The following is a 121,690-nucleotide window of genomic DNA, read 5'->3' as shown; positions in this document are numbered from 1 at the left end:
TTTATAAGAAATTAGTTTTATATTTCTTATTTATAAAAAATGTATTGTTCTATTATTTACTGGTACTCGTACTTGTTGTCTTCCGCTTCATCTGGGATCGGATCGCGGGGGCAGCAGACTCAGCAGAGACGCCCAGACGTCCCTCTCCCCAGACACCTCCTCCAGCTCCTCCGGGGGGAGCCCGAGGCGTTCCCAGGCCAGCCGAGAGACATAGTCCCTCCAGCGTGTCCTGGGTCTTCCCCGGGGTCTCCTCCCGGTGGAATGTGCCTGGAACACCTCCCGAGGAAGGTGTCCAGGAGGCATCTGGTATAGATGCCCGAGCCACCTCAACTGGCTCCTCTCGATGTGGAGGAGCAGCGGCTCTACTCCGAGCTCCTCCCGGATGGCCGAGCTCCTCACCCTATCTCTAAGGGAGTGTCCGGCCACCCTACGGAGGAAGATCATTTCAGCCGCTTGTATCCGGTATCTCGTTCTTTCTGTCATGACCCAAAGTTCATGGCCATAAGTGAGGGTAGGAACGTAGACCGACCGGTAAATTGAGAGCTTCACTTTTCAGCTCAGCTCTCTTCACCACAACGGACCGGCACAGCGCCCCCATTACCGCGGCAGCCGCACCGATCCGTCTGTCGATCTCCCGCTCCATTCTTCCCTCACTCGTGAACAAGACCCCGAGATACTTGAACTCCTCCACTTGAGGCTGGAACTCCCCTCCAACCTGAAGAGGACAAGCCACCCTTTTCTGGGCAAGAACTATGCCTTGCACTTGGAGGAGCTGATCTTCATCCCAGCCGCTTCACACTCAGCTGCGAACCGCCCCAGCGCATGCTGTAGGTCTTGGCTAGAGGGGGCCAGCAGGACCACGTCATCTGCAAAAAGAAGAGACGAAATCCACCTGCGTAGGCCTTACCAGGAAGGCTGAGGAGTGTGACTCCCCTTCATAAGAAGGGGGACCACCACCACAGTCTGCCAGTCCAGAGGCACTGTCCCCGACCGCCACGCAATGTTGAAGAGGCGTGTCAACCATGACAGCCCCACAACATCCAGAGACTTGAGGTACTCAGGGCGGATGTCATCCATCCCCGAAGCTCTGCCACCGCAGAGCTTTTTAACCACCTCGGTGACTTCAGCCTGGGTGATGAAAGAGTCCAACCCCGAGTCCTCAGCTTCTGCTTCCACCAGAGAATGTGTGATGGCAGGATTGAGGAGATATTCAAAGTACTCCTTCCACTGACCAATAATGTCCCCAGTCGAGGTCAGCAGCCTCCCACCCCCACCGTAAATAGTGTTGGCGAAGCACTGCTCCCCCCTCCTGAGGCGCCGGACGGTTTGCCTGAATCGCTTCGAGGCCAACCAGTAGTCCTTCTCTATGGCCGCACCGAACTCCTCCCAGGCCCGAATTGTTGCCTCTGCCACCGCCCGGGCCGCAGCACGCTTGGCCTCACGGTACCCGTCAGCCGCCTCAGGAGTCCCACAAGCCAACCACAGCTGATAGGACTTCTTCTTCAGCTTGACAGTATCCCTTACCGCCGGTGTCCACCACCGGGATCAGGGATTGCCGCCACGACAGGCACCGCAGACCTTATGCTCGCAGCTACAGGCAACAGCATTGACAATAGATGCGGAGAACATGGTTCACTCGGACTCTATGTCTCTAACGTCCCCCAGAATCTGGTCAAAACTCTCGCAAAGGTGGGAGTTGAATACATCCCTGGCCGAGGGCTCCGCTAGACGTTCCCAGCAGACCCTCATTATGCGCTTGGGCCTGCCAAGTCTGTCCAGCTTTCTCCTCCTCCAGCGGATCCAACTCCACCAGGTGGTGATCAGTGGACAGCTCAGCCCCTCTCTTCACCCGAGTGTCACTGATGGACACCTTAGATTTTTGGATTTGGGACTTTGGCACCAACATTTTGAACAGCACAAAACTTTTGCCATAAATTCCAGATGGCTCAAGAATTGTAAAAACTGATTAAGAATAAAATAGGAATCATTTACACATTTATAACAATTCAAGCAAGAATCGTGAAATTAAGCAATTGTTTGCTATTTGTATTATTCATGGTCTGTGTGGAACAGTGGAATAGTAAGCAAACAATGAACTATCAGGACCCCCTTCAGTTTGCTTATCGCTGTGGAGTTGGAGTTGAAGATGCCATTCAACACCTGCTTCAACAAACCCACTCTCATCTGGACAAAGCCAGCAGCACTGTGAGGATCATGTTCTTTGATTTCTCCAGAACATTTAACACAATTCAACCTGATTTGCTTTGTCAGAAACTCCAGAAGACTCAGGTGGAGGCCTCAACAATCTCCTGGATCAAAGACTACGTGACAAATAGACTGCAGTTTGTGAGACTGAAGGGTTGTGAGTCTAACCAGGTTGTCAGGAGCACCACAGGGGACTCTAGAACGTGAATAAAAGAAAGGAGATGACTGTAGATTTGACAAGAGGCAGGAATAGGTCTAGCACTATTTCCGTCATGGAAGTGGAGGTGGTAGACCTGCAAACATGGAAGCTTGGGTCCTTCATTGTTTGCAGCAAGATGCTGCAGATCTTCTATAGGTCAGTGGTGGAGAGTGTGATCTCCTCTGCCATTGTTGGATGGGGTAGCAGCATCAGACTTTAAAAAGCTCAAAAAGCTGATAAAGAAGGCTGTTTCGGTTGTGGGGATTGATCTGGAACCCATGGAGATAATTTAGCAAATAAGGATTCTTCAAAAAAAAAAACATTGCAGACACACCTGAACATCTTCATGAGCCTGTCATAAAACAGCAGAGTGGTACTCATGCTTTAGCAATGATAACATGTGGCTACAATTGGTAATAACTGTATAAATAATGTAAATCACTAAATTCACTTTTAAGCCATGTTACCACAGAAGTAGAGCAGTGGTCCAGTACTTACAGGTCCTTCTCAAAATATTAGCATATTGTGATAAAGTTAATTATTTTCCATAATGTCATGATGAAAATTTAACATTCATATATTTTAGATTCATTGCACACTAACTGAAATATTTCAGGTCTTTTATTGTCTTAATACGGATGATTTTGTCATACAGCTCATGAAAACCCAAAATTCCTATCTCACAAAATTAGCATATTTCATCCGACCAATAAAAGAAAAGTGTTTTTAATACAAAAAACGTCAACCTTCAAATAATAATGTACAGTTATGCACTCAATACTTGGTCGGGAATCCTTTGGCAGAAATGACTGCTTCAATGCGGCGTGGCATGGAGGCAATCAGCCTGTGGCACTGCTGAGGTCTTATGGAGGCCCAGGATGCTTCGATAGCGGCCTTTAGCTCATCCAGAGTGTTGGGTCTTGAGTCTTTCAACGTTCTCTTCACAATATCCCACAGATTCTCTATGGGGTTCAGGTCAGGAGAGTTGGCAGGCCAATTGAGCACAGTGATACCATGGTCAGTAAACCATTTACCAGTGGTTTTGGCACTGTGAGCAGGTGCCAGGTCGTGCTGAAAAATGAAATCTTCATCTCCATAAAGCTTTTTAGCAGATGGAAGCATGAAGTGCTCCAAAATCTCCTGATAGCTAGCTGCATTGACCCTGCCCTTGATAAAACACAGTGGACCAACACCAGCAGCTGACACGGCACCCCAGACCATCACTGACTGTGGGTACTTGACACTGGACTTCTGGCATTTTGGCATTTCCTTCTCCCCAGTCTTCCTCCAGACTCTGGCACCTTGATTTCCGAATGACATGCAGAATTTGCTTTCATCCGAAAAAAAGTACTTTGGACCACTGAGCAACAGTCCAGTGCTGCTTCTCTGTAGCCCAGGTCAGGCGCTTCTGCCGCTGTTTCTGGTTCAAAAGTGACTTGACCTGGGGAATGCGGCACCTGTAGCCCATTTCCTGCACACGCCTGTGCACGGTGGCTCTGGATGTTTCTACTCCAGACTCAGTCCACTGCTTCCGCAGGTCCCCCAAGGTCTGGAATCGGCCCTTCTCCACAATCTTCCTCAGGGTCCGGTCACCTCTTCTCGTTGTGCAGCGTTTTCTGCCACACTTTTTCCTTCCCACAGACTTCCCACTGAGGTGCCTTGATACAGCACTCTGGGAACAGCCTATTCATTCAGAAATGTCTTTCTGTGTCTTACCCTCTTGCTTGAGGGTGTCAATAGTGGCCTTCTGGACAGCAGTCAGGTCGGCAGTCTTACCCATGATTGGGGTTTTGAGTGATGAACCAGGCTGGGAGTTTAAAAGGCCTCAGGAATCTTTTGCAGGTGTTTAGAGTTAACTCGTTGATTCAGATGATTAGGTTCATAGCTCGTTTAGAGACCCTTTTAATGATATGCTAATTTTGTGAGATAAGAATTTTGGGTTTTCATGAGCTGTATGCCAAAATCATCCGTATTAAGACAATAAAAGACCTGAAATATTTCAGTTAGTGTGCAATGAATCTAAAATATATGAATGTTAAATTTTCATCATGACATTATGGAAAATAATTAACTTTATCACAATATGCTAATATTTTGAGAAGGACCTGTATATCCCAGCATGTCTGTGTAGGAGGTCAGTACTGAGAGCCACAGTTCACTGCTGGTGAACCTTGCACCTGGTCGGGGTGCTCTGTTATTTAGGGCAAGTGCATCCTCCACTGTCTGATGACGAACCCTCCTTGTTCCAGTAGCTACCTTAATCCATCAACCAGGGCTTTAGCATCTGTGGAGCTAGTTGTACAATAAAGACAGACATCAACGTAGGAAACCTCTGTGAATGGAGAAATTACCCTTAAAACAAGCTGAAAGAGTATGGCTAGGGGACTCCAACTATAACTATTTTTTCATTTCCATGAGTTCTTCAGCTGTAAAACTCCTGAGCCATGTGATAGAACATTGTACAGGTTTTAGTGGTCCATGTAGAGGACCAGAAATACTGGAACTGCTAGATTTAGTTTTCAGCTTTCAAATATGCATCCTGCCTGGACCTACAAAACAGTTGTATTACGCCACACCTTCCAATAATGTTTGGAAAACAGACAAACTGAGGATGGGTCCCCACTAGCTAACCCACTAGCAGTACAGTCTGCACCATCACCATCTCAAGTGAGACACTGAAGTTAAAAATTGAGAACTCTAAACCTGAGAAGAGAATTGGGAGCCAGAATACAATAAATGAACCCAAGCAAAACACAGTTTAATGTCCAATCTGATTATCATTCCACGAGTGCAGTGCAGTAGAGCTACTGGAAGAAGTAATGGTTACTGTTTAGTCCAGGTCTGAACAGCAACAAATTAAACTGACTGTATTCTCATAGTGAGCAATTTTAAGACCCAGAAGCATTTGGGCATTTAGATTATTTTAATCCTTTGTATTATGTATCTCTGATAGAAAATGTTAATAACACGAAATACATGACTTAATGCCTAGATATGGTCCCACAATATTTCCTTTAAATCACCTTAAAGTTGTCATAGTTTTAGGTATTTGACCCACATGCACAATCAGAACACAATCAGAAGACAGGAGGATTTCTCCAGAGAGGAACCAAAATGGTGCCAGCTGGAGTTTGTCTGAAGAGGTTTTTCTGAAATACTTGAAGTCGGCTGGAAACCAGGAAGCGAACTGGAAGGGAATCCAGGACAAAGCAGTCACCTGAAGAGTACACAAGAATGTAAATAACTTTCTCACAGATAATAACAAGAGCTACAGAGGGCTAGAGTTTACCACTTGTGGTTGGCTTTCCTTAGACAGCAGGCTCCTCTTATACCACTCAGATGATGAGGAAGGTGGAAGACACCTGTTACCCTCCAGTCACCATGTTCTGTCGCCACCTAGAGTGAAGCAGGTTAAGCAGCAGGCAAACAAAAGGAGACAAAGTATCCCAGACCCCAACAAAAGCTTGCTCAAATTCTGAACGGTTGAACATGCAGAGAACCTTTCTGCACGACTGGAAACTTCAACATGGACCAGCAACTGCTCCCCGCTGAAGGTCACAGTGAAGCCCTGCAACCTCTACAGATAACAGCGATCATCCGTCTGAGACAAGTTTATACGGGAAGACATGAAAGCCGGTTCAAAATATCCAGGGTTTCCACAGCAGATCAGGCTTAGTTTTAGTATAACACTAATGATCTACTCAATTAATCAACTCTGGATGTTCATCTTATAGATGTTCCTCCTGACTCAGAGCTTATCTGCTTAGCTGTGTTTCTCTCCTAGATGAAGCCACCAAAGAGCTACTGCTGCTCCCTTTAAGTCTTTCCTTTTTGTAACATAGAAAGTAGTCCTGGATCAAGGCTTCTTTAGGTGGATACTATTTTAGCAATTAGCATTATGAAGTGAGTCTGGTGCATTATATTAGAACTAGGATTGAACTGAAATGTGTTTTTAATCTGTATATATGAACAGTTTGATATTTCCTGATATAAACCTGGAGAGTTTCTCCAGGAAACCAGAGAGCAGTGAAAACAGCTGACTGAGTTTACCCGAGCAGAACCAGTGGTGAAGGAAACCCAGATAAAGCAAATAATTCACGTGAACCTCGACCATTTTAATTTTAAATAACAGATAATTTGCGTTTTGATAAATACTGAATGCTTTCCACACGTTTAGTTAGGTTTCCATCACATCAGTTTAACTATTGCCCTCTTCTTTAAATGTACAGTCCATTATGTCTGCTGCACCCTTTATATACATAGCCATGAAAAAGTATTTACCCCCCTACAGATTTTCACTGATCTGCTTTTTTTGTCACATTAAAGGTTTCGGTGTGTCAGTTTGTAAGAACTGCTAATGAGTCTTTTTCTTTACTGTGGAGGATTTTTCAGAAATTAAATAGTTTTCAAACAGCTTTTTGTGTTTCAGTATCATTGAGATGCTCCCTGTAAATCATAGAGACAAAAAAAAGAACCTGCCCACCAGAACCCAATGCCGGCATAAAGCGGTTCAGTGAAGGTGGTGTTGAAGGTGTGGAGGTGGACCTGTGTGTCACCAGAGACGCTGTAAAATGACAGAATCCCGGCAGCAACGTCCACATAGACTCCTATTCTGCTGGAGACCAATAAGGAGGAAGACCGGAGGACTTTTCTTCTTCTGTTGTGCCAAAACACAAAATCTTCATTGTAACTGCTGAAAATACTCCAGGACTGATGATTCCACCCAAACCAAGAATCAGCTTGGATTCCTTTTCGTTTGATTCCTTTGTAGCTCACAGCCACATAAACTCCTCCTGTCCATTTGACCTCCCAGTAAGAACGCCCAGCCAGAGGCTTTTCACTCAGCACCTGGCAGCATTCAAACCGGTCTGGATGATCCGGGTACGGCTGCTCTTCTCTCAGCCCGTACACTCTCTTTGGCTCCAATGGCTTCATTTTTCTGTTTATGGTGTTCAGGTCCAGAGTGACTTCACACAGGTCTGATGGAAAGGACAAGGAACAGCAAATCAGAAGCTTTTCTGGAAACATTGGACACCCCACAGCAGCCTGGGAGTTTCTAACATATTTGGACAAATTTAAATCCAAATTTAACAATACTGAGAAATTCAGTTTCTGGTGACGAATGAGGTAACACACCCCCACATTTATTCCAACTTAAAATGGGTAAAACCGCACACAGATGCATCACACCAGGCAGACATGACGAGAACATCATTAATCAGCATTTTGAAGGTTTGCTTTGTTTAAACCTCAGATATTTAATTTGATGCTATGACTGAAGTGAGAAAACCATGGTGTGGTCCAAAGATCTACCTGAAGCCTTCAGAGAGAAGATTGGAGCAGCGTCTGAGTCTGGTCAGGGATTTAAAGAGGTCTGAGAAGGATCTGAAATCAGCTGCTTCACTGTACGAAAGCAGTCTACAAGTGGATGACATTCAGAACAGCTGCTAACATGTCCAGGTCTGACTGTCCAAAAAAGTTCACTTTAAAAGCGAACTGCAAGATGCTAAAACAAAATCTTCAAAAACCCTAAAATGTCATCATGAGACCTTCACCAGGTGCTTGTAACAGCTGATAAGGAAGTTTATGTCTGTCCAATCAGAAAGAAATAGAACACACTTAACTCATGAGAGGTTAGCTTAGAGAAAACCTTTAGTCTCCTAGAAGAACATGAAGTTCAAACTGAAGTTTGTCAGAGAGAACATAGACAAAGACCAGAACTTCTGGAATGTTCTTCAGACCGAGGAGACTAAAACAGAATAATCTGAACGCCAGAACAGAGGACATGTTGGGTCTTAACAAATTACAGCATTACAGGAAAAAAACCTCGTATCAGCATTGAAGCATGGCGGTGGAAGTGTCATCGTTCTAAGATGCTTTCCTGGACCAGGACTTGTCCAGCTCTCCATCATAGAGTCCAGCATGAATTCAACCATGTATCAGAGGGTCATGATGTCACAGAGTGACATTTTTGGACTCTGTTTGTGGCTTTGTGTTTGTTTACCTTTTGCTTCGATTTTTCTATTTTGGTTTTTGTATCATGTTTTTCTTTTCTCTCTCTTCTGCCTCCTAGTGTTTACTTCTTAAGTTCTTTTATGGTTGTTTTCTTATTACTTTGTTCGTTCGTTCGTTGTCTTCCGCTTATCCAGGACCGGGTCGCGGGGCAGCAAACTCAGCAGAGACACCCAGACGTCCCTCTCTCCAGACACCTCCTCCAGTTCCTCCAGGGGGAGCCCAAGGCGTTCCCAGGCCAGCCGAGAGACATAGTCCCTCCAGCGTGTCCTGGGCCGTCCCCTGGACCTCCTCCCGGTGGGACGTGCCTGGAACACCTCCCGAGGAAGGCATCCAGGAGGCATCCGGTATAGATGCCCGAGCCACCTCAACTGGCTCCTCTCGATGTGGAGGAGCAGCGGCTCTACTCCGAGCCCCTCCCGGATGGCCGAGCTCCTCACCCTATCTCTAAGGGAGTGACCGGCCACCCTACGGAGGAAGATAATTTCAGCCGCTTGTATCCGGTATCTCGTTCTTTCTGTCATGACCCAAAGTTCATGGCCATAAGTGAGGGTAGGAACGTAGACCGACCGGTAAATTGAGAGCTTCACTTTTCAGCTCAGCTCTCTTAACCACAACGGACCGGCACAGCGCCCCCATTACTGCGGCAGCCGCACCGATTCGTCTGTCGATCTCCCGCTCCATTCTTCCTTCACTCGTGAACAAGACCCCGAGATACTTAAACTCCTCCACTTGAGGCAGGAACTCCCCTCCAATCTGAAGAGGACAAGCCACCCTTTTCCGGTCGAGTACCATGGCCTCGGACTTGGAGGAGCTGATCTTCATCCCAGCCGCTTCACACTCGGCTGCGAACCGCCACAGCGCATGCTGTAGGTCTTTGCTAGAGGGGGCCAGCAGGACCACATCATCTGCAAAAAGAAGAGACGAAATCCACTGGTCCCCAAACCAGACCCCCTCCAGCCCTTGGCTGCGTCTAGAAATCCTGTCCATAAAAGTTATGAACAGGACCGGTGACAAAGGGCGGCCCTGCCGGAGTCAAACATGCACCGGGAACAGGTCCGACTTAGTGCCGGCAATGCGGACCAAACTCCTGCTCCGCTCGTACAGGGACCAGATGGCCCCTAGTAAAGGGCCCCCGATTCCATACTCCTGGAGCACCCCCCACAGGGCATCACGAGGGACACAGTCGAATGCCTTCTCCAGGTCCACAAAACACATATGGACCGGTTGGACAAACTCCCATGAACCCTCAAGTACCCTGTAGAGGGTATAGAACTGGTCCAGTGTTCCACGGCCGGGACGAAAACCACACTGCTCCTCCTGAAGCCAAGGTTCGACTATCGGTCGGACTCTCCTCTCCAATACCCTGGCGTAGGCCTTACCAGGGAGGCTTTTTTATTGAGTAATTTATTTATTTCTGTATTTATTCTTAATTGTGGCAGGATCGGTCCTCCATAGAGACACATCCAAAAGCTGCAGAGCACCATCAATCAAAAGACTGGAGTTTGACACCTGTGCTGTAAACCTAAAAAATTGGAGGCCAGTCTCACTTTTAAATATAGATTATAAAATTCTGGCACAGGTTTATGCTAACCTCCTGAAAAAGAAATTAGGAGAGATAATAAGCGAAAACCAAAGTGGATTTATGCCCAAACGTCACATTATCTCTAATATTACATGGGTGTTAAATTTTATTGATTATTCAAATTTTATAGATTCCAACGCATTGATGGATTTCTTTGACTTTTGTAAGGCTTTTGACTCAATTGAGCACTCCTTTATTATAAAAACACTACTAATTCTAGGTTTTGGACAGTCATTTTTAAAGATGATTAAAATGCTTTATAGTAATATAAACAGCTGAATTATGTTGTATCCCATAATGTAAAGATTTCCCATGTTCAGAATCAAAATCATCATTATTGTCAAGTTTGTTCAGACAAACTGGGAATTTGACTCCGGTCCACTTTGCTCTCAGTAACAAAGAATATCTTTTCAAATGTACATATAAACAGAGTGACTTTCCAATAGAATATTATAATGTGGGACCAGTCCAATCATGCCTGGTGTTGTTCTGGAGATCTGACTGTCAGAGTTCATCAGAGAAACAGCCTGGAGGAAGAAACTGTCTCTGTGGAGGCTGGTTTTAGCAGACAGTGCTCTGTAGCGCCACCTGGAGGTAAAAGCCTAAACAGTTTGTGTGCAGGGTGTGTGGGGTCTGAAGAGATGTTAGTTGCCCTTTTCCTGACCTTTGACCTGTATAGGTCCTGGATGGAGGGAAGGTCAGCCCTGACCAACCTGATTGTTGGTGGTAAATGAACTGAACTTATTTAGCACCTTTCCAGTCATACTGACCTCTCAAAGCACTTTACACTAGAGCCACATTCACCCAATCGCACTCACACACCGATACGCAGATCAGTAGGCAACGTGAGGTTAAGTGGCAGGAGGAAGCTGGAATCAAACCCACAACCTTTTGATTGCAAGACAACTACTCTTCCTACTGAGCCACAGTGGCTCTCACCTCAATGTGAACCAGACCACACTAAGATGGATGAAGACAGGACAGATTGAATGATGGCAGTGGAGAAGATGACCAGCAGCTCCTGGGGAAGGTTGGACTTCTTGAGTTGCCTCAGGAAGTACAGTCTCTGCTGGGCCTTCTTCTGAACATTGGCTATGTGTGAAGACCATCTCAGGTACAGAGAAACGGTAGTTCTTAGGAACCAGAAGTGGTCCACAGCAGACACAGTGTTGTTGAGGATTGTGAGGGGGTATGTGGGGGTGGTGTTCTCTGAAAGTCCACCATCATTTCCACAGTCTTGAGTGGGTTTAGTTCCCTGTGGTTCTGACAACACCAGTGTACCAGCCAATCCACCTCCTGTCTGTATGCAGACTCATCACCGTCCTGGATCAGTCCAATAACAGTGGTGTCATCTGCAAACTTCAGGAGTTTCTCAGACAGGTCCGCAGAGGTCCAGTCATTTGTATAGAGGGAGAAGAGGAGTGGGGAGAGAACACACCCCTGGGGGGAGCAGGCGCTGATGGTTCTTGTGCAGGAGAAGATGCTCCCCAGCCTCACCTGCTGCTGCCGGTCCTTCAGGAAGCTGATGATCCACTGACAGGTGGAGGCTGGGACTTTGAGCTGGATGAGTTTCAGGTGGAGGACGTCTGGGTTGATGGTGCTGAAGGCTGAGCTGAAGTCCACAAACAGGATCCTGGGGTACATCCCTGGGTGGTCGAAGTGTTGCAGGATGAAGTGTAGTCCCAGGTTGACTGCATCATCTGCCAACCTGTTTGCCCGGTAGGCAAACTGCAGGGGGTCCAGCAGGGGGCCTGTGATGTCTTTCAGGTGCTTCAACACCAGCTGCTCAAAGGACTTCATGATCACAGACGTCAGGGCTACAGGCCTGTAGTCATTTAATCCTAGGATGGTGGGTTTCTAGGGTACTGGGATGATGGTGGAGCAGTTAAAGCAGCAGGGAACCTCACACAGCTCCAGTGACTTGTTGAAGATCTCAGTGAAGATAGGGCCAGTTGGTCAGCGCAGGGTCTCAGGCATGATGGGGAGACATTATCAAGTCCTGAGGGCTTCCTTGTTTTTGGGGTGCTGAAAGATCCTATTTATATCTTCCTCTGAGATCCTTAGTGCAGGCAGGGCGTCTCAGTAGAGACACCCAGATGTCCTCCTCCCCAGACACCTCTTCCAGCTCCTCTGGGGGAAGCCCAAGGCGTTCCCAGGCCAGCCGAGAGACATAGTCCCTCCAGCGTGTCCTGGGCCGTCCCCTGGGCCTCCTCCTGGTGGGACGTGCCTGGAACACCTCCCGAGGAAGGCGTCCAGGAGGCATCCGGTATAGATGTCCGAGCCACCTCAACTGGCTCCTCTCGATGTGGAGGAGCAGCGGCTCTACTCCAAGCTCCTCCCGGATGGTCTAGCTCCTCACCCTATCTCTAAGGGAGCGCCTGGCCACCCTACGGAGGAAGCTAATTTCAGCCGCTTGTATCTCGTTCTTTCGGTCATGACCCAAAGTTCATGGCCATAGGTGAGGGTAGGAACGTAGACCGACCGGTAAATCGAGAGCTTTGCTTTTCAGCTCAGCTCTCTTTTCACCACAACGGACCGGCACAGCGCCCCCATTACTGCGGCAGCCGCACCGATCCGTCTGTCGATCTCCCGCTCCATTCTTCCCTCACTCGTGAACAAGACCCCGAGATACTTGAACTCCTCCACTTGAGGCAGGAACTCTCCTCCAATCTGAAGAGGACAAGCCACCCTTTTCCGGTCGAGAACCATGGCCTCGGACTTGGAGGAGCTGATCTTCATCCCAGCTGCTTCACACTCAGCTACAAACTGCCCCAGTGCAGGCTGTAGGTCTTGGCTAGAGGGGGCCAGCAGTACCACGTCATCTGCAAAAAGAAGAGACAAAACCCACCGGTCCCCAAACCAGACCCCCTCCGGCCCTTGGCTGCACCTAGAAATCCTGTCCATAAAAGTTATGAACAGGACCGGTGACAAAGGGCAGCCCTGCTGGAGTCCAACATGCACCGGGTCCAACTTAATGCTGACAATGCGGACCAAACTCCTGTACCACTTGTACAGAGACCGGATGGCCCCTAATAAAGGGCGCCCGACTCCGTACTCCTGGAGCACCCCTCACAGGGCACCAGTAGAAGCCATTCAACTGATATGCCAGGCAAGGATTCTGCTTAGGGTTGGGGGAAGGTCTTCTGTAGGCAGGCAGGTTTTTCAACCATTCCAAACAGCAGAACCGTCTCCATGTGAGAAGCTTTTCTTTAGCTTCTCATTCAGCTTCTCCTTGCTGCTTGCTGACTTTGTTCCTGGCCTGCTTATACAGGGCCCGGTCCCAAACCACTGTGAGCCTCTTCCTTATCCCTGCGCAGCTGCCTCAGATGAGAAGTGAACCAATGTTTATTGTTATTGTATGTGCAAAAGGTCTTGGTCTGCACACATGTCCTCACATAAACTGATGTATGATGTCACTACCTCTGTAAGTTGGTTTAAATCAGTGGCTGAAGTTTCAAAAATAGTCCAGTCTGTTCAGTCAAAGCAGGTCTGTAACATCTGCTTAGACTCATCAATCCACTTCTTAACAGTCTGAACCACAGGTTTGGAAGCTTTTAATTTCTGTCTGTAGGTTGGGATGAGGTGGACCAGAGAGTGGTCAGAAAAGCAGCCCTGGTGATATGCATCCTTTAAAGTTGTGTAGCAGTGGTCCAGAGTGTTTTTATCCCTGTTGGGACACTTAAATGTGCTGTCTGTATTTGGGAGGTTCATTGGAGAAGTTTGGATTCCCCAAGAACAATGATGAGAGAGTCTGGATGTTTTTTCTCCACGTCTGTTATCAGCACAGCCAGTTGTTTTTCAGCATCTGAAGTGGAGCCTTGAGGTGGTATGTAAGTGCCAACCAGTACAGGCAAGGAGAACTCCCTTGGTGAATAAAATGGTTTACAGACTCCTGGTCAGGACTACATGTCTTCATCACTTTGATATCTCTGCAACAACCTTTGTTTATATAAAAGCAGATTGCGCCTCCTCGATTTTCCCCCAATAAGTCCACGTTTGCTTTGCTCTAAACAGCTGAAAACCTGGTATTAGAGGTGCGCAGTCTGGGGTGTTCTCACTGATGGCAGATCTGCGGAGGTCCAAATTTTTACAGGTGAGGAGAAGCAGTTTGTCCATCTTGTTGGCCAGGCAACTCACATTTGCCAGGTGGACTGAAGGCAGGGGTGTACATAGGCCCTGCTGTCAGAGCTTCATGTGCACTCTGGCTCTCTTCCCTCTCCGCCATCTCTGGCGGTATAGACCATAGAGGGCCACCGCTCTGCTGGCCAGGATCTCTGTGAAGCTTTTGTCAATGGATAATGGTGAAAAAATGCCAGGGGAAGACTGTCTGATGTTTAGAAGTTCATCTCTGCTGAAAGAGACCAATGAATGGTGGCAGAAAGCACCACAAAAACACGCAGAGAGAGAGAGAGCAAAGTTCCAAAGTGGCCATCAGCGGCGCCATCTTGGATCTATATTGCCACATATTTCCCACAACCCAAATATTCATGGTTTACCAAGTTTTAATAAGGAAATTAAGATTTCTGAACCAGCAAATGACACTGTCTTGTTTCTTAGAGATAAATCAGAAATACCAGAAGCGCTAGAAGCAACTCGGAAATTTTCAGAAGCCTCATGTCGTAAACTAAATGTTGACAAAAGTGAAATTTTATGCCTATATGAGATTGATGAACGTCAAATATTTAATATTCTAGTCAAGCAAAGTGTTAAACATTTAGGAATGTATATAACAAAAGATATAACTCTTAGACAAGAATGAAATTTAGAAACTAAAATTAGGAAAACTCAATTAGTTTTGAACACGTGGCTGGAAAGGGACCTTTCTGTTTTTGGTGGGGTGTAGTTTTCAAAAGCTGAAGGTGTATCAAAGTTTGTCTATCCTGCTCTTTCTCTTTATGTTAATGATGCACTTGTAAACTTTGTTTGGAAGAACAAACACCACCACCAGCTAAAAAAGGTAAATACTTCATCTAGAAAAATCACTTAAAAATTCCGCTTAAATCACACCTTTGAAGTCAAATGGATTAAAACATTTTTTTTTTGAGCTGCCAGAATATTTATGGAATTTTATTCCACACGATATATTTAAGATGGTTGGGGGGTTAACATTTTTACTAAGTTGCAATTTCATTCTCTCTAAGTTGCCAGTAAAACTTTCAAAGTTTTATCAACAGGCTTTGTTTTCATTATGTCATACACACAATTTTTCTCCACATAAAGAAATATTATGGGACAATGGTAATATTACTAATAACAACAAAAGCTTATGTAAAAAGAAGTGGTTTGATAGAGGTCTTTGTTGCAGAGTTATTTGATGATAAAGGTAACCTGAAAACTTTCTGAAATCAAAGTGGTTTCCAATTAAATATAAAAAATTTACCTCTATTGTGACAGCTATTCCCCTCGGCATAGCGGAGCTAATGAAAGCATATTTTAAATATGAAAAAGTTAGTTTGCAGACGCCCTCTCTAAAGATTGGGGGAATTGACATAATGGACAATAAATGCTCAAATCAGCTCATAAGAAAGGTGCTGTGCAGCTCAAATTAAATCACGCAAAAGAAAGTTTTTCTGGAATGCACAGTTTATCAATATACAATGGAAGAAGGCATGGATAATTCACTTTCAATGCTGTATTTCAAATAAAATACGAGAGCTCAATTTTAAAATTTTACACAATGTTTATCCTTGTAACAAAAAACGTTCAGTGTTTAAAGGAGAGGATGAAAACTGTACTTTTTGTCGAGTTGAACTGTATTACATTTATTTTTTAACTGCCCTCTCTCTTCTTGATTTTGAAGGGACATGGAGAATTCCCTCACACACTGTTAAAATCAGACCTAAAAATGTAAAAGGGAAGTTTGAATCTAGCAATAAAACTTTGTGTTTTATAATTAATCTAATGCTCCTATTAAGGACATTTCACATACATAAAGGTTCTCTGGGTCCCCCCAAACCTTTATGTGTTCTTAGTGAATTTTATATGTAAATACCCTAAAGTTTACTACAAATAACTTTCTTCTCCTGAGTCTGCTCCATATCTCTCTGACAGTGACTGAAATATCTCTAAAGAAACATCAGATTCTGCTGCTGTCTGTGTTGCTGCCATTGTTGCAGCAGTCAGTTGACGTCCATGGGTTCTCCTGTGACATCATAAAAAAGCACAACAAAATCGCAAAGGAGTAGTCTGGAAATGCCTACTCAGTGAAATTTATGACTATATATCTCAACAACTGTTTATTTCAGGGGCATGAATTTACTTATTAAAATGTCTTATCAATGTTTCCTTTCCATAAATGTAATTGGATTTATCATGAAAATTCGATGTCACGGACACTTTAAGCTGTAAAAAAAAAAAAAAAAAAAACTCATCGTAACTTATGTTGCCTAGCAACCGTGATAGCGTAAGGCACAGAGCTGTGAAGCTGTACAAATGGAGCCTGAAAGTTAATATTGCTGTCTCCACTGTAAATTACTACATGGTTTTTATTTGCCCTTGATTGATGGTTCAAAATGTTTAAAATATTTTAGATAGATAGATATTAAAATTTAACAATGTAAGTAGAAACACTGATGACAAATACCATGTTAGAGTCTCCTGGAAGTGTCTGGCGGAGCCTTCGGCCAGGGATGTATTCAACTCCCACCTCCAGGAGAGCTTTGACCAGATTCCAGGGGATGTTGGAGACATAGAGTTCGAGTGGACCATGTTCTCCCCCTGTATTGCCGATATTGCCGCTTGTAGCTGTGGCTGTAAGGTCTGCGGTGCCTGTCACAATGGCAATCCCCAAACCTGGTGGTGGACACCAGCAGTAAGCTGAAGAAGGAGTCCTATCGACTGTGGTTGACTCGTGGGACTCCTGAGGCGGTTGACGAGTACCATGAGACCAAGCGTGTCGCAGACCGGGCTGTGGCAGAGGCAAAAACTCGGGCCTGGGAAGAGTTCGGTGAGGCCATGGAGAAGGACTACCGGTCGGCCTAAAAGCGATTCTGCCTCAGGAGAGGGAAGCAGTGCTTTGCCAACACTGTTATAGTGTGGGTGGGGAGCTGCTGACCTCGATTGAGGATATTATCGGGCGGTGGAAGGATCTCCTCCATCCTGCCGCTTTCCCTGGTGGAAGCAGAGGCTGGGAACTCATAGTTGGACTCTTTTATTACCCAGGCTGAAGTCACCGAGGTGATTAAAAAGCTCCATGTTGGCAAGGCTTCGAGGGTAGATGAGATCCGCCCTGAGTACCTCAAGTCTCTGGACGTTGTGGGGCTTTCATGGCTGGTACACCTCTTCAACATTGCATGGGGGTCAGGGACAGTGCCTCTGGACTAGCAGACTGGGGTGGCAGTCCTGCTTCACAAGAAGGGGGACCGGAAGATGTGTTCCAAATAGAGGGGGATCACACTCCTTAGCCTCTCTGGTAAGGAAAATGCCAGGGTATTGGAGAGGAGAGTCCGGCTGATAGTTGAACCTCGTCTTCAGTAGAAGCAGTGTGGTTTTCGTCCCGGCTGTGGAACAATGGACCAGCTCTACAAGCTCTACAAGGTACTCGAGGGTTCATGGGAGTTTGCCCAGCCGGTCCACATGGGTTTTGTGGACCTGGACAAGGCATTCATCTGTGTCCCTCATTGGCCCTGTGGGGAGCGCTCCAGGAGTACAGAGTCGGGTCCCTCTATACGGCCCATCCGGTAGCACACAGTTTCCTCATTAAATAGGGGGGTCTGCACCTTTTGCACCTGTTATCCATTGTGTATCAATTTATTTAACTGGATTTGTTCATCCATAGGTGTTCCAGACTTTCAACCTTAAATCCCGAAATCAGATTTGGACTTTTGAACATAAGATCGTACCGAACCTTGACTTTTGTGTTCCTACAGAAAACATTTTGCCAGTTATTATTATAAACTAAATTTGACTGCACTGTATTAAAATTTTCATTGCATTTAACTGAACTATAATCGGTGTATATAAATGGATTACTGGATCTTTTGGTAATCCTGCTAACATACATATATGTACACAAATTTCAATAGAATACTTGTTTTCCAAATGGTACTAGTTTGAATATAAGAACAGAAAGTCATGATTTGTTGTTTTGGAGCTGGACCAATTGCAGACAGGAATGCAGAAGCAGCATCATGGGATGAATGGATTTTAATAATAACAAAGACAAACTTATAATGGAGCACAAGAACGGGACAGGGAAATGGATAATAATGGGAGGATCCGGCAGGGAGCAATAACAACAGGTGAGCTTAAATACTGGACGATGAGTGGAGAAATTACTTGGGAAGGCAGGAGTGAGTAACCAGGAGGACATGAGGATCGGCTGGGGCAGAAAGTAGGTAGTGCAGCCCAGGGAGGGAGACTAACTAACATGAGTCTAGCTGAAAAGAGATGCACAGAAACACTAAATAACACAGAGAAATGAATTAATTATGACGAGAATAATAAAAATTTAGGTTGTTATTTTAATGGATTTTTAAAATAATTCTTTAGAGAAAATATAAGTTTTAACCATCAGCTTTTACTGTAAGGAACTGACTTTATTCCATCCTATGTTTACTGATGGTTTAGTTACACTTAATGTTACTGAACCAGCAACATACTGAATTGGGACTTCAGGACTGAGATAGGTACTGAACTGGGATTTTTGTGTACTGTTACAACCCTGTTATAGTCATACTGTTTTAATGTGGTAACCTAGCTGAACATCAATAAGATAATGTTTGAGGCAGAACCAAAATAGTGATGTGTAACTTTTCACAGCCTTCGGGTATATCAGAAAAACACCATGAAAACTGTTATGAAAATTTAACTGTGTTATTTTAACTCTACTGTGGAGTCCGGTTTGAAGGATTATTGTTTAGAGTGTTTTAAAAGATGAAGTAAAGGCAAAAAATGCCAACACATAGTTATTCCCCAACATGTCATCTGTCAAACCAAGAATTGATTGGAGAAGACACACTTACATTTCCACAGTCCAGGTTTCATCCTTTGCTCTCCACTGTGTTCCAGGCTAAAGAAGAAATGAGAACCAAGTATAGCTCAGATGCTTCTATGAAAATATGTGAAAAGCATCAATGGAAAATGAGAAAACCAGAACCCCTGCTTTACTAGGCTCTGAATAGTTCTGCTTGTTATGTCTCACTCTCTTTAATAAAAATATGAGTTTGTTGCTCACTTAAAAAATTGGATGTGTCACTGCCAGAATTGAACACCAGATAATGATTGTGCTTAGCATGGTACAGGAACCAGCTCCTTGTTATCCATCTACCCTGGTCTTATAGGAAAACTGGCAGGGTTAGGTTTGAACAGATAAAGTTCTCATTGTCTGTTTTACCCGAGGGTATCCAGTCTCCAGCATGGATTATTCAGTCCAGCTAACAGCAATTTGACTCCTTCCTCTCCTGGGTTATTGTAGGTTAGGTCCAGCTCCCTCAGATGGTTAGGGTTGTAGGTCAGAGCAGAAGCCAGATAAGCACAGCCTTCCTCTCTTATCATACAGCCTGAAAGTCTACATATATATAAACACATGTTAAGAACATTTAAATATTACAGTACATTTGGAATGCATTCATTTAAATCCGAATCTGATTAAACACGACTACATTATATTCCTGTTTAAAAAGGCACAAACTGGATTGCATGACATTAGATTTGAACAAGTCTTATTATTTTTAATAATTTCTTGATGATTTTCCTTGTGTGCTGGCAGTATGTACACGAAGTGCAACTGAATTAACGTAAAATAAAATTCCAGAAGATAACCTGAGAATCTCCAGTTTACAGTATGAACTCTTCAGTCCAGCAGACAGAAGTTTTACTCCTGAATCTTGCAGGTCATTGTTGCTCAGGTCCATTTCTGTCAGGCCTGATTTCTGGGAGCTGAGAACTGAGGACAGAGCTTCATAACTTTTTCCTGAAAGATGGCAACCACTGAGCCTTGAAGACAGAAATAAAAACTATTGATAGTAAGAGCCAGGTTAAATATCCTGATTTGTAGTTACTTGTGGGTACCAAAATACACTACCATAAAACAGTTTGCTTACACTAGCAAGTATGGGTTTGCTTCAAGACTCACTTCAAGAGACTTGCTGTTTGACTTGGACTCACCCTCAAAGGACTTAAGACTTGATTTCAATTTTCCCACAAGACTCAAGAGTTGACTTGGACCCACCCTTAAGAGACTATAGTTAACTTGAACATGGACTCAATAAACTCAAGACCTGGCTCACTTCAAAAGAGGACTTCAATTGGACTTGCCCTCAAAAGACTTGAGACTTGACTTGGATTTGCCTGCAAAATGCTCAGTAATTGACTTTAAATGACCCTTAATATACTCATCTTTAGTTTTTTAACCTGTGCCATGTTAGCATGGTACAGCTGCAAGTTAAAATCATCTTTGTCGTTGATCACAATAGGGCATGTGGGATCTCTGCCAAACAAAATGGATGAGCTTCAAGCACTGACCCATCTGCTATATTGGGAATGTATTATTATGTTTTACTGAGTTGGAGCTGCAGTGTTATATCCCAGACTCCAACCTTTCTGCAAGGCTGTCACACTATACAGTTGACAGATAATTGAAAAAGACAGCAAAAGGAGGTGGATTAGCAGTGGTTGTCAACAAGAGATGGTGTAATCCAGGACATACTACTGTGAAAAGTTTAGATGCAGTACATATTCTGCTGTCAGCTGTAAGGATTATGATTACTAATTAATTAATATTTATCAAAAATTATAATTACAAATCATAATTCAGGAAGCTAATTTCTTAACCAAAATCATTACTTAGCATTAGAAATCAGAGACGTCCCCTGGTGTTGTAATTATGGGCTCAAATCTCTTAATGATTACAATTAGTTATTTATTCATTAATAATTGATAATGTCACTGTTTATTCAACCACTTCACCGAAGGTGGAGGAACTTTCCTTACCTTGTTTTGGCGGATAAACCACTCTTGCACGAAATAAACATGAACGCTTCTCTTAATTATATATATGAAGATTTATTGAAGCCATATAGCCCTGATATACCACCATTCTAGTTCAAAAACCTTCGCCTAACTAACAAGCACTATTCTACACAAAAGGGGATAAATATGACAACCTAACAATAATAATAAAAGGAAAACATATGCGCACTGAGTGTCTATGAAGATCAAACCAGCAGTTTATGGACAAAATGTGGAATTTGGGTTAACTTGGAAAGAGAAGCCCTCCTGGTGTGCTGATGTCTCGATTGCAGCAATTGGTGGGGTGCGCCCTTAGTCACTAGCCGCTGATTGCCCAAATCTTGAACAAAGAGTCATAAAACTCTGAGGCGGGAACTCAGTGGAAAATTCCAGTAACAAAACTGGGACAAAGGAGTGGTCAGGAGAGGCCCAGACCACAGCTGCTTTGAATGGAAAACTTTAAAACCTCAACTTCCAACTCCTGGCCGATTTGGGATCAGGCGTGCAAAAACATGAACACGCACTTTGCTGATCCGCACTGAGCAATTCCGCCACACAGCAAATCAAACACTCAGCATAAAATACTTCAATCAGTGTCACATGCAATAAGTTGATACCTTGGATTAACTACTGGTGATTCTAAATCACCTTAACTATGCCTCATCCTGCCCAGACCTCTTGATGCACCTATCCGATTTAATATTAAAAAAAGAACGAAATTACTTGGACGTAGATATCTTCTCTCCACTGGTTGAGGATGGGTCAGGTCTGAAGAAAAACAAGGGGGGGGCGATCACGCATCCGTGATCAACACAATCAACAAGGAGAAAAACTCATCTCCTTGGAAATAAAACCTCTGTGGGTTTTTCACCTGTGCCAGGTGTTGGCGTGGTCTTCGATCGATATATGAATCTTCTGACCTTCTTGTATCAGACAGATTTCCAGCTTTCAAGATCTTCCGGGAATGGCCTTGTGGAGGAAAGGTTTGCCTGCAAGCTTTTGTCTCTCCAGATATGCGCCTCCGATGCGTTGTCCCGTGAGACACACTGGAAATGGCAACAAAAGTTTATTTTCCGCAGGTTTTATAATCCTGGGAGATGTCAGAGCTGCGATGTCTGTTGACCTGCGCATGTTCAACTGTACGACCAAAATGGATGACTCTAACACAGCCTAGGGTCAGTATATGGTTATAAGACATAATCATGTCTACTATGGGCCCTGCAAACCTCCTGCTTTTCCTCAAGGAACTGGAGGATTATCAGTCAATATGTGCAGCGCTCCATGCTGCAATTTCAAGATCTATAGGCATTAAAAGAAAGTCATAAGTTATTACACTCTTAAAAAAACCTTTTCCTATTCTGTTCTCACTCACTGGATGAGACGGCCACTGCGGTTTACACCTATGCTACCTGATCTGACACAAAGGGCAGCTTATGCTAAGGTGAACTGGTAGACATTTTGCTGGATCTGATTGTGAATTGTATCCTTAACAACCATCCAAAAACATCCTGAAACATTCTTATCAATAACTTTCCTTGCTGAGCTTGTGCCAGATTGCCCAAAGCCATTGCAGTTACAAAACCCTCAGCTCAAGTCTTGCTGACACAGACTTTGCAGGTAAAGTTCTACTAGTTTATGTTTAGAAGGAGAAATTATTTCTGCCATCAACATAAATGTTATTGGTTTTGTATTCCTCTTTCCTATTGATAATATGTATGGCCCTGTGCTTCTGTGTTTCTACTCTGTTCTCTCGACCTTCTGAGGGTCGGCCCATCCTGGTTTTGGTTCTGCTGTAAGTTTGATTTGGGATTCATTCTTCTTCACTGTAGCCTGTTGCCTTGTGAATTATCAGGAGCTTGAACTAAAACAGAGTCTGCTGACAACCTTTTAGGCAGCTTCTTAATAAATGCTATTAATTAATGTACTGAATCTGATTAACAGTATTATTAACCTCTAAGCCACTGACCGCTGGGAGAAGCTTTGAACCAAACCATTAGATTGAGCATTATACGGATAGGACAGGAAATTATATTTGTTGAAATAAATTGGATATAATTGGTTTCAGTGTCATTTGCTTCAGTATATGTTTGCTTTGTTATGAACTGATGCTATTTTGAACTAAGATGAATCAAGAACATCTACACCTGTAATGATGTGCAGTGCAATCATCTGTATACATACAGAGCTCTACTGGAGGCTTTGACCACTGGTAGAAGTCTCAGAAGACCCTCCTCTGAAGCAGAGTATTTCTTCAAATCAAAGACTTCAAGACATTCTTTTGATGATAGTAAGATGAATGTCAGAGCTGACCACTGGACAGGGGACAATTTATCAGTGGACAGACTTCCTGAACTCAGGTACCGTTGAATGTCCTCTACAAGAGATTGATCATTCAGTTCACTCAGGCAGTGGAAAAGATTGAGACTTTTCTCCAGAGAAAGATTTTCACTGATCTTCTTCTTGATGTACTGGACTGTTTCTTGATTGGTCTCTGAGCTGCTCCATGGCTTTACCAGCAGGTCCTTTAGTTTACCTTGATTTGTCTGCAGAGAAAGACCTAGAAAGAACCGGAGGAACAAGTCCAAGTGTCCATTTGGAGACTGCAAGGCTTTGTCAATGTAAACTTGGTCTTTTTTGGAAGATCTCTTTTTTGACATATTAGAACTTTTTATTTTGAACTTCTGTGGTAAAAATGAGTTTTTGCTGCTGCTACTAAGAGACATCCTCACATAAACAGCAGCCAGAAACTCCTGAACGCTCAGGTGGACAAAGCTAAACATCTTTTCTTTGTCTTTCCTGCCGCGTACTACTTTGAAGATCTCTGTGAACACTCCAGAGCACACAGAGGCTTCTTTAAGGTTAACGCTGCTCTCCATGAGATCATTCTCATAGAAGATTAGGTTGCCCTTCTCCAGCTGCTGATAAGCTAGTTTTGCTAAGGATTTGATGTACTGAATAGACATCTCAGACCCATATTTGTCTTTAGTGTGATCAATGTGGAACACCAGAAACTCTGTATACATCTCAGTCAGGCTCTTGGGTAGCTCTCCTGTTTCTCTGGTTTTCAACATATCCTCCAGAACTGTAGCTGTGATCCAGCAGAAGACTGGGATGTGGCACATGATGTGGAGGCTCTGTGATGCCTTGATGTGGGAAAGGATCTTGTTGGCCTGGTCTTCATCTCTGAATCTTTTCCTGAAGTACTTCTCCTTCTGTAGGTCAGTAAACCCTCTGACCTCAGTCATACTGCTAACAAACTGTTGAGGAATCTGACTGGCTGCTGCTGGTCTTGATGTTATCCAGATTCGAGCAGAGCGTAGCAGTTTTCCATTGATGAGTTTTCTCAACAGAACTTCTGTTGTGGTTGTCTTTGTCACATCGACAGATCGAAAGTCATCAATGTGGAGATCCAGATGAAGGCGGCTCTCATCCAGTCCATCCAACACAAAAAGAAGTTTAAATTTACTTTTGTCATAGTTACTGTTTCCAGAAGACTGCAGAGTTTTAAAGATGTAATTCAGAGCCTCCTCTTTGATGTCTACAGTTTCTGGGATGCATTCATGGATGAGCTGAACTAAACTGAATTTTTCTGCTCTCAGTGGATTTAGCTGACGGAAGGTGAAGGGGAAAATAAGATCCACGTCTTGATTGGATCTTTGTTCAGCCCAGTCCAACACAAACTTCTGCACAAGGAATGTTTTTCCAATTCCTGCTATTCCATTGGTCAGGACAGTTTTTATGGGCTGGTATTCTCCTGAAGGATGGCTGAACATGTCTCTGGGCTTTACTGCTATTTCTTCTGCTGGCTTTAATACATTCTCAATCTGCCTGACCTCATGTTGTGTGTTGATGTGTACGTCACACCCAGCAGTGATGTAAACGTCTGTATAGATATCAACCAGACGCTGTTTATCTTCTGCCCAGCCCTCCTGTGTACACATGAACTTGTCCTGGAAGTTTAACTGAAGCATCCGTTGGTAAAATGTGATGGGATGCGGCTCAGGAACTGGAACCATTTTCTCTGTCCAATAGGAAAAAAATGTTAATCTGAAATCTGAACATCAATCAGTAATAACTGAAGAATATGGCTATTGTTTTAGGAGCACTATGCTAGATTAAAGCCTGTATTCTGTGGTACCCACCTCGTACAATATATGTCTATAAATGATAATCAGGTTACACATTTTTCTTTAGTTTATAAAACTATGTTTGGATCTGTCAGTCATTTTCTACTGCTTCTTCCATAGTGGGTCACAGGGGCGGGGTCCATCCTGGACAGGTCGCCAGTCCATTGCAGGGCAACGCAGACACACACAGGACAAACAACCATGCAAACACTCATTCACACACCTAAGGGCAATGTAGAGAGACCACTTAACCTAACAGTCATGTTTTTGGACTGTGGGAGGAAGCCAGGATTTGAACCCAGGACCTTTTTGCTGCAAGGCAACAGTGCAGCCCTGTTTGGATCTGTTTAGATATTAAAAGACGGACCAATTGATTTTTGTTGTTATTTTTTTAAACTGGTCTATCTTGTAAATGAAGACTCGGATCTCAATGAGACAACCTGCTGTCACGTTGTGGTTTTAGGGTGGACTGAAGCGCAGGCAAGAGCTTGGCAGCAGCATCTTCATCATGAACTTAAGTTTTATTCACAAGTCATGAACAAGCAAACATAGCAGAACTCACCGCAGGTGCAAGGCATGAGTACAATCGAAACTTCTGCGTTGTACTGTAGGAACGTAGCAAACACTGAGCAAATCAGGTAATGTGATTGGAGGAACAAGCAAAGGACAAAGAAACAAAACCAACTAATATACTGAGGGAGAACAAAGGCAGGTAATCAAAGGAACTAAGAACAGGTGAGACAAGGAGGCAGGAAGGCAGAGGGAGTAGATGACCCTAATAGAACTATATGAGGAAAAGGACTAAAGACAGGATAGTGAGCCAACCCTAAAAGAAACTAAAAACCACTAAAAGAACAAACTATGAATGAGGGAGAGGAAGCGAGGACAAGAATAAAAGTAAACAATTACAAAAGCTAACCTATAAAAAGGGACTGGAGAATTAAGATAATGAAAACCAAACTGGGAGGACTAGGAAACAAAGACCGACTACAGTATAACTGAAAAGTAACAGAAAAAGAAACTAATAAGCAGAAGAGTTCAAGGGGGAAGAAACAAATACCTAACCACAAATAAAACACAGAGAAACCAGATGGAGAACTAATAAAAGAACCCAAGGAAAACAGAGAACAATCATAATAATAAATGCAACAATGACAACAAAGAGAAAACCATACTAAGTCATAAGAAAAACAACAGTAACTAAAGGAGCTATGAACGAGGGGGGAAGAAACAACCAAACACTCAAAATAACACAAAACCACCACAGAGTCCAAAAGGCGACAGATCCTGACAACTGCATAAATAAATGTTAAATAAAACATAATAAGAAAAAGCCACCTAGAATTCAAATATCCAGTAATCTCATTATCTGCCATATTTATCTACCCATATTTCAGATGTAGTCTCTAGCGGTCCAGAAAGAGTTCTGCAACAGTTCTTTTTAAAGTGGGTCCTTCAATTCACAGGAAGAACCTTTCTGAGTTACCAGAAAGACTCATGGTTCATCTCAGTTGTAGGAGGTGGTCTACCTGGTCTGATCAATTAGGAAAAGGGTCACAAATTTTACTTGAGCTAAATATTACAGGAAGACTGCTTTATGCAAAATATCACTATTAATAAATGCTGAAGTTAAATACTTACAGGTCCTTCTCAAAATATTAGCATATTGTGATAAAGTTCATTATTTTCCATAATGTCATGATGAAAATTTAACATTCATATATTTTAGATTCATTGCACACTAACTGAAATATTTCAGGTCTTTTATTGTCTTAATACGGATGATTTTGGCATACAGCTCATGAAAACCCAAAATTCCTATCTCACAAAATTAGCATATTTCATCCGACCAATAAAAGAAAAGTGTTTTTAATACAAAAAACGTCAACCTTCAAATAATCATGTACAGTTATGCACTCAATACTTGGTCGGGAATCCTTTTGCAGAAATGACTGCTTCAATGCGGCGTGGCATGGAGGCAATCAGCCTGTGGCACTGCTGAGGTCTTATGGAGGCCCAGGATGCTTCGATAGCGGCCTTTAGCTCATCCAGAGTGTTGGGTCTTGAGTCTCTCAACGTTCTCTTCACAATATCCCACAGATTCTCTATGGGGTTCAGGTCAGGAGAGTTGGCAGGCCAATTGAGCACAGTGATACCATGGTCAGTAAACCATTTACCAGTGGTTTTGGCACTGTGAGCAGGTGCCAGGTCGTGCTGAAAAATGAAATCTTCATCTCCATAAAGCTTTTCAGCAGATGGAAGCATGAAGTGCTCCAAAATCTCCTGATAGCTAGCTGCATTGACCCTGCCCTTGATAAAACACAGTGGACCAACACCAGCAGCTGACACGGCACCCCAGACCATCACTGACTGTGGGTACTTGACACTGGACTTCTGGCATTTTGGCATTTCCTTCTCCCCAGTCTTCCTCCAGACTCTGGCACCTTGATTTCCGAATGACATGCAGAATTTGCTTTCAGCCGAAAAAAGTACTTTGGACCACTGAACAACAGTCCAGTGCTGCTTCTCTGTAGCCCAGGTCAGGCGCTTCTGCCGCTGTTTCTGGTTCAAAAGTGGCTTGACCTGGGGAATGCGGCACCTGTAGCCCATGTCCTGCACACGCCTGTGCACGGTGGCTCTGGATGTTTCTACTCCAGACTCAGTCCACTGCTTCCGCAGGTCCACCAAGGTCTGGAATCGGCCCTTCTCCACAATCTTCCTCAGGGTCCGGTCACCTCTTCTCGTTGTGCAGCGTTTTCTGCCACACTTTTTCCTTCCCACAGACTTCCCACTGAGGTGCCTTGATACAGCACTCTGGGAACAGCCTATTCATTCAGAAATGTCTTTCTGTGTCTTACCCTCTTGCTTGAGGGTGTCAATAGTGGCCTTCTGGACAGCAGTCAGGTCGGCAGTCTTACCCATGATTGGGGTTTTGAGTGATGAACCAGGCTGGGAGTTTTAAAGGCCTCAGGAATCTTTTGCAGGTGTTTAGAGTTAACTCGTTGATTCAGATGATTAGGTTCATAGCTCGTTTAGAGACCCTTTTAATGATATGCTAATTTTGTGAGATAGGAATTTTGGGTTTTCATGAGCTGTATGCCAAAATCATCCGTATTAAGACAATAAAAGACCTGAAATATTTCAGTTAGTGTGCAATGAATCTAAAATATATGAATGTTAAATTTTCATCATGACATTATGGAAAATAATGAACTTTATCACAATATGCTAATATTTTGAGAAGGACCTGTATATACACACATGAAGGAAGATCTGGGTCAGATCCCAACAGTGGGGTCAAAGGACCAAATGTTTCCTTTCACTGCCTCAAGGTGACATCCAATGTTGGCTAGAACAGTCAGTCTTAGTTGTTCCAATATATCTACATTTTTTCTACAATTTTCATGTAGAATAGAATATACTTTATATGTACTTCAATAACGAACATAAAAATTGGTAAAGACCCAATAATGCAAGTCAAAGACAAGAGTTATAAAAAGAATGTGTGACTGCAAATTCATACATTATGGCTTCTTTACATACCAATAAATCCATGAACTTCTCTTTGAATCTGAGGAAGAGGAGCCTGAAGAAGAGACACTAAATGTCCTGTATTCACTGACATTTTTCCAACATCACTTGCATCCACTAAAAGACAGGGATAAAGAGTTATAAACTCAGATCCTATTCAGCTTAACTATCATTGTTATGGATTAGTCTGACTGCAGTAAAATTTGTTTCTTTTTTTGCGACTGACCTTCTGATCCTGAGCTGCTGGCACAGAAGATCTGCAGCAGGTCATTCCTGCTAATCTTCTCTAAAACCTTCTTGATGACTTTTACAGTTCCAGAAAGACTATAGGTCTGGACCATCAGATCCACAGTGTCCTGCCTGTTTGCTGTCTGAAGATGACACTTTCTGATGGCTGGGAAGCCCAAAGGATTGCTGGTCTGCTGCAGAAGCCACTTGAATTTAATGAATTCTTCCTCTGCTAAATCTTCCAGAACATTCAAGAGGTCCTCTGGTGTCATCATGGGCCCTTAATGGAGTTGCATTTTCTCTTCAATAATGTGATCTGATATGTAATCCCATTAACTATTTAGTAGATTGTTTTTACACAGAAACATTGTTCTTATTGTTGACTGATTTATAGACTGAAGGTAACATAAGGTTGTCACGGTTTACTTGATATTGGACCCCAGAATGCAGACGAGCAGGCAGCGTGATGGTAAGTGAAAAAAGGTTTAATTACGAAAACTCACACTCAGCAGGAGGCAGGAACAAAACAAACGGGCAGGCAAGACAGGCATGGCATGATCGAAAAAAAGACAAGACTTGGTTAGAGAACAAGACATGAGCATGAGAGAAGTTTCCGCAACGACTAACAGAACAGGTGTGAATATATGACGTGAAAACCAGGCGGAGCAAGGAGACAGATTAACTTGAAGCAGGTGAACTGAATAAACTTAATTAACAGAACAAAACGTGACTGGAGCAAAACAGAGACTCTTGAACACAAACTAGAAAAACATGAAGCAAAAGCATAACCAGATCTGAAAACCAAACTTGACAAAACATGAACAAGACGACAAAACAAAAGCATGACCAGGAAAATAAACAGAAACATGATTCAAAACTTGAACAGTGAAAAATATAAGGAAAAAACCAAAAACCAAACAACCCCAAATCATGACAAAGGTCAAATGTTTTGCCCAAGGGAAGCTGGATTCAGCTGACGACGACTGCTTTCTCCTCATTCCCAACCACCCCTAAAAAAATGGAAAATGTTTTTTCAATTAAAGCACAATTATCAAAATAATACATACATAAATGTATCCATTTATCTGGCATGGGTTCACAGAGGTAACACGTCCAAGAAGGAAACCCAACATCCCTCGCAGGCCTCAGTTGAAGGGGTTCCTGGCCCAGAAAAGAAAAGTAACTTTTTCTTGCAAATTCCCAGTCTGCTTTGTAATCTTTGTGCGCAGAAAACTTCCAAATCCAGGCTTTGGGAGGCATTCTATGCAGATGCATAACCGCCTCAACCATTTTCTTTTAAAGTGAAAGGGCAGCCACTCTACTACAAGTTCCCCCAGATCATCACATTCCCACTTTATCTTTAACTGGAAAGAAGCATCGCCGCCATAAAAAACGGATACTGTTATTTGTAATTACACATCAGAGGTGTCTGGTTGGAGGTGGCCCAGCAATCTTTTTGTTCCTGTTCAATTCAGAACATTTGAAACACTTCTGGTAATAGTTTCAACACCTGAAATCCAGTAATCTGTACTGCACATCCAATGTGTGTTAAAGTCACCAACTGAGACGTTTCAGTCAACGAGACACTCGAATGTGGTTCACCTTAAGGTAGAGCACAGCCACCCTACAAAGAAGTCCATTCCACCTGCTTGGTCTGCTCTCAGTGTTTTAGTTGTGATCTATATTTTTAGATTTTTTTTGGTTTGTTGATGGGAAAGTAAATAAGACACTTGTTTCAGCTCAGTTCAGTTTTCACCAGGTCACCTGCAGCAAAGCCCTCATTAACACAGAATAAAACAATCCTGATTTCAATACACTTCAAAGCTAGAGGCAGAAATGTGTTCAGGACTCACTGAGGGTCAAGAGCTGTACTTTCCTTTCCTGAAGTGTCCGACGGTCCTCCTGAAGTCCAACAGAGTTCAGGTTGTGGTGTTTAATGAAGGAACCAGCAGGACAGAGAACAACCATGAAGAAAGAGGAACTCTATGAATCAGGAACGTCACAAGATTAGCTCAAACAACAGAACAGGATGCTGGGTGACAGCATAACAAAGAAACTCTCTGTTCCTTTTATTACAACATTAGGACTGCAAAACATCAGTAAAATGAGGTCAACAGAAGGAAGTCTAATAAAGCAACATTTCCACCCAGAAAAGTTAAATCTAAACAGATCAAATATTAAATTCCCTTCTGGACTTCATGTACAGCCACTTTGATCGAGGCGCTGCTCACTCAGGATTTTTACTCTGGATGAAGGTGTGATTGCAGGACACTGATTGGACAATCTTTGACAATATCTACAAGCTGCTCCTAGCTCAGATCATAGCAAACTAGATAAGTTACAATAAATCAGAATCAGCTTTATTGTCAAGTTCGTACATACAAACACGGAATTTGACTCCGGTACACTTTGCTCTTTGGTTTTGTTTTTGTATTACAGAATAAACAAATTTACAATATACACATACAGTGGTTGGACAATGAAACTGAAACACCTGTCATTTTAGTTTTTGGAGGTTTCATGGCTAAACTGGACCAGCCTGGTAGCCAGTCTTCATTGATTGCACATTGCACCAGTAAGAGCAGAGTGTGAAGGTTCAATTACCAGGGTAAGAGCACAGTTCTGCTCAAAATATTGAAATGCACACAACATTATGGGTGACATACCAGAGTTCAAAAGAGGACAAATTGTTGGTACACGTCTTGCTGGCGCATCTGTGACCAAGACAGCAAGTCTTTGTGATGTATCAAGAGCCACGGTATCCATGGTAATGTCAGCATACCACCAAGAAGGACGAACCACATCCAACAGGATTAACTGTGGACGCAAGACGAAGCTGTCTGAAAGGGATGTTCGGGTGCTAACCCAGATTGTATCCAAAAAACATAAAACCACGGCTGCCCAAATCACAGCAGAATTAAATGTGCACCTCAACTCTCCTGTTTCCACCAGAACTGTCCGTCAGGAGCTCCACAGGGTCAATATACACGGCTGGGCTGCTATAGCCAAACCTTTGGTCACTCATGCCAATGCCAAACGTCGGTTTCAATGGTGCAAGGAGCACAAATCTTGGGCTGTGGACAATGTGAAACATGTATTGTTCTCTGATGAGTCCACCTTTACTGTTTTCCCCACATCCAGGAGAGTTACGGTGTGGAGAAGCCCCAAAGAAGCGTACCACCCAGACTGTTGCATGCCCAGAGTGAAGCATGGGGGTGGATCAGTGATGGTTTGGGCTGCCATATCATGGCATTCCCTTGGCCCAATACTTGTGCTAGATGGGCACTGCCAAGGACTACCGAACCATTCTTGAGGACCATGTGCATCCAATGGTTCAAACATTGTATCCTGAAGGCGGTGCCGTGTATCAGGATGACAATGCACCAATACACACAGCAAGACTGGTGAAAGATTGGTTTGATGAACATGAAAGTGAAGTTGAACATCTCCCATGGCCTGCACAGTCACCAGATCTAAATATTATTGAGCCACTTTGGGGTGTTTTGGAGGAGCGAGTCAGGAAACGTTTTCCTCCACCAGTATCACCAGGTGTTTCAGTTTCATTGTCCAACCCCTGTATATAATAAAAAGGTGTCATAGTTCTATTTTTGTGGTGGACCAAAAGGGAGACAAGCACAGCGAAAAGCAGAGAGGTGGTCGAAAACTCCTTTAATTTAAAGCGAGTCCACTTACATGAAGGCGAGGTGCAGGGTGATAAGATTCTCCAGTTTAAGGACAAAATCCGAAAGACATCTCATGAGGACATTGCAAAGACATAAAGATACCACGTGGAACAAAGGACGAAGGCAAACTTAAATACAGACAAAGGTGGACAAGAAACAATAGGGCAGGTAATCAGAGGAACAGGTGACACAAGGAGGCTGGGAGGCAGATGCTTTCGGCGCAGAATCCCGTATAGAGCCGCAGCTCCGCTTGCCAGGAGCTCAGTGAACCTTGGATCGATGAAAGATGGTGAAAAAATCCCAAGAGAGGACTCTCTGATGTTGAGAAGTTCCTCTCTACTGAATGAGACCACAGGATTGTGGTCCGAGAAACATAAAAACACACAAAATACAAAAACAAAGAGAGAGCGAAGCTCCGAGGCTGCCATCGTTGGCACCATCTTGGTTTCATTCAATAACTACGCAGATGACACACAGCTCTACATTAAATGTCACCAGGTGACTATGAATCTATTTGAGCATTGAGTCGATGTAGAGAAAAAATTAATGCGTGGATAAATCATAATTTTCTTCAGTTGAATAAAAACAAAAGTCATTATTTTTGGACCAAAGGGGGAGTGATGAAGAGTTGGCTCACAGCTTCAGTTACTACAGCTAGAAACCACTGAGCAGGCCTGAAATCTGGGTGAAGTGAAGGACCTTCTATCACCTGAAGAGCATCTCCAGGATTAAAGGACTAATGTCCAGCGGGATCTGGAGAAACTCATCCATGCGTTTATCTTTAGTGGAATTGATCACTGCAACAGGTTCTCCACAGGTCTGCCTGAAAGGTCCATCAGACAGCTGCAGCTGATCCACATGCTGCTGCCTGGTCCTCACTAGAACCTAGAAAGTAGAGAACATCAGCTCGGTTCTACAGTCCTTCCACTGGCTCCCTGGACCTCAGAGAGGAGACTTTAAAATACTGTTAGTTTCTAAGTCACCGAATGGCTTAGAACCAAAACACATTAAAGATCTATTGCTGTTGTATCGACCTTCCAGACCGCTCAGGTCTTCTGGTTCCAGTCTACTCTGCATCCACAGAACCAGAACCAAACATAGAGAAGCAGCATTCCGTTCTTCTGTGTCATATTGCTGGGTTTGTGGTAGAACCAAAGTGCAGAAAAGAGGCGAGGAGCACAATGAATGAAGGTAGGAAGAGTTTTAATATTTCCACACTCACAGAGGAAGGCAGGAAAACCAAGAGTATCCAGAAATAGAGCCAGACCAGAACTGAGAGTAACCAGGCATAACCAGGTGCAACACAGGGCATCAACGACAAGGATATCAATGTGGTAAAACAACACATAAGAATCCAGGGACCTAAGGCAACTAAGGAACTTAAATTCAAACAGGAAATGCAGTGAGCACTAATGAACGGAAAGACCAGGTAATCAAGGAAAACACAGAACAGGTGCAGGTGACACTACTGGGAGACAGTGGGAGTGAAACCAATTAACAAGACAAGACACAGAATTAAGGTAAACAGAGATCCAGAGCAGGTATAATAAACCCAAACCCAAAACTCAGTCACTGGCTGGGAATGACTTCTGCTCCAGTAATCTGGAACAAACCTCCAGAAACCTGCAAAGATGCTGAATCCCTCAGATCTTTAGATCCATGTGTTGGGTTTATGATTATTGATTGATTAATCTTGATCAATAATTATAATTACAAATCATAATCTGACAAAATCAACTTCCTAACCAAAATCCTCATTTATGAATCGAGACCAGAGATGTTTCTGGTGTTGTAATTGTGGCTCAACGCCTTTGACAACTACAACCATTAAATACTCCGTAATAATTAATAACTATTGCCGGAGATGTCACTGTTTAATCGACCGTTTCTGCCGAAACGTGTGGAACGTTAACCTTATTTTGACTGACGAATCACTTTCGCACACAATGAACACAAAACGCTCTCTCTTTATCTATGTGAATATTTATTAATTTTCACCTACTCAACATGCAAAGTTCTACAAACACAGGGGTAACACATCTAACTAAGCAAAATTCAACAAACGGCAGTGGGTATGTATTTGAATCAACCAGCAGTTTATGGCAAAAACAGAAGAAGGAAATGAGAATATGAAGAGTGGTGTGGTGGCGAGTGGTGGAGGGTTGGAGCGCAGCTCTGACTGTCCTCAATGATCTTCTGATCATAAAACTTCCCCCCAACTCCTGAGCACAAAGGATTCTAACTTTTGGCGGCAATCTAGCACAGTGAGGTTGAAGACAAAGGGGAAATGGAGGATTTTACCATGAGGTCGTTTTAACAGTCCAGTCTTACAACGCGCCCGCTTTGACTCTCAGATAGTAAAAACACAAGCAGCTCGAGGACCGCGGCGGATCCTGATATCAACATAACACATCAAAGTTTCAACAAGCAAGGTTACATGCACATATTATTCAGAACACATGAGATCCTAACCAGTGATTCTGATCGCTTCTACAACCTCTGACCCTGCCCAGGCCTTCTAATAAAGAAATAAAAGATTAAATAAAAGATGGGTTTTACTTGGTGAAGCTTCCTTCTGGGTCCGCGAGTGGGAGGAAAAAGGGGGGTTGAGTGTTGTGCGCGTCCGCAGTTAGACTCCAAGAGAGCGGTCAGTCCTGTCCTTTGGTCTTCTTGACGAAAAGGAAAAACTAGGATCTGACCATCAGCAGTCGACTAGGGGTGAAACACGATGGCGGTTCGTTTCCTCGAACTCCGTGTTTTTAGTTACGTGTTAAACTCACGTCTTCGATCGGCAAAGCGAAATTTCTGGCCTTCCAAGTCCAGAAACCTCAGTTATGAATTGTTCGTTGGCCAATGAGAGAGAGAAATAACTGGAAACTCCACGTGGGATCTCTGTTACTTCCAAGGACGCCTCAGTTGCGTGGCGACCCCGTCAAGATTGCCAGCTGGAAAGCGAGTTTTAAAAATGTCCGCCTTCCTATATAGCGTCTTGTGACGTCAGACTTGAGACGCTCCGTCATAACAGTCGTGATGCTTGACGGGATATGGAGGCGCGGACTGTCCGGGATACAAAATGGCCGCAAGCATCAGGAGGCCTGGTGTCTGTGCAAGTAGTCCAATATTCAGCAACAAGTGGTCCAACACAGGTTAAAACCCATTAGTTTGGAGTTGCTTTGATTCATCTATTTAAACTATGAACTATGAAACATCTTTACTTTCAGTATGTGGTCCAACTGTTCTTTACTTTCCTTCATTTTGATGCTGCTTTGTGATTTTTTCTGTGTTTTCTTGTCCTTTTTATCGTCATGTAAAGCACTTTCAATGGTCTTGTTGCTGAAAGGTGCTACACTAATAAACTTGCCTTGCATTAATAAATCTAACCTCAAACTCCAATATGGCTGCTTTGCATTTAAAAGTCACTGATAGACAATATAATAATACATATTTTAAAAAACAGTTTATTTGCACTTCTGTCAATTTGATTCTTATTACATCTTTCACACCTACAGGAATACATATCCTGCTTCAGTTTACATGTTTTACATTGTTTTAAAGAACAAACTACAGAGAATGATCTTGTTGTCCTGTACTGCTAATGGGAATTAGCCTGATCACTGGACAAAACAATTAGCAAAGGCACAGAAAGATTAGTCTGATATCATCCCCACTCCAAGATTTTTATCCGGGGTAACGCAGCCGACCGCACTGAGTTGTTGACTTTGCAGCAATCCCTCATACTAAGCATGCAGGTGGTAACAGTGGAGAGGAAAACTTCTCTTTAACAGGAAGAAACTCCAGCAGAACCAGAACCAGGCTCAGTGTGAGCGGCCATCTGCCACGACCGACTGGGGGTTTGAGAGAACAGAGCAGAGACACAAAGAGAACAAAGAAGCACTGATCCAGGAGTACTTTCTTTGCCATATTCCATTTACTTCATACATTTTATTATTGTCACACCTAAATGTATGTTCAAAAACTCTTTATTATTATTACATGATTTATTTTGACATCAGTTTTTTTGACAAATAAAAATCTTTTTGTTTATTGAAATATTGGGATATTTTTGTTCTTATTAAACCATCTCACTAATTGCTCCTCTTCTTGGACAATCATCTCCAGAAGCACTTCTAAATTCTCCCCTGAGAGCAAAATGTTTGTGCCATCTCCAAAAAAAGAAATAAAATCTCTTTATTTGTTACAGTATGTTGCACATGTGAAAAACAGAATGAATAATTGTAAGACCCAACACTGACCCCTGGGGGACCCCACAAGAAATGCCCAAACAATGTGACTCATAAATTGTTGCCCGTTTCTTAATTAGCTTTTCATCCAATCTAGCACCAATCCTCTGATGCCAAACTTTTCTAATTTAGAAAAAGAATCGGTTGAGTCAAACGTTTTTGCCACATACTTCAGTGATGCAATCATGGAAGTTAATATCATAGATGCTGAAGTGTTTGTTCTATTATCATATAGACTTTCTATTAATATATAATGTTATGTAATGTATAATGAATTATGCCATTCTTGCAAAGAATCGTTTTTCTATTATTTCTGAGAACTGTGAAAACCAACAGCCCTGGAACTGGTGAATCAGTGTCTTTCTCCAGATTAGTCCACTAACAGCACAATTTCATATTGTTTGGAAATATATCAGAATGAAGTGACATATTACAGACAGATAATAGTGGCTCTGCAATCCCATAAATACCCTGTTTAAAAATTCCCCAGATCCATACCCCCTTATATTTACAGTAATCCAATCTTGTCTTTGCCTTTTGTAATAATACTGTATATAAACATATTTACACATATTTCAAAATATCCATTTTATCAACCCCCACAGTGTTATATATTTATACTAAAAATGTCTGTACAATGAGAACAAAGTGGAGCTGAGGTCAGATTTCTTGTTTTGAGCCCAAACTTGGTCATTAAAGTTGATTCTGACAATCTTACATCTGGGATTTTATTAGCAAAAAAAAAAAAACTCAATAAAGCAGAATCAGACAGTGTTCTATGTTACATCATAACCTGCATAGACACTGTTACTATGGAAAAACGCACCTGGGTCTACGCCAGCAAGAAATCCTGGATGACCAGGGAGGTCCAGCACCTGCTGAAGGAGAGAAACAACCCCTTCAGGTCAGGAAATGAGGATCTCTACAGCCCAGCCTGAAGAGAGGTATCAGAAAGGGCAAGTTGGACTATAGGAGGGGGATTTAGGACCACATCAACCACCACAGGTGGCTGCACTACATCCTATGTCCCACAGCGGCTTCACCCTCATCGTGGAGGAGCATGAGGTGAGGCACACACTGCAGGCTGTTGGGCCTGATGGTGTTTTTTTTTTTTTCTTTCTGCTCTCGGTGGAGGAGGACGTTTTTTCTCTGTCTCCGGCACCCCTCCCATATCTACCCTGCTTCAGCTCTGTGTCTTGTCTTCTTTTTGGAGCCTCTTTTTGCATATCTTCCAAAATTCTTAGTTATGGATTTGGTCAGCTGGTCTCTCAATGCAATTGATCAAATTTTCTCGAGGAGAAGACGGTGAAGGAGAGCCCAACTTGCCCGGACGGGACATTTTTCTCTGGATACACGATGGACTCCTGGCAGAAGTGGAGGATTGTGTGTTTGTCGATAATGTCAGTCGAGGATGTTGAAGATGTGTATATAATTGGATGTTTGATATCAGGATTTCTGCTTTTTTGGAGTCAGCGGTTACCTGGCATATCGAGAAATTCGGAGAATGTCAGCAGCTGTTCTGGCCATTGTGAGGCTGCCTGGCATGTATGATGGGATCTTCAGGGCGATCAGCACTCAGACTGAGATGTTACGTGAGCTGAATCGCAGACTGGATGTGATCCTTACGATCGCAGGCAGGTTGCGGTTCCTGGACTCAGGTGTGAAATGTGATAAATCTTGGAGAAAGTTGTTCGCTCGGATCTGGCAGAAAGACCAGGAATTTGGCTGTTTGGATTCGCCTTTGAGAAGCACCAGCGAGACTCTCAAGGCTGATGGAAAAAGTTTTTCTGAATCTGGCTCCCCTGCACGGCCTTGATGGCTGGCTATCTTCAACTTCTCCTGGAAGTTATGTAACCATGACGCTCTGCTCCCTCTGCCCCCTCCCTTCCCTGAGGACATCTGTGGACCTGCTCAGAACTTTGTGGCCGGTTGATGAACACCATCAAGGACAATGGGCTTTGTGACAGTGCTTCACAGACTTACTTTGCATACAAACACATGCTCAAGATAAACATATGCACCCCTTCACACCACCTTCACCGGATCCCCTGCATGATGTTGTTTCGTATAAATGTTGCTTCTTTGTACTGAGGTTTTTTTTTTTTTAATCTCAAACTGTATTCTGCTAAGGATAAACTGTGAAATATGATTTTTTCCCTCTTCTTACCTAATGTGGTCTCTTTTCTCATCTACCTAAATGTGTGATTTCATTACTTCTCATAGATTTTCAGATTTCTCAGGATTACATGCGAAAGCCAAATATTATTATTAGTATTTGAAAATTTGGACTAAAGCTGTTTTTACACCAATGACCAGAGAATTTTAGATTTATTAGAAGGATTGTATTACAACAATTTCATACCAGTGAAAGCCAAACATTATTAGTATTTTAAAAGTTTGGACTAAAACTGTTTTATACCAGTGAACCAGCTTATTTGAATGATGGGACCACAGCTGCCTCCTGCCAGAAACCTCAAGGATTAATATTATCATTTTTCTTCTAGCACAGGATGAATTCTTACCACAGAGGACTTAATGAACTAATTACCTCTATTAGAAAGATTGGATTAAAACCAGCTCTTACCAGTAAACTCCCAAGGATTATTAGTGTCATTTGATTTGTTTTTCTGTTTGATTTTCTGTATCATTGTAATGTTTTTCCTCATGTACAGTGCATTGATTGCCTTGTTGCTGAAAAGCGCTACATAAATAAACTTGATTTGACTTAAGACAGGTACTGTGCAGACCAGATGGCAAACGTCCTCACAAGGATTTTTTAGTTATTTTTAGGCTCTAGTGACCTTTATCATTTGTTCAGAGATGTTTTTGACAGTAGTTAGACAGAAAATGGTGTGGAGTGGGGTTAGGGAGCGCAGTAAGTATCAATGGGCCAGGATTCAATCCCACAACAGCCTGCATCAAGGACTCAGGCCTCCGTACATGGTTCGTGTGCTTAACCCCCTACGCCACCAGCACCGGACCCTAACCAGGATTTTTACCTTTCTCTGTCCCAGTCCACTCTCCCTCCCTATCGAAAATCCTCCATTATTGTCCCCTTGCCCAAGAAACCCCACATTTCCAACACTAACAACTACCAACTAGTTGCACCGACACCAGTGGTCATGAAATGCTTTGAACGTCTTCTCAGGGCTCCATGGGTGGTTCTAGACAGGGGCCAACAGGGGCCAGTATGCTTCAGTATGAATGTGTGAACATGTAGGTTTTTTTAAATCTTTTTAACAACTGCTTCTGTTTTTCTACTTTGCGTAACTTATTTATTGCATTATGCACAGACCAGATAACTTTCTTTTCAGTTTCATTCTGCTTGTGACAATGACAGTAAGGGATATTCTGATTGTGATTCTAAACATTTACTAAATTAGTTTTTCTGTTTAAAGCTTTACACACAACATCCCATAAGCTTCTGTTTGAGATTTTTGCAAATATATTTAAGATGAAAAATTTTAAAATCACAAGTATTCCCAGCCTTTGCTCAATACTGTTGATGTACCTTTGGCAGCAATTTCAAGTTTGACCGAAGAACAAGACGAAGAAGAAAGTGAATTACCAGTCTTTAAATTTACTCTTACTTTGTCCCATAATTTTACTGCATCATTTTCATCTCAGCTGATCTTATAAATGTTTATAAATGTTTGATGACATCACTTTCATCTTATGACACATATAAACACTGAACTTATATGACCGATTGTTGAATTATTGAATATGTCTTTTCTGTCTTCAGGAACAACTCTTTCTTTGGCCACCATCCACAGGGAAATTTTATAATCTAGTTTTTATTGCCCTCCATACTAATAAAGCTCTCAGAAAATAGTTTTGAAAATTAATTTGCATTACATCCTTACCAATAATATTATTTATTACTTTCCAAGTTCTCTGATATTACTTTTACTGCTCCTTAATACTTTACTATAATATTTCTTCATTAGGATTTCCATATCAGCCAAAGACCCAACCTGACAAAAAACAGGCACTCACAGTCACAATCACACCTTCCTACCCTCATGTGTACACATCAAAACACTCAAAGTAAAGACGTACCAGAATGGACGTCGTTCCCTCACTTGCACTCCTTATACACACCCTATACCTACTCTCCACAAATGACTTTCAGAAGATCTTCAGCATTTTGCCTCTAAACACTGAAGGACCTTCCTCAAGAGTTACAGTCTGCTCCTTCCCTTCTTGTAGACAGTTGCATCTTCACTCCAGTCTGTTGTCCTGGTGAACACCGAGATATTTTTACTCCTCCACCACCTCCACTTCTTCTCCCATGATGGAAATACAAGACAGGAGGTCTTCCACAACACTGGAACCATCTTCTGGGCCAGGCTAAGATTGAAGAGGTGCTGCAGAATCCCACAGAATCCCACCATCTGGACCTGCAGCCTTTTCTGGTTCAGTCTCTCCAACTGCTTCTTCATCTGACCTCTAGAGACAGACCGGCAGATGGGGAGGAAAAGGGAGCACAGCATCTCTTAATTTGGTTGAAGACAACAAACATGTAGAAGCAGAAGGGTCCATGGCTGAAGTTGAAAATAAAACATTTGAGGTGACAGGAAAGCTGAGACTCAAAGATTCAAGAGTCAAGAGTCTTTATTGTCATTGTGTCACCATAATGACATTTTGCTGAGACACGGGCTCATAAAATTAACATGTAGTACACAGACATAAATTTAAAACACTTATAGAAAAAGGAAAAATGGGCATCTTTAGAGATCACTTCAAAAATGTAGAAACCAGTGAACATATGTCTATGGAATGTCGCATATAGTGTTGAGTATTTACATGAAGTGTAGCTTGTGCTGAAACAGTCTGAGATGGGCTGCTGGTTTGTTTGACTGTCAGCAAGGATGTTTAGTGTCTGCCTGCAGAGGGAAAATTGTTTTCACTGCTTTGGTAGAGAACAGATAGGTGTGGTCTGTAACAATGTGTCTGGCCCTTTTCTGGACTCGTGCAGTTAAGATCAAGTCCAGATCCAGTAGACAACATCCTACAATCCCCTGTTCTGTCCTCACCACCCGTGCACTTAAATTTGTATTAAAGTCCTTTCTCTACTGTGCCGTGCAGCTCCCATACCACAGTATCACACTGAGGCACAAGATGGTTTCAATTGAGGCCCTGTAAACGTTTGTGAGCAGCTGAGTAGAGAGACCAGTCCGTTTCAGCTTTCTGAGAAAGAAGAGCCGTCGTTGGGCCTTCTTTACCAGATGGGAGGTGTTCTCAATCCAGGAGGTCAGAGGAGATGTGAATGCCCAGGAACTTTATGCTGTCCACACTCTTCACCACCTCCAAGAGGAGGTCTTGCAACAGAGGTGTATACATCCATGACATTTGCACAAAACAAATCTAACTATTTGTTTTCTCTGGCAGAGCAGCTGTAACAGATAGTAAGGTGTGATTCAAATCACCAGATATTGCCACAAACACATTTGGGTGTGTGTAGATACCAACAACTAAGCTGATGACATTATACGCAATGTAAGCAAAAGCTAATGGTGGATATACAGGGGTTGGACAATGAAACTGAAACACCTGGTTTTAGACCACAATAATTTATTAGTATGGTGTAGGGCCTCCTTTTGCGGCCAATACAGCGTCAATTCGTCTTGGGAATGACATATACAAGTCCTGCACAGTGGTCAGAGGGATTTTAAGCCATTCTTCTTGCAGGATAGTGACCAGGTCACTATGTGATACTGGTGGAGGAAAACGTTTCCTGACTCGCTCCTCCAAAACACCCCAAAGTGGCTCAATAATATTTAGATCTGGTGACTGTGCAGGCCATGGGAGATGTTCAACTTCACTTTCATGTTCATCAAACCAATCTTTCACCAGTCTTGCTGTGTGTATTGGTGCATTGTCATCCTGATACACGGCACCGCCTTCAGGATACAATGTTTGAACCATTGGATGCACATGGTCCTCAAGAATGGTTCGGTAGTCCTTGGCAGTGACGCGCCCATCTAGCACAAGTATTGGGCCAAGGTTTGGCTATAGCAGCCCGGCCGTGTATATTGACCCTGTGGAGCTCCCGACGGACAGTTCTGGTGGAAACAGGAGAGTTGAGGTGCACATTTAATTCTGCCGTGATTTGGGCAGACGTGGTTTTATGTTTTTTGGATACAATCCGGGTTAGCACCCGAACATCCCTTTCAGACAGCTTCCTCTTGCGTCCACAGTTAATCCTGTTGGATGTGGTTCGTCCTTCTTGGTGGTATGCTGACATTACCCTGGATACCGTGGCTCTTGATACATCACAAAGACTCGCTGTCTTGGTCACAGATGCACCAGCAAGACGAGCACCAACAATTTGTCCTCTTTTGAACTCTGGTATGTCACCCATAATGTTGTGTGCATTTCAATATTTTGAGCAAAACTGTGCTCTTACCCTGCTAATTGAACCTTCACACTCTGCTCTTACTGGTGCAATGTGCAATCAATGAAGACTGGCTACCAGGCTGGTCCAATTTAGCCATGATACCTCCCACACTAAAATGACAGGTGTTTCACTTTCATTGTCCAACCCCTGTATGTGACCACACCAGTCAAATAGAAACTGGGCAATTAGAAATTACAGCTAGACTAATAAAGTTAGAATTGATTGTAACAAACCCATTTAAGAGTTACACTTTTAAAATACCGGTGGTAATTTACAACCAGTTCCACACACACACGCATTAAAAGTCAGTTATTGAGGCTCAACTCTGGAACTACAGGGACAGTAACCTGAAAACAAAAAACACAGCAAGTTAAGAAAATAGTGCACCACATACCAGAAAGGGCCACCACCACCACCAACAGTTGGTTGTTGGCCTATGACAAATATAACAGAAATTAGGAAACACAATTACACTACAACAAATAACATGCAAATTACATAAACACAAGTTAACCTAAATTAAAAAATCAAAAATTATAAAATAAATACGAGCATGAAAATAGTCTCAATCCAAACGGAAATACTAAAACAAGCAGCAGTAAACCAGTGCATGCAACATAGGTCCTGGAGCTGAGACAAACAGCAAAGCCACCGCAGGGCGTGCCAAGCAGCACCAACAATCAAGAGTTATTAAAAACTCTTGAGGCAATAGCATCATACTGTTGTGATTATGAACCTCAGAATATTATTTAATATTTAATATTCATATTTTAATATTTTATCAAATAACATTTGGGTCTGTTAAGGGTTGTCCTGTGAATACCAGCCCAGTAAGGCGATGGTATCAGGACAAAATAGAAAGGTGTGAGACGAGCTCTGACATTATTGAACAGTATAAACTCTGCACATATATGGAATAAATTCACACAATTTCTTAAAATACAAGAATTTATTAACAAAAATAAGTCAACTCAAATTCAAACATATTTCAATCAACAAACTCTTTACTTTGCTAAAACAATCCAACTAAACTACCAAGCAGAATTAAACAATAATGAAGACTAATGGACTATGTACAATATAAACAAGTTGATTAAAGATGATTAGAAATTATGACCAAAAGAGTGATGCAACATTACCATGTAATGTTTATGTTTGAGAACCAAGGATTATCTAGAAGAATCTGGAAATGAAGTTAAGTTAGTCTTGGAACCAACTTAGAAAATAATCAGCAAACATTTAGACAACCATTCACAATGTAAGATCAGATAATATATTATTTTAATAAAATAATGTTTTAAATAATGATCTGCTGAATAAAACCAACCTTCTGGATGATTAATTCTCAACGGTGTCTCATTAGCTGCCTTTATTTATTAAAATAATTTTTAAATAAATATTATTAAAGGAAATATTTTGGAAAAAGCCAAATCTTTCTGGAGAAATGGAGCTTAATGGTGTTTACTTGGTTATCAAATTTAGTAAATGATGTTTAGGGACTATTATTCACTAGCTTGAAAACTAACAACCTTTCTGGGTAAATATTATTTAGCAACAAGCACGTGTTCTAAGCTGTTAGCCGTTAAAGCTAACAAAGGAAGCCGATAGCTTAGCACCAGAATCAAACACACACCTTTAAAAATACAGTCAATAAAAGGGTTAAAATGCATAAGCGCGGACGGCGCATTATGATCAATCTTCTGTTTAAAATCACCCTTCAAGTAAAGTTTGTCTTAACTTTAAAAACATACAAACACAGAACACAAAACTGAACACATGGTGGTGAGCAGATAGTCTGCTAGCACCAAGATAGCTGAGTTCAACACAAACAAAACCAAACTTAATAAAATGAAAACGTTCAGATCATTTCATCCTAAATCCTTCTGTATTACTCTGCACCTAACCTCATGAACCGTAGTGGGGAAACGTTGTCCAGGGCGGCGAAGTTTGAAGAAACGTCCACAGTCAACAAATGGTTTGCTACAACTAACCTTAGCTGTGGGCAGTGGCGGCCATTCTGTCGGCCGGCCAAAACTGCACGTTACCACGATGATGCGGTCTCGGTTGTCCTTCCTTCAGACTGGAAAAACCGCTTCACTCGGCTTGTAGACACAACGTCTCTACTGGGGACTTCTCTGGGACAGTTTGCTTCTGCAGGCCTCAGAGAGAGAGAAAGCAATGCTTATACCTTAAGTTTCCCTTTTTATGAATGAATACCGGATTCTTTCAACAGTAATTCATCAGTACCTAACTTGTGCATATGATCGCGGGATCGTATGACACCCTTGGATCCAGTTTGAAGAGTTTATGTCTGTTTGCCAGCAAAGAGACATTAGGATTTGGACTCATAGTATAGGTATTATTTGAGCTTGTCAGTTGTTTATCAGCTGCTCCTGGTTGCAGAAATGGTTTTCTGCTATTGTTATGCTTCATAACAACTAAGAACAAATAAGAACAAAAATCCTTTTAATCAGAAGGAAAAATCTTCAACTAAATCAAATTTTTAACCAGAACAATTAGGAAGAAAGGTTTTAAAGTAAAAAATATATATATATAAATAGGAGGGAATGTACCATGGCTAAACAAGAAAAATGTTATCAAGTGTGGCACTATTCTATGACAAGGGGGAGCAGCCCCAAACGAGGTCCACATTCCATTAAAACCAATTCAATTCAGTTTATTTATATAGCACCAATTCACAACACATGTCGTCTCAAGGTTCTTCATAAAGTCAGGTTCATACATTCCAATTAACCGTAACCATTGAACAGTTCAGTCAGATTCAGTTTTTTATTCAAATTGGATAAAAAGTTTTTCTATCTAAGGAAACCCAGCAGATTGCATCCAGTCAGTGACTTGCAGCATTCACTCCTCCTGGATGAGCATGTAGAGACAGTGGACAGTCACTGGTGTTGACTTTGCAGCAATCCATTAAATAATTATTTAATTTAAGAAATAAACGGTATTGTTTCATTTGAAAAAGTAATGCAAAGCAAATGTATTTTTGTTCTGTTTCTGTTTTTAACTATTAAAGTAAAAAACTGGAGCATTAGGCAGAATAACGGATTGTTACAAGTGAATTATCTGACATTTATTCTGACCATTGAAAAGGTATAGCCTTTATCACAGACTGGTAAACGTTTAATGGAAATATCAAACATTTTCTCTAACTTTAGCCACTTTTGGTGAGTTTGCGTCAGAACCTTTCACAGTATTTTAATGCATGAGCCCAGAATTTTAAGCTGCGCATTTGATCTTGGTATCATTCAAAGGTTTTTATTTTTTATTGGCCTTTCAGATTAAATAGTTTATTTTAACATGCAGCTCTTTAAAATGTTTCCGAACATTACCAGTTTGTGGGGACGTTTGTCTCCACTGGGGCTCCGTAGAGCTGAGAGGATATTTTTTAAACTTTCCAAATAAGATCTTGTGAAGAGTTAAAAACGCAGAGGAACAGAGGCGTGTTCCTCCCAGAGTTTGGAGCTTTAATTGATTTCCAGGTGAAATCCTGTCTCCCTAAACTACCTGTTTCACCTGGAAACTTTGGAGCCGCAGGCAGGCAGTCTGGAAGCGCTGCATGCTGGGAGGAACTGAGCAGTTGACTGACTCCACCTTCACTTCCAGCCGTCACAAACCGTCCAGCTGGCTGCTCCGGACCGTCGCTGGACACCGCTGTCTTCACCTCCAGTCATGGACCTGCAGGACCGGTGTCTAACGGTGAGCCTCACCGCCTGTCCGGGTCAGACGGACCTGGCTGGAGGAGCTAGCGCTGCGGCTAGCTCCGGGAAAAATGAATGTTATGCTTGGAGTTAGCCTCGATTCTGCGCGAATCTGTTGCTTTACTGAGCCGAATCGGACAGATTCTACGGATTTTATTTCTTTGTAACATTATGACCGGGTTGGTACGGTGATTTGTGACGTAATTCTGTTAATTCTTTTCTCAGTCCACTGGTTAGCTAAGCTAAGCTAGCGTAGTGAAGGAGTTGTTCGGCCTGTTAGTGTGATTCTTCTTCTGACTGGACCGGACCGGGTCTGAGCTGAAAGTGTCCCAACATCCACCTCCATGATCATTAAACCCTGATTAGCGTTAAACCTCAGCCCGCTGTCAGGCTCACCATCTGCTAGCTCCGTTAGCCACCTAGCTGCGGCTAACGGCTGGATAAAGTGTTAAGACACTGATTGATCCGTTGGTGCGGCCAGTTTAAGGTTCGGGTTGATCACAAACGGCTGCTGACTGAGGCTCTGGGCAGGGTTCTGACTTCCAGCAGGTCTCAGGTTCCTGTGTGGTTCTGACATTGATCTTAGATTAGAGTCTGGTTCTGTTCTGACACTGATATCAGGACGCTTTCTAGTTCTGACCCTGAGTTCGGGACAGTTTCCATGGCAGAGCAGGGCTTTACCACGTCTCTCAGTGACGCTTCCTGCAGGGTAACTGGTCTTTCTGGCCCTGCGGGTTTGTGGTCCAGGCTCATGCACCTGCCCACAGGTGTTTTGGCTCCTCCCACAGTATCAGTTTCTTCTTTCAGAAAGAAGTGGAAGTTGTGCACAGTTGATAAAGTTGATGTGATATTATGAGAAGGAATCTGACTGGGTGTTGTTGCAGGTGTCATGAAACAGTCCGTGGAGGAGATGTTGGTATCATGATGGAGATGTGAAGGCTCATAATGGGACGAATGGCTGGATGAATGGGGAAAGTCAGCAGCTTGTTATCAGGAATGATCCTGAAGTCTCATTATCTCTGCAGTTAGAAGCTGTTGCTTTAAGGCTCAGGATCAGTGTACAGATGTTCAAGAGAAGTTGTTTGAAGTACAAGCTGAAATGGTTTGGAAGAAGGAAGTGATGGAGGGGAGATGACGCCGTGATTGGTGATTAGGTCAGAAGATCCACTGATACTGGAGACATTATTAACTTGGTTTAATTTGATCAAACATTTCCTAACTGATACCAGACGTTTACTCTGACGGGTCTTCAGTTTCTGCTGAGTGTGTGTCGGGTTTATCTGTTTTCTGATGACTTCCTCTTCCTCTCTCTATAGGTGTAGCCGAGGCGACTCTGTCCACCAGAGAAGTATGGAACCAGATGTAATACCCATGTACTCTTCCTCGCCGCCGCCAATGGAGGACGGTGCAGAAGAGGACGACGATGAGTTTGGAGATTTTGGTACCTTCTCTGGTGTTCCAAACACCATCAGTTTCTCCGAGTTTGACACCCCAACTACCTTCAACCAGAGCCAAGCTTTGACAGCTACCTCGCCGCCAGAGGTTCAGAACAGCAGAGGTGTGGTAAGCTTCAGCCGTGGCCCCTCCAACGGTTCCTGCAGTCCCAGTAATGAGCTGTCTAAGCTCAATGGCGTCGGGCCCATTAGCCACCTGGACAGCAGTCCCTCAGAAAGGACTGAGACGAGGAAAACCATGTCCTCCTCACTGGACTTCTCTGTGAGTGAGCCTGCTGATTGTAATGGCGAAACCACAGAGGTTGTGACAAACGGGTTTGTGACCTTTGACCTTCAGGGAAGCCCCTCTTCACAGAATTCTGTCCACTCTCATATTAAAGGACCGTCCACGGAGGACGGGTTTGCAGATTTTGCTTCTTTTTCCAACTCTGAAGGAATGCTGGGTCAGTCAGCAGAGGAGCACATGGACACTCCTCCGGAGACAGCCGTCCTTGCCCAGGACAATAACAGGGAGCAGGGAGCGTCCTCAGAGGAATGTCTCAGGGACACACACAGAGCTGAGGCCCCAGCTGGCTCTTGTAACACAGACCGGGGCCCGCACACAGACACTGATTCTCTACAAAGGGACGTCGGCGTCACACTGGAGCCCTCAGACACTGTTTGCACTAATGACCGCCTCCCTCTGAACGGGACGGATGTAGATGAGGAGGACGAGTCCAAAGAGACCGCGGCTGAAAACAACCTCCCATCAGACATGGCTGCAGACAGCGAGGCGGGTCAGTCAGACGAGAAGAGCTCAGAGACGGAGACGTCGTTTGGACGTCTGCTGTCGACAGACGCCCTGGAGGAGTACGGCGACATGAGCACCATTGGCTCGGTACCGTCCCCACCGCTCCAGTGGGACACGGCCACTCACACAGAAGAAGAGGCAGACTTTGGAGACTTTGGTGGTGCCGGATCATTCAGCGGTCAGGGCTTTGCAGATTTTGAGCACCTGGAGGTCCAGAAGAAACAGAACACATTGCAGAGTTCTGATCCTCCACCAGATTCTATAAACACCGAGCAGGAAGATGACTTTGGGGACTTCAACTCTCCTAAATTTCTCACCGGTGAAAATGAGGGTGCAGATGGAGGGAAGTTTGCCAACTTTCCCACCAGCGAGAGTTTTGGGAATTTCAGCTCGGCCAGAGATGCGGAGGAGGATTCGGGGTGGAGCGCGTTTGGAGAGCAGCAGCACCACAAGGAGGATGAGGAACAGTCCTGGGCGGCGTTCAGCCCGGTGCCGAGCATCGCTCCTACTGCAGACAGTAGAGAGGAAGAGTGGAGTGAAGGTCCAACTCCTGCAGTCAGCGAGGAAACCGGCAGGACAGAAACACACTCGGTAAGCAGTGAGAGAGACCGTCCGGCTGGACCGACCTGGACGGTTCTGGGTTTCCAGCAGCAGGGGAAACTGCCTGGTGCTGATAAAACTTAGCAGGAAACATGTCCGGTTCCCATGTTTTACATTTGGTCTCACTGTTAGCTGCTAGTAATTAGTAGAAATAAAAATGTTTAATTTAAACTAGTTGAACATCATTTAGTTTCAGTCTTAACTGGAGCCAAGAGTGTGAGTGAACTTTGGATCCTGGGAATCCCAGAGATGATTGAGACTGGTCCGAAGTATGGGAGCAAGTAGCAGATCAACGGTTTTCCTCCTGGTTCCCTGAACCGGCATCATCCACGTTTCTCTGGAGATAATTGGAGCATTAATATCCCTAAACTGGGAAGCATGAGATGAAATTTTGTCATTTTAAATCAAACCAAAAAGTCCTGAGGACATCTGGACAGTCGTGCTGAGTTAAAGCTTCTCATCAGCCAGCAGTTTACCCTGATGTTTCGATCCAGTCTCCACATGCAGTCTGACTGTGACCGAATATATCTGCTCACCAGAAACTAGTCCTGGTCTCTGATTATCCGGATCAGCTCAATTCAGTTTATTTCTAAAGCACCAATTCACAACATGTCATCTCAAGGTTCTTCACAACAGTCAGGTTCATACATTCCAATTAATCGTAACCATTGAACAGTTCAGTCAGATTCAGCTTTTTATTAAAATTGGATAAAAAGTTTTTCTATCTAAGGAAACCCAGCAGATTGCATCCAGTCAGTGACTTGCAGCATTCACTCCTCCTGGATGAGCATGTAGAGACAGTGGACAGTCACTGGTGTTGACTTTGCAGCAATCCCTCATACTGAGCATGCATGTAGCGACAGTGGAGAGGAAAAACTCCCTTTTAACAGGAAGAAACCTCCAGCAGAACCAGAACCAGGCTCAGTGTGAGCGGCCATCTGCCACGACCCACTGGGGGTTTGAGAGAACAGAGCAGAGACACAAAGAGAACAAAGAAGCACTGATCCAGGAGTACTTTCTATGGGAAGGAAAAGTAAATGTTAATGGATGTAGCTCCTTTAGTCGTTTCATCTAGAAAGAAAGAACAGATAAACTCTGATCCAGTTTTCAAGGTAATTCAGTTATTCTGCAGAAATCAGGAATTTCTTCCAGTTTAGGACAATAATCAGAGGAAGTTCTTCTTTTCACACCTAAAGGAGGAAGTCTTGTTTCAGATCTGCTTCCTGTTTTCCATCCCAGAACCTGTAACCAGTATTTATTCTGAACTGGTCCAGTTTGTGTTAGACATGATGGGACCAGTTTATCTCTGAGCTCTGGTTTTAGATCCTGAAATGAGGATGAGATAAAAGTCAAACTCCTGCAGGCTCCGCCCACTGGAATGTCACCAACTGAACAAATTTCCTCTCAGTTGAACTCTTTACCAGCTGGAGCAGTGGTTCTGATGGCCGTGGGCCAACAAAACCAGTGCAGCAGCAGGCTGAACCACTGAGGCTGTAACCATTGACAGCAGGGGGCGCTCTGTTCTGAAGCTTCCGATATTCAAACTGGGATTATGTTTGAAACGGACCTTCAAGACTCCAATCGGTCAGGAGTCCTCAGAGTGGTTCTGTCCTGGCTCACAAGTTTAAGCTGCTGCTGTGATCCCTCTGCAGGTGGCGCTGTCCAGCCATCTGCAGGCGCTGTTTCTCAGCAGCTTCCCTGTGAGTTCCTCCCAGAGCCAGCAGATGGAGGACCAGGTGGTGACCCTGAAGGTCCTACTGGAGCCCGGAGGGGACCAACCGGAGGAGGTGGAAGAGGAGAGGTTGACATGCAGCCGGTGAGTCGCAGTGATTATGATGATGATGACGATGATGGAGACTTTGCAGATGTGTCATCATCTACAGAATAATTTCACAGTTATGTTGTGATGTGGAGCTGATGACTAAACCTGTCAGCGGTTTCCTCACCTGGATGAACACCGCTCTGCAGATGTTTCTGACGGTTCCTTCTGCTTGTCTCTGATTGGTTGCTGCAGGTCAGTGCAAGGCGGCATGTGGACTCAGCTTCAGGACGTCAACGAAGCTCTGGGGCTTAGATACCAGTGGGGGGGCTCACACTGCAACAAAGTCCTCCTCTGCTGCCTCGGCATCGACACCAGAAACATTGTAAGTCTGTGCTGGATGTCCTGCAGGTTCTGATGTGGACCAGATGCTTGTAGAGAAGGTGTTTAATAATTTTTGAACATAATTCATTTTTTTGAGCAGCTGAGGAAAGTTGAAGCGTTGATCTGAGTGGACCGTTAGGGTTCTGCTGTCGGGTTCTTCTGCTCCTCTCATGTCAGAATTATTACATCCATGTGTTTTATTTCCTGTTGGTCCAAAGCAGAAATACTTCCTGTTTTTAATATCCATCCAATCACCTTCCAGAACAAGCTGGTTCTGTTCCAGCTTTTCAGCCGGGCCTTGAATGTGGTTTCCATAATCTTGGTAGAAACTGCATGGATGTCCCTGGAGAAGATGTGGTCCTGAAAGCAGCAGATGTTGCTCTAGAACCTCAATGCTGCCATCAGAGAAGAAGATATGAGTCCATGTCAGACAGGAAGTGATGCAGATTTAGAGAAATAAAATGAAGTTGTGTGAAGAAAATCCAATGGTTTCCTGTTACAGGATCATTGCTTCATAGAACAATGGTTCCTGTGTGTGTTCCTGTGTTGGACGTATGTTCTCATCCTGAATGAGTCCATTTTTAAACTCATTTCATGACCTTCTCCTACAGTTGTTCACCGGACAGAAGAAGCAGCCGGTCATCGTGCCGATGTACGCAGCCAGCCTGGTGAGTTCCTCCACCGGTGGCCCATCGGCTGTTCCTCAACACTCTGCATGCAGAACCTTCAGGTGTCTGATGATCAGCAGTGGGTGACTGCATGTTGTTTTCAGGGGATGCTGGAACCTACCAAAGAGCCTGTGAAGCCTGTTTCTGCTGCAGAGATGATCGCCTCCATCGCTCAGACGCCTCCTGCAGCTGCAGAGAAAAGCTCCTGTCAGTCGGACTCGGTGCAGGTGGGACTTCACATTGAGACCGAACCCCTCGGACTCCTTCTGGTCATTCTTCTCATGTCTGGGTCCAGCTGCTTCCTGCTGGGGACAGAAATCTGTTCAAATATTTACTCTAAAACCCTCAGGAAGAAAAGCTGCTGTTTGTCTGTGTTGAAACTGTCCCCTGTTCTTCCAGCAGGAGGCGCTCCCTCCCATCCAGTTTGACTGGAGCAGCAGTGGCCTTACCAACCCTCTGGATGGTAGGTGATCTTACGTCTGTTTTCTGTCGTCGTCTTTAACCCTCGTAGTTTCTCAGACCTTCTGTCCACAACCCAGTAGCCGCTCCAGCTGACAGAGAGCTCGGTAGAACCTCATTAGAACCTCCTAATAAAACAATGATCTGTATTTGTTGGAGTTGGATTTAAAAGGTCCTTGTGTTGGTTCGGTTTTCTCTGTGAGGTGATGAAATGACAGAACAAAGTCTCCAGCTGCAAATCAGCTTGTTCTATCTCAGCAACACTGACCCAAATGTTCTTCATCATCTGAAGAAGAGTTTGCTCCACTTTAGAATCTGCTTCCACCTCAGAAACATCAGCTGACCATCGCAATGCTCAAGAGTTGAGCAGCAGCTGAAACTGCGTCTCAGTCCAACCGGTCCACGTAATTAAGGTCCATAAGACTGGATCATGTTGGAGGAGGTTCAGAAAATCAAATGAAACCAAATGATTGGCTGAAAAAAATCAGCTGACCAGAACAAACCACCTCTACTCAGTACTGTGAGCTCAGTCCCACAGTGAAGCACGGTAGTAGCAGCATCATGATGTGGGAGGATGGGAATCTGTGGCCCCTGATGAATCAGGAGTTTTAATTTCAGCACGAGGTGTTCTCTGATTGGACAGCAGCTCCCCCCATGCTCTGGTTCTGATGGTTGAGCCGCTACCGGGCCGCCTGCTTTGCTCTCCTCCGTCTGAGATGTTTGAGCTATGCACTGAACACAAACCCAAAGCTGATCTGAGGTCAGCCTGCATGCAGCCGCCTGTCATCAGTCTAACATGAAGCCGACTGCATGACCGCTCTCTCTCTCTCTCTGTCTGTCTGTGTTTACCTCGACCGTCCAGCCAGCGGAGGCTCGGCTCTGTTGAACCTGGATTTCTTTGGTCCGGTGGAGGATTCAGGCTCCAGCAGCTCAGCCTCCATCCCAGGTCAGCAGCTGCTTGCCTCCTCTTCCTCACTTTAACCTCTCACTCATCCCACTAAATAAATCGACGCAAAAAGAGCAGTTTAGATGTTCCTCCTGGACTGTGTCAAACTATTATTAGATTGACAATAATGGTTATTGGAGTTTTCATTTGGACACAGATAATTTCATGTTGTCATGACAACAATTCATCATGAGTTTGTCAGTTAAACCTAAACTCTGTCAGAAAGACCCCGGGCCAATATTCCAACCCAGGACCTTCTTGCTGCAAGGCAACAGCGCCACCATGGAGCCTCTGTAGAAACATCAGGAATTACATCAGCAGCTAGTTTTACACAAACGCTGAAGTAGAAACAGACTGAAGTTAGATTCAACCTTTTAAGGGTTTAAACTGAACTTTAACCTTATTGATCCATGTTGTCAGCATAACATCATCTATATATACTTTATTAACCCATAAAGGATCATTGATGAGCAGTGAGTTGGTTGAAAACGTCACATGATCTGACCAGACCCTCTAGGTCAAAGGTTAGGGTAAACCCTCTAACACCGGCCTCAAAATGTCCGCCTGGTCTGTTTTTGCTTATTTAACCGTAAAAAAGGCAGAAAAAGTCCTCAGAGTTAAAGTTTTCACCCATTTTTCTGGAACTTTCAACATGTGGACATTTAAATAGAATATACTTTATGGTAGAAGAGTGTTTTAACAGCTTAAATGAAGAAAACACAAAAACAAACCTTGGGCTTTAGTAAAAAACCATCGCAGATGTACCAGAAAAATGAATTTAGTATTTTAAATACCGTACGTTCCGGACTACAGCGCGCACCTGATTAAAAGCCGCATGCTCTAATTTTAGAAAGAAAACCACGTTTGTTCTTGTACAGGTCGCACCGGATGTTAAGCCACGGCTGACCCACGTTGTAATATGAGATATTTACACAGAAAGATATTAACTTTTATGTAATATAAACAACTGCATATTGCAAATGCTTTTTTTCGAACAGTACCTGTAACACGGCTACCTTTAAATATACGTTATCTGTAACAACAGAGCACGTACAACATCCAATATCTCCTAACTGATTTACACTGCAGCCTACCAGGTCAAAAGTCATTGATCGCCTTCTTCATCTTCTTCATGAGCACTGAAACCATCAAAGTCCTCTTCTTCAATGTCCAAATTAATCAGCCTCAGGATCTCACCTGAGCGCACCCAGTCCTCTTCATCATGCAGCAGTCCAGCCTTTAGAAACCCGTTGGTGATTTTCCATGTTGATGAGGGTGAAGATAAGTGTCTGATTTACAGTACAGGTAATTGAATTGTGAAAGTGCTCTTGATTTATCGCACAAGTTCATTGGACCTCTTTGAACTACTCATCAATTTGATTGGTCTACTGTTACCAGGCAAAATGTTTTTGGCGGCATGAAAAAAAACATGCATTAGCCGCACCGTTGAATAGGCCGCAGGGTTCAAAGTGTGGGGGAAAAGTTGCGGCTTATAGTCCAGAATTTACGGTATTACATTTTTAAAGTTTTGGAAGATATTTGCGAAAAAAGGAGTCTTTAAATGTGCAAAAACAGGCCACAATAAAAAACTATGTGCAGGAGTTTTCTCTGCCGATTTCTCCTATCTGGCCGTAGACCCAGTTCTGGTGGTACTACCAGGGACAGTTTCTATCTGGCTTTAGACCCAGTTCTGGTGGTACTACCAGGGACAGTTTCTATCTGGCCGTAGACCCAGTTCTGGTGGTACTACCAGGGACAGTTTCTATCTGACCGTAGACCCAGTTCTGGTGGTACTACCAGGGACAGTTTCTATCTGGCCGTAGACCCAGTTCTGGTGGTACTACCAGTGACAGTTTCTATCTGGCCGTAGACCCAGTTCTGGTGGTACTACCAGGGACAGTTTCTATCTGGCCGTAGACCCAGTTCTGGTGGTACTACCAGGGACAGTTTCTATCTGGCCGTAGACCCAGTTCTGGTGGTACTACCAGGGACAGTTTCTATCTGGCTTTAGACCCAGTTCTGGTGGTACTACCAGGGACAGTTTCTATCTGGCCGTAGACCCAGTTCTGGTGGTACTACCAGGGACAGTTTCTATCTGACCGTAGACCCAGTTCTGGTGGTACTACCAGGGACAGTTTCTATCTGGCCGTAGACCCAGTTCTGGTGGTACTACCAGTGACAGTTTCTATCTGGCCGTAGACCCAGTTCTGGTGGTACTACCAGGGACAGTTTCTATCTGGCCGTAGACCCAGTTCTGGTGGTACTACCAGGGACAGTTTCTATCTGGCCGTAGACCCAGTTCTGGTGGTACTACCAGGGACAGTTTCTATCTGGCCGTAGACCCAGTTCTGGTGGTACTACCAGGGACAGTTTCTATCTGGCTTTAGACCCAGTTCTGGTGGTACTACCAGGGACAGTTTCTATCTGGCCGTAGACCCAGTTCTGGTGGTACTACCAGGGACAGTTTCTATCTGGCCGTAGACCCAGTTCTGGTGGTACTACCAGTGACAGTTTCTATCTGGCTTTAGACCCAGTTCTGGTGGTACTACCAGGTACAGTTTCTATCTGGCCGTAGACCCAGTTCTGGTGGTACTACCAGGGACAGTTTCTATCTGGCCGTAGACCCAGTTCTGGTGGTACTACCAGGGACAGTTTCTATCTGGCTTTAGACCCAGTTCTGGTGGTACTACCAGGGACAGTTTCTATCTGGCCGTAGACCCAGTTCTGGTGGTACTACCAGGGACAGTTTCTATCTGGCCGTAGACCCAGTTCTGGTGGTACTACCAGGGACAGTTTCCATCTGGCCGTAGACCCAGTTCTGGTGGTACTACCAGGGACAGTTTCTATCTGGCTTTAGACCCAGTTCTGGTGGTACTACCAGGGACAGTTTCTATCTGGCCGTAGACCCAGTTCTGGTGGTACTACCAGGGACAGTTTCTATCTGGCCGTAGACCCAGTTCTGGTGGTACTACCAGGGACAGTTTCTATCTGGCTTTAGACCCAGTTCTGGTGGTACTACCAGGGACAGTTTCTATCTGGCCGTAGACCCAGTTCTGGTGGTACTACCAGTGACAGTTTCTATCTGGCTTTAGACCCAGTTCTGGTGGTACTACCAGGGACAGTTTCTATCTGGCTTTAGACCCAGTTCTGGTGGTACTACCAGGGACAGTTTCTATCTGGCTTTAGACCCAGTTCTGGTGGTACTACCAGGGACAGTTTCTATCTGGCTTTAGACCCAGTTCTGGTGGTACTACCAGGGACAGTTTCTATCTGGCCGTAGACCCAGTTCTGGTGGTACTACCAGGGACAGTTTCTATCTGGCCGTAGACCCAGTTCTGGTGGTACTACCAGGGACAGTTTCTATCTGGCTTTAGACCCAGTTCTGGTGGTACTACCAGGGACAGTTTCTATCTGGCCGTAGACCCAGTTCTGGTGGTACTACCAGTGACAGTTTCTATCTGGCCGTAGACCCAGTTCTGGTGGTACTACCAGGGACAGTTTCTATCTGGCCGTAGACCCAGTTCTGGTGGTACTACCAGGGACAGTTTCCATCTGGCCGTAGACCCAGTTCTGGTGGTACTACCAGGGACAGTTTCTATCTGGCTTTAGACCCAGTTCTGGTGGTACTACCAGGGACAGTTTCTATCTGGCCGTAGACCCAGTTCTGGTGGTACTACCAGGGACAGTTTCTATCTGGCCGTAGACCCAGTTCTGGTGGTACTACCAGGGACAGTTTCTATCTGGCCGTAGACCCAGTTCTGGTGGTACTACCAGGGACAGTTTCTATCTGGCTTTAGACCCAGTTCTGGTGGTACTACCAGGGACAGTTTCTATCTGGCCGTAGACCCAGTTCTGGTGGTACTACCAGTGACAGTTTCTATCTGGCTTTAGACCCAGTTCTGGTGGTACTACCAGGGACAGTTTCTATCTGGCTTTAGACCCAGTTCTGGTGGTACTACCAGGGACAGTTTCTATCTGGCCGTAGACCCAGTTCTGGTGGTACTACCAGTGACAGTTTCTATCTGGCCGTAGACCCAGTTCTGGTGGTACTACCAGTGACAGTTTCTATCTGGCCGTAGACCCAGTTCTGGTGGTACTACCAGTGACAGTTTCTATCTGGCCGTAGACCCAGTTCTGGTGGTACTACCAGTGACAGTTTCTATCTGGCCGTAGACCCAGTTCTGGTGGTACTACCAGTGACAGTTTCCATCTGGCCGTAGACCCAGTTCTGGTGGTACTACCAGTGACAGTTTCTATCTGGCCGTAGACCCAGTTCTGGTGGTACTACCAGTGACAGTTTCTATCTGGCCTTAGACCCAGTTCTGGTGGTACTACCAGTGACAGTTTCCATCTGGCCGTAGACCCAGTTCTGGTGGTACTACCAGGGACAGTTTCTATCTGGCTTTAGACCCAGTTCTGGTGGTACTACCAGGGACAGTTTCTATCTGGCCGTAGACCCAGTTCTGGTGGTACTACCAGGGACAGTTTCTATCTGGCCGTAGACCCAGTTCTGGTGGTACTACCAGTGACAGTTTCTATCTGGCTTTAGACCCAGTTCTGGTGGTACTACCAGGGACAGTTTCTATCTGGCTTTAGACCCAGTTCTGGTGGTACTACCAGGGACAGTTTCTATCTGGCCGTAGACCCAGTTCTGGTGGTACTACCAGTGACAGTTTCTATCTGGCCGTAGACCCAGTTCTGGTGGTACTACCAGTGACAGTTTCTATCTGGCCGTAGACCCAGTTCTGGTGGTACTACCAGTGACAGTTTCTATCTGGCCGTAGACCCAGTTCTGGTGGTACTACCAGTGACAGTTTCTATTTGGCTTTAGACCCAGTTCTGGTGGTACTACCAGGGACAGTTTCTATCTGGCCGTAGACCCAGTTCTGGTGGTACTACCAGTGACAGTTTCTATCTGGCCGTAGACCCAGTTCTGGTGGTACTACCAGTGACAGTTTCTATCTGGCTTTAGACCCAGTTCTGGTGGTACTACCAGGGACAGTTTCTATCTGGCTTTAGACCCAGTTCTGGTGGTACTACCAGTGACAGTTTCTATCTGGCCGTAGACCCAGTTCTGGTGGTACTACCAGTGACGGTTTCTATCTGGCCGTAGACCCAGTTCTGGTGGTACTACCAGTGACGGTTTCCATCTGGCCGTAGACCCAGTTCTGGTGGTACTACCAGTGACAGTTTCCATCTGGCCGTAGACCCAGTTCTGGTGGTACTACCAGTGACAGTTTCCATCTGGCCGTAGACCCAGTTCTGGTGGTACTACCAGTGACAGTTTCTATCTGGCCGTAGACCCAGTTCTGGTGGTACTACCAGTGACAGTTTCTATCTGGCCGTAGACCCAGTTCTGGTGGTACTACCAGTGACAGTTTCTATCTGGCCGTAGACCCAGTTCTGGTGGTACTACCAGTGACAGTTTCCATCTGGCCGTAGACCCAGTTCTGGTGGTACTACCAGGGACAGTTTCTATCTGGCTTTAGACCCAGTTCTGGTGGTACTACCAGTGACAGTTTCTATCTGGCCGTAGACCCAGTTCTGGTGGTACTACCAGTGACAGTTTCTATCTGGCCGTAGACCCAGTTCTGGTGGTACTACCAGTGACAGTTTCTATCTGGCCGTAGACCCAGTTCTGGTGGTACTACCAGTGACAGTTTCTATCTGGCCGTAGACCCAGTTCTGGTGGTACTACCAGTGACAGTTTCTATCTGGCCGTAGACCCAGTTCTGGTGGTACTACCAGTGACAGTTTCTATCTGGCCGTAGACCCAGTTCTGGTGGTACTACCAGTGACAGTTTCTATCTGGCTTTAGACCCAGTTCTGGTGGTACTACCAGTGACAGTTTCTATCTGGCCGTAGACCCAGTTCTGGTGGTACTACCAGTGACAGTTTCTATCTGGCCGTAGACCCAGTTCTGGCCGTACTACCAGTGACAGTTTCTATCTGGCTTTAGACCCAGTTCTGGTGGTACTACCAGTGACAGTTTCTATCTGGCCGTAGACCCAGTTCTGGTGGTACTACCAGTGACAGTTTCTATCTGGCCGTAGACCCAGTTCTGGTGGTACTACCAGTGACAGTTTCCATCTGGCCGTAGACCCAGTTCTGGTGGTACTACCAGTGACAGTTTCTATCTGGCCGTAGACCCAGTTCTGGTGGTACTACCAGTGACAGTTTCTATCTGGCCGTAGACCCAGTTCTGGTGGTACTACCAGTGACAGTTTCTATCTGGCCGTAGACCCAGTTCTGGTGGTACTACCAGTGACAGTTTCTATCTGGCTTTAGACCCAGTTCTGGTGGTACTACCAGGGACAGTTTCTATCTGGCCGTAGACCCAGTTCTGGTGGTACTACCAGTGACAGTTTCTATCTGGCCGTAGACCCAGTTCTGGTGGTACTACCAGTGACAGTTTCTATCTGGCTTTAGACCCAGTTCTGGTGGTACTACCCGTGACAGTTTCTATCTGGCCGTAGACCCAGTTCTGGTGGTACTACCAGTGACAGTTTCTATCTGGCCGTAGACCCAGTTCTGGTGGTACTACCAGTGACAGTTTCTATCTGGCCGTAGACCCAGTTCTGGTGGTACTACCAGTGACAGTTTCTATCTGGCTTTAGACCCAGTTCTGGTGGTACTACCCGTGACAGTTTCTATCTGGCCGTAGACCCAGTTCTGGTGGTACTACCAGTGACAGCTTCTATCTGGCCGAAGACCCAGTTCTGGTGGTACTACCAGTGACAGTTTCTATCTGGCCGTAGACCCAGTTCTGGTGGTACTACCAGTGACAGTTTCTATCTGGCCGTAGACCCAGTTCTGGTGGTACTACCAGTGACAGTTTCCATCTGGCCGTAGACCCAGTTCTGGTGGTACTACCAGTGACAGTTTCTATCTGGCCGTAGACCCAGTTCTGGTGGTACTACCAGTGACAGTCGGTCGTGGCAGATGGCCGCTCACACTGAGCCTGGTTCTGGTTCTGCTGGAGGTTTCTTCCTGTTAAAAGGGAGTTTTTCCTCTCCACTGTCGCTACATGCATGCTCAGTATGAGGGATTGCTGCAAAGTCAACCCCAGTGACTGTCCACTGTCTCTACATGCTCATCCAGGAGGAGTGAATGCTGCAAGTCACTGACTGGATGCAATCTGCTGGGTTTCCTTAGATAGAAAAACTTTTTATCCAATTTGAATAAATAACTGAATCTGACTGAACTGTTCAATGATTACGATTAATTTGAATGTATGAACCTGACTGTTGTGAAGAGCCTTGAGACGACATGTGTTGTGAATTGGTGCTATATAAATAAACTGAATTGAATTGACAATTTCTATCTGGCCGTAGACCCAGTTCTGGTGGTACTACCAGGGACAGTTTCTATCTGGCCGTAGACCCAGTTCTGGTGGTACTACCAGGGACAGTTTCTATCTGGCCGTAGACCCAGTTCTGGTGGGATGACATAGGAGCCTTTCACAGCACATCACCACAACAGTGGTGGACCATCTCCTGGTTTTCCAGTGAACTGAAATTATAGTCGGCCTGGAAGCAGAGGTCTCTTGTTGTGACCCATCACCTGTCTTCTGCCAGCTCTGCATGCTGTCTCCACTGTAGTTGATGGTTTTGAGACCTCTCCGTCGGTCATTGCACCACCCAGGAGGAACGTTCTTCACACATCGTTGTTCTCCACCACTCTGTGTGGAGGGAGGGAGGAGACAGAGAGGCTGATTCGTCTCCTACGTCCTACAGGCCGACTTCCGACACTTTTTAACTCTGAGTGGAGATCGGAAGTTGTTTTTCCTTGAATCCGGCAGGCGGCACCATTTGTTGAACTGGGCTGGTTCTGCCTGTCTGACCAGTAGAGTGATTTTTGTTTAGCAATGCTTAACTCTAAATTAGCCTTTCTCGAAATCCCAACTTGGTCAGGATCCGTTTTCTCTGAATCCGCCTTTCTTTGAGAACAGGTGTCGCCCCCTGTTGTCAGCTCCAGAGAACAGACAGCAGAAGGCCTCACTTCTCAGATTAAACATCTCAAACGGTTGAAATTATCCTGAAAGATCATCAGAGGAATTGTTTCATTCATGAAAGTTTTAAATGTTGAAGCAGAGTCAGGAACCGGTCTGGTTTCATTCACTGAAGTTTGAATAAAACCTTTTTTAGATGTTCTGCCGACCTTTTTTCTGTCTGGTCCGTTTGGTTCTACCTGGGTCATCTCTGTCCTTCTCTCTGTGTCAGGTGTGGACCCGGAGCTGTTTGAGCTCACCACCTCCAAGCTGGACTCGAGCGGCGCCAGCAGCCGAGTGGCCGACGCCTTCGCCCGCCTCATGTCCACCATGGAGAAGACCAGCACGTCCACCAGGTGAGTCAGTGGTCTGGTTCCTGCTGTGTGTCATCAGTAAGAACCGCTCAGGGTCATTTTGTGTCTCCGCTCCAGCAGGAAGCCGAGGAAAGACGAGAATCTGAGTGAAGAGGCATCCAAGGTGATTGCAGCGCTGCCGGACCTCTCCTTCATGCAGGCTAAGGTTCTGATGTTCCCCGCCACGCTGACGCCGCTCTGCTCGCAGGCCACACCCAACTAAAGCCCTGCCCAGCACATCACCTGACCCCGGCCATTTAACCTGCATTAATTTCTCATTTTGATGCTTAAGTTTGTGATTTTTCATCTTTTAGTTTTTCTGAATAAAATTCAGCATTTCTGATGGGGGGGCTGTGTACATAATCAGGGATTTAATGTTTTATTTGAATGATTGGGCTTTTATTTTGGCGGGAGTGTGAAGGAAACACTGGCTGAAGCTCTTAAACTGAACACATAATAATACATTTATATAAAGAGTCTTTATAAATCTATTTATGGACTTGAAACCACACTGCCTGCAGAATCCAGCTGAATGTTCGGAGGCCTTCCTTTCTCTCTGCTGGGATTTCCCGTGTCCTGCAGCTTTATTCCCATTTCATGAAGCTGTCCTTCCTGTTTGTCTCGTTTCGGGACGTTTGGTTGAATCCAGGGTTTAGGAGCAGTGAAGGACTCAAGGGACCAACCTGTCAGTGTGTCTGTTGTTTTGCTCATACTACTGTCGCCGTCTCCCAGGAGGATTTTGCACATTGTAAAGATGAATTGGATGTAATCATAGTTCACTGTGGCTTTAGACTGTGTACAGTTAAACTATGGACTGTAAATGTTCCAGGAAATTCCTATGGAAAACAGCTGAATCAGTGGAAGAGCCTGTGAGGAGGTCACCGTGCATGTCCGGGTTCTTGCCAGACTGGAAGTGTGTAAATTTTAGTGTACACAAGAAATTAAAATAATTTAAGAGGAAATCCCCACGTCTTTGGTTCTGGTTCTGTTCATCAATTTGGATTTGATGTCAGTAAATTCTGTTCTGTGGGACCGATTTGGGTTGAAGATGGTTGTTTCCTGCTCAGCCGAGTTTTTACTAAAAGATCTGGAGGAGGAGGAAGCTAACATGGAGACACCTGCTGGAATTATATCGGATCCCACTGGGAGTTCAGCTGGATCATATGAATGACGTGATCCATCATGATGTGTTTTCAGGACAAAGCATCGTTTTAAATTCAGCACCTTTTGGGAACAATTAAGTTTGTGAGTCCAGAAGACCTGGATGCAGAGGCAGGTTCTCCCTGTAGCCATGTTCAATCTCCAGATCAGCATAGGTTGGGGAAGTCGGTCCATCTTCAGGGAATGTTGCAGATGACTTTTCTGACCTGGAACTTAAACATTCTGACTTTGGAGTTTCCACTTAGAACCTGATAAACCTCCTGGAGATGAAAGGAATCCCAGAGGTGTTTGGACAATAGTTTCCCTGCCGGTCCAGATATTTCTCCCAGTGAGAAAACTTCACCCTTCAGTGCGACTCCTCAGGCATCAAGGACAGCTCCTGCAGAAAATAACCAGAACTCCAGCCGGAACCAAACTCTGTAATGCTAAAAAGATGCTGTAAAACATCTGTGATCAGAGTTACAGAGATATGGAGCATCGGTTCTGCTTGCCTGCTGCAGCAAATGGTAGCTGAATGGTTCTGATCTAGACTTTGGGGTCAGAACCATTTACCAGATGAGCCGAGGACCTTTTAATGTTTATTTAATGAGGAACAATAAAACATAAACCTTTTAGGATTAAATGCTTCTCACCTGAACAGCAAATGAAAGCAGTGTCTGATCAAAACTTTTAATTCCTTAATCATCTGAAGCTGTTTGACCTCAAGGCCTCCATCCATCTCATCCAGTCTGCTGCCCCCTGCTGGCTGAACATGACAACATATTTCTGCTCCATAGAGATAAAACACGATAGATGTCGCCTGGAGGGTTGCATGGTGAACATTGTCTAGCAGCGTTGCCTTGCATCAGGAAGGTCCTGAGGTCTTCCTGCATGGAGCCTCTGAATCACCTTCAGGTGTGTCTCTGTGATGGACTGTTCACCTGTCCCGGTGTGCCTCTCATCCAATGACCGCTGGAGCTAAGCACCAACATCTCCGTGACCATGATGCTGTAATTAAGCCAGCAGGTAAAAAATAAGATGACAGAAATCTGGCAGAGCTCTCAAGCTTCACCCAATGAGCGTGAGACACGCACATTTCCTGACTTCACGCACACATGACATTCCTCACGCTGAAAATAAAGCTAGAGGTGGGTGGATCGATCCAAAATTTTGATGTCAAGACGGGATCAGTATCGGATCAATACTAGCATGATGAAGTCAATTCCTTGGTTTCAATTCAATTCAATTCAAAAATACTTTATTAATCCCAAAGGGAAATTAAATGTTGTCGTAGCTCATATTATGAAGGTTTCCTCAAAGAGCCGTTGTAGATGCTGATGTTTGTGGGCAGGAAGGATCTCCTGTAGAGCTCCGTCTTACAGCAGATCTGAAGAAGCCTCTGACTGAAGACACTCTGTTGTTGTAGGACAGTCTCATGAAGAGGATGCTCAGGGTTCTCCATAATGTTCTTCATTTTATGAAGAATCCTTCTTTCCACAATGATCTCCAGAGGTTCCAGAGGAGTCCCCAGAACAGAACCAGCCTTCTTTATCAGCCTGTTGAGCTTTTTTAAGTCCCTGGTTCTGATGCTGCTTCCCCAGCAGATGATGGAGAAGAGATCACACTCTCCACAACAGATTTATAGAGGATATGCAGCATCTTGCTGCAAACACTGAAGGTCCTGAGCTTCCTCAAGAAGTACAGTCTGCTCTGTCCCTTCTTGTAGACGGCTTCACAGTTGCATCTTCACTCCAGTCTGTTGTCCAGGTGAACACCGAGGCTTCTTCAGCTTCCTGTGACCATTTTCTCACAGTCCTCTTTATTACAGGTTGCCTCTGAACAAGGGGCTTATATTTCAAGCAGAGAAAAACTAGATTGTGATCTGATTTGCCTAGAGGAGGTCTTGCTGTAGAGATGTATGAGTCCTTCACATTTGCATAAAACAAATCCAATGTTTTGTTTTCTCTGGTAGAGCAGCTGACAAACTGTTGAAACGTTGGAAGTGTAGCAGAGAGTGAAGCATGGTTAAAATCACCAGAAATTGCCACAAAAGCATTGGGGTTTTGTGTCTGTAGCTTAGCAACAACTGAGCTGATGGCATCACATGCAGTGTTGGCAACAGCGGAAGGTGGAACGTAAACTGTTGCCAAAATAACACTGGTGAACTCTCTGGGTAAATATGGACGAAAGCTTACTGCTAACACTTTAATATCTGGACTCTAGACATGACACTTCACAGTAACATGTCCTGGATGACACCATCTGTTGTTCACAAGTACTGCTAGTCCACCTCCTTTACATTTGCCGCTCCTCTTTAAATCTCTGTCCGGTCATATGGTCAGAAACCCTGGCAGAGAGACGCCCTGTTGCCATCAAGAATCTAGAATTCTCTTCTATGTGTCCACCAAATTTCTTCCGAGTTCAGCTTCTCTCCCTGCTCCACCGGCAGAGAACCCTGACAGCAGCCTGTAAGGGCGGAGAGATAGAGAGGCGCTCTGTGGACGTTATTCACTGCAGCTGATAAGGACATTTCCACTTGATGTGTACAGAAAAGTTATTTGTTACTGTGGGAACACTACTGATTTACTGAAACAAACAGTTCACCCTTAACTCCAAGCTTAAAAAAAAAACTATTCTTTTGGATGGAGGAAGAGGAGGAGGTGGAGGTCCCCAAACTAGACCCCGACACTGAGACAGAGGTCTCTGGCTTTTCAGCTAAAAATCAGGAATATTCAGGTAATCTCCGGCTTTCAACAGTTGTATTAGTGGTCAGAAATACAATTTTAGCAAACTGTTATCAACTATTATTTATTCAGCCAGTTGAAAAAAATCTGTTTTTTGAAACTTTAAAATATACATTTATATAAAGATATATACCGTAACCCTGAAACATGAACATGACTGAATATAATAACCCTTTTAGTTAACTGCTGAAGAAAAACAGCATTCCTGTTAAAGCTACATTCAGATACAGACTAGATAATTCACAAAGACTCGTGGATTAGGGAATTATTTGAGTATTTTTATACAGTTACATTCTTTTATAATGATGTAGTTAGTTAATAAAAACATGTTTATTTGCCTAAAATCTTTGTTTTATCATAATAATAATCAACTAACCAGAAGGAAAATCATAAAATTATTTAAAGATCATAACATTTCGGTCTCTGGGTTTTTCCTTGTATTCATTATTACGTACATCAGGAAACAGCAGCAGGTTAGGATGTAAAAGCTTGAACCTTTGTCAGTTTCAGCTAAAATTATTACTCATTGCTTCAACTGGGACCAATGCTGGTGTTACAATAAAATCTGACCATCAGAAGCTATGACTGCAGCGGGACACAACGTTCTGATCTAATGATCAGAGTTAAACTCTGGGATCATTAAATGTGATTCCAGGGGGCGCTGTTGAGTCTGTCCAACTGAAATATTCAGTCATATTCTGATGAAGAAAATCTCATCATACTGGATATTAGATGTTAGTGATCAGAACTAACTTTCTGACACTTCAGAGCATAGAAACTACAATTTAAACATTGAAATGCAGGGGGTTAGATTTTGTAGCGGCTGTTATCAACATGTGACCATCCTGAACCTGAAAGCAAACTTAAAAATCTCACAGCTGCTTTTCTTCTCTTTTTGTTGTGGAGAAAAACATTTTCAGCATTGAAACACTGGACTTAGGTCACACATTCATGTAACAAACATCAGAATCAGCGATCCGTTTTAGATGGCAGCAAAATAAACGTAAGTACATTTCTATAAAGTAAATGTTTTTGTCATATTGAAGCCACATTCATTTCAAAAGCTTCTGCAGTTTGGGTCAAATGCATAAATTTAATTTATGCATTTGACTAAATCTGTCCTTTATTATATTAACCAGTTATTTCTATTTGTGGTTATTTGTAGCAAAGAGGATGTAAAATCAGACATTTTTCTTAATAAAACAGTTGGGAGAACAGAGTGAGGAAGTGGGGCTGCTGCAGCCAAAACGTTTATAATCTGTAGTTCCTTCGACACCAGCAAACATCTCACTCTGAACTTCTGATTAAACCTGAGAGCTCTGGATATATCCCTCTGTGTGTGAGAGGTCACTGATATTCTAATTTACTAAGAAGCTCCTGTCAGTAATAATCAGCCCAGGTACAGTCAAGGTGATCTGCTCTGCAGGTTTCTACATGAGCATGTGGTGACTGTGGAGAGCAACAACTCCCTTTCAACAGGCAGAACTCTCCAGCAGAACCAGAACCAGGGTCAGGATGAGCATTCATCTGCTGACAACCTGAACACCAATCAGATGTTTGTCAAAGAGACCTCAGTCTGAACCATCATGTCTGTAGTGACAGACCCACCGTTCTGTCCTGGAGGAGACAGGAAGTGGTCAGATCAAATGTAAACATGGCAGATAGTGATGGAGCTCATTAGAACTGTTCTGACCCGACTCAGTGGCCACAATATAAAGGGAGACGCCATGTTAAAGTGTTCTGTATTCAACACAAACTAAAGTTAAAATCAAAGTTCTGATTATGAAGAGTGAAGTCAGTGGTGTGGAGGATCTATGGGTCAGCGTTATAATGTCCAAACACAAGAACCTACAAACAGCAGCAGTGTACCTGTGGAGGAGAGCAGAGAGAACTTAGGTGGCCGTCAGGGTTTCAACAAACCTGAAGGTCTGACCAGGTCCTCAGGTGTCCCAGATCAGTCATCAGTTAACCCAAGAATCCTGCAGGGTCTCAGCTCTGATAAATGCTGATATGTAGCGACCTGCAGACTGAGCTGTCCGCTAGCAAACCACGTTAGAATGACTCTGAAACAACACGGGCCTTCTGATCAGAGCCTGAAGGAGCCCCTTTGGCGCCCCCTAGAAGGGATGCAGGGAAACCGCACCACACGGGTCAGGACTGAGTCAGGGCACCCTGAACCGAGCTGAACCAGCAGCGTGGGACGGGATGGGAGCATGTTCTTTTAATCCGTGTGATGCTCAACTGCAGGAACCTTTCTGCGTCGCTCATGTCGGCTTGATTCTACATCGCTTGTAGGAATGGTTCTTGGATCCACTTTCATACAACTGGACTTCTGGGCAAGCTTCAGTAGGAAATCCATTCGGTCTTTGTACATGAGGCTCCAGGACATCTGAATTGAATCTGGGTCACCATTTTGAGAAAGGATAATGATCCAGAACATTTGGTCAGAGATGGTTCAGTTGACACAAAAAGCCTTATTCCAAGAACATCTCAGTCCTAGGATCAACCATCAGGGTTGATCTGTTCCTCTGGATGCTCCAACCCCAGAAAATGATGGACTTTTAAGGCTTTTCACAGATTATTTTGGACAAACTGCGTGTGATTTTGGAACCCTGCACATTTAGGATGGTTCTTCAGATGCGTCGATCGCTGAAGAACCAGAGCAGAAGAACAGACCACACAGGAACGAGCTCTTATCAAAGATCTCCTTCATTCTTTAATAGACACTGTGCAACAAAAATGTCACGTCTGCAGCAACAAATCAGATTTCTGCTTCCTTTCAATCGCTGCTCTACATGTTCTGCAAACATTTATGTATAAATATATACAGTTTATAGGAGCTCTGCAGGAGCACGGCTCAGCGGACAAATTAAACCAGCAGCGTGCACGCCGCCTAACGGGAATGTTATTATGGAGCAGCGTGGATTCTTCTCCTGCCATGAAGGCACGTGGACTGTGGGGGCGGAGCCTGCTGAAGAAGCGCATGGCGGCGTGCACGCTGCCGGTCTGAGCGCGCGCTCCGTCTGGAGAGACGTGTTGCTCTGCCCAGCTGTTGCTGGAGAGCAGCACAAACCGAAGAGACTTTTCTTTTTAAAAATGTTTTCCGTGTGATGAGGAGATGGCGGTGAGATCTGTGGGGGCGGGGCTTATCATCCTACTGCTGACTGACAAACAGGAACACCTTTTGTGTCCTCCTGACTGTCTGTCTGAGGAGGAGGAGGAGGAGGAGGAGGAGGAGGAGGAGGAGGAGGAGGGGACATGGAGGCCAGTGGTGGGCTGGCGGTCTGGGTCGGATCACGGCGCCTAATGGTTCTCAGCAGCAGCCTCCAGACGAGGTGTTTACCGGCTTGCTCTGGATCTTCAAGTTGGACTTCTCTGAAGCATTGGCTGTGGCCCCGGGGCCCATCCTCTTCTTGATCTCGGCCGCCATGGTCATGAAGGCCTGCTCCACGTTGGTGGCGCTCTTGGCACTGGTCTCCAGGAACGGGATCCCCAGGTTGTCTGCGAACTCCTGGAAGAGACAAGAGGACAGGACCAAGGTTATAGATTCATTTTCACTGGGGAGGAAAATTCAGATGGAGCTGCAGGAAACACCTAAGCTGGACTAACAAGAAACAGAAACCCGGCAGGAAGTTTAGTTCCTTCTAAAGGAATCTGATTCCTGGTGAATGGTTCTTTTTAAGTCAGCAGGTTGTTAAACCGCCGCGTAACAAACAAAGACTTTCAGAACTGAGTCCTGACTTGTTACCATCCTACAGACTGGAGATCAGAGCTGACCCCAGACCAGACATTAGGTGAGTCCCTCAGACCTTCAGCAGACTGATGGGGACCCTGAGAACCGCATACCTTGGCTGTAGTGTAGTCCACCACCTTTTTGGTGGTCAGGTCGCACTTGTTCCCGACGAGCAGCTTGTTGACATTCTCGCTGGCGTAGCGGTCGATCTCCTGCAGCCACTGCTTGACGTTGTTGAAGGACTCCTGTGGATGAACACAAACGCAGCATTAAATGTGAGGCGGCGAGCCACAGTCAGAATGATGGTTCCACTCTGAACGTCTGCTGGAAACCTCTGATCAGTTTCTTCTGACTCAGGTCAAACTTCAGGTCTGCTGAAAACAAGTCCTTTATGCTGCATTCAAGAACACCTGAAAACTCAGAGATTCTCAGTACTAACTAAAAAGGCTACAAATGTATATGATGCATTCAGGTACAGTAGGTAAAGTTAGATATCTTATGACTTCTTTATAAAATGATCAAATGTCCAGTGAACTAAATCTGGCATGAATGAAATTAATATTTAAACTATGTTTCCTAATCTCAAAAGTAAAGTTTTCATAAAAATGTAAAACATGCAGAGAAAAATCCTCCCAGTTCTGACTATTTTCCAACCCATCAGTCAGAGTGAAGGATGAGAACCAGAGAACAGAACCAGAGTAAAGATGATCCAGATGTGGGGATAGCTCCTGTGCTCCATGGTCACGTCTGATCTGGGATGACGTAGCAGCAAGACTCCGCCTCTTTGAGTCTCAGTTTCAATGTAGGTTTAAAGATCTATACGCCAGTGTCTAATCGGTTGATAGGCCAAGTAAAAGCTCTGCTAAATAATCAAACCATCATTGTTCGGAACATTGTCACGTTTACTGCGAGGAGAAATGATAAAAACTACACGAGACCCCTTTGCTATTGGAGGAAATCTGACACATTCAACCAATAAGAATGGGCAGAACTTTGTTGCTGAGATGGAGGAAAGTTGTGGAGGTGAGGAGAGGAACAGAGTAACGCTGAGAAGCAGAGCGATGGAACGGAGCAGCAAGAAGAACAGAGAGACGTGAGATTGACGGGGAATAGTGACATTCAGTTTGTAGTTTAGAGGTTTTTATCTCGTATGTAAAGGATGATGTGAAGACTCAATGTACAGCAGCAGCGCAGCTGGAAGATGAAGAGGGAGACAGTCAGGAACCTGACGATGAAGAGGTGGATCAGTCATTCATCCTAGAAATGGAGAAAGAGGAGGAAGGGCAAGAAGAGGAAGATAAGGAGATCCTGCAAGGTCCTGATCACCAATGGGTCAGGCAGATCAGCAGATCAGGCTCCTGAGGCCTTTTCCACAGATCCTGCCCTGAAAGCCCTCGAAGGTTGACTGAAATGCAAACATGGCCTCCTGGAGAAGAAAAGGTCTCCCACACCATGGAAGAGCCAGACCAGTGACGTCCACTGGGGGACAGAAACTGTTTTAAGGAGTGGTACAAATAATGTGTGTCTGGTTGTGACCCGCTGAGCCTTTTGTTAATAGTTGTACAAACAGTGATGAAGGAAGTGGCAGCATTTTCATTTATTTGGCACAAATCTTTGCTTTGGCATCTTGTTTTGACCCGTAGTTTTAAATAGTTGAACAGAAATCAACGAGTTGCCTTCATTTTCCTGTAAATAATTCTAAACAACTGTTGTTTGTTATATTTGTACGAGAGTTTTATTAATTTACAGAGTTTATTTACTTTCTAGATATCAAAACGATTCGTTAGAAATCTTTGTGATTTCACTGCCAAAGAAAATCTGATTTTCTATTTTTGTGTGACTTCAGGTCCAATTTGGAAGTCCAGTTTGTCCAAATACAAAAGATACGTATAAATTCACACACTGAGGTTGTGCTGAAAAACATAACATAAGGCAATAATAACGTTTGTATTGGAAAATATGACCATTTAAACCCTGGACTCCAGACGGTTAAAGAAACTATACCTGAATTTATTTTTGTCTGGTTAAGAAAAATTATTTTCACACAATGTATTATATATATACTTTGATACTAACAAATGACTAATTGATGGCGCAGTCGAGTAAGTCCAGGCTATTTTAGTAGGAACAAGCAGTGACCTGGAGACAACATGGCCGACTGTTTGAGGGGCGGAGCCTTTGCTAAGCAGCAGCTCCTCTAACGGCGCTGGACAGGGTAAACAGAACAGCATGGCTGCCGTAGCACGAGGGAAGGTAGCGATACCTCCTCTGACTAAAATATCATTTACCCGAGATGTAACATTTTTCTTTTATATATATATATATTTGTTTTTTTGTTTTTTTGGTGGCACTAGAGGCCTTTATTTTTCATTTTTCAATAGTAGGTAGACAGGAAAGAGAGACATTCAGCAAAGGTCAGGAGGAATAGGAGCCATTTGTAGTTTTTGGTGTTTGGGAATAGTTTGAGTCGGTCTTATTTGGTTTTGATGATTCGGTTTGGTTTGGTGTATATGTAGACTGACACTCTGATCTATATTTCACTCCATCATTGGTGGCGGTGTGGGAGGAAATCTATACGGGTGTTAAGGTGAAAGGGCAGCGTGGATGGGAGGTTATAAGGTTTGCCGGTTAGGCTCCATCATATCCACATGAACAATAATTGCCATCTATTTTGCGTGCTGCCATAGACCGCCACCCTGGATTTTGGATCAAATTCAATGATCATTTTGTTTAATAAATTTTAATAATGTCCCGGTCTGGACATTACTTTTTGGAGCGTTAGGACCTCGATCCCCCGCAGTCAGAAGCGACTAAAAAAAGGGATGGAATTTGATAGCCGCTACACTGGGTCTGGGACTCGAACCCGGGACCGCCGCACCGAGAACTATAGGGTCGCGCGCTCAACCCCTACACCACCAGCACCGTCAGCGTGCCCCAAGGTAACCATTTTTATGTCAGAGAAAATGAAATCCCTCAATGAAGCCTTGTGGAGGACCGTGCACAAGCTTTTTAGTCTCATTCATGTCGACTGGGAGGAGACCGGGAAGGAGAGACGGAGGGCTTTTCATGGTTTAGTCTCATTCATGTCGACTGGGAGGAGACCAGGAAGGAGAGAAGGAGGGCTTTTCATGGTTTAGTCTCATTCGTGTCGACTGGGAGGAGACCAGGAAGGAGAGACGGAGGGCTTTTCATGGTTTAGTCTCATTCGTGTCGACTGGGAGGAGACCAGGAAGGAGAGACGGAGGGCTTTTCATGGTTTAGTCTCATTCGTGTCGACTGGGAGGAGACCAGGAAGGAGAGAAGGAGGGCTTTTCATGGTTTAGTCTCATTCGTGTCGACTGGGAGGAGACCAGGAAGGAGAGACGGAGGGCTTTTCATGGTTTAGTCTCATTCGTGTCGACTGGGAGGAGACCAGGAAGGAGAGACGGAGGGCTTTTCATGGTTTAGTCTCATTCGTGTCGACTGGGAGGAGACCAGGAAGGAGAGAAGGAGGGCTTTTCATGGTTTAGTCTCATTCGTGTCGACTGGGAGGAGACCAGGAAGGAGAGAAGGAGGGCTTTTCATGGTTTAGTCTCATTCGTGTCGACTGGGAGGAGACCAGGAAGGAGAGAAGGAGGGCTTTTCATGGTTTAGTCTCATTCGTGTCGACTGGGAGGAGACCAGGAAGGAGAGACGGAGGGCTTTTCATGGTTTAGTCTCATTCGTGTCGACTGGGAGGAGACCAGGAAGGAGAGAAGGAGGGCTTTTCATGGTTTAGTCTCATTCGTGTCGACTGGGAGGAGACCAGGAAGGAGAGAAGGAGGGCTTTTCATGGTTTAGTCTCATTCGTGTCGACTGGGAGGAGACCAGGAAGGAGAGACGGAGGGCTTTTCATGGTTTAGTCTCATTCCTGTCGACTGGGAGGAGACCAGGAAGGAGAGAAGGAGGGCTTTTCATGGTTTAGTCTCATTCGTGTCGACTGGGAGGAGACCAGGAAGGAGAGACGGAGGGCTTTTCATGGTTTAGTCTCATTCATGTCGACTGGGAGGAGACCAGGAAGGAGAGACGGAGGGCTTTTCATGGTTTAGTCTCATTCCTGTCGACTGGGAGGAGACCAGGAAGGAGAGAAGGAGGGCTTTTCATGGTTTAGTCTCATTCGTGTCGACTGGGAGGAGACCAGGAAGGAGAGACGGAGGGCTTTTCATGGTTTAGTCTCATTCATGTCGACTGGGAGGAGACCAGGAAGGAGAGACGGAGGGCTTTTCATGGTTTAGTCTCATTCGTGTCGACTGGGAGGAGACCAGGAAGGAGAGACGGAGGGCTTTTCATGGTTTAGTCTCATTCCTGTCGACTGGGAGGAGACCAGGAAGGAGAGACGGAGGGCTTTTCATGGTTTAGTCTCATTCCTGTCGACTGGGAGGAGACCAGGAAGGAGAGAAGGAGGGCTTTTCATGGTTTAGTCTCATTCGTGTCGACTGGGAGGAGACCAGGAAGGAGAGACGGAGGGCTTTTCATGGTTTAGTCTCATTCGTGTCGACTGGGAGGAGACCAGGAAGGAGAGACGGAGGGCTTTTCATGGTTTAGTCTCATTCATGTCGACTGGGAGGAGACCAGGAAGGAGAGACGGAGGGCTTTTCATGGTTTAGTCTCATTCGTGTCGACTGGGAGGAGACCAGGAAGGAGAGACGGAGGGCTTTTCATGGTTTAGTCTCATTCCTGTCGACTGGGAGGAGACCAGGAAGGAGAGACGGAGGGCTTTTCATGGTTTAGTCTCATTCCTGTCGACTGGGAGGAGACCAGGAAGGAGAGAAGGAGGGCTTTTCATGGTTTAGTCTCATTCGTGTCGACTGGGAGGAGACCAGGAAGGAGAGACGGAGGGCTTTTCATGGTTTAGTCTCATTCATGTCGACTGGGAGGAGACCAGGAAGGAGAGACGGAGGGCTTTTCATGGTTTAGTCTCATTCGTGTCGACTGGGAGGAGACCAGGAAGGAGAGACGGAGGGCTTTTCATGGTTTAGTCTCATTCGTGTCGACTGGGAGGAGACCAGGAAGGAGAGACGGAGGGCTTTTCATGGTTTAGTCTCATTCGTGTCGACTGGGAGGAGACCAGGAAGGAGAGAAGGAGGGCTTTTCATGGTTTAGTCTCATTCGTGTCGACTGGGAGGAGACCAGGAAGGAGAGACGGAGGGCTTTTCATGGTTTAGTCTCATTCATGTCGACTGGGAGGAGACCAGGAAGGAGAGACGGAGGGCTTTTCATGGTTTAGTCTCATTCGTGTCGACTGGGAGGAGACCAGGAAGGAGAGACGGAGGGCTTTTCATGGTTTAGTCTCATTCCTGTCGACTGGGAGGAGACCAGGAAGGAGAGACGGAGGGCTTTTCATGGTTTAGTCTCATTCCTGTCGACTGGGAGGAGACCAGGAAGGAGAGAAGGAGGGCTTTTCATGGTTTAGTCTCATTCGTGTCGACTGGGAGGAGACCAGGAAGGAGAGACGGAGGGCTTTTCATGGTTTAGTCTCATTCATGTCGACTGGGAGGAGACCAGGAAGGAGAGAAGGAGGGCTTTTCATGGTTTAGTCTCATTCGTGTCGACTGGGAGGAGACCAGGAAGGAGAGACGGAGGGCTTTTCATGGTTTAGTCTCATTCATGTCGACTGGGAGGAGACCAGGAAGGAGAGACGGAGGGCTTTTCATGGTTTAGTCTCATTCGTGTCGACTGGGAGGAGACCAGGAAGGAGAGACGGAGGGCTTTTCATGGTTTAGTCTCATTCCTGTCGACTGGGAGGAGACCAGGAAGGAGAGACGGAGGGCTTTTCATGGTTTAGTCTCATTCCTGTCGACTGGGAGGAGACCAGGAAGGAGAGAAGGAGGGCTTTTCATGGTTTAGTCTCATTCGTGTCGACTGGGAGGAGACCAGGAAGGAGAGACGGAGGGCTTTTCATGGTTTAGTCTCATTCATGTCGACTGGGAGGAGACCAGGAAGGAGAGACGGAGGGCTTTTCATGGTTTAGTCTCATTCCTGTCGACTGGGAGGAGACCAGGAAGGAGAGAAGGAGGGCTTTTCATGGTTTAGTCTCATTCGTGTCGACTGGGAGGAGACCAGGAAGGAGAGACGGAGGGCTTTTCATGGTTTAGTCTCATTCGTGTCGACTGGGAGGAGACCAGGAAGGAGAGACGGAGGGCTTTTCATGGTTTAGTCTCATTCGTGTCGACTGGGAGGAGACCAGGAAGGAGAAACGGAGGGCTTTTCATGGTTTAGTCTCATTCGTGTCGACTGGGAGGAGACCAGGAAGGAGAGACGGAGGGCTTTTCATGGTTTAGTCTCATTCCTGTCGACTGGGAGGAGACCAGGAAGGAGAGACGGAGGGCTTTTCATGGTTTAGTCTCATTCATGTCGACTGGGAGGAGACCAGGAAGGAGAGACGGAGGGCTTTTCATGGTTTAGTCTCATTCGTGTCGACTGGGAGGAGACCAGGAAGGAGAGACGGAGGGCTTTTCATGGTTTAGTCTCATTCCTGTCGACTGGGAGGAGACCAGGAAGGAGAGACGGAGGGCTTTTCATGGTTTAGTCTCATTCCTGTCGACTGGGAGGAGACCAGGAAGGAGAGACGGAGGGCTTTTCATGGTTTAGTCTCATTCGTGTCGACTGGGAGGAGACCAGGAAGGAGAGACGGAGGGCTTTTCATGGTTTAGTCTCATTCGTGTCGACTGGGAGGAGACCAGGAAGGAGAGACGGAGGGCTTTTCATGGTTTAGTCTCATTCCTGTCGACTGGGAGGAGACCAGGAAGGAGAGACGGAGGGCTTTTCATGGTTTAGTCTCATTCCTGTCGACTGGGAGGAGACCAGGAAGGAGAGACGGAGGGCTTTTCATGGTTTAGTCTCATTCGTGTCGACTGGGAGGAGACCAGGAAGGAGAGACGGAGGGCTTTTCATGGTTTAGTCTCATTCATGTCGACTGGGAGGAGACCAGGAAGGAGAGACGGAGGGCTTTTCATGGTTTAGTCTCATTCCTGTCGACTGGGAGGAGACCAGGAAGGAGAGACGGAGGGCTTTTCATGGTTTAGTCTCATTCCTGTCGACTGGGAGGAGACCAGGAAGGAGAGAAGGAGGGCTTTTCATGGGGAAAAACGATTGGGGGCGGGGCTTACACCTCAAACTAAACTGCGCTTCTCACTCATGGCTCAAATTTGTGCAGGATTATGGATATTCCTTTAAGGTTCATGTCAGGCTTTGAGGGGAAGCTGAAGTACTGCAAAGTAAAACTTTAACAGATTTGCACTTTAAAGTATAAAGCCTTTATTATTTATGTATTTCCAAATAAAGTGTTCAGGATGTCAAATATGACGAGGCTGAACTGGATATAAACCAAACCAGACTGCCGCTGTTTCCTGCTCAGGTGCAGCATTATGGGATGCCAACACAAAGTTAAAGGAAAATAAAAGTTCGATTCATGACGCGTCTATTGAATAGTAATATTAATGTTTACTGATTATTACATTTCACGTCAGCAGCCCCAATTTAAAGATGCTTTGATCACTGATGGAAATGGTGTCAGAGGTCACTGACCTGATCCGTCACATCGTAGACCACTATGATGCCATGAGCTCCTCTGTAGTAACTGGACGTGATGGTTCTGAACCTTTCCTGCCCGGCTGTGTCCCACTGCAGAGGGTCAGATTAAAGGTCATCTTAAACCACACAAACATCACAAATTCTCTGTGGAACATTGGCTCCTTACAATCTGAAGCTTGATGGTCTTCCCGTCCAGCTCGATGGTCCTGATCTTGAAGTCCACCCCGATGGTGCTGATGTAGCTTTCTGTGTACGTGTCATCCTGCAGTCAATCACACAGACAGGTGAGTGAGACACCTGCAGCTCATCAGCCACAGTCTAATTGACACACAGAGAGACTTACTGCAAACCGAAGCAGGAGACAAGACTTTCCGACACCAGAGTCACCGATCAGCAGCAGCTTGAATAAGTAGTCGCTGCGAGGGCACACACACACACACACACACACACACACGTTATCAGTCCAGTTCACAGCTCTGACATGTTCACATTAGGGCTGAAATAATTAATTGGATTAATCTTCATTAATCGATTATTGAAATAATGGTCAACTAATTTAGAAATCAAATAATCATTAAGTGGAGAATACCGACTCTAAATCAGACTGTTTGCTGAGAACAACCCACTCTGAGCAGTAATTAGGCCAAAGCTGTACAAACATTATATACTTTTAGCATTTAAGATGAAAAACCTTCCTTGTCTGCAAATATCTTCTATCCAGAATGCCTTTAGTGGCGTAGCTTTAGCTTCACCTGGTTCATATTCTGTAAATAATCTCCTATTAGGCACTTTTTGCTATCCGCTTATTAATCAATTATCAGAATAATCATTAGTTGCAGCCCTGGTCCACATGATTCAGTCTAAAGTGAGAAACTACCCTGACCTCTTCATCTTCTCATATATTCCAACAGAAACATGACTTCTTTACATCCAGCAGTCGGTTGAAGAGGTCAGATTCAGCTCTATTCCAACCAAATTGGGTCAGAACCACAAAGCTCTGGTGCATAACAGAACTGACTTCCGAGCATATTCAGCTGAGCTTTCTGTCTCGTCAGACTAAATGTGAAGAGGACAACTGTTTGCTGTGGTCCACCAGGATCATTACCCAGAGGTCAGCCTGATTCTTCATGTTGGAGCCGAAAGCTTCAGGTTTCCAAGGAAAACATCTTTTCTTTGCAGAAAAATATTCACTTCAGCCCAAAGACACAGCAGTTTCTACCATGGCCCGTTCACATGCATTAAAGAAACAAAAAAATACATTTTCTGTTTTAAACAGCTGCTATGTTTAGGTTTCCAGGTTTACCAGGTGTACCTGAACACACCGAGGTCTACTTTCTACAGCTGGAGCTTTTCAAAGGGATGCAGATTTACAAATGAGGTTTGGGCAATTTGACGATATTAGAATGAGTCGACAATCTGTTAAAACACATTGATTAATAATTCATGTTCAGCTTTAATATTTAGTTAATATTACCATTTTAGAATGACTTTGCAATAAAAAGTTTTCTGATTGTCCATCAAACACGGCGTCTCAGATGCTTCGCTCCAGATGAAGGTAGAGATAGTAACTTCATCCAGCAGTCAGCGCCAAGCGCTAACTGTAGCTAAATTCTAGATGGTAGAAGTGTGCAGGAAAGGCCTGCATGAGTAGCACCTAGCAGCTAACACAAAGCAGGTTAGCTTTAGCAGGATATGTGAAATCTGCAGAATGGTCTGGTTTATCTTGTTTAACTGGTTACCACTTTGGATTATCAGCACTGTAGCTAAGGTTCTGCTAAACCTCTACACAGCAAAGGTAATGACGTTTTCAGTTTTTCAGCATCAACACAGATGATAAACTGACACAATGCTTCCTTAGACCTTCAGAATAAGAGCCTCTCTGGACTTTAATCGTACTTTGTCTAAATCTAAATACAACTTCTCTCATAAAGCCACAGTGTAAAAGTTGAGTGTCCTGTGTGTTAAACTACAGACTGATACACAGGATATTCTCAGTGATTAAATTTGTATTATTAATACTCATGGTAATAACATGCATAATAAATCATGTTATTATTGTGTAGCAATGAAGCTCTTTTTCCAAGTGTTGCTGATGTTTACATTTTAAATTTAAATTAATTTTTCAGTTAAGTACAAGACTCTGGGACAAAGTGTACTGAAAATACTCTTTAGCATAAATGCTTCTTTAAACTATATTTTCAGATAGTAAAATATTGTTAAATCCATGATTGTACTGTAAAAATCATCATATTTTCCACCCTACAATAAATCCAGATTCCTACTTTGAAATGCCAGAACAGAAACACTGTTCTAATTTAACGGTGACTGCTTTATGAAAGACTGGTTGATGAGTGAGAAGAAACGGTGAAGGTCCAACTCAGCCCAGAAGGTCTGCTCAACACTAGGGAAAAAAATCTACTATTTAAATTAAAGTTTAAAATTATGATTCTTTCATATGATTACTGGCCGAGTTTGGCAACACAACATGTGTTCCATTTAAAGAACAAAATAACAAGCATAATCTGAAAAAAATGTTAATTTCAGGAGATTTTTTCTAATTGTTTAGCTCGACAAAGAAATTATCTCACAAATTAGTGTAACTGCACATCCCCTAGTTTCCAAGGAAACAGGTTATCAAAGACATCCGCCAGAAATGACTAACCAGCCCCTCAACCTGTAACTAAACCTTCAAACCTTTTCTTGCTGCTTTTTTATATATTTAGATTTTAAATCTTCTCATTGAGAGCAAAGCGGAAGCTCAAACCTGGCAAATAAAGCCGATTCTCAAACAGTAATGAACCAGTAACTAACCTAACCCATCCGTGAGACAGTAATCAATTCATAATAACGCAACTAACCCATCGTCAAACGGTAACTAACCCGTCACACGGTAACTAGCTAATCGGAGTAAATAGAGTTAGCCTGCTAGCCGCTAGCAGTTAGCTACTATCGGACCAGTAACTTCTATAATTTCTCGGTCTTCTCTCGACTCAGTTCCGCAGCCAGGACCGAGTTAGAGGATCGACTACACAGCTGTCGATAGATGTACTGTCAGGCGTTCGGGTCAACGGCGGAACAACGCGGAGAAATGCCGCTAATGCGACGCTCCGCCCGGCTAGCTCAGCGTTAGCCTCCCCGGTGAACTGACAGCTCAGCCCGGACCTAGACGTGTCAATCCGCGCCGTAACCAGACTTACTATTCTGGATTCATGGTTGCCTGCTGGTTGTGAGGTGTGCTGGCTGTGGAAGCAGCTGGACGTCGTTTCGGGAGGATTTTTAACTGGACCTGTCGTCACTTTGAGACGTGTTTCTTCGTGAAGTAGCTGTCAGAACACTGCAACCGAATCAAATATGGCCGTCTGTATGGTCTGAAAACCAACAACCCGGAAAAACCGGACTAAAGGAATCATGGGTACTGTAGTTTTAGGGCAATGGGCATCTGTTTGGAGTACATAGAGGGTTTATCTAAAAGAACACTGATTATAAAAGGCGTGTCAACAGGTGTGGTACCAAAAATGATCAGCGCAACGGTTGCTGGTTAAAATTCGGCACTAAAAAACCCGAATTGGTCTGTAAAGGACTTTAGGGTTTTGCTCCCTTTAACTTAGAAAACAGATTTAGGGTAAGGAAAAACTGGAATAAATAATCAGAGTAGGGGTTGGGGTTAGGTTTAGTTCTTTATGAATTCATAAAGAAACAAACGTAAGGTAAAGATCATCACTTTATGGCACATCTCCGGAACCAAAACCCGAATGGGTCCACTTGTCACAGTCAGTCTTCTGCCTCTAATTTCATTGCAGGCATGTTAAAGAAGAAATTCCAACACATCTAAATAAATTAAAATATATACATATTTCTAGATTTTACTACATGTTCAGTGTATTTATAACTCATAATAACTCTCCTTCATGTTAATCTCTAGATTTAATTGAATAAAACAATTTAAGAACAAATGAGAGTTTTATACAGGTTGTGTTGTAGATGATCTAGATAATGAAATATTTCTTGTCTCAGCTTCAGTGGTTCAGTTCTCTGCTGAACGCGACTCTGAGAAGGAGACGACAGAGAGGCGTTCTTGACCACATTGCTAAGTGTGGTTGACCCTGTTGCTACGTGTGATGCTGTCTTCTTGTAATTGGTTGTTGCAAAAGACAAAAAATACAAATAAATAGGAAAAATGTGCTCTAGTAATCAGTGGAGAGAAATGTAATGATCAGAAATGTTTAAATCATGATGATAGAACTTACCAAAATGAAATTAATTGTCACACAGCATTAACATATTTGGACATAGCTTATTTACATGCTCATCATTCTGATTTGCTTATTATTATGTTTCTCACCATGCTGTTTATTTTCATGCTGCACCTATTTCATATTAATATGGACACTCACCTATCAACATTTTACTGTTATCCCCTTTTTGTTTAATGAGGTTTAGTTTGGTAAAATGACCAGAACAAACAGACATTCCCAGCAGATCAATGCATCGCTCCGTTTGCTTTCAGCACCAGCCTGGAATGTGAGCAGCTCTGGTATCTTCTCACATTCCTGGCTGGTGCTGAGGCGAGGTACACCTTGTACAGGTCAGGGAAACACTGAGACATACAACCATGCACACATCCATCCATACCTAAGGGCAATTTTAGAGAGTCCAGTCATGTTTTTGGACTGTGGGAGGAAGCCAGAGTACCTGGAGAGAACCCACGCATGCATGAGGAGAACATGCAAAGTCCATGCATAAAGACTCCCAGCTGGGAGTTGAACCTAGGACCTTCTTGCTCAAGGCAATAGTGCTACCAACTGCACCACTGTGCAGCCCTACAGTCCTTTACAGTCTATAAAAATATTTAAATAATTCGTACTCGTACTCGTCTTCCGCTTTATCCAGGACCGGGTCGCGGGGGCAGCAGACTCAGCAGAGACACCCAGACGTCCCTCTCTCCAGACACCTCCTCCAGCTCCTCCAGGGGGAGCCCAAGGCGTTCCCAGGCCAGCCGAGAGACATAGTCCCTCCAGCGTGTCCTGGGCCGTCCCCTGGGCCTCCTCCCGGTGGGACGTGCCTGGAACACCTCCCGAGGAAGGCGTCCAGGAGGCATCCGGTATAGATGCCCGAGCCACCTCAACTGGCTCCTCTCAATGTGGAGGAGCAGCGGCTCTACTCCGAGCTCCTCCCGGATGGCCGAGCTCCTCGCCCTATCTCTAAGTGAGCGCCCGGCCACCCTACGGAGGAAGCTCATTTCAGTCGCTTGTATCCGTGATCTCGTTCTTTCGGTCATGACCCAAAGTTCATGGCCATAGGTGAGGGTAGGAACGTAGACCGACCAGTAAATTGAGAGCTTTGCTTTTCGGCTCAGCTCTCTCTTCACCACAGCGCCCCCATTACTGTGGCAGCTGCACCGATCCGTCTGTTGATCTCCCGCTCCATTCTTCCCTCACTCGTGAACAAGACCCCGAGATACTTGAACTCCTCCACTTGAGACAGGAACTCCCCTCCAACTTGAAGAGGACAAGCCACCCTTTTCCGGTCGAGAACCATGGCCTCGGACTTGGAGGAGCTGATCTTCATCCCAGCTGCTTCACACTCGGCTGTGAACCGCCACAGCGCATGCTGTAGGTCTTGGCTAGAGGGGGCCAGCAGGACCACGTCATCTGACTTTTGTGAAGTGCCTTGAGACGACATATGTTGTGAATTGGAGTTATATAAATAAACTGAATTGAATTGAAACTGAATCTGCAAAAAGAAGAGACGAAATCCACTGGTCCCCAAACCAGACCCCCTCCGGCCCTTGGCTGCGTCTAGAAACCCTGTCCATAAAAGTTATGACAGGACGAGCACCCTGTAGAGGGTATAGAGCTGGTCCAGTGTTCCACGACCGGGACGAAAACCACACTGCTCCTCCTGAAGCCGAGGTTCAACTATCAGCCGGACTCTCCTCTCCAATACCCTGGTGTAGGCCTTACCAGGGAGACTGAGGAGTAAATTGGTAAATAATTCTGTACTATATTGTTTGTAATTTTGTTCACTTTTTATTCATGGTTATTTAATATTATTTCTATTATTTATTGATCCTTCCTAATATCACCTTACTAGAGGTTGACCTTTAACCTGTCCTGCTGCTGAAACTATTTAATTTCCCTCTAGGGGGATGATAAAGTTAATCTTATCTCTATATTAATAATTGTATGAATGTTCTAGAAGTTTATGTTCTCATTAACTCGACTGTTTAGGAGGTGGATCTCTGCACCATGGAGCTGGTAGCGTTTTATTCATTCACTGTTGTTCATTGGAGGAGAAGATCTCTCCTTTCTCTCTGTCTTTCCTTATAGATTACTTCACTATGAGCTACTTTGAATTGTTCTTTTAGAGTTCTTTGTAAATACTGGCCCTGATCCTTCACCTGGGGCAGTAGGTCCTTCACCATCTGTAGGTAGTCATCTAACCGTTTCCAGACTTTGAATTTGAGGTTTGAATTTTTGTCCAGATTGTTTTACACTGGACGTCTCCAGATGATGAGGCCTACAAGGTCACATCTTCCTCAATATAAAGCCATAGTACAGAAATCCCCCCAGACTGGAAACCACATCTCCCCCACCTTTAACTGGAACTTCTGTCCATATGAACATTTTTAACTTGGATACTTTTTAAACACTGGGGCTGCACGGTGGCGCGGTTGGTAGCACTGTTGCCTTGCAGCAAGAAGGTCCTGGGTTTGACTCCCACCCGGGGTCTTTCTGCATGGAGTCTACATGTTCTCCCCGTGCATGCGTGGGTTCTCACCGGGTACTCCGGCTTCCTCCCACAGTCCAAAGACATGGCTGTTAGGTTAATTGGTCACTCTTAATTGCCCTTAGGTGTATGAATGAGTGCATGGTTGTTTGTGTGTTGCCCTGCGATGGACTGGCGACCTGTCCAGGATGTACCCCGTCTCTCGCCCATTGACTGCTGACTGATACTTTTTAAACATCTGTTGTAGATGAACTTTCTGCTAGTGTAGTTTCCTCACAACATAACAAGTTTGTCACTCTCTGTAAAATAAAAACAAACTCTGCAATATTCAAGTGTTTTATTTTTCAGATTTTAGTCTTTTTGTTTGTATCTTTGACATACATCATTTTAGAAACAATAAAAAAATAGAACTGAAAAATGTACATCGCTGACCTGATACATATACAGTATATATTTATATATTCAGTTTTTTACAGTGGTATAAATGTAAGTTATGTATAAAAAGACAAACTGATGACTTGCTCCTTTGCTGTTTTACTTATACAGTTATATTCCAGTGAAAGATAGATGAGGACACAATGAAGAGGAGGCTTCAGGCACTTTCCTTCAACATCTGAAGAAAGCCATCACAGGACGGAGACACAGACAACAGGAAACTGCTTCAGTGCACCTTCCTCAGCATAATGACAAAAATCATGTGGGACGCTTTATTTTTTATTGTAAGAGGCGTCTCCACATCTGACGGCAGACTGAAGCAAATCAATGAGACGGACATGAGAGTCCTGACTGCTGCTCTCTAGAGTTTCTCATGCCAGCTGCTGTGTTCTGACCTGACTGTGGACCACATGTTGTGTGGTGGTTTTCATTGGTGTTATCCTTCCACCAACTTTACAGACTGAACTGCAAGATGCCTGTAATACAGCAGGAGGAAAACCAGCTGGAAATTCATCTTTGGGCTTCGAGCTGAGAAGATTTCCAGCTTCTCAAACTGGAGAAAAACAACACTGTTGCAATAAAATACAGCATACAGCAATACTCATTTTAATATTTGGAACAGTAAAGTAGAAGTTTAGTCACATGTAACCTAATGACTGAAGTTCTGCTAGCAGCCCATAAACTGCGTTTAGCTTCAGTCTGTTGGTTTCAGTCTGTTGTTTGTGGAGGAGAGAGTAACATCAGAGCAGATTGTAGTCCAGGTCAGCAGAGCTGTCAAAACACTAAACCACATTTACTGGACCCTCTATTAGGTACACCTTGCTAGTACCAGCTTGGACCCCCTTTTGCTTTCAAAACTGCCTTACACTGCCTCAATAGAAGACATGTAGTCCTCATCTGGAGTCTATATTTTATATAAACTGTTAACCCTTTTATTCATTGAGGGAGTTCTCATTTGTTCTGGTTGGTGTTCACATCCCACCACTAAGCTGCACATCAGAAGCTGAGAAGCAGCTCGCCTAGCTGATAACAGGTGTGGAGAAAAGCCTCCAGACTCTCATCATTGTTCTTGGGAATTTTAACAGTGCAATCCTCTCCAACGAACTTCCCAAATGCAGACAGCATATTTAGTGTCCAACCAGGAATAAAAACACTCTGGACCACTGCTACACAACTTTAAAAGATGAATAATAGGCTGTCCCCATGGCTGCTTTGGGACTTTCTGATCACTGCCTGCTTCATCTTATTCCAACCTACAGGCAGAAACTAAAAACGTCTAAGCCTTCTTCTAAGAAAATCTGCCATTCACACCTCACTCCCACATACTAGGGCTACCTGACATCAACAAGGTATCTTTCTCCACACAGCTGCTGCTCACTGGATATTTTCTCTTCTTCAGACCAGCCTCTGTAAACCTGGGATGGTTGTGGGTTCTGAAATACTCTAACCCGACCATCTGGAACCAACAACCACGCTATCTTCAATCCCGAACAACCAATGTGGAACGACCAGTATCGGTTGAGCAGGTGGACCGTTCCAACCAGCAGCCTCAGCACGCATACACAACCTGAGCAGTGCAGCATGCCTAACATCATGGTAACTTGCACTGGTATAAATGGAGTTTGGAGTTTTCTGAATGTCTGGATCTGCTTATCACCCAGTCATTAAACTCTCATTAATAAAAGTTCTGAGGATTTCTTGAAGGACAACTGTCCTCATCACATCCTAACCTTCTGTGTAACAGTGAGAATAAAGAGAGTAAAATGACTCAGCTGAAGCAAGAAAAGAGTTTCATGGGTCAAACGTGGCCTAGATTAGGACCGGTACCGGTCATGTACCAGTACCATGATCGCATTCATCCCAAAAACCAAAGATCCATCTGTACAGATACGGGCTCAGATACGTTTCTCTTATTATATTTTATATCAGAGGCGTCAATCTGCGAACATTTGGATTACATCCCCTCAGTGTGAACAGGATCCTCTGGTGTTCTGACCCACTATCGGATGCTCTGGTTACTGCCTGATAAGTCCCCCATTCCTCCTGGGGTCTAGACGTGTCAGCTTCATGTGCAGGTCCGACTGCATGGCTGATGGTCACATCAGCTGATTTCCTGAAAAGTGTCAATATGGTCCAGTTTATGGCACTATTAATGTTACATCATAAATATAAATGTATTAATATAAGTTATAGCTCAGCTCTTAAATGTTGGCCAGGGACCGGTTTATGGAACATTTCATCTGATCTGGACTTTATACACTAATAAAAATATCTGAAATTAAACTGCAGGTTAACTGGGACACGTTGTCGACTTGTTCTCACGAAACCATCTCTGCTGTTCGTCACAATTAACCTACACTGTTGGTGTTCGGAGCGGTAATAACGCAATAATGAGTTAATTGATCTCAGTTATTCAGTTCAGAATTTGAAACTCATATATTCCTGCTACACAGAGGTTTATGTTTGAGTTTTTATTTTGATGATTCTGGCTTATTGCTGATGAAAAGACAGAATCACTGACTCCCATCACAAGCCATAAAAGGTCACAGGGTGTAACAGGGTTCTCTAGACATGTCTATTAATGGAAAGTTGAATGGAAGGAAAAAGTGTGGCAGGGAACAAGTAACAGGGTCAACCAAAGCCCTGAAAGGATTGTGAAGAAAAGCAAATTTAAATGTTTTGAGGGAGATTCCCTGAATCTGCCATTTGTTATTACTGTGATGTAGTCTTTGAACTGAATTTTGGGTTTTCATGAGCTGGAAGCCAAAATCATCAAAATGAAAAGAAATACACTCTTGAAATATTCCCCCGTGTAGAATGATGAATGAATATATATGATACATTTTCAGTGATAGTCTGGTTTCTTGTAAAACAAAGAGGATGAAGTGATTTCTTCCAGATTAATGATGTGGCGCCTCAGCATTAACAGAAATCTAACTCCACCTTCATTTACATGTAGAAATAAAATCTGGATGTACTTTAGATGATTTTCTGCGCTGACATTAGATTTGACGGCCCTAATACAACCAGATATTTATACTTTTATGTTTTATGGAGAAGTTTTCTTAATGAAGCCTTTTGGTCCTCAGAGTCACAGAAAAAGCACAACGGTTGGCACGAACTTTCACTTCCTGCTACAAATAAACCACATCAACAACAGAAATAACAGCGGCATTGGTTTCCGTGTGGTCTCTGTGGAGTGGAAGGGGCTTGTGGTGAATCACCCCACGGCTCTGTGTTTCCCGCCACAGCAGTGACAGGCCACTCCACAGCGGTGGCACGCCCTCAGGGGGGCGTAGCAACACATGCAGGGCGCCACCAGCGACAGGCTGATCAACGCCGTCCAGCGCAGGCAGAAGCGCTCATCGCTGGTGTCGCAGGAGCATGGGTCCGAGTAGTCACCCTCTGGATCTGACATGCAGTGGTACAGCAGGCTGTCGGCGCACCACATGAAGCTGACCCGGCGGATACAGGTCTGAATGGGGTCAGGAGCCTCTTGGCACTGGCCCCGCCCATTGTCCTCGCGGTTAAACATGTCCTGACAGTAAACGCAGCGAAAACGCTCCCCATCCTCCATGCGACACTTTGCTTTGGACTGAGGAGGCCGCGGCTGCAGCGTCACCACCGCCCTGCGACCACTGCCCATCTCCAGGCAGCCCGGCTTGCTGTCGTAGCCTCGCTGCACGCCGCAGCTCAGTGGGTACGGATACGTGTAGTCATGTTTGGGTGGTTCGCTCTTGGTGAAGTGCATGCAGGTATCCGGGTTGTGGGGCTGCGTGAGTTTGTCACGCGTGGAGTTGGCGTGCCGATAGTCCTCATAGCCGGTAAGCCAGGTTCGCCCACGAGGGCTGATGCGAACAATCTCCTCCTCCTCCAAAGGGAAGTTGGCATGACGAGGAAAGATGTGCATCGCCTGCGAGAGCCAGAGAACAGAAACAGTTTTTGTCTAGTTGGGAACCACATTAATCACAAAAACAAACCTTTAATGTTTCAAGAAGTTATCAGATGAGGCATCATGGAGATATGTTGAAGTTCTAAAGCTAAAATGAACTTCAGTGAGCAGCTGCAACCACAATACCTCTCAGCTGAAGCTCTGAACTCACCGGGTCCAGGAAGTAGTGGTCTGAGGGCCAGGGATGTTCGTAGAAATGTCCCAGGATGCAGTGGTGCCGACGCGGTTCGCAGAAATGGGCCGGAGCCAACGCGTGCATGGTGGGTTCTCTCCTCTGAGACGAGTTGGACGAGCTGTCAGTGGCCGTCTGGAGCAGAAACAGAGAAGATAGAAGCACTGAAACAATCTTTAACAGGGTGACATTTTAAATCAGCTGCTTGTGTTAAAATCTGTGTAGAACCTAGAGTATTTTGGTTTTGAAATAAACAGATGGTTTCAGAGAAAGCCCTGTGTCCTCCTACTGAGCGTTTTATCCTGCATGTCTAAAAGCAACTTCCAGTCGAGCTCTGTCCAGGAATCCCTTCTCTGGAAACAGTCTGACTTCCTCCAGTTCACGAAGAAGACTCCAGTCCTGCTGACAGGAAGGAAAGGAAAGACCTGCAGCCTGCGGCTCTTTCCTCGAACTGAGGAACATAAACAGGATCTGTGACGGATCTCTGCAGGGTCAGACATCGTGGTGGAAACTATTCAGAGCGAAATTCACAGAACTGTTTACAGAAGGAACCGGAGAGGAAGCCAATAAAAATCTGCATCTTTTCCATCTTCTCTCCATTTTATTTGTGGTGTGAAGTTGAGATACTTCCTGTTTTACAATTTTTTACTTTGTTAATATCCCTGTTAGGACACAAACTTCCAGAGGTTCACTGCAGCTCCACACACTGTAATGTTCCCATTGCTTCTCCAACACTTCATGTTGATAAAGATCCCAATCCATGAAGAGCTCCAGCTATTGTTTTATCCGTTCCTCCTGCAAACTGGAGTCCAACAGAACAGGGTCGTCATCCGATTTCTGGTTCCTGCCTAGCTGCAGGGACTGGCTCTTTTTCCTCATTGATCCAGAATCCTGATTTATTGGACCACAGTCCACGTTCCCATTGTGTGATGGTCCAATCCTAACGCCTCTGAGCCCAGAGAAGCAGACTCCTGCCCTGGACAAGGTTGACATCAGGTTTCTAATCCCTGCTCCTCGACGTTCTACCACCTGTTGATGGATAATGTCTCCTTCCTGCTGAATTGTGTGCTGATTGTTATTTAAAAAGAAATCATGATGGAACATCAGGGCTTTGTGTCAGAAACCAGATCTGAAAAATTGATGATTCATCAACAAACATAACACCAACAAACTTCTCACCGTGAAGACGTCATCATCCCCGAGCTCTGCTTCATTCTGCAGCGTGGATGAAGATGTTGTGGAACCTGGTGAACAGAGAGCGGATCTGTGACACCAGAACTTTTATTTGAAAGGTTCTGGTTGCAGAAGAAGGCTGATGACCCCCATGTAGGAAGCTACAGGAGGTGTAATGCTGACATGGATCTGAAGTGAAGACTTCTTTCAGCAAACACAGACGGGGTTTACTGACCCTAGGAAACACAGGAGATGATGAGTCACGGTATCGTTTTCCTAACGGACCATTAAAGGAAACTCTGACACCAGTTTAGTAGAAAACTTTGCTCACCAATCCCTCACATCAGGCCTCTGCTCTTCAAAAAGCTCTTCTGACCAACAGTGTCTCATTTTGACCATCCCCTCATCCACTAACAGTATTAACTAAAATCTGCTGATATGCTCTACGTGTTCTACAACATGTTTGATCAGATCCTTCAGGGTTCCCTGGGAATTCTTTCACAAACCTTCTTGGTCATTACAAAAGATGTCCAGCTCAGTCTTCAGGCCTTTTCCTCAGTGCTTTACACCTTTCTGCAGCTTTGAGGATCTGATGCCTTCGGAGATGGGCTTCCATCCATCCCTCCATTGTCTTCTACTTATCTGAGATCAGGTCGAGGGGAACCAGATCTGGGAAGGAAACCCAACGAGCCTCTCCCCAGAGATATTGTCCAGGTCACTCTGGGGGATCCAAAGGCGTCACCAGGCCAGAAGGTACACATACTCCTTCCAGCAGGTTCTAGGTCTGCCCTGAAAACCTTCCAAAGGAGACATCCCATCACCTCAGCTGACTCCTTTTGATGCAGGTGAGCAGTACCTCCACTTCATACTGTCCCAGGATGATGGAGCCCCACACCCTCACCTTAGTTGAGTTGCATATCCATATCCTGGTCCATCCTTCAACCAAACAAGATCAAGACTCCAAGGTACCTGAGATCCTCCACTGACCTGACCTGGAGGGAGCAATCCACCTTCCAGTTGAGCATTGTGGGCTCAGAGTTGGAGCAGCTGACTCTTATCAAAGACACTTCACACTTGGCTGTGGTGTGCTGCAGGTCTGGAGGTCATGGCCTGAAGACAAATGTACCAGGAACCTGAACTCACTGTGGATCAATCTTCTGGTTTAATATGAAAAACAACTGTTGCCTGAAGGTGCCAAGAGAACCACATAAAACTGCAAAGACCAAAGCTTAGACCCTGAAGTTCCCAAACCAGACATTCCTTTCATACCTTCTGCCAGGTCCTCCAGAGCCCTCCTCACCCCGCGATCGAAGGCTCGAGCATCAGAGGAGCACTGGAAGGTCAGGCCACACTTTCTGTTGTCTACCTTCCAGTGATGGAACGTTGGATTGGCTTTTGTGTAGACCAGGTCTTTTTTCAAGAAACACTCCAGAATCACCTGAGAATGAATAAATGTTGGACCAGAAGAGTGAAGAACAAGATGTTCACATTCACAAAACAACACAGAAACATTTTTCTCACAAATGAAATCAGACTAAACATGTTCTCTTCAGTCAGTTTCTGAATGATTTCTATTTTTTAAATATCAGAATCTTTTATTAATTTCTACACATTTTCATTAATTTCCTTCATACCTGGTAGAACTAGCTGACCTTCTCTGCTCCACCACATATGTTGTCTGAGTGATGGACGCAACAAAATAACCTGCTGCCTGTTACCCGTTTGTGGCAGCTAAAAGTGAATATGAAGCGTTTAGTACGTATGTGGTGAATAACCGCAGGTACTAGAAAATAAAATTTTCGTGGGAAACCTGGGACATTTTATCTTATCTTATACAATCTTGAATCTTTAATTTGAAAATAATTACAAACTATTTCACCAAAGTTCTGTAAGAAAAATATTTGTATGCACTGCTGATGATTACAGCTCTTTCACTTTTCCTTGTACTTAAAAATACACATTTCTCTAAGACTTATCTAACTTTGTGGAGTATGAACTCTTATTATTTTTCATAGTTTTACGCAAACGACTCTGCAGGAGGAGAGACCACAGTTCCAGGTTTGGATGCAGTTTCCCCGAAGCTCCGAGTGATCCTCTACACCCTCGTGTCCTGTCATCTTCTGCTCTACTCTCTGTGCATCTTCTACTTTAAATAAACACTTGCTTTTGATTAGACAGTCAAAGTATCAGTTCTCTGTACTTCTTGAATGATTATTAAGGTTTTTATGTTCCTGTAGTTATCTGTTATTAGTTTACCTGATGATAATGAAAGAAAAATAAGTGTGTTAATCAGTGTTTAGTAGTTACTGTAAATGAATCATGCAGTTGTAAAGCAACAACTCTGGCCTGTTGGAGGTTAGTAAAAAATTAAATGTAACATAATGATTTAAACTTTTACTGTTTATGGATCCAGAGCAACTTAATGAATAATGGAAGGAATTAATAAACTGTATAACTCTAAAGTTGCTCATCATTTATTATTTGTTATTTGAAACAAAATAATTACTTATTAGCCAATAGTCTTTTTTTTTTGTTTTTAAGACTTTTTTCAGCACTAGAGGTTTTTATTTTTGACAGTACGCAGACAGGAAGGAGGGGCAAAGAGAGGGGGAGACATTCGGCAAAGCTCGCCGGGTCCGGGACTCGAACCCGGGACGGCTGCTACGAGCACTATAGCCTCTATATGTGGTTGCACGCTAACCCCTACACCACCAGCGCTGCAGCCTAACCAATAGTCTTTTAAACAGATTAAAGGAGCAATGCCATCTACTGGGATGAAGATGTATTGCAGTTTCTTTTTCACAACTTCCCCAGACATCATTAGGCTGATTTGAATTTATGGTCCAGGGCCTCTCCTGGCAATAGAAACAGAACGTAAAGTATTCCCTGGAACTCCTTTTACCCGGGTAAAACAAATCCTGGGGCTTTCGGAAGAAAATGAGCTATTGATGGTTTCATCAGGCCACAGGACCTGCCTCCAACAATGAAGCTCTTGGTCCCTGAGGACATTTACAAACTGTAGTCTGGCTTTTCCTGTTGCTTGTGGAGTTCTGGCTTCTTCCTCTCTGAGTGGCCTTTCAGCTCATGTTGGTCCAGGGCTCGTTTCACTGTGGACATGACTCTCCGAACAGCTTCAGCAGCATCTTCACAAGGTCTTTGGCTTTTCCTTTGGCGCTGAGTCAACATTTCACACCAGAACCACAAATAAATGTGGAACCTTATTTGGAACTTGGACCCAAGCACGATTTCTTTAGATGTTTCCATGATGTAACACAGGGAAGCAGAGTGTTGCCTTAAAATACATTCACTGGAGTTCCTCCATTTAACTGAAAAGTTGTGAATTACCCAATCAAAAGCTTACAAAGCCATGACATCATCTTAGTTCTCCCATATTTAGAGGCAAATTAATTTTAGTGTATGTAAACTCCTGACTTTGAAGAAAGCAATAAGAAGAGCTCATTAATAAAACAGGATTTTGTATCCTATACAGTGTATGTAAACATGTGGTTTCTACTGTGGCTTCAGGTAGAAAGTGACACCAAAGCCAACAGCTCATACATATGGAAGCAGAAGGTCGTGAAGGTCAGGTTCAAAGCAAGGAATAATCCCATTTCTCCAGGTAGTTTTACTGTTTCCACATCAGGTTAAGGTAAAGATTTGCTGAGGTTAAACTCATTCTTAGTTGCAGAAAAAAGGAACCATCCTTCTCTGTTTCTGCTGTTGCTAGAATCATTTTACAGAATGAGATCAGAACATGTTTAAAGTCAGCGCCTCCAGCTGTGATTAATGACTAAACTGGGTGCCATTGAGTCCATCAAGTTATAATCGTGCTGACTAGGTCCTGCAGCCAACAGCAGCGAGGCTGAGCATGCTCAGATGCGGCAAAACTGAGATTATTGCAGCAGTTGTCCATTTCTGAACATTTGTTGAACACGAAGATGTTTCTTTTTGTTATTCAAGGTCTGAAATCGACCATTTTTATTATTTTGACCATTTCTGAAAATGAATGTTACAAATCTGAATATTTCTCTTTAAATTTGAGAGAAATATCAGTAGTTTATTCAACAGAATAAAACTTTTACTGTATTTTATTCAACTGTAGCTTAAGTATACATACGTTCAGACAAACAAATGTCTTCCAGAGAAAAGATCAAATAAAATTAAACCTAATTTATCCAATACTGCAGCGTTTTGTGGAAGATCATTTATTATTTTAGCAGAAGGTTCAAGCATTCACATGAATTTAATTATTATTAGTTTGTGACTGTACTCATCAGTCATATTCAATGAATGAGAATATTATTGAGAGGATCCTTTATTCAAGTAACTCTATCGCTGAAATATAGATTATATAGATTACATAAATTAATTCCATGCAGACTGATTCATTTTATTTCTGGTAATTATGATGATTTTCTGCTTCCAGCCAATAAGAACACAGCATTTAAGATCAGAATATTACATCAGACCAAGAAAAATCATTTTAATACAGAAATGTGGGCTTAATGAAAAGTATGTTTAATGTCTGCTTAAAGGTGGTTATTTTCTAAAGGTTCTTTTATCTGACAAACGGGCCTCATCAGAACCAGATTCGGATTTATTGAACATGAACATGTTCAATAAAACATGTATGTCTGGCTTGTTTTTATTGCTGTTTTTTATCTCGAGTTTTTCTCGAGTGTTTTGGAACGAACGTGAATTCCCACGAGGAAAGCCTAAAATAATCCAGAACCTGGTTTACTTCCGTCAAAATTACTGACAACAGAGCTTCAGTTCTATGTTTCTGTGCATGTTAGGATTTATCTTGTTGTGCACCAGCCATGGGATGAACGAGACTGGTAAAACTCTGAGTCCCAGAATGCACTACTTTAACCCACTCTAGGGCAGGCCAAAGAAGGAGGAGTCACAGCTGGAAACCTGTGACGTCCGGACTAGAAACTCTGGCATGCAGCAGAAATCGCTCTCTTCCAGCCACTGGTTGCATGTCTTAGACGACACGTGAACATCTGGACCTCTCTGGCCGAGCTGGACTTCTTCGAAGCTTGAATCCAAAGTCAACTAGGACCGGATGTTCACGTCCTCGTCCATTGTACGCTGGGCTAGAAATGATCAGCCAGCGTTCATGTCAAACTAGCTGTTTGAAACTTTGACCAAACCGTGATTGCATCATTTCATTGGTTTCGGGTTATTATTTTGTCCCTTTTCGTGTTTAATTGGTTTTACTAGTTTCAGTTGGGTGCTACTGGCCTAGTTAAAGGGTTTGTTGGCTGAAATATTTTAATTTTAATACCCCGACAAAGTGCACGGCTGCACGGTGGTGCAGTTGGTAGCACTGTTGCCTTGCAGCAAGAAGGTCCTGGGTTTGATTCCCAGCCTGGGATCTTTCTGCGTGGAGTTTGCATGTTCTCCCTGTGCATGCGTGGGTTCTCACCGGGTACTCCGGCTTCCTCCCACAGTCCAAAGACATGCCTGGTAGGTTAATTGGTAACTCTAACTTGCCCTTAGGTGTATGAATGAGTGTGTGCATGGTTGTTTGTGTGTTGCCCTGTGATGGACTGGCGACCTGTCCAGGGTGAACCCTGCCTCTTGCCCATAGACTGCTGGAGATAGACACCAGCTCCCCCGTGACCCACTATGGAATAAGCGGTAGAAAATGATTGACTGACCCCGACAAAGTATCTGATATAAAAATGCTGTAGTTTGTTTGACTTTGATGTTTTCCACATTGGGTGTTTTTAAGCTCGGTATTATGAACCAGTGCTGATCCAGTATGATTTACCACAAGATCCAAATGTGTTGGATTTGTTAAGGTTGGCTCAGAAAAGCTGTCATATAAAAAATAAAAGCTCGACTCCATGAGAATTTGTCTCTGATGGCAACGATCTGCTGCTAAACCAACATTGACTGACCAGAACTTTACCAGAACGAAGACAACTGTGTTTCTGTGGCTCCTGTAGCGGTGCGTAGAACCCACCTGTCGGTCTGTGAGCCGCTCTCCGTGGATCAGGAAGCTGTTGCGTCCCTGCAGCTCGCTGGGCAGCAGCCTGCAGACCCCCACCCTGCTCAGGCAGCCGTCCAGCGCCAACCAGCCGCCGCTGGACTCATCCCTGGTCATCACCACTGCTTTGACCCGAACGATGTAGCTGTCACTGCAACACACACAGAACATCCAGAACCTGGTCAACCCCAGGCATGTTGGGCTCCTCTTCCCTTACATGATGAAGAGCCTCACAGTCACGGAGAGATTGATCATCAGTGACAACTATCCAATCAGAATCAGAATCAGACCCAGGCCAGCAGAGCTGGAAGCTAAACTGTTCCACAGTAATGTTGGTGATCAGGGTCAGAGCTGCAGTCCTGAACACAGAGCAGAACCCAGAGCTGAAAATGGGCCTTAAAACACAGCAGAACCCAGAGCTGAAAATGGGCCTTAAAACACAGCAGAACCCAGAGCTAAATGTAAAAATTGTTTAGCAAACCTGAAGAACATCACAAGGTTTAAAGGGTTCAGAAAAAACCTGTAGAGCAGCAGAACCAAAGCAAGACACCAGCTGAACCTAGCAGATACTGACCAAAGCTGTAGAACTGAACGACCACAGGAAGGACAGCAGCTTGGAATGAAACCAGTAATGACCTGAAGCTCTGAGTCTAACAGGAACAAAGTTCTGTATTCGACGTTATATTGGGCTCCAACCCAGAGTCTACAGGACCTACTGGATCTAATCAGTCAGGAAAACAGAGCAAACAGAATCTGTGCAAACCCAGTGACACAAAAAAACAAAACAAACAAAAGCTCAACATCAGGAGGTTCTGTCTAAGTAGAATTGCAGCAGAATCAGAACCAGCTGTGTCTGAGCTGACCTGGAACAGAACCCGAAGCTGGTCGTTCTGAGCCATAACAATCAGCTGGAGCCTGATGATGACTCACAACATGCAGCATTTCAGGGATCATAGTTACAGAACCGAACCGGTTAACCCCCCTCTCAAATCTATCTGCGGACCTCCTCTCTGCTCCTGCTGCTCCTCTGGCCTCAGTGAAGAAGACGAGGCCCTCCTCCTCCTCCTCGTATGGAGCTCAACCGGTGTCCACGTGATGAGACACCTCCTGTCACTCACACAGAACCAGAACCATGAACAGAACAAAACCATCTGATGTGTTACTCACTCGTCTGGCCGCGGGTCTTCGCTCATCTTCAACGGTTCAGCTCCGGTTGGATCGAGCTGCCGCGGCCGCCGCGCGGTGCGGCGTCTTCATGTTTCCGCAACAGCGGCAGGAGCGACAGGAGCGGCAGAAGCGGCAGGAGCGGCAGGAGCGGTGGATGCGGCAGGAGCGGTGGATGCGGTGGATGCGGTGGATGCGGCAGGAGCGGTGGATGCGGTGGATGCGGTGGATGCGGTGGATGCGGTTCTGTAATCCTGGAGTGTCTGATGTTTTCTGCTCCTGAAACACCTCCTCCTCCTTCACACCTCAGCTGGTGGAGCGACGCGTCGTCTTCCTCTGCTCCTTCTCCTCCTTCAGCCCGCCCGCCTCCTCCACCGAACGGGCCAGGGACGCTGGGACCGAGCAGGAGGTTCTGGTGTCGGTGAGGAAGGCACCGCACGATCCCCATCTCCTCCTCACTCCATCATGGACTGGGGGTGGGGGTGACGTCAGACCCGAAGGACCGCAGAGTCACGTGTCATCACCACATAATGATAAAGTCTCCATCAGGACAGTACAGTACTTGTGAACTGCAGTTCTGGTACTGAGCAGAACTCTAGTTCCAGTTACTCTTGAGAGCTTTTCGTTAGGTTTTATTCTGAAAGGTCAGCTTCCGGATTTTACAAAGTAAAAGCTCAAGTCACATGACGTCATGATAATAATTCTGTATCTGTGTAGATGAACAGCTGGATTTGATTATTTATTGGATCGTGTCTCTGCTTTTACCTTCTATGTTTCCCTGCTTATAGCTCTGTCAACGTTTTATAAAGTTTACACAACCTGAAATAAAGAAATTAAATAAAGTCAAATTTAAGTAACATTCTTTGGAGGGGGGGGGGGGTTGGCTAGTTCAGTCCAGGATCACATCCGTCCGGTACAGTCCAGTACAGACAGAGGGTTAAAATATGACGTAAAGCAGTTTACCTTCACAAAGAAAGCCCTGTCATTCACATCAAAGAAATTCCTCCTCCCGAGCAAGCAGTGGAAAGGAATAACTCCCTTTTTACAGGAAGAAACCTCGAGCAGAACCAGAACCAGTACCAGGTTCTGTGTGACTGACTGGGGGTTTGAGAAGACAGAGCAGATACAGAAGATTTGAGCTCCTTTAGCTCCTTTAGCTCATCTAGAAGAGAAACACAGCTGAACAGATATGCTCAGAGCTATTATATATAAAAGCTTCACATAATATTGTAAATATTTAGGATTTTATATTTAAATGTTTATTTGTTTGTTAAAAGCATAAATAGTCCTCTAGAAATCAACTTTGACAAAGTCCAACACGGAAAAGAGACAAGAAAACCAAACAAGAAAATTTGAATATTTTTCTGCAAAACAAGAATTTCCCAGCATTCATTGCTCCAGTTTCAGTAATATTGCATAATCTAATGATTACTGCCATTTCAGTTGACCTTCGCTGTAATAAGTGTGGAAACTGTTTTAAACCTTAAGTGAAAATGCAGGAACAAAGGTTTAGATCTGACAGATCAGAATGGGTCAGAGTCAGAACATGAGATATACAGTTGAGGTCCAGCTGACATTAGGATTGAGTTCTACGGTTCTGGTAAGGCAGGAGAAAAAGGCTCAAAAGATCAGAAGTGGACGCAGCAAAATGTGTAAATATTACAGGGGTGACACACACCTGTAGCACAGAGGACGATGTAGCAATTAAGGCAGATTCAGAGGATAAGGAGGAGGAGAGGGGAGACTAGACCCAGCAGGACCAGACTGAGGAAGAGGTCATGTTAGCTACCATCATAACCAGGAAGATGTAGCTGAATGAATTAAGCATAAACAGAATTTTTTGTCTCATAAGGAGAAAATGAGCTATGTTTGTGCTATAAGAAGATAGCATGTGTCACCATTATGTACAATTTAATACCAAAGACAGATGTTTCATGCAGGCAAAGGGCTGATGTAGCTGCATGTGTGAGGTGGGAAGTGAGAGGGATTTGCCTACATTTCACGTGGTCTTCAAATAATGCTGAGTAGTCCAACTTACAGTGCTATTTTAGCTTGCCCTAAAGTTATTGTTTTTACCATTATGATGCAGAGGTGGGTTGAATACCCAAAATTAGTACTCATGAAAGAGTAGCACTACTTTTACCTGATACTGTGCATGTGCACATTATTAGATAAGTCTGTTTGACAGATGCACTGATATAAAAATTCAGGCTGATATCAGATATTAATATCACTATTATGTCCAATAACCAATATTATATATCATATGTATCTCACAACCCTTTCAACACTGAAAAAAACAACGCTGACATTGCTTCTCTGCTTCAGTTAAACATCTTGCTGTCCTGCACTGCATGGCCATCACTGTCACATGACCAAACAAAAACCACATGGCAAGCCCCCTCCCACTCCTACTCTAGAAACACAAACAGCAACGAGATGGTAATAAATATCGGTTGTTAATATCGGCCAAGTTTTACTTATTTATTGTTAAAAATGCACTAACATCAACTGATACCGATGTCAATGCTGATATATCGCGCATCCTTAATCGATGCAGTCTTTGTGTCAGTATGTCTAAATACAAAATAAACTATTGTCTCTCTGTTCATTTAAAGTTTACTTAAACTATACCTGAACAGATCTCTTCTCTTTTTTTACTTTACTAACGACATATATATATATATATATATATATATATATGTCGTTTTGCCTTCAGAACTGCCTTAATCCTTGGTGGCATAGATTCAACAAGGTACTGGAAACATTCCTCAGAGAGTTTGGTCCATATTGACATGATAGCATCACACAGATGCTGCAGATTTGTCGGCTGCATCCATGATGCGAATCTCCCGTTCCACCAAATCCTAAAGGTGCTCTATTGGATTGAGATCTGGTGACTGGAGGCCATTTGAGTCCAGTGAACTCATTGTCATGTTCAAGAAACCAGTCTGAGATGATTCGTGCTTTATGACATGGTGGGTTATCCTGCTGGATGTAACCATCAGATGATGGGTCCACTGTGGTCATAAAGGGATGGACATGGTCAGCAACAATACTCAGGTAGGTTGTGGCGTTGACACAATGCTCAGTTGATAGTAAGGGACCCAAAGTGTGCCAAGAAAATATCCCCCACACCATTACACCACCACCACCAGCCTGAACCATTGGTACAAGGCAGGATGGATCCATGCTTTAATGTTGTTGACGCAAATTCTGACCCGACCATCCGAATGTTGGAGCAGAAATCAAGACTCATCAGACCAGGCAACGTTTTTCCAATCTTCTATTGTCCAATTTTGAGAGCCTGTGTGAATTGTAGCCTTAGTTTCCTGTTCTTAGCTGACAGGAGTGACAGCCGGTGTGGTCTTCTGCTGCTGTAGCCCATCCGCCTCAAGGTTCGACGTGTTGTACGTTCAGAGATGCTCTTCTGCATGCCTTGGTTGTAACGAGTGGTTATTTGAGTTACTGTTGCCTTTCTATCAGCTCAAACCAGGCTGGCCATTCTCCTCTGACCTCTGGCATCAACAAGGCATTTGTGTCCACAGAACTGGATCACTGGATATTTTCTCTTTTTCAGACCATTCTCTGTAAACCCTAGAGATGGTAGTTCGTGAAAATCCCAGTAGATCAGCAGTTTCTGAAATACTCAGACCAGCCCGTCTGGCACCAACAACCATGCTACGTTCAAAGTCACTTAAATCACCTTTCTTCTCCATTCTGATGCTCGGTTTGACCTGCAGCAGATCGTTTGGACCATGTCTACAGGCCTAAATGTATTGAGTTGCTGCCATGTGATTGGATGATTAGAAATATGCGTTAACGAGCAGTTGGACAGGTGTACCTAATATAGTGGCCAGTGAGTGTATATTACGTGTGCAAGACATACTAATTCGTTCTCACGAAGTACTTATTCATGACCACCGCATAGTTATAACGTGCGCTTGAATTACTAAAATATAATCTTCCTATACAGCGCGCTTTCTAAATATATGCAGGAACAAAACAACAGGATGGACAGGGATACTCTGATTGAATTTGATTCAGAATGGGGATGAGCTACAGAGAAATTCTGCAAAGCCTGACATCGTAATAAATATATAAATACTGAAACATAAAGTAGCCGCCAAAAAAAGCTGCCAACTTCTTGGGAACGAATCAGTACTTCGTGGGAATGAGGTACGGATTAGAAGTACTGAACGAAGTACGATTCACTCAACAGTGCATCTTACTTAGGGAACGGATTAATATTTCGTGCCCATGAATAAATACTTCGTGGGAACACATTTGTATTTCGTGCGCACGCAATGTCTGATACCGTCCCTCCGAATGAAAAACTCGGAACACGCACTTTCCGCTTAGTTTTGTTGCTCTTGAACGCACCGCCGAAAGGAACTCTGGGAAAGAGAAACATGGCGTGATGTTCAAACTCTCCACAATATTTTGAACCAAAGTCAAGTTGAGTAGCTGAGCGGAGTTTTATCCGCCATGAACGGAGACCGAAGGATGTTCGAGCCACCGGCCGGTGTAGAGCCGCAGGCGGCCAGACCTCCGAGAAGGAACCGACTGAGCCGGAGCTTCAGACAGAGCCAGACGGGCCTGGTGGAGGTCCTAGAGTCTACCCGGAGCCAGAGAGAACCAGGTCTGAGCTGACAGGTTCTGTTTGGGTCCCGATTCAACGGGTCTGTTCAGGGCTGTCCGCCTGATTATATTCAGAAATCTGTTCATTTTAGCTTTTCTAATTTTTCCACTGATGAGCTGCTTCTGTTTTTACAAAGAGAGCTTCTGTTCGGAACCGAACGGGTTTCTGATGCGTCAAATCCAATGGAAATATCTGGACGTGTTTTAGTTTGTACACCAAGAACCACTGAATCTTACGGAACACGCGTGGGGACGCGGTGGATTTGTTAAAGTTGTTTTATCACCTTGAGAAACTGCCTTTTAGAACAGCAGCGCACCACACAAACAGCACTGATATGTCATTAATATAGTTTATTTATCATATGCAGGTTAACATGCAGTCAACAATGCGATAAAATGCTTTGGATAAGAAGAATCGTTCAAATCACGATAAAAACAAAATCACTAATGGTGTATAAAAAAAGTACCCATCATGCAGCAGCAATAATGTCACAAGTGGGATTTAGTGCGTTATTAATGTCCAGAGTTCAGTAGTCTGACAGCTTGTGGATAATAACTGTTTTTAAGTCTGATTGAAGATCCTTTTATTTAAGGCTGATTTCAATACATTTCAAATAAAACTCAATGTATATCAAAAACGGATGTAGTGCATGTGCCATTTGTGCTGTTGTCTGGTTTGGAAACTATCCCACAAATTATTGCGTGGGAACGCCAAAGAAAGAAACCCCCCATATCCCTTCACAGGCTCCGTAGAATCTGTCTGCTGTAAATTAACCCAATTATTCTTCAGAATCCAATTTAGTCTTAGTTCGGTTTCATGAAAACGTGTGAAGGTGAGATTATGTGGTGAAACTGAATATATTTATTGTTAAAAGTGAATTATCTGCAATTTAGTTTAATTCACTTCAGTTATTTATATAGCGCCAATTCTCAAGGCACTTTACATATTTAATTCAATTGAATCCTACAGATTCCAAGTCAAGTTCAATCATTCCAATTAATCCTAACTATCAAACAGTCAGATTCAGTTATTTATTCAAATTGGATAAAAAGTTTTTCTATCTAAGGAAACCCAGCAGATTGCATCCAGTCAGTGACTTGCAGCATTCACTCCTCCTGGATGAGCATGTAGAGACAGTGGACAGTCACTGGTGTTGACTTTGCAGCAATCCCTCATACTGAGCATGCATGTAGCGACAGTGGAGAGGAAAAACTCCCTTTTAACAGGAAGAAACCTCCAGCAGAACCAGAACCAGGCTCAGTGTGAGCGGCCATCTGCCACGACCGACTGGAGGTTAGAGAGAACAGAGCAGAGACACAAAGAGAACAAAGAAGCACTGATCCAGGAGTACTTTCTATGGGAAGGAAAAGTAAATGTTAATGGATGTAGCTCCTTTAGTCGTTTCATCTAGAAAGAAAGAACAGATAAACTCTGATCCAGTTTTCAAGGTCAGAGTCTGAAAGAGAGAACATAGAGTTAGTTACAGTAGAAGCTCAGTCAGTAGCCATGTCTAGGAGAGAGAAAGTTGAACACTGGAGCATTTTGAATCAGCTGAAGGCTTTTAACTGCATTTTGTGGACATCCTGATAGTAAAGAATTACAATAGTCCAGCCTTGAAGTAACAAATGCATGGACTAGTTTTTCAGCATCACTCCTGGACAGGATATTTCTAATTTTGGCAATGTTCTGGAGATGAAAGAAGGAAATCCTAGAAACCTGTTTAATATGGGATTTAAATGACATGTCCTAGTCAAAGTTAACACCAAGGTTTTTTACTTTATTATCGGAGGTCAATTTAGTGCCATCCAGGTTAAGTGATTGACTAAGCAGTTTCTTTTTTAAAGACTCCGGTCCAAAGACGACAACTTCTGTCTTGTCTGAATTTAGAAGCAGAAAATTTAAAGTCATCCAAGTTCTGTAATTTTTCAAGTCATCTCGATCAAGCGAAGGTTTCTTAAGTAAAGGTTTAATTACAGCTACCTTAAAAGCCTGTGGTTCTGATCCATTTACTAAAGATAGATTAATCATATCTAAAATGGGGCTGGTAATCAGAGGGAACACTTCCTTAAATAATTTGGTTGGGATTGGGTCTAACATACAAGTTGAAGGTTTAGATGAAGCTAATATTTCTGATAACTCAGGAAGCTTCACAGGATCAGAACAGTCCAAACACAAATCAGGTTCTGCAGTTATTTCCAATGTTGTCTCACTTGCTGAGGATGAAGTAATCATCTTCAGGAGTATGTCAAAGATTTTCTTTTTAATAGAATCAATTTTATTTAAGAAGAATCCCATAAAGTCATGACTGCTGAGAGCTAAGGGAATGGATGGCTCAACAGAGCTATGACTCTGTGTAAGTTTAGCAACTGTACTAAAGAGAAACCTTGGATTATTCTTGTTCTCTTCTATTAATGATGAGAAATAAGCTGTTCTAGCTTGGTGAAGTGTCTTTTTATACAACAGTAGGTTATTTTTCCAGATTAAGTAGGAATCCTCTAGGTGTGTAGAGCGCCATTTTCTCTCCAATTTTCTAACATTGTGCTTTAAAGTATGCAGCTCTGAATTAAACCAAGGAGCTAGCCTCCTTTGAATAATTACCTTCTTTTTCAAGGGGGCTGCATTGTCTAATGCACCATGCAATGATGAAGTAACACTATGAACAAGAGAATTAATTTGTGAAGGGGCAGAAACAGAATTATTGTCCTCCACTGTGTTTTTCAGTGATAATGAGGAAATTAAAAGTAGAACAGATTCTTTAAAGGTTGTTACAGCATTGTCTGATAATGATCTACTATAATGAAATTTTCTTTCAGGTGTGGAGTACTCGGTTAAATTAAACTCAAAGGTTATTAAGAAATGGTCAGACAGGACAGGGTTATGGGGAAGTACTTCACACTCGCCGCCAAATTAATCTGGAGATTCTGGTAAACTTGAAGTTCTGTTAGAAATCTCCAAACCCTGCAGACGAAGATAGAAGTGATGATTTATCCTCCATCAGAGGACTGAGCAAATTTTCTGGATCACATTCTGAGTCTGTAGTTTCTCTCTCCTCTCCTCCAGAGTTTAAGACTCCCACCAGAATCTCCAGATCCAAACCAACACCTGTTCCCAGCGTGGAGTCTCCACAGAATGACTCGGACTTCCAGCAGGACATCATCTGGGACGCCACCTCCCCGTTGACCAACAGATTCAGTAAGCTTCTGACAGAACGCCCAGTTTGCTGCTTTCATCTGATCTGGTTTCCTGTGAGGTTCTGTTTGTGTTGTGTTCAGGTAAACGAGGTAAAAAGCCTGCCGCTGGACTCATAAACATCTCTGAGATTGTCAGCAGGATCGCTCCCAAGGTCAGAAGCTCTCCTCTTGGATCAGGTGGTACCAACTGCTGGACTCCAGCTGATGTTCTGTTTGTCTTCATGCAGCATGGCAGGCCGCGGGTCGCAGAGCCGACCTTACAGCAGTGGATCGGAGACAGCGCCTCCATTCCCTGCACTCCAGATGTTCGAGCTCCCAGGGCCAAGAAGAAATCCCCGAGGTGGGTTCAGTTTGGACCGGAAGCTTCTAAAGTGTTATGATCACCATGAAGCAGGACCAGTGGAAAATGTCTTCATAGACCTGCTGATGCCTCTATAATTCCTGAAGCTGAGAAGATTCAGATGAATGGTTGTGTTGATGTGAAACATCTCAAATGTTCCACAGAACGAAGAAGAGACCTGCAGCTTTGAGTCGATTAGTTTCCTCCTCACAGCCCACTTTAGGTGTGATCTATTGCAGAACAGCAGAGAGTTCTGTTAGAGGATCAGTAGAAGGTCAACACTGGAAAAGCTGGCAGCTGGAGATTTAAACATGAACCAGAATCATCTGGAAATGTGACCTTCAGAATGAAAAGATTTCTGAATCTGACTGTAACTTGAGCTTTTGTTTTCTGCAGACCAAACGGCGTGGAGGACCTGCTGCAGCTCGCCAAGCAGTTTGACCTGAACATGTTCCACCAGAATGAAGAGGAGGAGGAGGAGGGGCAGAGCCTGGAGAAGCTCCTAACAGAGGACATCCTGGACATCAGGAGTCAGGGTCAAGGTTCACTTCCTAGGAACCTTCAGCTGGCTGTGAACGCAGCAGCTGGATCGGACCCCCAGCCTCATCCGGATCAACAGCTGCAGGACGACTTGGACTTCCTGTTTGACGGTCCGACTCAGAAGGTGGGCGGAAACCTGAGTCAGGCTTCCATGGAGGTCAGCAGGAAACCGTCCATGTATGGTTCTGCCTCAGGTGTTAGCAGGATGGGAAACAAACATGACTCGGTCCATGACGAGTTTGAGGATGACTGGGACATCGACGGCTTGCTAAACGACTCGCTGGTGCTGGAGATGACCCAGAATCCTCTGACCTTCATGGCCCCAAAGCTCTGCTCCACCCAGAAACCAGCAGATTCTGTCAGAACCCCAGATCTGATTCTTCCAGGTCAAAGCATTCGGGATTGGGTCACTCCACGTCAGGGCACTGTGGGTTGGGTCACTGAAAGTCTGGTTACTCCGGGTCAGAACAATCCGGGTTGGGTTGCTCCATCAGTCAGAGCCAGAACTGAGAAGGAAAACCTGAGACCAAGAGCAGTTTTTCAACTGGAGTGGACTTCAGATTTTTCTGGGAAAAGGATCCAGACAGACACGTCAATGGCCCAGCAAGTGGATTGCAGTTCTAAAGATAGTGACCAGAACCGGTTTCCATTTATCTCTGGACCTCAGCAAACGGGGAAGACAGGTCAGACGAGCAGCTTTAAACCAGAATCACAGCGATCCCAGAGCACTCCGAGGAACTCTGCAGGAAGCTCATTATCTGCTGTGACCCTCAGATCCGATGTGGTGGACTTCCTGGACGAAGACCTGGACTCTCTGTTCTCAACTGAGCCGGTCTGGGACGACCCAGCTGACGATGACCTTCTGTGTGAAATGTGTGATGACCTGGAGAACCAGATCTTGATCCAAGTCCAGGTCAAAACTGACCCCTCTGCCAGACAGACTCCAGTTCTGTCCAATCAGAGAGCAGCACTGCAACCAACCCACAGAACTTGTGAAAACCGGATCCGAACAGACATGTCTGGCCTGTCTAGCACGGGCAGACCAGCTGGAAGCTCATTGGCTGCTGGAGCTTCTGCGCAGGTGAAGCAGCCAATTAGATTCCTGCAATCTAAACCTGCTGCAGATGCTGTGTTCAGGAGACTCCAGACAAACACAAGTGGGTCAGAACCATCTGCAGCATTGCGAACCACCATCAACCAGCACTTCACCTTCAAGAAGCCCAGCAACCTGGTAACCATGGCAACGGGGAAAGGTGAGAACACACGTCATCATCGTCGGCTGCTGAATTGTGACTGATGGTCCAACCAACTCTGTTACTATGGAAACAGCATCCCTCTGCAGGAAGTAAACAGTCTGATGCGTTCTTAGATTTCATTTAGTAAAGAAATATCATAGTTTAAAATGATTTAATTCTCTGCTAAAACAATAGAACTTCCTTACAGTCAGAATAATGTTAATTAGAACGTTTGTTGCTTTGATACAAAGACTTCAGCAAAATGTAGAACAAACACCAAAATATTACCTCTTTAAGTTCTGTTTCTCCCCCCAGCATAACAAGCTGATTTTAGCTGGGTAATTAGTCAGGCTGTCTGCTCAGGTAGAGCCTGCAGTCAGCTGGTTAACAGACATGCAGCTCATTGCTTTACTGACTCTGGTTTAAACAGTCTTATCTTAATCAGTGATGTGTAGCACGCCTTTAGTTTCCACACCATGACTGTCGTCTTATAGCCAGCTGACCAGCAGTGCACAGCCAGAGGTGGATTCCTCTGTAGTCCAAACAGCTGGAGAGAACCCTGGTCAGTCCGTCATTCCCTCTGGGATCTCATGAAAAGGCTTTTAAATCAGAATCAGCTTTATTGCCAAGTTCATACATACAACAAACAAGGAATTTGACTCCGGTCCACTTTGATATATTCTGTATAAATCTTTATGTCCTTAAAAACATATACACAATATACACAATATACACAATATACACAATATACACAATATACACAATATAAATGTTCAACAGAGAAACAGCCTGGGGGAAGAAACTGTGCTCTGTAGCGCCACCTGAAGGTAAAACTCTAAACAGTTTGTGTGCAGGATGTGTGGGGTCTACAGAGATGTTAGGTGCCCTTTTCCTGATTTGTAAGTCCTGGATGGAGGGAAGGTCAGCTGATGATTCTCTCTGCAGACCTGATTGTTGGTTGCAGTTTGGACCTGTCCTGTTTGGTGGATGATCCAAACCACTGAGATGGATGAAGACAGGACAGACTGAATGATGGCAGTGGAGAAGATGACCAGCAGCTCCTGTGGAAGCTGCTGGAGTAAAGTGGAGTAATATGTCATGAAGTGTTTCAGATCATCAGACTGATTTAAATATTACTCAAAGAAAACACATTAAACATAAAACGCTGTTTTTAAATAAAGGTTTTTATTATTAATGGAGAAAAACATCCAACCCTACATGAGCCTGTGTGAACCAGGAATTGCACCCTAAACCCTAATAACAGGTTGTGCCCTTAGCACAGCTCCAGACCATCACACCGCCGCCATAGTTTACTGCTGGCATGATGTTCTTTGTCTGAAATGCAGTGTTCCTTTTATGCTAGACTGATAGATCTCAGTTACTTTCTTTCTCATTTGACCCTGAATGTCTTTGGATGCCGGCATGATGTCCAGCTTTTACAGATCTTTTGGTCTACTTCACGTTGTCAGGCAGGTCCAATCAAGTGATTTCTTGATTGAGAACAGGTGTGGCAGTAATCAGGTCTGGGTGTGGCTAGACGATGTGATAAACCACAGTTATGTTTAAACAGGGGGACAAACATGTTTCACACAAGGTCGTGTAGGTCTGGATATTTTTCTCCCTTATTAATAAAAACCTTCATTTAAAAACTGCACTTTGTGTTTACTGTGTTTTCTTTGACTAATATTTCAATTAGTTTGAAAATCTGAAACTCTTTAGTGTGAAAAACATGCATAAAAAGATGAAATCAGGAAGCAGACAAACTTTTCACACCACTGTATTGTCGAATCACGAGTGATGTCACCGTTTGAGTTGATGATGTCATTTCCTGCTCTCTCTGAAGGGAAATGTTCTGCAGCTGAAATTGAGCTGAAGAAGCAGCAGGCCCTGGAGAGGAGACGGCAGCGGCTGCAGGCAATGGAGAGCCGACCCGGAAACAGCTGACCCAGCGACACGCAAGCCGGGCCGAATGGAGTTCAGTTAAGGTGAACAGGTGAACTAAATTAGACAATATGTTCAGGTACCACAGAACAAGCTGCCACAGGCCTCCAGGAGCCCAGAAAGGACAAACTAATCTTTGGACTCATTTTTGTCCGTTTTGTTCATGTCTGTGTGGAACCGTTAATCTGTTTTGACGTTTTTGCTATCTGTAATGTCCTGTATGGAAACTATGGAAACGGTCCTGACTGCAGGGAGAAGCGTTTTAAAAGGAGATGAGTGGAAGGAATCTCTCTTTAAGAAGAATATTTCAGTGTTTTCAGTAACTTCTGAGCTGTTCTGCTGTGAAAGAGTCGAATAAATCTGTGATGTCATCAGGACCCTGTCCATCCCACCAAGGAGGGTCACTGAGCATCAGACACTAATTTACATTAAAGATGATGTTTTCCTCCGAGCTGATACGTTTCATAGTTTCTCTCTGTAAATGTAAATGAACTGCTGCTACAGACATGGACCATTGTTGGTCCTCCTTCATGTTGAACTGTCCCTTTAATGTCTCAGCAGATGGTTCAGATGGTTAAAGCAGCTCAGATTATTGGATGTGGGCCTCCTCACTGAGCATGCTCAGTTTATGTCACAGATTTGTGCCTTAATAAATCTGCTTGTGAATTAAAGGACTTTAACGAACCTGCAGTGACATGATGAATAATTTCCAGGTGTGAGGAGACACCCAGTCAAAATGAAAGGTTCCTGCTCTGATGGATGAAAACTCTGCAGCTTATTGTCTTCAGCAAACGCGGTGAAAAAGTCTCTCCATCTCCATCACTCTAGTAAGCAGACTGGAGCTGTAGGTCTCCTTGTGTTGGAGATGATTCCCTCCAGAGAAAAGCTGCAGCAGCATCACTTTGCATCCACTGCTGCTGAGGACTCTACAGCTGTAGGAACAATCATCTGGATCTTTGTCAATGTTACTTATTTTTATTCTTTATAATTCTACTGTTTGTTTGATTCATTTTGTACAAATTAAATCAGATGATCATTTATGCAGTATTTGAGTCAAATTTCTACCAAATACTTTTTTTACTGGAGTGATTTGGATGAGTACATTTTTACTATAGAAAAACTTGCTCTTCGTGCATTGCAGAATTTGCCAGATCTAAACAACAATAATAATAATAAGGCCTCTGCTACAGCAGTTTAATATCCACACAAGTAACTTCACATGCATTTGTGTGTGTGTGTGTGTGTGTGTTGTGTAGACAATTTGCCTGGTCCAAACAGTGGTGATTGGTGGTGTGGGTTAATGGTTTAGGACTAAGGTATGAATTGAGTTGAGGTCAAGGGTCAGGGTAAGGCTATGGCAAAGAATGGAAGTCAATGGAAGGTCCCTATAAGGATATGAAAACACTACGTGTGTGTAATTTGTACGGCGTTTCTACGGCAGTTTTCCATCATTTCTGCGTGAAAGTCCTGGTTAAGCGTTTGGTCCCTGAAGAAGAAAAGCTGAGAGCTACCATGATCTGAACTAACACTGTCTCAGATGGTTCCTCAGGTTGTTGCACTGATCTCCATACTGGAGAACATCATCGTCCTCCAACAGAGACCAGCTTCAGTCTTTTGTTCTACAGGTGCTGCCTATCAGGACGTGATGAAACAACCACCAGGTCCAGATAACCATCACATTTCACTGCAGCATGCTGCTCACTCTGAAGTGACTCTGATTGTTTGAATCTTAGATGAAAACCCTCAGTCCGGTCTTCCTGGACCAGAGCCCAGTTCAGGAGAACCAGGAACACAACAGAAAATTGACTGACAGTTTCCTTCCATGTGAACGGTTCATTCAGAGTTCTGGTGCTTTGAAAGTAAGTGTTGATGGTTCCTGTCCAGCCAGCTTAGAGGGAAGTGATGAAGATTTTCACTGCTGTCAGATGTCCACCACCATCTTCCTGTGGAAGTCCAACCCACCAACCATCTGTAGAAGACACGGGAAGTGATGTGAGAGGACATAATAAAGCCACACTACTTCCTAATGGACCTGCTCCATCACAGCAGACCATAATGTCTCTAAAACTGAACCAGAACCGCTGAAAACTCACAGCGCAGAACTCGTCAAAGGACACCCTGCCGTCTCCATCTTTGTCAGCGCTGATGATGGTTTTGTCGACAATCTGCTGCATCTCTGTGTCCTGCAGGTTGTTGCCCACCATCATCTTCAGGACCTGGAAGAGCTCCCCGTTGGAAATGAATCCGTCTTTGTCCATGTCATAGATCCTGAAAGCAACTGAGCTCAGAGACAGAAACACAGAGCAGGTTCAGAGCGGTGAAGCCCGGTCTGCACGTATGAAACATGGATGGAACATCTAAACTCACAGTGGAGCTTCTGCAGCTTGTCTCCTCTGATGCTGAACTGAGACACTCCCTTAATGAACTCTGAGAGACAGAAGAAAAGTTTGGTTCAAAGTGACTCCTGGACTGAAAAGGTCCCTGCAGCGATAATCAACAGCCAGTCAGCTGTGTTTGGGCCATGGTCAGTTTCCAGGTCACTCGTGGAGGCCAAGTAGCACTCATCCAGGACTCTTCACAAGTCATTTCATCCAAGTCAAGTCTCAAGTCTCTAACGAGTGAAATAAACATTTTCCAGGTCTCCTCTAACTTCGCTGTAGCTCAGGAATCAGACAGAGGGCAAACAGTGCACTGCTTCAGGCCATAATTATTACATGAACAATTATCATTTATGAACAATTATTTTTTAATCTAATGTTCTATGTCTACCAAGTTTTCATATTCTCCTCGTCTTCATTTTATATCCCACTAAATCTGTTTCGGAGGGTTTTCTTTGTTCTCGGATCTAAATAATAAAGATGTTTCAATTTAGGGTGTAAATGACGACATAATGAATGAGACTAATTATAGCAACTAAAAAAAAGAGTTAAATTTCCGAATGAACGGAGCAGGAAGTGCTTTTATTTTGATATTTCCAGTCAGATGTGTCCTTGTAATTTGCAGCTCACTAGTTCTAAGTCTCAGACCACGAGTCCAAGTCAAGTCCGATTTGAGTCGAATTTTCAAACTTGTGTCACCATGTCTGCATTCGGCGGCCATCAGACGAGACATTTAACGTCTTTTTTTTCATTCTTTGTTAGTTGAGGGTTTTTCACACAAGGGATTGAGATCACCAAGCTGACGAGCAAGAAGCTCCTGGAAGTCAACAGGACTCTACAAGCCGGACATCTCAAAGACACGCCAGTCGAAGAAAAACGATGCGTAAAGATCTGCTCTCATGGAGTCTGGTCTCCTGGGATCTCCATGCTGACTGGTAAAATAAAACCTGTTCTTATGCTGGCATCATTCCTGAAAACCTCCTGAGAAGAGCTTTCTGTGGACTACTGGAGAACAGCAGGATGATGACTTTCCCATCAGAAGAAGGAACAACATGAACGTTTCTGCTGCAGTAAGACCATCACATCTCCTGTTGCCCCATCAGAACAAACTGCTTAACTTCCTCAGCTCCGTTTGGTTTCTTAGGATCTTCTGAAGGTCCACATGCTGTAATTTTGTAACAGTTTTGGTTTAAATCGAAGGAATAATCTGAAAAAGATCAACTACTGAGGTTTGTTCACATCAACTGGACCTCTGACTTCTTCATTTGAAATCTGATCAAATGGAACCCTCAGATTGCTGAAAATCAAGATCAGGATGTGAAGATGCCGCCTTTAGTTTATGTTTCTGATTAAATAGAAACCAGAACCAATCTGGTACCAGAGTCTCCTGCAGGTTCCTGAGTCTTTATGGAGATAAGAGTTCAGTGATCCATGTGCTGATTCAGGCTGGATGTCTGGATAAAATCAGGTCTGCAGTCCAAACCCATGAAGTTAGAAATTATTTTGATCTTGACTGTGAGTCAGATGGTTCTGCAATGGATGTGGGCTGTTAACCCGGTCCGACACCTCAACGGGAAAACTCTGTTTTCACGTGTGAACTGTTCATACTTACCAATGAAGTCGACTTCTCCGTTCCCATCAGTGTCAAAGATGTCAATGACTCTCCGGACCAGCGGGTTCTGCTGAAGTTCTGGCAGAGACATGAACTCATCCACACTCAGAGAGCCGGATTTATCCAGATCCAGTTTCCCAAACTTCTTCCCCAACTTCTGGATCTCCTCCCCCTCCTCTGAAATGAAACACACAGATAAACAGACTTCCTGCTGCGTCTCACCTGTCTTCCCAGCAGACTCACCTGCTTTCTTCTTGCTGTTCGCCATGTCTGTCCACGGCTGCCGGGCCTCCGTCTCACCAGTAACACCGGGTCATGTGACACGTCTTTCACCACTAATCACCCATCTAATCAGAATAAGTCCGCTGTAAGCCGTCTGCTCATGGCTTGTCCTGTAACATGATAGGAGAGAAATAACTCATGTTCATAAAGGTTCTGTTTAAAACTCCTGATCCGGTCCTCAGTTCTTCCTGTGATCCGAGCTTTTCTGGGATCTTTCAACGGGTCTGCATCAGCAGTTTTCCAGGCTTTTGGAACCCAGTTTGAGTCCAGTACCAGACTGATATCAGAGGAATATTTTAACTCTGACCACAAACACCTCAACTTTGACCTTTCACACACATCCAGCTTTCTCTTCCTACTACAGCGCCTCCAGAAAGTATTCACACCCCCTCAGACCTTTTCTAAAAGTGATTTGAGTTTTCACCATAAATGGCCCATAATAACAAAGTACAAATGTTTCTGCAGGTTTATGAGAATCCAGCTGTGGTGAATCAGCTGATTGGTTCTGGATCTGGAGGGGAACACAAGGTCTCACAGCTAACAGAGCAGAAACCAAGCAATGAAGTCAAAGAACCTGTCTGTGGACCTAGAGACCAGTTTGTGAGGGGATGAACATGAGAACCTTTCTGCAGCACTGAACGTCATAAAAAGCTCAGAACAGAACCATCCCTGGATCTGGCTGTCCGATCAAACTAAAGGATCAGGGAAGAAAGGCCTTGTCAGAATCAGAACCAGCTTTATTGATACATATACAAGTCCTGTACAGTGGTCAGAGGGATTTGAAGCCATTCTTCTTGCAGGATAGTGACCAGGTCACTACGTGATACTGGTGGAGGAAAACGTTTCCTGACTCGCTCCTCCAAAACACCCCAAAGTGGCTCAATAATATTTAGATCTGGTGACTGTGCAGGCCATGGGAGATGTTCAACTTCACTTTCATGTTCATCAAACCAATCTTTCACCAGTCTTGCTGTGTGTATTGGTGCATTGTCATGCTGATACACGGCACCGCCTTCAGGATACAATGTTTGAACCATTGGATGCACATGGTCCTCAAGAATGGTTCGGTAGTCCTTGGCAGTGACGCGCCCATCTAGCACAAGTATTGGGCCAAGGAATGCCATGATATGGCAGCCCAAACCATCACTGATCCACCCCCATGCTTCACTCTGGACATGCAACAGTCTGGGTGGTACGCTTCTTTGGGGCTTCTCCACACCGTAACTCTCCTGGATGTGGGGAAAACAGTAAAGGTGGACTCATCAGAGAACAATACATGTTTCACATTGTCCACAGCCCAAGATTTGCGCTCCTTGCACCATTGAAACCGACGTTTGGCATTGGCATGAGTGACCAAAGGTTTGTCTATAGCAGCCCAGCCGTGTATATTGACCCTGTGGAGCTCCTGACGGACAGTTCTGGTGGAAACAGGAGAGTTGAGGTACACATTTAATTCTGCCGTGATTTGGGCAGCCGTGGTTTTATGTTTTTTGGATACAATCCGGGTTAGCACCCGAACATCCCTTTCAGACAGCTTCCTCTTGCGTCCACAGTTAATCCTGTTGGATGTGGTTCGTCCTTCTTGGTGGTATGCTGACATTACCCTGGATACCGTGGCTCTTGATACATCACAAAGACTTGCTGTCTTGGTCACAGATGCGCCAGCAAGACGTGCACCAACAATTTGTCCTCTTTTGAACTCTGGTATGTCACCCATAATGTTGTGTGCATTTCAATATTTTGAGTAAAACTGTGCTCTTACCCTGCTAATTGAACCTTCACACTCTGCTCTTACTGGTGCAATGTGCAATCAATGAAGACTGGCTACCAGGCTGGTCCAATTTAGCCATGAAACCTCCCACACTAAAATGACAGGTGTTTCACTTTCATTGTCCAACCCCTGTATATATATATATATATATATACAGCCAATTTTTTATATAAAGAAAAGACAAAAGGAAGTGCAGGTTGTGATGGTGGAGATATGCTGATTTTGTTCCACAGCAGAGTACCTGACTGGTGTCAGGTGTTCATCAGAGAAACTGTCTCTGTGGCGGCTGGTTTTAGTGAACAGCGCTCTGTAGCGCCACCTGAAGGTAAAAGCTTAAACAGTTTATGTCCAGGGTGTGTGGGGTCTGCAGAAATTTTAGCTGCCCTTTTCCTGACCCTAGACCTGTATAAGCCCTGGATGGAGGGAAGGTCAGCCCTGATGATTCTCTCTGCAGATCTTCGTTGTAGTCTGGACCTGTCCTGTTTGGTGGATGAGTCAAACCTCACAGTGATGAATGAACACAGGACACACTGAACCATGGTAGTGTAGACGATCAGGAGTTCCCATGGAAGGTTGAACTTCTTGAGTACAGTCTCTGTTGGGCTTTCTTCTGAACAGTGTCTATGTGTGAGGACCAGCTCATATCTCAAGAAAGGCTTGTTCCTAGGAACCGGAAGTGGTCCACAGTAAACACAGTGCTGCTGAGGATGGTGAGGGGGGGATGAGGGGTGTGTTCTCTCCCCACTCCTAGACTGTGGAGAGAACACACCCCTTGGGGGCGCTAGTGTTGATGGTTCTTGTGCAGGAGAAGATGCTCCCCAGCTTCACCTGCTGCTGCCGGTCCTTCAGGAAGCTGGTGATCCACTAAAACATGGAGGCCAGCACTGTGAGCTTCTGGTGGAGGATGTCCACAAACAGGATCCTGTAGGTGGTTCCTGGGTGGTCGAGGCGCTGCATCATCATCATCAACTTTCTTTATAAAGCGCTTTAAGACCAGCCACAGCTAAAACAAAGTGCTAAACATCAAATAAAATAACGGTAAACACACAACAAAGTAAATAACTTAAAAACTCAATACAAACATAGTAAAAACCAAACAATAAAACAAATAAAATCAATACCTGTAAGATCAAGTCCCAGTTGGGTTGAAGGCCAATTAGTAATAAGTTTTTTAATTAGTCTTTAAAATGGACAGTGAAGGGGCCTTTCGAATGTGCAAAGGTAACGTATTCCATAACCTAGGGGCCCCATTAGAGAAGGCCCTGTCCCCTCTAAGCTCCTGGTTGAAACTGGGAATGTCCAGAAGCAGCTGGTCAGTGGACCGAAGTGACCGAGTGGGAGTGTAGTAGTGGAGAAGCTCAGTTAAAGGCGGGCGAGGCTGTGCAGAGCCTTAAAAACAAACAGAAAGACTTTAAAATGGACTCTAAAGTAGACGGGCAGCCAGTGGAGCGAAGCCAGAACAGAGCTAATGTGTTCCTGTTAAAATTCATGCAATGGCGTTTTGAACCAGCTGCAGGCGTTTAAGTGAGGACTGGTTGTTTCCAAGATAGAGTGAATTACAGTAATCCAGCCGATGAAATGACTGCATGGTTACTGTTTCCAACTGTTGCTTTGAAAGAATAGATTTTGCCTTTGCTATTTTTCTTAAATGGTAAAAATTAGACTTAATGGTGGCCCTTATTTGATCATCAAGTTTAAAATCACTGTCCATCTTAAAACCAAGGTTCTAACTGTGGACATAATATACATTGCCAGGGGGTCTAAATTAACAGGAGGTGTCTGACATGCTCCACAAGGTCCAAAGACAGGTACCTCAGTCTTTTTTGATTAAAATTAAGGAAATTTAAGGGCATCCAAGCTGTAATATCCTCAGGACAGGATAAAAGACGTTTGATGGACCAGGCATCACCTCGCCCTAACGGGTCACAGCTTTTTCATCAGCATAACAATGGAAGGAGATGCCATATTTCCTACAATTAGACCCCAGAGGAAGGAGGAACAGAGAAAAGAGCAAAGGCCCTAATATTGAGCCCTGGGGGACCCCACATGACAGAGGAGCAGAAGATGATTCAAACTCTTCAACCTTTACGGAAAATGTTCTGCCTGGCAGATTGGACCTAACCCACTTCAGAACGGTGCCACCATTACCTACTTGGTGCTGTAAGCATGACAATAAAATGCTGTGATCCACTGTATTGAAAGCAGCGGTTAGGTCCAGCAGGACAAGGATCCGAGTCACCAGAATCACAAGCCAGGAGAATATCATTAGAAACCCTCAGCAGGGTTGACTCTGTGCTATGAAGTGCTTTAAAACCCGACTGGAATACATCCAGGATGCTACATTCATCAAGAAAGGATTTCGACTCTGAATAAACTATTTTCTCCAAGATTTTTGACAGTAGTGGAAGCTTAGAGATGGGCCTAAAATTCCCCAGCAGTCAGATCAAGGCCAGGTTTCTTTAACAGGAGCTGCTCCACAGCATGTTTGAAATTAGCAGGAACTACACAGGATAACAGACTACTGTTAAAAAGGCAAGAACCAAGTGCTCAGAGCAAGGGAAGACTTCTCTAAGGAACCGTGGTGGAAGAGCATCACATGGAGAACCAGAGAGCTTCTTTTAAAAATGACACAGTGACAGGGTCAAACTGTTTTGAAACAGCAGAGCAAGGAACATACAAAGGGGTCAGAGTCTGGGTGTAAGATGAGTCCTTATGGAAGTTACCTTATCAATAAAAAACTCAATCCAATTATTGCACAATAAAGTAGAGGCTTCAAACCAGCAGTCTGTGGAGCATAAAGGAAAGAGTCAATGGTACTAAAAAGCACACGAAGGTTGTGGCTGTGAGATAAAATTAAGTTAGAAAAGTGTTTCCTTTTGGCCTCTTTAACAGTGTCCTGGTAAGTGCGCCAACCGTCTTTGAAAATCTGAAGAGACACCTGCAGCTTGGTGCAGGATGAAGTGTAGACCCAGCCTCACTGCATCTTCTGCCCACCTGTTTGGCTTTCAAGACCACCCAAAGGTCAGCTAGAGGACCAGGAATTGTCTCTTTGTAGAGAGAACCATTCAGAAGGTCGACCTAACAGCTGCCTAATTGCTGTCTACCTGAGCGTCCGTGGTCCAAAGTGTTCAGCCTGCGGTTAATATGCATGGTTTATAGAAAATAAAGAGAGGAGATGATGATGAATCATTTCTGAACCTTTTCATCTTTACTGATATTTATCCCCTGAGATTCAACAAATGTGTTGAAACTTCAATAACTTCGCATTCACTCATCTCTAGGCCACAGTTTCCAGACATGTTCAGATTAGAGGCTGACATTTTTTGGGGATTCCCACGGGATTCCCACGGGACGGGAGACAGCGTCAGTAAAGATCACGTGATTGGGACGGTACAGGATAAAACATGAACTGGATCAGACGGGAGCGGGAGCTAATCAATAGGAGGGAAAATAAACTAGGATCAATTGTCTTTGGAAATGTTAAACTGAGACTTTGTTATAAACTTTAAGAAAAAAAAAAACTTGGATCGACGCCACCATTGTGTAGTTTTTTTTTTCCAAGAACCATAAACTATAATGTGAGTCAAACAAACTACATGACCCACAAGCCAACAGTGCTTCTGATCGATGTTTTCCACCTGCGTTCAGGATGGAGGGAACAAACGCAGGTGGAGAACTGGACGTGGTAAAATTGGATTTGTAACGTAAAGTCAGAAGTAAGGACTTATCTATTAAACTCATAGAGCTGACAGGAAAGTCTCAAATATTACCGAACTTCAGGAGAGTTGAATGTAGCGGTTTTAACACGCAGTCTGCTGCTTATAAAACGTGTTTAGTTGTAATCAAGTTCACCAGAGATTAAAGGACACTTGTTAGACAGATTCTGGATTAAATCAGTCCTGCATCTCTTCATTCATCAAACCAAAAGTACCATCATGTGTCAAGTTTCATCTGACCAACAAAACTGCTGCATTAAAGATTTAAGAGGTAAGGTACGGAAGCCCAGGAGGGGACATGAGGAAATTTATTTCTTTTGCGTTCGGCATTTTGGAGCAACAGCACAGATGACAAACTGCTCATAAAACAAACACTGATATGTCATTAATATGATTTATTGTCATATGCAGGTTAACACGCAGTAAACAATGTGATTAAATGCTTAGGATAAGAAGAACCGTTCAAATCACGATAAAAACAAAAACACTAATGGTGTACAAAAAAAAGTACACATCATGCAGCAGTAATAAGGAAATAAAGTGTCACAGATGTGGTTTCGTGCAGTTTTATTGTTCAGTAGTTTGTTTGACAGCTTGTGGATAAAAACTGTCTTTTAGTCTGATTTGAAGATAATTTTTATTTAAGGCTGATTTCAAAATAAAACTCAATAAATCTCAAAACGGGTGTAGTGTTTGTTTCATTTTTGCAGTTATCTGGTTTGGAAATTATCCCACAAAGTATTGCGAAATAACGCAAAGACTATTGCGTGGGGACACAAAAGAGAAAAAAATCTCCTCGAGGACTCCGTTGAAAGGCTTCATCAAGAGAAGATATTAAATAAATATGTTGTGAAATAGAAAAACATTGAATGTACCATTAAATGTACAATTTATTTAATACATCATTAAATATTAAGTGTGCCACTAATTACGTCATGTCGTCTTTAAAATTATACTTAATTATTCAGTGGCATATTTAATTGCATTATAGTCCATTTCATGATATAATGGTACATTTATTGTTTCTAATGATGTATTAAATAAATAAATGGTACCTTTAATTTAATGGCACATTTAATGTTACATTTCTTTCATGTTACATTTACTTCACTTATGGGACATTCACAACATTTATTTATTTAATGATGATTTTATTGTATTAATTTTGTCCAGTTTGACCCTCCATTCTTGATGCCTGTATAGGAGGTCATGTCAGAATTTAAATCAGGTTCTGGAGCAGACAAACATCTAAAACTTGCAGGGAAGGGATCCCTGAGGACCAGGGCTGTGAACCATTGAGGTACAGTTTCTAAATTATGAAAGTAATGCCTTTTTGTCCTTTTGTTCAACAAGTACAGTTCTCTTACTAGGTACATTTTTCTTTTGTTTCAGCAACTTGAAACATAAAAGTGATGTCATTGTTCAAAGGAAACGATCATTTAATAAATGAGTAAAATACAACTATGTACATTTTGTTTATTCAGCTAAGATAGACATGGTCTGTTTCCTTGTTTAATATTTTATTATTTCTTCATTATTATTCTTTTTACTTTAACTGGCCTTTACTACAGCTAAAAACAGGGACCTAACTGGTCCTTCAAAGAAACAAATTACCAAAAGACTAAATGAAGAAAACTAAAATGGGAGAGTCACAGGAGTGGGAGTCAATTTACCAGGAGTGGGACGGGACAGGATTTTTTTTCGTTATGCTGGTCTGGGATTGGGATGGGACAAGACATTTTTCTGTGGGAGCGGGATGGGACAGGAGAGAAAATCCACTCCCATGTCACCCTCTAGTTCAGAGTACCAGAAGGATCTCGTGGTACAAAGGTATCGTTCAGGAGAAGACTCCAAGAAATTTCACAGCACGTTCCATAACTGGAGAAAATATGGGACCATGGAGACAACAATTAGACATTTTTTGAAAAATTGGAGGAAAGCCGAGACAGAAACTGGTCAGGGAGGCTCTCAAGAGGCTGAGACAACACAGAACCAGCTATGTTCTACTAAACAACTGACTCATGGTAACTTCTGGACAATTCCTACAGACATCCCAGAGAGGTTTTCATGCTCTAATTTTGTTTCTCCTCAGACAGGTTTTACTTGGAGGTCCAGCTCAAAGAGAAGACTGAGTAGATGCTGGGAGTGATCACACTGAGACCTCAGTTTGGCTTCTTTGTGTCTGATGAATGGAGATGAGTACAAAGCTGCTGCTGGTCCTGCAGTTCCTCTCCATCTCCAGCACTTCCCTGAGAAGGTCGGGGTGTTTGTGGGCTATGAGGAGGCTCCGGTCTTCTTTTATGGCGTAGATGCTGCAGATCTACCAGGGCTTCAGTCCTGGCTTTAAAGATTCATCCAGAAACCTACGACCACGGATCATCTGACCTGTGAGTCAAACTGAAGGAACCAGAAGGTGAACATCTGCAGCAATGCTGGACATTGATGAAAAAAGGGGAAGAAACTGGTGAGATGGATTTTAATTAAAGGAATACGTAAATATTTAGTTGCCCAAGAAATCAAATTTGTGATGATGAAACTCTAAAAATGTGTTTAGTTTGCAGTTATTTGATTCTCTGAGGTTAGGTCCCAGCAGGATGCTGCTTCAGATCAGACCAGGAACTATACAACCCGGCATTTATGGATTTTATTCCCTGCTGCTAAATCCCTTGAACTAACCCATGGTTCATGGTTTCTACTGGATGAAGATAGTTTTTCATGTTCTATAACTTCACCAGTTTCATGTGTGATGGACAGAGGAACCAGTGTTGCTACCAGTTTCTGCTATGAGTTGATCAGATTGATGGATCATATCTTATTGTAGCTTCAGGACAATAAAACATGTTTAGAGCATATTTCCAGATAAAATACTCAGAAACCTCTTCAACTGATGGTCCGGCTCTCACAACAAGCCGAGCTGCTGGTTTTACGTCTTTGGGAAGAATTCTGCCCACCGTGCATTAAATGG

General features: G+C 44.0%; 6 protein-coding genes and 1 long non-coding RNA gene across 16 annotated transcripts; 3 read left to right on the top strand and 4 right to left on the bottom strand.

The window, feature by feature from the left end:
* Nucleotides 1-6,498: 6,498 nt before the first annotated feature.
* LOC124868190 (NLR family CARD domain-containing protein 3-like) lies at nucleotides 6,499-30,807 on the bottom strand. Of its 3 annotated transcripts, XM_047365099.1 has the most exons (8): nucleotides 29,905-30,497; nucleotides 28,836-29,117; nucleotides 28,622-28,726; nucleotides 23,133-24,972; nucleotides 19,764-19,937; nucleotides 19,336-19,509; nucleotides 18,965-19,011; nucleotides 6,499-7,383 (listed from the first exon to the last, which is right to left on the bottom strand). In XM_047365099.1, exons 1-8 carry the CDS (start codon nucleotides 30,125-30,127, stop codon nucleotides 6,836-6,838), a joined length of 3,393 nt encoding a protein of 1,130 aa, XP_047221055.1. In that variant the 5' UTR covers nucleotides 30,128-30,497; the 3' UTR covers nucleotides 6,499-6,835. The 3 variants fall into 3 exon arrangements, with proteins under 3 accessions (XP_047221055.1, XP_047221056.1, XP_047221057.1); XM_047365100.1 differs by lacking the exon at nucleotides 29,905-30,497 and having other exon boundaries at nucleotides 28,836-29,343; XM_047365101.1 differs by lacking the exons at nucleotides 28,622-28,726; nucleotides 28,836-29,117; nucleotides 29,905-30,497 and adding an exon at nucleotides 30,691-30,807.
* A 15,930-nt stretch (nucleotides 30,808-46,737) lies between these two features.
* On the top strand, nucleotides 46,738-63,248 carry aftpha (aftiphilin a). Of its 7 annotated transcripts, none has more exons than XM_047365908.1 (10): nucleotides 46,738-46,881; nucleotides 48,200-49,718; nucleotides 51,380-51,543; nucleotides 51,742-51,871; nucleotides 52,482-52,538; nucleotides 52,643-52,765; nucleotides 52,938-53,001; nucleotides 53,860-53,943; nucleotides 62,166-62,289; nucleotides 62,365-63,248. In XM_047365908.1, the coding sequence occupies exons 2-10, from the start codon at nucleotides 48,234-48,236 to the stop codon at nucleotides 62,507-62,509; spliced, it is 2,376 nt and encodes a 791-aa protein (XP_047221864.1). In that variant the 5' UTR covers nucleotides 46,738-46,881; nucleotides 48,200-48,233; the 3' UTR covers nucleotides 62,510-63,248. The 7 variants fall into 7 exon arrangements, with proteins under 7 accessions (XP_047221864.1, XP_047221859.1, XP_047221858.1 ...); XM_047365903.1 differs by lacking the exon at nucleotides 46,738-46,881 and adding an exon at nucleotides 46,946-47,062 and having other exon boundaries at nucleotides 52,941-53,001; XM_047365902.1 differs by lacking the exon at nucleotides 46,738-46,881 and adding an exon at nucleotides 46,946-47,062.
* A 5,615-nt stretch (nucleotides 63,249-68,863) lies between these two features.
* On the bottom strand, nucleotides 68,864-80,827 carry LOC124867935 (ras-related protein ORAB-1). Its single transcript, XM_047364642.1, has 6 exons — nucleotides 80,652-80,827; nucleotides 77,798-77,870; nucleotides 77,621-77,716; nucleotides 77,449-77,544; nucleotides 70,017-70,148; nucleotides 68,864-69,681 (listed from the first exon to the last, which is right to left on the bottom strand). Exons 1-6 carry the CDS (start codon nucleotides 80,663-80,665, stop codon nucleotides 69,484-69,486), a joined length of 609 nt encoding a protein of 202 aa, XP_047220598.1. The 5' UTR covers nucleotides 80,666-80,827; the 3' UTR covers nucleotides 68,864-69,483.
* On the top strand, nucleotides 77,879-85,159 carry LOC124867936. Its single transcript, XR_007038178.1, has 2 exons — nucleotides 77,879-80,130; nucleotides 84,730-85,159. It is a non-coding gene; the product is annotated as an uncharacterized LOC124867936 (long non-coding RNA).
* Nucleotides 84,506-97,901, bottom strand: spred2a (sprouty related EVH1 domain containing 2a). Its single transcript, XM_047364641.1, has 6 exons — nucleotides 97,081-97,901; nucleotides 95,890-96,064; nucleotides 91,185-91,353; nucleotides 89,922-89,986; nucleotides 88,722-88,877; nucleotides 84,506-88,531 (listed from the first exon to the last, which is right to left on the bottom strand). Exons 1-6 carry the CDS (start codon nucleotides 97,104-97,106, stop codon nucleotides 87,839-87,841), a joined length of 1,284 nt encoding a protein of 427 aa, XP_047220597.1. The 5' UTR covers nucleotides 97,107-97,901; the 3' UTR covers nucleotides 84,506-87,838.
* A 3,543-nt stretch (nucleotides 97,902-101,444) lies between these two features.
* On the top strand, nucleotides 101,445-110,006 carry etaa1a (ETAA1 activator of ATR kinase a). Of its 2 annotated transcripts, XM_047366730.1 has the most exons (7): nucleotides 101,445-101,719; nucleotides 104,780-104,911; nucleotides 104,992-105,062; nucleotides 105,138-105,250; nucleotides 105,647-107,043; nucleotides 108,869-109,010; nucleotides 109,680-110,006. In XM_047366730.1, the coding sequence occupies exons 1-6, from the start codon at nucleotides 101,566-101,568 to the stop codon at nucleotides 108,967-108,969; spliced, it is 1,968 nt and encodes a 655-aa protein (XP_047222686.1). In that variant the 5' UTR covers nucleotides 101,445-101,565; the 3' UTR covers nucleotides 108,970-109,010; nucleotides 109,680-110,006. The 2 variants fall into 2 exon arrangements, with proteins under 2 accessions (XP_047222686.1, XP_047222685.1); XM_047366729.1 differs by having other exon boundaries at nucleotides 101,446-101,719; nucleotides 108,869-110,006.
* On the bottom strand, nucleotides 109,929-113,253 carry ppp3r1b (protein phosphatase 3 (formerly 2B), regulatory s1ubunit B, alpha isoform, b). Its single transcript, XM_047366731.1, has 5 exons — nucleotides 113,200-113,253; nucleotides 112,957-113,133; nucleotides 111,334-111,393; nucleotides 111,060-111,244; nucleotides 109,929-110,935 (listed from the first exon to the last, which is right to left on the bottom strand). The coding sequence occupies exons 1-5, from the start codon at nucleotides 113,222-113,224 to the stop codon at nucleotides 110,888-110,890; spliced, it is 495 nt and encodes a 164-aa protein (XP_047222687.1). The 5' UTR covers nucleotides 113,225-113,253; the 3' UTR covers nucleotides 109,929-110,887.
* Between the last annotated feature and the right edge of the window lie 8,437 nt (nucleotides 113,254-121,690).

Source organism: Girardinichthys multiradiatus, chromosome 5 (assembly GCF_021462225.1).
Source record: "Girardinichthys multiradiatus isolate DD_20200921_A chromosome 5, DD_fGirMul_XY1, whole genome shotgun sequence".
NCBI classification, from domain to species: Eukaryota; Metazoa; Chordata; class Actinopteri; order Cyprinodontiformes; family Goodeidae; genus Girardinichthys; species Girardinichthys multiradiatus.
The sequence above is the reverse complement of the archived record's forward strand: the minus strand, read 5'-3'. Positions and strand labels throughout refer to the sequence as shown.

Excerpts from the sequence above, each read along its gene's own strand:
- LOC124868190 (XM_047365099.1), bottom strand. The coding sequence starts at position 30,127 with ATGGTTGAGGCGGTTATGCATCTGCATAGAATGCCTCCCAAAGCCTGG. Across the intron at positions 28,727-28,835 it reads CAGCAGCTCAGGATCAGAAG|TGGATGCAAGTGATGTTGGA; the intron begins GTCAGTCGCAAA and ends CCTGTCTTTTAG. Across the intron at positions 7,384-18,964 it reads GAAACCTGGACTGTGGAAAT|ACCTGTGTGAAGTCACTCTG; the intron begins GTAAGTGTGTCT and ends CCTTTCCATCAG.
- aftpha (XM_047365902.1), top strand. The coding sequence starts at position 46,959 with ATGTTATGCTTGGAGTTAGCCTCGATTCTGCGCGAATCTGTTGCTTTA. Across the intron at positions 49,719-51,379 it reads GCAGGACAGAAACACACTCG|GTGGCGCTGTCCAGCCATCT; the intron begins GTAAGCAGTGAG and ends ATCCCTCTGCAG. Across the intron at positions 52,766-52,937 it reads GTCAGTCGGACTCGGTGCAG|CAGGAGGCGCTCCCTCCCAT; the intron begins GTGGGACTTCAC and ends CTGTTCTTCCAG.
- LOC124867935 (XM_047364642.1), bottom strand. Across the intron at positions 77,545-77,620 it reads AGACCATCAAGCTTCAGATT|TGGGACACAGCCGGGCAGGA; the intron begins GTAAGGAGCCAA and ends GACCCTCTGCAG. Across the intron at positions 69,682-70,016 it reads TGGACTACACTACAGCCAAG|GAGTTCGCAGACAACCTGGG; the intron begins GTATGCGGTTCT and ends TGTCTCTTCCAG.
- spred2a (XM_047364641.1), bottom strand. The coding sequence starts at position 97,106 with ATGAGCGAAGACCCGCGGCCAGACGA. Across the intron at positions 96,065-97,080 it reads GAAGACCCGCGGCCAGACGA|TGACAGCTACATCGTTCGGG; the intron begins GTGAGTAACACA and ends TGTGTGTTGCAG. Across the intron at positions 91,354-95,889 it reads AGCGGCTCACAGACCGACAG|GTGATTCTGGAGTGTTTCTT; the intron begins GTGGGTTCTACG and ends ATTCATTCTCAG.
- etaa1a (XM_047366730.1), top strand. The coding sequence starts at position 101,566 with ATGAACGGAGACCGAAGGATGTTCGAGCCACCGGCCGGTGTAGAGCCG. Across the intron at positions 105,251-105,646 it reads GCCAAGAAGAAATCCCCGAG|ACCAAACGGCGTGGAGGACC; the intron begins GTGGGTTCAGTT and ends TGTTTTCTGCAG. Across the intron at positions 107,044-108,868 it reads AACCATGGCAACGGGGAAAG|GGAAATGTTCTGCAGCTGAA; the intron begins GTGAGAACACAC and ends CTCTCTCTGAAG.
- ppp3r1b (XM_047366731.1), bottom strand. The coding sequence starts at position 113,224 with ATGGCGAACAGCAAGAAGAAAGCAG. Across the intron at positions 113,134-113,199 it reads GAACAGCAAGAAGAAAGCAG|AGGAGGGGGAGGAGATCCAG; the intron begins GTGAGTCTGCTG and ends GTTTCATTTCAG. Across the intron at positions 110,936-111,059 it reads CCTTTGACGAGTTCTGCGCT|ATGGTTGGTGGGTTGGACTT; the intron begins GTGAGTTTTCAG and ends TGTCTTCTACAG.